This window comes from Ictalurus furcatus, chromosome 6, assembly GCF_023375685.1.
Source record: "Ictalurus furcatus strain D&B chromosome 6, Billie_1.0, whole genome shotgun sequence".
Classification (NCBI taxonomy): domain Eukaryota; kingdom Metazoa; phylum Chordata; class Actinopteri; order Siluriformes; family Ictaluridae; genus Ictalurus; species Ictalurus furcatus.
The window spans coordinates 11,874,107-12,018,285 of record NC_071260.1 but is presented as its reverse complement, the minus strand read 5'-3'; the positions used below and the strand labels follow the sequence as shown (position 1 = coordinate 12,018,285).

At 38.2% G+C, this 144,179-nt stretch overlaps 3 protein-coding genes and 1 long non-coding RNA gene across 9 annotated transcripts; 2 read left to right on the top strand and 2 right to left on the bottom strand.

The window, feature by feature from the left end:
* Positions 1–48,265: 48,265 nt before the first annotated feature.
* On the bottom strand, positions 48,266–67,411 carry cenpj (centromere protein J). 3 transcript variants are annotated; one of them, XM_053626510.1, is made up of 19 exons: positions 66,609–66,739; positions 64,634–65,236; positions 64,186–64,303; positions 62,418–62,532; positions 62,180–62,320; positions 61,809–61,956; positions 61,650–61,731; positions 59,010–60,342; positions 58,727–58,850; positions 54,871–54,918; positions 51,764–51,929; positions 51,376–51,630; positions 51,178–51,295; positions 50,129–50,250; positions 49,942–50,016; positions 49,431–49,571; positions 49,032–49,116; positions 48,819–48,939; positions 48,266–48,659 (listed from the first exon to the last, which is right to left on the bottom strand). In XM_053626510.1, the coding sequence occupies exons 2-19, from the start codon at positions 64,687–64,689 to the stop codon at positions 48,467–48,469; spliced, it is 3,441 nt and encodes a 1,146-aa protein (XP_053482485.1). In that variant the 5' UTR covers positions 64,690–65,236; positions 66,609–66,739; the 3' UTR covers positions 48,266–48,466. The 3 variants fall into 3 exon arrangements, with proteins under 3 accessions (XP_053482485.1, XP_053482482.1, XP_053482483.1); XM_053626507.1 differs by lacking the exons at positions 64,186–64,303; positions 64,634–65,236 and adding an exon at positions 67,258–67,411 and having other exon boundaries at positions 48,267–48,659; positions 66,609–66,930; XM_053626508.1 differs by lacking the exons at positions 54,871–54,918; positions 64,186–64,303; positions 64,634–65,236 and adding an exon at positions 67,258–67,410 and having other exon boundaries at positions 48,268–48,659; positions 66,609–66,930.
* Positions 67,412–67,653: 242 nt separating this feature from the next.
* Positions 67,654–70,106, top strand: LOC128608632 (uncharacterized). Of its 2 annotated transcripts, XR_008386100.1 has the most exons (3): positions 67,654–67,803; positions 69,391–69,784; positions 69,872–70,106. It is a non-coding gene; the product is annotated as an uncharacterized LOC128608632 (long non-coding RNA). The 2 variants fall into 2 exon arrangements; XR_008386099.1 differs by lacking the exon at positions 69,872–70,106 and having other exon boundaries at positions 67,657–67,803; positions 69,391–69,831.
* Positions 70,107–75,405: 5,299 nt separating this feature from the next.
* Positions 75,406–96,100, top strand: mcf2lb (mcf.2 cell line derived transforming sequence-like b). Its single transcript, XM_053626511.1, has 31 exons — positions 75,406–76,054; positions 77,168–77,251; positions 81,599–81,713; positions 82,511–82,601; positions 82,796–82,915; positions 83,015–83,131; positions 84,555–84,704; positions 84,792–84,916; positions 85,026–85,140; positions 85,251–85,370; positions 85,550–85,741; positions 86,184–86,375; positions 86,991–87,147; positions 87,434–87,492; positions 87,829–87,908; positions 88,013–88,079; positions 88,557–88,672; positions 88,780–88,849; positions 88,957–89,049; positions 89,143–89,235; positions 89,969–90,094; positions 90,236–90,457; positions 90,762–90,854; positions 90,949–91,027; positions 91,196–91,253; positions 92,488–92,603; positions 92,696–92,761; positions 93,009–93,083; positions 93,398–93,507; positions 93,590–93,662; positions 95,608–96,100. The coding sequence occupies exons 1-30, from the start codon at positions 75,961–75,963 to the stop codon at positions 93,641–93,643; spliced, it is 3,249 nt and encodes a 1,082-aa protein (XP_053482486.1). The 5' UTR covers positions 75,406–75,960; the 3' UTR covers positions 93,644–93,662; positions 95,608–96,100.
* A 253-nt stretch (positions 96,101–96,353) lies between these two features.
* phf11 (PHD finger protein 11) lies at positions 96,354–113,797 on the bottom strand. 3 transcript variants are annotated; one of them, XM_053626514.1, is made up of 15 exons: positions 113,159–113,797; positions 111,097–111,201; positions 110,576–110,709; positions 110,417–110,457; positions 109,698–109,792; positions 99,800–99,825; positions 99,656–99,702; positions 99,403–99,485; positions 98,896–98,924; positions 98,744–98,769; positions 97,772–97,818; positions 97,497–97,590; positions 96,930–97,391; positions 96,692–96,763; positions 96,354–96,603 (listed from the first exon to the last, which is right to left on the bottom strand). In XM_053626514.1, the coding sequence occupies exons 1-15, from the start codon at positions 113,276–113,278 to the stop codon at positions 96,515–96,517; spliced, it is 1,470 nt and encodes a 489-aa protein (XP_053482489.1). In that variant the 5' UTR covers positions 113,279–113,797; the 3' UTR covers positions 96,354–96,514. The 3 variants fall into 3 exon arrangements, with proteins under 3 accessions (XP_053482489.1, XP_053482488.1, XP_053482487.1); XM_053626513.1 differs by having other exon boundaries at positions 96,930–97,397; positions 98,896–98,921; positions 113,159–113,795; XM_053626512.1 differs by having other exon boundaries at positions 96,930–97,397; positions 113,159–113,794.
* Positions 113,798–144,179: the final 30,382 nt, after the last annotated feature.

Below are 144,179 nucleotides of genomic sequence, written 5' to 3'. Positions count from 1 at the left end.
CTATTCGAGGTACCAACAAAAATCCTGCAGCCTTTGATCAAAGTCAGTCCTCTTTTGACTTTTGACTATAAAATTATTATTGAAACTAACAGAACTCATCATTAGAAAATGTTTGTTAGTGTAAGTTACATAAAGAATAAAACATGACAGGGCATGCTGTCATATCAAAGTATAAACAGCTGTATGGTATGATGTGGCCTGGCATGACCAAAAAGTTGATTGTTTTCCAATAACAGCAGAATAACTAATAAGTTAGTTCCTGTTATCACTTATGTTCAGTGGTTCCCTCATCAGCCTATTTTTTTTTTAAATGTCTTTAGAACCTAATAAAACAAAACAAAAATGTTTTAATATGTTTTTTTTTTTTTTTTTTAAAAAGTATAAAACACCTGCCTAAATAAACATTTCCTCACAGAAAACTTCACCATATCAACATTACACATGTTCTTTTAATTTGTTTATGTATAGTTTCTGCAATACAAGCCCCTGTGTATGAGCTGTTACTACAGACAGTATAACATTATACCCTGGTATACTGTATTGTTATGGCTGCTGTATGTTGTAGCCACTGAGCTGAAGTCTTACTTTCAGATAAACAGATAAAACCAAGTTTTTGTAATAATATAGAATTACAGTGAAGAGATTAATTGGTTCAGAGTGCACAGGGACTCAAGAAACCTTTCTATTGCTATAAAGGAGACCTGAGTGCAAAACTGTATGTAGTAATTGCAGTCCTAAGGCCATAGCAGCAACCGTAGCCACAGCAACCACAGCGAGAATGTCCATGTGGAATTGAGGTCAAAAACCATTTCCATGGAACTTCAAGTGGCACCATCCTCAGCAATCTCCAGGCTGCACTGCTTGAGGTCATCCTCAGTGGCAGAATGTAGCCTCTAGTTGATGAGAGTTCAGTGGCATCTCCATAAAATCATTCCATGTTCCATAATTGTGGGGCTTTGTAAGAGAAAGCTCTATCCCTGCTGTAGCCTTCACTATTCGAGGTACCAACAAATATCCTGCAGCCTTTGATCAAAGTCAGTCCTCTTTGACTTTTGACTATAAAATTATTATTGAAACTAACAGAACTCATCATTAGAAAATGTTTGTTAGTGTAAGTTACATAAAGAATAAAACATGACAGGGCATGCTGTCATATCAAAGTATAAACAGCTGTATGGTATGATGTGGCCTGGCATGACCAAAAAGTTGATTGTTTTCCAATAACAGCAGAATAACTAATAAGTTAGTTCCTGTTATCACTTATGTTCAGTGGTTCCCTCATCAGCCTATTTTTTTTTTAAATGTCTTTAGAACCTAATAAAACAAAACAAAAATGTTTTAATATGTTTTTCTTTATTTTAAAAAAGTATAAAACACCTGCCTAAATAAACATTTCCTCACAGAAAACTTCACCATATTAACATTACACATGTTCTTTTAATTTGTTTATGTATAGTTTCTGCAAAACAAGCCCCTGTGTATGAGCTGTTACTACAGACAGTATAACATTATACCCTGGTATACTGTATTGTTATGGCTGCTGTATGTTGTAGCCACTGAGCTGAAGTCATACTTTCAGATTCATTTGACCTGAGAAGCATGAGTGTGAAGTGACTGAAATTTATTTAAAAAGTATTTTAAAATCTTAGTCTAGTAAGCTTGGGATATCTATGATTAATGTCTGTAAAAAGTCTTTCTTTCTTCATGCTTCCATGCGTCCATTACTTTTGCTGCAAATTTCTAATGCAAATGTTTGAGCCCTGCGATGGACTGTCACCCAGTCCAGAGTGTCCCCCGCCTTGTGCCCAGAGTCCCCTGGGAGAGGCTCCAGGCTCCTCATGACCCTGTGCAGAATAAGTGGTACAGAAAATGGATATATGGATGGATGAATGTTTGAGCCTGTCAGTCCTTCTTTTCTGGGTCACCACTGCACCTGTAATATTCATAATAAAGTCACATATATGCTCCCAGAAATGTCACAAAATCCTAACACAAGCAATGCAACAAACAATTTCTGGGATAATTTTGTGACTCATTTAATGTAGCCCTTCATATATATATATATATATATATATATATATATATATATATATATATATATATATATATATACTAAGCATGCTGCAGAGTTCATTTAAAATTTCAGGGGTCAAATCTGTATTATTCATGTGTATGTTATGAAATCATTTAAAATGGATTTCATCAAGACCCAGAAAGAACCTAGTGCTTTTTGAGCCTGATATTGAGGAGCCTTTGGCCTTAAGAGCTGTCTTAGGAATGTAGCCTTAGCAATGTAGTTTGCATTTGTACAGCACTTGTCTTTAAAATAAAAAAAGACAGATTATAGGAAAGATAATCAGTGACCACTAAAATTCATACAACAACAGAAAGACACTTGCATTGCTTATGTTAAAGGGTATAAATGATAATGTCAGAGGACATACTGCTTAAGACTAAAGCTCTGTCCAAAACTGTGCCATGTAATTCACTATTTTTGGGTTCTGCCATTTTATTGCGCTGTCTGAAAGTGTAGTGGAGAGTATCCAGTATACTGCTTTGATCTCATAATCCACCACAATAGGTAGTATACAAATGATGTACCCTAATAGCCACCTAAAACCCCAAAAATATCCTCTATTTCTCTTCATTTGGTCTGAGAAATTGAGCTAGTTACTATGGCAACATCCCTTCATACTTCTCCCCTAACTTTTTACAAACGAAAGGAGCAGATTGTTTTGTCATTTTTATAGTGTGCAGTTTATAGTCGGCTCGGTTACTTTATAGACCTCACTTTTGATAATTATAGCGAATGGATAGCGAGTTATATAATGTGCCTTCTTATGAGATGGAAGAAGATTATTGTCACAGAGTGAATATCTTTGTAATGTAGTGTGGAAAAGATTCCAATTGTGTTCTTCGTAGTGCTCCCAATGTTCCACTGTAAGGAATAGGTTAGGTTACATTGATGTGCTTTAAGTCTACATTTTTTAAACGAAAACAAAAGAGCACACAATGAAAGTAGGCTTATGTATAGGAGATAAATTGGATCAACACTGCCCTTTCATTATTCACCTTCCACAGTGGGCCCAGCTCAATCTCATAAGACATTATTTACTTTAGCAGACAGCTCTGCCCTGAGTTATGGCTCAGTCTTTTTTTAATCATGTCTTTAATTAGAAGACCAACAGGACCTGAGAATAGGTTTAATAATACATGCTATATGAATTATTACCAAAATATACAGCAAAATATATCTGAATGAAAACCTATATAACAGCAAAGAATTTATTAATTTTATTCTTATAGAAGACAGACCAGCTCAGCAGACTAAGAGCACTTATAAGAAAGAAAGCATAACTAAGGAGTTTTAGAATCATGCGAATTTATTTTATTTTTTATTTCTTTTGCAAGTGCCCATTCTGGCTGTATGAACACTGGATTATTGTCCCATTTTATGTGAATCAGATATGCATGTGGTTAGATTAATTTGTAATTAAAATAAACTACCATGTACAAACTAATTATTATAGACATTTTCAGAGCCAAAACAATATCCATAATGAATAAAATTGTGGAAAATGCCATCAATTACAAATTTCCTATTGTAAACCAAAAAGCCCAGATTAAAATGATCAAACTTTTATGGCATTATCATTTATTTATAAGCAGTAGACTGTAGAAGGGATGCTACAACAATACTTTTGAGACTTTATTTAATAGAGGAAATAAATCCCTATATTTTAGAAATGTGATATTGAAATTAAAACTGATAAAAGTTCTTAAACTTCTTAAAGTTCTTGTATGTGTACTGCACAGTAAATTGCATTTTGTAAATTGTTCATTTTGCATTGATAGCTATTTTATCCAGTTTGTTCCTGAGCTCAGTTTACTGTCTGTGTGGAGTTTTTGTTATCCCCGTGTTTGTGTGGGTTTCTTCACTGGTTTCTTTGCACATCTCAGAAGGCAGTAGGTGGCTTGGAGACTCTGCCTCTTGGTGTGAATGCGTGTGAATGGTCCCCTATAATGCACTGGTGCCCCATCCAAGGTGTCCATGGTATTCATGCCTCATGGCCAGTGCTCCCAGGATAAGCTCCACATCCACTGTGGCCTGACCAGAATAAAAGTATATGAAGATGAAGAAATTAATGAATCAGTGGTATCCTTACTTAGTTACTGAGTGTTGAGTTGGTGTTGATTATTTTCTGATGCCACAACAATGCTATTCTTACGCTTACAATAGACATTTAAGCCCCACTGAGTGCAATTTAACACGCCTATCCAATAAAAACAATACCACAAAATAAAGGAGACAGTGGCAAGCATTTGGGAGATCTGTCAGACAAACCAGAGAACTTGGTTGGTCGTGTTAACAGACTCTGGCGTGAGCATAACTTGGTTGGTCGTGACGTCAGTTTCAGGTGTGAGCAGAACCTGGTTGGTCGTGACGTCGGTTTTGGGCTGGAATGTGGTGTATACAGAGTATTTAAAATCAAGAGGGTGGGTGTGGTCTTCTTCTTCTTCATCTAAAAACTTATGGTGTATATACCGCCACTTGCTGGATGGAGCATTTTAATTTCTTTGTTCTGATTGGTCAAGGATGGTCAAAGATTTATGATAGAACTGTCATGATAAGGTTTAACAAAACATACAACCATTTCTCTCTCTAGTGTGGCTGCAGGCTTTCATTTGAGCCAAATAGGAGACAAACTTAATAGTTGATTGGAGCCCAAGATGCACTGATTAAACAAGTTGATTGATAAGATTGAAGACCCCTGGTATACTGTATTGTTATGGCTGCTGTATGTTGTAGCCACTGAGCTGAAGTCATACTTTCAGATAAACAGATAAAACCAAGTTTTTGTAATAATATAGAATTACAGTGAAGAGATTAATTGGTTCAGAGTGCACAGGGACTCAAGAAACCTTTCTATTGCAACCATACAGCTATGTATATGTTCACTGTTGAGATACAGTATTAGGTCACATTGTCCTTTGTGAATATTCCAACAGTAAATGAGTGAGACCACTGAAATTGATCCTTCCCCGTGTATGACTGTGGCACTCTCATACACTCTCCAAAACATTCATTCAACAGCATTCAACAATATAGAAAAATGTCATTGATATTATAGACAGGAAGGAAAAATTACACTCAGCACCTCAGTAATAATATTTCCAGCATTTGTGAAGATATTCCATTGTGAATAATATTTTAGGTGAGATGTTTACGTTACTGTAAATCTAACATCTAGGCATGGACATGCATTGCAGAAAAGAGACAAAGACTAAGTCCCGGCTCTGTGAATAAACAGTCATGATCATGATAGGCATAATTTGAATCCTAAAGTCTAGCCAAGAATTGTGGACTGTCTATAAAAACAGTGTTATCACAATGCCATAAGGGTCAAATAAATAACTGTCATACAAACAAAATGTTCTCTAGGGATTTACTCAAGAAAAATATCTGACAGGCTGTGCTCCTTTTCCCATATATTCATTTTACCCCAATGATTGGTTTTTAAATAATCACTGATTTATCATAACACTTGAAATTTTTTTAAATGTCATTCTCTAAGTGAAACACCAAATATTGTGCAGGCTCATGGAAACATCTGTTGGAGTGGAGTGTGTCTTTCCTTGTATATGATAAGAACATTATGAATTCAAACTCTGAGGTCAGCCAGAGAAATCACTGATTGAGTCACTTAACCATCAACTGCTCAAGTGTATAAAAAAAAGTCTGCCAAATGAATAAAAATGTAAACACATATAAAAATAGACAAGTGGAAGTGGAAGTGGTTTTTTCTTCACTGGAAAATTTATATCTGTATTCTTGTGCATTTAATTTTGTTTGATTGCTTAGGGACATTCTCAGAAAGCAGACTAAAACTTAAACTTTTCATGAATTCTAAAATAGCCAGCTCCAGCCACTAATTTAAGTTGAGGTCTCAAACATGTTAGAGGACGCTTACAATATTAGAGCTAAATTCAATGCACATTTCCATCCAAAGGCATGAAATAAAAATTTAAACAAATTGTGAAGTAACCTTTTTACATTGTTGGAATTGCAAAGTCCTAGAAGGTCAGATGTCAGATTATGAATGATATGATGTTTTTTTTTTAAGACAACTTAAAAGCACCAAGCCAGTAGAACATACAGCAAACTGTTAAGGAAAAGAGATCACATATCAGATTAGAGAAATTAGAAAAGTCAGTGCTCTTAGACATTGCAGTAACGGTTATCTTCCCATCGGCACTATGGAAATGCCAAAAGTGCACAATGCCACAATGCAACAGGAACACTGTCTTCAACACGAGAAGATTAGCTGACATAAAACTACACAAAAGAAATGCACAGGGGTATGCTGAACAAAGTTCTTTTGAGGTGTGGGCTAAAGAGGGGAAGGTTATGAGGAGAATAAAGCATACTACCTCAAGCATGAATAATTCTTGCTGCCCCACATCTCCTCACTCACTACAGGGAGACATTTAACCTAGCTAAGGCTTTGGCACAGTACTGATGAGCCAGCACACAGCATAACTGAGCTTTCTATCTTCATACACTGTTTGGTGATATTGTCATACTGTCACTCTTAGTGAGCAAAGACAGCATAGGTATTATCATTGTGCCCCATTAGGGGCCACAGGCAATGATGATGATAATGAGGATGATAATGGTGTCTGGGTTTGGTTTTAAAATCCCCAACTGTACAGTAAAAAATTGCTGTAAATTTGATTTAATTAATTTACTGGCCTGAGTTCAAAACATGTGCAGCAAAGTACTATAATATAGTATAAGATAACACATAATCCAGTACATTTCCTCAATGCAGGATACAACTGAGCTAAAGGGTCTTGCTCTAGGACCCAACCATGGCTGTTTGGTTGCGCTGGGATTTGACCACACAACCTTCTGATCTTAAACTCAAAGCCTTAACCACTGAGTCACCACAACCAGCTCTATTAATGCACATTGATTCAACCAATGTTGAATCTTTTTTTTTTTGCTTGTATTTTCTCATTTGTAAGTTGTTTGGATAAGCATATGCTAAATGAATAAATGTAATGTAAATGTAAATGTAACCATGTTTACTTCTGAATTAACTCTACTAAAAGATTGCATTGAACCAAGGGTTGATAGTTGAGCTGGTTCCGGTGGCTCAGTGGTTAAGGCTTTGATTGTCAGTTCAGAAAGTTGTCCGTTCAAATCCCAGTATCACTCAGTTGTAACCTGCATCAGCCAAATGAGAAATTTACTGGATTATGTGTTATTTGAAACCATTTAAAATATTTCAGTACATTACTGTAAATTGGTTTTACAGTTGCTCATTGTTACTTTTACAGTACCTGGGTTGCCAGTAAATTACTGCAAAATTGTCAGTATTTTTATTTATTTATTTATTTATTTTTTATAGTGTGCCACTAGTGACATAAGCACAATGTGTTTAGCCCTCATTTTGACTAGCGCGCCTGGCTGATTAAAATTTATATAACATTTATATGGCAAATCCATAGCATGGACCTACACAAATTATTTTTCAGTTTGTGTTTGTTACAAAGCTTAAGGATTAGGTTAAGGACAGGGCTCATGTCCATATGTTACCTTTATTAGTATGATGTCAAACAAAATAAACAAAAAAATCAAAGAACAACTAAGTGATATGAACAAAAGAACACAGATTCACACACCCATTCACACCTACCACATGGGCAAATTAGTGTAGCCAAATCACCTACCGACATGTTTTTGGGAGGTGGGAGGAAACTGGAAAACACGGATGAAACCCACATAGGGTTAACATGAAAAACTCTGCACAGACAGCAAAGTCTAAAATTTGTCTAAAATATAGAATTTATAGTATATATATATATATATATATATATATATATATATATATATATATATATATATATAGTAACTATGGGAACTATGAATGTTTTGTATGACTAAGAAGATGGACAAATTCAAAGGAACTTTAATCTCTGTCTTTAGCTGATGCTGAAAGTAAAGCATAGATTTTAGTATTTTAAACATTTATTCATTTTCATTTATTCATTTAGCAGACACATTTAACCAAAGAGACTTACAAATGAGGAAATACAAGCAAATTTAAATAGTCTCAGTGTTTAAGTCTAGGCTTAAAACGTATTTGTTTACTCAAGCCTACCCTGACTAGATTCTGTTCTACTACTTCGCAGTCATAATAATCTTTTTTCTCCCTCTCTCCTTTCGCCGAGCCCCACATGAATTTATGGAGATACTAGAGATCCAGATCCTTTCTGCCTCTGGATGGAGCTCAAATCTTCTCTAATTCCAGACTGCTGGGACTACGGCTGCTCCTAAGGCCATACAGACTTCATATAAATCCATAATGAACTTTTTCACAGTATCTGTTGTTACCCAGATGAGGATGGGTTCCCTTCCGAGTCGGGTTCCTCTCAAGGTTTCTTCCTCTTAAAACATCTTAGGGAGTTTTTCCTTGCCACCGTCGCCACTCAGTGGCTTGCTCAGTTGGGATAAATTCGCACCTTTAATATCTGTATACCATGTTGATATTTCTGTAAAGCTGCTTTGAGACAATGTCTATTGTAAAAAGCGCTATACAAATAAAATTGAATTGAATTGAAAATTGAATTTGAAATCAATCAGTGATCAATCAGATCAAAGTGCTATTATTACAAAAGTAAAGTTAATATTGTCTTACAACTTACTTTAAATGAAGCTGGAGCACTCAGTGATATTTTAAGCATTTATAATGCTTTTATAATCATTAATCATAGGGACACATTCAATATAAAATGTTTTTCCCACAAATGTCAAATACATATATACTGTATGTATGCAACTTAATCTTGGAGAGAGGTGAATCTAAGTGCTAAATTTGTGTGTTTTTTTGTTTTGAAGCATGCTATGATGACATTTTAATGCAATGCAATGATGATTTGTTTTTAATAGTTGTTTATTAATATTACAGTTGATTTATAATTATTCACAGGTCATTATTTATGCTTAATGTTGTGCAGTATATCATGTGGCATTAATGAGTAGTGACTTATATTACAATATTATTATAAGTTATCAGTAAGTCACATAAAATGTGTGCTCCTAGGAGCTTGTGTTTTTATTGATCTCACCTGTTAGTTTTCATTTCACAGCACAGTGCTGAGGATGTATTTCTGAACTACAGAGGTTAGTAATGATTCAGAAATGTATGCAGGATTATATAGCTTAGGGTTAGTTATAGTGCTATGGTTTCATGCTTTGCAATATGGTCATCATTTTTCCTGACAGAAAAATTACCTATCTGGATTATATTTTAAAATAAACTTAGAACAACTACATTTGTTGAAAATATTAGCATTTTATATATAAGTGCTGCTGAATTCTAGAATCTGAAAGTGTGGATTAATTTTCTGGTATAGCATGACTGACAGTAGTTCCAGCTTTAACATAACCGATAGGTTTATATTAATAAGCTTGCTCAAATAAATTATAATTTATATAGAAACAGCTCATTCACAAGGACTTGTATGGTGCTCCACATCATTTAATCCAACTAATAAACAGATTTAAAAAACAACAACACATTTCTGTTATTTACCAAAACATTTATGGAAGGAGTCCTAGTGTCAGTGCTCTGTAATGGGCAGTAACTTTTTCTTACACTGGAAAGTGGTTTTTGCTTTCTTTGTAACAAGACAAGCATTTCTGTCTGTATTTAACATTTATAATATAAGTAATAACAGGAACTAACTTGTGTCATGGATGTTATGTAACACTAATTGCAATGTGATATAAATGTAATTTGCTAATAAATTAACAATTGGCAAATTGTTGTTGTATATGTATAGAATAACGCAATTTCGGATGTGATATTATAGGAAAATAATCCACTTTGATGTGGATTTTTTTTTCTGCTTCATAGAGGTTAGTTATGAGTCACACGTCCAGCAGTGTCTTACATAGTTTACCTTTAATCTATCATTAAATTGATCATAAAATGCTCGTGCAGTACACAAAAATCAACTCAGAGCTAGATTGAAAGCAGTGACAGCAAGAAAACTTTTCAAAGTATTTTTGGCACAAGTTACTACACATGAAGCCTGATAGTTCAGTGAAGGTTAGATGCAGTGTATGCAGAAACTCTCAATGTAAGTTAGGCTTTTGGCACTGAGGCAATAATGGGGTCAAAGCTCTGAACGTATTAACTGTGCTGTAAACAACTGCAGGACACATTTCAAGGATTTGAAGAACAATAACATCCTTGTGTCCCCAACAGTGTACTTCAAAGCACTAATAAAACATATGCTGGCTGCTGATATTCTTACAGTACAACAATACTAACTGATGTATTTCTCCCTTTTCAGCCACATAGATTAAGTTCATTACAGGCCTTAAGAAATCTAAGGGGGGGGGGGGGGGGCAAAGGCAGGGCGAAAAACACCATGATTGCCAACATCTTTAGTACTTTAGCCTATGCATAAAGAAGATAAACAGTGTCACCCTTGCAATGTTACACTGGGACAAAATATACATTTAAATTTTTTTCAAAGAACCCAGAACTTTATACAGAATACAGAATGATTTATATCTAGAAAGAACTGATAGTTTAGACAGAAATTTAAATATTGACATACACAGGAAAGGTCATATGTTCAAAAGCTACGAATGTGATGCACAGAAGAATTTATATCCAGAAGAATTTACAGCCAGAACTTATGGCGAGCTAATCAGAACAGACAGAACTTCATGCAGCGGCATAATATTCACTGCTGTATTATAATGATTGTTTCTTCCTCATCATGCATGGGACGGATTATGCAATAAGCTATTAAGGAATTTGACTGTGTTGGAACAACTGAACCCATATTGGCGTAAGGTGTAAGTCCCCATTGTGTGATAAGTGGTGAAATCTCCATTTTCAATGCAACATAAAAAGAGAAACATGTCTTTCCAATACTGGTCCGATACTTTCCCAAAACCTCCTATTGGCTGTAAATGTGTTCCTTTCTGAGTCATTGGTTCTAACTGTACATCAGCTGCAGACGTGATGCCAAACATGTTAAACTGTGAAATGATCAGTAGTGGCTAAAACAATAAGAATAGTGTAAGCTCTGCAAGAAATGCCGTTAATAGATATTTCCAGGTGAAACAGTGATTGTGGAAGAGTGATTCTAATGGACACATTTGGCAGTGGGTTCCCGTTTGTGTTTTCTTCAGCTACGTAACCTGACACGCAACAACAATTCGTCACACTGCAGCATAGACAATTACCTTCATTGATTTTAGATGTAGCATATTAGATTTGGCAAATTACTGTAATTAAGGTGGATGAGGCTTTAATGATTCTATAGGAGGTGTTGCTGCACATCCAGTTACAGTATCTCACAAAAGTGAGTACACCCCTCACATTTTTGTAAATATTTGATTATATCTTGTCATGTGACAACACTGAAGAAATGACACTTTGCTACAATGTAAAGTAGTGAGTGTACAGCTTGTATAACAGTGAAATTTGCTGTCCCCTCAAAATAACTCAACACACAGCCATTAATGTCTAAACCACTGGCAACAAAAGTGAGTACACCACTAAGTGAAAATGTCAAAATTGGGCCCAATTAGCCATTTTCCCTCCCTGGTGTCATGTGACTTGTTAGTGTTACAAGGTCTCAGGTGTGAATGGGGAGCAGGTGTGTTAAATTTGGTGTGATCGCTCTCACACTCCCTCATACTGGTCACTGGAAGTTCAACATGGCACCTCATTGCAAAGAACTCTCTGAGGATCTGAAAAAAGAATTGTTGCTCTACATAAAGATGGCCTAGGCTATAAGAAAATAGCCAAGACCCTGACACTGAGCTGCAGCACGGTGGCCAAGACCATACAGTGGTTTAACAGGACAGGTTCCACTCAGAACAGGCCTCGCCATGGTCGACCAAAGAACTTGAGTGCATGTGCTCAGCGTCATATCCAGAGGTTGTCTTTGGGGAATAGACGTATGAGTACTGCCAGCATTGCTGCAGAGGTTGAAGGGGTGGGGGGTCAGCCTGTCAGTGCTCAGACCATACGCCGCACACTGCATCAAATTGGTCTGCATGGCTGTCGTCCCAGAAGGAAGCCTCTTCTAAAGATGATGCACAAGAAAGCCCGCAAACAGTTTGCTGAAGACAAGCAGACTAAGGACATGGATTACTGGAACTATATCCTGTGGTCTGATGAGACCAAGATAAACTTATTTGGTTCAGATGGTGTCAAGCATGTGTGGCGGAAACCAAATGAGGAGTACAAAGACAAGTGTGTCTTGCCTACAATCAAGCATGGTGGTGGGAGTGTCATGGTCTGGGGCTGCATGAGTGCTGCCGGCATTGGGGAGCTACAGTTCATTGAGGGAACCATGAATGCCAACATGTACTGTGACATACTGAAGCAGAGCACGATCCCCTCCCTTCGGAGACTGGGCTGCAGGGCAGTATTCCAGCATGATAACGACCCCAAACACACCTCCAAGTCGACCACTGCCTTGCTAAAGAAGCTGAGGGTGAAGGTGATGGACTAAACCCTATTGAGCATCTGTGGGGTATCCTCAAATGGAAGGTGGAGGAGCACAAGGTCTCTAACATCCACCAGCTCCGTGATGTCATCATAGAGGAGTAGAAGAGGACTCCAGTGGCAACCTGTGAAGCTCTGGTGAACTCCATGCCCAAGAGGGTTAAGGCAGTGCTGGAAAATAATGGTGGCCACACAAAATATTGACACTTTGGGCCCAATTTGGACATTTTCACTTAGGGGTGTACTCACTTTTGTTGCCAGCGGTTTAGACATTAATGGCTGTATGTTGAGTTATTTTGAGGGGACAGTAAATTTACACTGTTACACAAGCTGTACACTCACTACGTTACATTGTAGCAAGGTGTCATTTCTTCAGTGTTGTCACATGAAAAGATATAATCAAATATTTACAAAAATGTGAGGGGTGTACTCACTTTTGTGAGATACTGTATACATGGCAAACACTATAGTGAGTACTTACAGTGAGATATGAAACAAAGTTAACATAAAGTGGGTACAGTTGTTCCAACACAGTCAAATGCACACATCGAAGAGCAGATTTAAAAAAATGATTTAACAAGGTGTTCTTTGTTTTATTTTTGCAGTATTCTGGTATCATGGTATCTGGTTTCACTGCATAGTACTGGATGAAGTATGAAAATGCCACACAGCAGTGATTTCTTCTTCTTATGAAGACTTTATCCTGTGTTTAAGAGATGTTCTACGTGTTATGGAAACTGAGCTTAAATTTCTACAAATTACATCTTTCTGTTTTGCTTTTCTTTAAATACACTACGAAACAGATGTTTTTACTGAAAAAAACTAATAGTACAACCCTATCCTAAAGTAACATCATTATCTCTTTGTTTTGGTTTAATCAAAGCAACTACAGAAGTTCATGGGTGCAGTCGATGTTAAATCACTGAAGAGCACCACCATCTGAGATGGTTCTTTAAGTTGCTGCAAATCTCAAACAATAGTGAGTAAATCTGGACCACACAGCAAGAGCACTTTGATGGAATATAATACATTCCAGAGGCCTTCAATAGTGTATAGGTTTCATCTTAATTTAATCAATCTCTGATGCAAAATGTGCTGACATGGGCACAGTACACACAGAAAAGACAAAAGAACACTTATAGAACTGCTTCGTGAACATAATTGATGCTGAATGTGCGGTTTCAATCCGCACATTCGGATTGAAACCGCACATTGGGGGGGGTGGCTTTTTTGGGGTTTATTTGTTTTTGTTTTTTGTTTTGTTAAAATATGCACTGCTTTGCATTCTGTTATAAACAGCATGGCTTTAGGTTAGGTCTTACCAGAAGTGTTTGCATAACTCTAACTAAAAATTTTACGTAGCCGGGTAAGTGATTTAACTATCCTATTGGCTCTGCTCGGGGTATGGCTTCGGCAGACCAATAATGTGGGAGCTACCCGATTATTTAAGGACCCTTATTTTGGTAGGCGCATATGTGTCTTGGTGATTCTTGGTTCCTCGCTCCCTGGCATTTCCGGTTCCCATTTCTGTTCAGGTACGTTGAGGCTTTGCTCATGGTGTAATGAGGTGAACATCTCAAGGCTAATTTGTTTATTTATGGCCTTAGAGCAGCGCTGGTGGCACGTGCGTTGTGGTGAGTTGGCGGTGGTGATCGCGCCGGAGATTGCGTTCAGTGATCGCAACATTTAGCCGGTGGCTTAATGATATGTATATGTATATTGAGCCGTGGTACCTGTGAGTAATCATACAACTTCTCATCTGGTGTTTGTTCAACCCAATGGTAAGAACACCCTCCCTTTTTCACACTGGGAGTTGGTAGATTTAGTTTGACACTCCGATCTTTGTATAAAGGTAAGAGTGGGGAGTTGAGCATCTAAATCTTCTCTAAGGCAAATCCCTAGCCAAAGACATTACATGTCGCATTACGCTTGCATTACGCTTGATCGGTTTCTTGTTTTGTTTTAGCTACTGTTTTGTTTCACCTTATTGTTTTGCTTCACCTGATTTGTTTTGCTTTGCGGTCATTTTCTTGATCTGTTTTGCTTCAACGTTAATTTCTTGATTTGTTTTGCTTTACCGTTATTCTCTATTCTTTTTTTTCTTTTTTTTGCGAGGGGCCAGAATCAGTCAGTTCCAATGGCTTATGGCATCCAGTATGGTGTGCAAGGGCATTCTCAGTCGGAGTTAAGGGAGCTGCGGGAGATGTTAAAATCACAGCAGCAACAGCTAAATCAACATACTCAAAGTGTTGCATGTATGCAGTTTCCTCGGCTTGTTCGTCAGTCATCCCGTACTGAGGTATTACTCTGTCATCATTGTCAAAACCTGGTCATTGAATGTGTTGAGCCGGTGCTATCAGGGGCTATTTGGGCGGCACGGTCCCACCCTCTTTGACGTACCGTCAGTGTTGGGGGGCCTCTAAGTCAGTGTTGCAAGCGTTACAACACTGTCACCCTAATATTTTGGAGGCGTGGGGTGCCTCCTAGTGCAGAGATGCACCAGCAGTTTCCCAAGGCTGTTGTGAATTTGTTACACCAATGGGGCCGTTTGTGTGAGCAGGACTGAGTATTACATCGCCAGGTGTTTTGCTCTGATGGGGGTGAAGAAGGACTTCAGTTGGTGCTGCCATTGCTATTGCAGATTGAAGTTTTAATGCAGTTACACCATGAGCATGGGCACCAAGGAGTTGAGCGCATCAGTGAGTTGGTGTGGCCAATAGATGGCCCATGAAGCTACTAGGAAAAGGCTGAGGGTCCTTGGCCGCCTGAAACTGGTCACACTCTCAACACCATTGTGCCAGATCGGATGTCAGGCCCGACCAAGGACACCCAGCCTTTCCCTAGTAGATTCATGGGCCATCTATTGGCCTCTCGGACAAACGAAATATTGGCACTAGACTTCATGGTGTTGGAGCCAACTCGTTCAGGGTTGGAGAATGTGCTGGTTATGACAGACATTTTCACCAAGTACACTTTGTCGGTGCCTACATGGTACGGAACTGCTGGATGGAAACAGTGGCCCAAGTTTTGGTGGTGGAATGGTTTTATAAGTTCGGTGTTCCTGGTTGTATCCATTCTGACCAGGACTGTTACTTTGAGTCCTCCCTGGTACAGCAGCTTTGTGCTCTGTATAATGTTGAAAAGTCTCACACTACCCCTTACCATTCAGCGGGTAATGGTCAGTGTGAGCATTTTAATAGGACTCTGCATAACCACCTACGTGCCCTACCTGTGTCCCGGTGTTACGACACGGCGAACGTGCGGCTGCAGTTCTCAGCTTACAGTGCCACCCACAAACATGGCGGATGAGGACTACACTTCCCAGCCATGCCTACACTCGAGTTCGCCGGAGTATTGAGTATGCACACCTGTGCTGCACCAAAAGTTATAAAAGGCCTCGTTAACTTCAGCGTCTCGCAAAGTAAACGCTCAGCAGCCTCGTCTCTGTCATATACCAAGCCGTAGTTTTGTACCCGCTAACCTGGTTTAGATAGCATTGTTTGTTGACTACGATTCTGCCTAATCCCAGTATTACCTGTTTGCCCGATCATCTGACCTTGATTTCCTGCCGTACTCTGTCTTTCGTCTGCCCCATGCACTCTGGATTGTTCATCCGCGCTTGTCTCCGCCAAGGAATCGTAACACCCGGAGGGCTGATTGGGCCTTATGTCTCCCACAGGTGCTGTTTTGCTACAATACCTACCCTCATCAGGTGACTGGTGAATCTCCATATTTTCTAATGTTCGGGCAGTAGCCACGACTTCTGGTGGACTTCTTTTTGGGTTGAGTCCCGGAGGTAGGGGTTGGTAGTGTGCACGAGTGGATGAGGGAACATCAGGCTACAGGAAGCATTTGATGGGGCACAAAAATGACTGGAAGCTGCTTCTGGTCACCGGAAGGCACAACATGACGCCCGGATCTGTGATGCACCACTGGAGGAGGGCCAGTTAGTTTATTTATGTGAGTATGGTGCTAGAGAATGTCATAAAATTCAAGACCTGTGGAGCCCAATGGTGTATCAGGTTGTGAAGGCACCCAAGACGGGTGGTGTAGTATACACCATTGCACCAGTGGATGACATGGACAAGATTAGGTGCGTTCATCGCTCTGCCTTGAAGACCTGGATCTGGAAGGATAGTCCGGTTCCCACCTCAACACATCCCCCTGTTTTTGGGGAAGAGGGGCCATCAGTAGAAGTATCAGAGGATGTTGATCTGCTGATGTTGGTACCAGAGACCTCTCTGGTAAGTCAGGGGCCAGCTCCTAATGTTTCGGGTTCTCAGGGCCCTGTTCCGTCATATGCAGAACATGGGGTTCTGTGCCTTATACCAAAGGATACCATAGGATTAAAGTAACCTGTAACCTGAACTATTCACAAGTTGTACCAATATATCATCCTAAATGATCTGTTGGATTATTTGGATACCCAACAAGGCATAAGAGAAGGATATCAGACTATAACAAGAAAAAATGAGGTGGGGATCTGTAATCTTGGGGAAAAAAAGGTTTTGTTATGATTTTTTTTTTTTTTTTTGATGGAGGGTATGAGACATAATTTAACATGAGCAACAAAGTTCCAAAGAGGAGGATCACATAAGCCTCTTTTATTTTTTACTTTCTGGTTTTCTTTAATTTTGCTCCAGCTTGTCCTGACCACACTCCTTGGTCACTGTACAATCAATCATATTCTGCAGATTCACTCCAAGTCCTAGTCTCCTTACTTCCCTGTCCTCTAATTTTCCTGATCCTATTCCATATTTTTGACTTTTGCTTTGCTTTTTTCACATTAACCACTGGCAATGTTAAATCTAGCTTCTTGTAATTGAACCTCTACTGTGGCCATGACCTTTCAATTAAATTAATAAGACATTGCAACTACATTCACCCTTTTTTCTCTCTCCTTTTTTTTCTCCCGTGAGAATAAGCGGTTATTCTTGAGAATCCCTGGCCACTGGGGTTATGAAGTGAGGGATAATGAGAAGGTAAGCAAAGTGCCTCTGTGATCAGAAAAATGGAGCAAGAAGGAGCAAGATTATTGAGGAGGCCATGGGAGATTGTGAAGTTGTGATATGCTGCCATAATTGCATGTTGGTGAACAGATAAGATGCTGAGGTCTAGAAAATCTGATTGTCATAGAGTCTGTGTGGAGGAAACTGCAGTAGTCAGATGCCTGGAAAAGCATGTATATGAGATTCAGCAGCCAGAAAAGGGGAATGTGTAGTAATGTTCAATAATTTATTATTTATTTATTTATTTGTTTATTTATTTTTATTTACTAGATATTTAAGTAAAGTGGTTGAGTCCTGAAATCTAAAGTTCTGTCCAGAGGAGCAAATACATAACTACCTTTAGTATGAAGTGTTATGGGTCCAGTTTTATTCAGCTTTGATTCCGAGAAGCTTGGTTCTGTCCTCAAAAGAAAGTCATTCATGATCCAGGTCTTGATTTTATAATATGAAGACTTCATAATGAGTCAGAAGTAGATTTTGGATTCATTATATTCTGCAGCAGATCTGGGTGAATTTAAGCTTTTCACTGAATTTGAGCAGTTAAATCTAAAATATATAATACACTAGAGTGGGCATGTAGATAATGAAGAGCAGCCTGCCTTGAGGGAGCCCTTGTATGACTGCTGAAGTGTGGCCTGCAAGGGTAATTAAGTTTTTTGTCTCTTAAGAGATGAGCCAGTACAGTTTGTTCCCAAAGCCATTAGGAAGAGAACAGTGATGCAACAAAAGCTATTCTAAGATCTGACAGTATGAGAATGAGAGTCATCAGATGCAAGTGTTCATTTCTAAGAAAGGCAGTTTCTGTACTGTGGAGGGGTCTGAGGAAGATCAAATTACTTACTATATTAAGATACATGATGGATTGGCAAGAACATGCAGCAAGGATTTATAAGGAAGCTGGGGATGCACTTTCTTTGGTTCAGACCAGTTTATTTAAGATTTACAGGTGCCATTTTGTAGGAAGAGGGAATGTGATCATGGGAAAAAAGACTGGTAAAACAGAACAGTAGTAGGGCCTAAAAGCAGGATGATATACAGTTACTGGGTAGGGAATCTTGGTGGTGGTGTTGATGCTTATGATATGGAAAAAGTCAACAGGAATTAATGTAGAACATACATTTAAGAGTAGTGTGGAGATAAGTGATGGGGAGTATATCCAACTGGCAACCAGTTTCATGATGCAGATTTGCATAATGTATGGTATGAATATGGGAATGAATATGGATTTTGTGGTTTAGAAAGTCATCAGTCTGCTGGTAGGTGTTTTTTTAAGATGAACATGAATCTAGAATGTAAAATGTAGAATGCCTGGCTGCATTAGAAACCATCCTTGAGAGTTTTCTATTTAATTAACAAAGTTCAATGGCAGTTTGTAACTGAAGGAAACATGGATGCTGGAGGTTGCCCAAGGGAAATATAGGTCTTGAGGCTAGCAGTGAGAAGTAGCAGCAAAGACTTACAGCAGAGAAAAAAAGTAAAGGCCTAATTTACTGACCTTGTAGATCATGATAAAGCTTCACTAGAGATCAGAGGATAACCAGTGAGGCACAAATCAGTGTATTGAGTGAGCAGTGTCACAGTGGGCAGGTGAAGGCAAAAATACAGTGAGCTAGACCAGCAATAAATCAAATGACAGAGAATGCAAACAGAAACATATCAGTAGTTAAGGAATTTTTGACAGGTGAACAGGATGATTCACACTGAGTGGTCAGAAACCTTTCTGGCAGGGTTTGTATGTCAAACAAGCTGGGGAAAAGCACACACCGGAAGGAAAAAGGGTGATGGATGGCAGTAGTTATATCATACACTTTCTGTCAAACTGTCAATCAAAGTAGTGTGTTTGATAATTTATGGCCCCTCTCTTTCCCTGACTGACAGGTCTGTAGGTACACTCTAATTTATGACAGGTCTGGGGGGTAACCCTATCCACTGTATCAGTGGGTCAATCTGGCTAATTTGTGTCTGGTAGTGGTGGAGAGGGGTGTGTGGGGGGGAATAGTCCCCCTTCCAACAAAAGGTGTTTATGTTAATGAGTTTGGTTTTTTGGTTTGGGTGGAATACGTCTGAAAAGAAATAATGTTTTATATATGGGCATGTGTTTGTGTTACTGTGTGGGGTTATTTCGTTTGTGTAAACGCATTGTTAGAAAAGCATTATGTTTGAAATGTGTACATATATGAGTAGAATATTTGTTTTGTGAAATAAATGAAAACAAATGTTGATTACGTTTAGGGAGGCTGGTCTGCCTTTGAATAAAAAAGTTTAGGAGGTAAAGCGTTTTTAAAAAAAAGAATCTGTTTAAAAGAATCGCGTGTATTACATACCTTGTAAAACATAAACCTTTAGGAACTAAAAAGATTAAAAGAGTTGTTTAAAAAGAAATCCGTATTGCATGTCTTCCAAAAAAACCAAAACCACATAAAACCTTTAGGAGGTAAAAATGTTTAAAAGAGTTGTTTAAAAAAGAATAGCGCGTATTACATGACTTCTAAACTAAGATCCTTACGAGATAAAAACGTTAAAGTGCTGGCTAAAAGAATCTCCTTAATGTTTTAAACTAGGAGATAAGTTTTTTTCTTTTCTTCCAGAGGTGTATTCCATTCGCTGTGTTAAGCGTTAATGAAAGTTAAACCGAACCCACCTCACTCTCTCGCTAAACCCCGCCCACACGAGTGTTTTCAGACACGCCTCTCTCTCTCTCTCTCTCTCTCTCTCTCTCTCTCTCTCTCTAAACACGCCCATACATGTGTTTTCATCGTAGACAGTACGTTCTCTCAAGCTGTCAATCGTAGAGGTAGAAGTAGTAGGGCTAATTTATGGTTTGTGTTTTTCCTGACCGACAGTTCTGTAGGTACACCTAATTTATGACCAGGGGTGGTGGGGGTAACCCTATCCACTGTATCAGTGGGTCATTTTGGCACCTGTATGTCTGGGTTGTGTCCTTCCTTTCCTGGGGGTGTGTGTTTTGTGTATTGTGGGAGATCTCCCTTAACAAATGTGTTTATGTTAATGACACTGTTGTGAAACGTGTTTCTCCCTGAATTAATCACACACAAATGTATACCTTTTGGTGGTATAAGAGAATGTTTGTTTCTGAAATTACTTTTGTGGTATTGTTTTATTTTGAAGCTTAAGGATGGTTTAGGTGAAATATGTCTGAAAAGAATATCAATGTTTAATATGGACATGTGTTTTTGTTACTGTGTGGGTTATTTCGTTTGTGTAAACACATTGTTAGAAAAGCATGATGGTTGAATGTGAATATATATGAGCAGAATGTTTGCTTGTGAAATGAATGAAAACAACTGTTGATTACATGTTTGGGAGAATGGCGTGACTTTGAATAAACATTCACTGAAATAAAACCCCTGAAACAGATAAACCATCGATATGGCCAAAGAAATGTAAAAAATGTTTTTACATACATTCTAAACATAAACCTTTAGGAGGTAAAATGTTTAAGTGCTGTTTAAAAGAATCGTGCGTTTTGTTTCAACTATAAACAAGATTTTGGAAAATGGTTCACCAACGAGGATACTTATACAGAACTGCCGTTAAATACATACGATTTTGTCTATGCTTTGACATCCCATGTTCCCACTGGCTGACAGTCAAGTCGTGTACATTTAGGCCCTCTGTAACACTGTTTGATCTGAATGTGTGATCTTTCCTGGCAGTTGTCTGTCTGTGTGAGAGAGAGACATGTGATTTCTGGGGGTTTTGCTGACCAGAATGCTTACAAATGTGTTTATGTTAACGAATTAAGGAGAGAGTCGTGCGTCTCAGAGCTTAAATAATGGTTAAGAAGTTGTAGTCAAAACACAGAAGAATCTCTGCAACTATCTGTTACAATGTCTGCTCCGAGAAATCCTAATACCCCTAGAGGAATGCTGTGTATTCACCAACAAGAAGACCTGTTGAAATGAGAGAGGACCTGACTTCTGCTCCAAGAAAAAAACCCAAGATGTTAGTTTGGCTATTTATTCATGAAGATATTGTAAAGACGTTGTTGTTTAACCCTGAGCAGGGCGTCAACAACTCCAAAGATCATGTCTTAAGGCCAAGGGTTTTTTTTAGGAGGTAGAAAAACATTTAAAGATGATGTTTTAAAAGAAATGGGTGTTTCGTCCATAACGGTAAAAAAGAAAAAATGGTTGTACTGCAATGTGAAATAAATCGGTGGAGACACACTGAGTACATTTCTGTTCCACAGTCTATAAGGATCCCCACCATTAATGTAGTGTGAAAAATGTACATACCTCCCGTGACTACATTAGTTAAAGTTTAAACATTTTTATTTTGTGATGGCAGAAAGACAAAACTGTTGTACATTTGGTATCTGGTGATTTTAGAATTAGACCCCAACTGTCAAATATGTTTTGACATAGAATGTGAATTGCTTTGTCAGGCAAAGAGCACGATGGTATGGAAAGAGCATGATGAGGTGATCTAATGCTTAGGAGTTCTACAGTACTTTGACTTGGGAACATTCCAGCATGGCCCTCAGAGAGGCATTATCTAAAGTACGTATATATAATATAGATCAGATCACCAGTATGTCTTTACCCACTCCTGATCTGGAGTCAAAATGATTACTGTTTATTTCCTTGTATGGGTTTATGACAGTGAGCAGTCATATACACTATAAGCCAAAGTTATAGAAACAGGAGAGTTATTTGTAAAGGTTCCAAAATATTTTAACAGTTGAGGCATATTTCCATATTGCCTGTATTTGGACTGCTGGGTGCCAAACCTCATGAAATGTACCTCTGTTGCTATAAAGTTTCATTATAATGCAAATTTGTTCCATCAATGAATCATCATGCTGTAGAGATTTGTTAAGTCAATTACATCACATACACATCATATGAAGAAAAAACTTAATTCCATACATTAAATGTATTGTAGACTAGCATTACTGTCTGAAAATTAAGCTTAATTTCTGACAGGGGTTTGAATGTTTTCAGATAGAGAGTATATATTTATAAGCAAAATGCTCAGGTACAGGTCTAATATACAACTCCCGGACTATTGTGGATGTTTAAAACTAGTTGTATGTAAAAGCTTGTTCAGAGTATCTCGTATCTGTCGTTGCAAATATTATAAATTTCATTTAAAATATTCCTGTATGTCTTGCCTCTGTGCACAATATCATACCTTCTGTATCTGCATGTGAATGTTTATTTTAAATGAGGCACAATGCCTAGGGAATCGGTCATCAATTTCTTCTGAAGACATCTGTGGAAGAAATAGCCTTAACATGAGCTTCATTTCTTAATTGAATGTGAATTTAATCATAGATATAATCTAAATAGGTGATGTGTTTTTATTTTCCTTACTCCGGAACTGCCTGATCTTTGAAGATTTGACATGTTTGACTTGCTTTTCAACTAGGGTGCCGGTGGAGCGCATGGTGAAAATCCATGTTCCTACATTCATACGTTATGTTAGATGACAGACTCTCCTAGGTTGAAGGTATTTCATAAAAAAATCATAATGAAATGAATTTAAAAAAAAAAAATAAAAAAAATCTGAATATGAAAATGAATCAAGACAGATCCAAATAAACAATAAAGTTCCAATGAACAGTAAAGCTACACGTTCTCTTCCTCTATCTTGTTCAGTACTTGTAATACAGATTAAATACGTGTGGGCAGATGATGTAAACTATGGATCTGGTCCAATGTTATTTTGGAACAAAGAGCAAGCTGAATTTTCTCAACATAAATGTTGTGTGTAGTTTGTTATCAGATTGTCTAGATGTACATCACACATCTGATGATCAAAGATTTCCTCTCCCGTGCTGTAATGATGGCTGGAAACTAGGACTTAATGTCATATACTGTAGAAAGGTCATATAGAACATAGAGAAATCTCATTTAGCGCTTTGGGAATTAAGTCAGCTTTCACTTTGCTTTTTATTCTGATCACAACCAGACAGTTATATTGTTTCTGAGTTTAGTCTTTGTTTAGACTTTGTTGATGCTGAAGAAGCAAAAGTCTAAGGATCCCTTAACCTTCAGACTAATGATTTGCAATTTCTGCACACAATGCTTGAAAAGAAACACGTATAACGAAGTTGAAAAGGTAGAAAGGGGGTCTATGAATTAGTTAATGGGCTATTAATTGCTATTAAAAGTAGTGCTTAAACAGATACATAGCAGACAAATATCCATATAGACAGTTTTATTTTGTACATGCATATGAACTTAATCTTCACCTATCATCATTCCCTGTTAACCAAATCTGTCACCACCTAATAAAACAGTTTAAGACACTAACCAAAGTAAGTATACAAACTGAAGCTATGATAAAAGAACAAAAACAATGAACCTTTCTTTAAAAAATTCCTAAATCCTCTGACCAAGTATACGGCTGTGCCATCTGTCTATTAAATAAATGCCAGTCCTTCACGCTGAAAAAGAAGGATCAAAATATTCTGCCAGTAGTTTGGCACTGTGACTCAAAAAGTTGTCTTTCATCTGACATCTGAAAGCTAACTACTGTCCTAACTGCCGCTAACTACTGTCCCCACTGCCGTACAATACTGATAATGCTCTTACACTTAAGAGGGCTGAATGGAAGACCTTGTTAAATAATATTATTATGTTTTTTCATTATAATGTCTTATATTTGATAAAATATATTCTTATACATCTCATATTACTTTTTGCCTTTTCTTATATGTTGACATGGTAGAAGACGTGTCAATGGGCAATGCTGGTGTGATCCTGCACAAGGATATGTCTTTGTAACTGTAAGTGACTAGTCAACTTAATCCTTCACATGGTATTCATAAGGTGCCATAAGTTTCTGCTACTCTATGGATCACACTGAAGTTTGAACAAAATGGTTTGACTTAATATCCGCAGCAGTAGTGTACAAGTCATTTCTTCCTAATTTGTTTGTTAACTTTTATTGCATGCCTAAATGGAATAAAAGTTATTTGCCAGATTCAGATGCTCTTAAACAAATTGTTATAAAGTATGAGTTTGTAACTTATCAACAAAGACTGTACTATCGTTTCTAATATGATGCCTTTAAAATGGAAAAATATTTTCACCGATATATTTCAGAATATTTTTTTTTTACCCTAGTTTGCACTAAATGTCTAATATTCTGTTCTGTTGGAAATATGCCTCAACTGTTAAAATATTTTGGAACCTTTACAAATAACTCTCCTGTTTCTGTAACTTTGGCTTATAGTGTATATGACTGCTCACTGTCATAAACCCATACAAGGAAATAAACAGTAATCATTTTGACTCCAGATCAGGAGTGGGTAAAGACATACTGGTGATCTGATCTATATTATATATACGTACTTTAGATAATGCCTCTCTGAGGGCCATGTTGGAATGTTCCCAAGTCAAAGTACTGTAGAACTCCTAAGCATTAGTTCACCTCATCATGCTCTTTCCATACCATCGTGCTCTTTGCCTGACAAAGCAATTCACATTCTATGTCAAAACATATTTGACAGTTGGGGTCTAATTCTAAAATCACCAGATACCAAATGTACAACAGTTTTGTCTTTCTGCCATCACAAAATAAAAATGTTTAAACTTTAACTAATGTAGTCACAGGAGGTATGTACATTTTTCACACTACATTAATGGTGGGGATCCTTATAGACTGTGGAACAGAAATGTACTCAGTGTGTCTCCACCGATTTATTTCACATTGCAGTACAACCATTTTTTCTTTTTTACCGTTATGGACGAAACACCCATTTCTTTTAAAACATCATCTTTAAATGTTTTTCTACCTCCTAAAAAAACCCTTGGCCTTAAGACATGATCTTTGGAGTTGTTGACGCCCTGCTCAGGGTTAAACAACAACGTCTTTACAATATCTTCATGAATAAATAGCCAAACTAACATCTTGGGTTTTTTTCTTGGAGCAGAAGTCAGGTCCTCTCTCATTTCAACAGGTCTTCTTGTTGGTGAATACACAGCATTCCTCTAGGGGTATTAGGATTTCTCGGAGCAGACATTGTAACAGATAGTTGCAGAGATTCTTCTGTGTTTTGACTACAACTTCTTAACCATTATTTAAGCTCTGAGACGCACGACTCTCTCCTTAATTCGTTAACATAAACACATTTGTAAGCATTCTGGTCAGCAAAACCCCCAGAAATCACATGTCTCTCTCTCACACAGACAGACAAATGCCAGGAAAGATCACACATTCAGATCAAACAGTGTTACAGAGGGCCTAAATGTACACGACTTGACTGTCAGCCAGTGGGAACATGGGATGTCAAAGCATAGACAAAATCGTATGTATTTAACGGCAGTTCTGTATAAGTATCCTCGTTGGTGAACCATTTTCCAAAATCTTGTTTATAGTTGAAACAAAACGCACGATTCTTTTAAACAGCACTTAAACATTTTACCTCCTAAAGGTTTATGTTTAGAATGTATGTAAAAACATTTTTTACATTTCTTTGGCCATATCGATGGTTTATCTGTTTCAGGGGTTTTATTTCAGTGAATGTTTATTCAAAGTCACGCCATTCTCCCAAACATGTAATCAACAGTTGTTTTCATTCATTTCACAAGCAAACATTCTGCTCATATATATTCACATTCAACCATCATGCTTTTCTAACAATGTGTTTACACAAACGAAATAACCCACACAGTAACAAAAACACATGTCCATATTAAACATTGATATTCTTTTCAGACATATTTCACCTAAACCACCCTTAAGCTTCAAAATAAAACAATACCACAAAAGTAATTTCAGAAACAAACATTCTCTTATACCACCAAAAGGTATACATTTGTGTGTGATTAATTCAGGGAGAAACACGTTTCACAACAGTGTCATTAACATAAACACATTTGTTGGGGGAGATCTCCCACAGTACACAAAACACACACCCCCAGGAAAGGAAGGACACAACCCAGACATACAGGTGCCAAAATGACCCACTGATACAGTGGATAGGGTTACCCCCACCACCCCTGGTCATAAATTAGGTGTACCTACAGAACTGTCGGTCAGGAAAAACACAAACCATAAATTAGCCCTATTACTTCTACCTCTACGATTGACAGCTTGACAGAACGTACTGTCTACGATGAAAACACATGTATGGGCGTGTTTAGAGAGAGAGAGAGAGAGAGAGAGAGAGGCGTGTCTGAAAACACTCGTGTGGGCGGGGTTTAGCGAGAGAGTGAGGTGGGTTCGGTTTAACTTTCATTAACGCTTAACACAGCGAATGGAATACACCTCTGGAAGAAAAAAAAAAAAACTTATCTCCTAGTTTAAAACATTAAGGAGATTCTTTTAGCCAGCACTTTAACGTTTTTATCTCGTAAGGATCTTTGTTTAGAAGTCATGTAATACGCGCTATTCTTTTTTAAACAACTCTTTTAAACATTTTTACCTCCTAAAGGTTTTATGTGGTTTTGGTTTTTTTGGAAGACATGCAATACGGATTTCTTTTTAAACAACTCTTTTAATCTTTTTAGTTCCTAAAGGTTTATGTTTTACAAGGTATGTAATACACGCGATTCTTTTAAACAGATTCTTTTTTTAAAAAACGCTTTACCTCCTAAACTTTGTTATTCAAAGGCAGACCAGCCTCCCTAAACGTAATCAACATTTGTTTTCATTTATTTTACAAAACAAATATTCTACTCATATATGTACACATTTCAAACATAATGCTTTTCTAACAATGCGTTTACACAAACGAAATAACCCCACACAGTAACACAAACACATGCCCATATATAAAACATTGTTTCTTTTCAGACTTATTCCACCCAAACCAAAAAACCAAACTCATTAACATAAACACTTTTTGTTGGAAGGGGGACTATTCCCCCCCACACACCCCTCTCCACCACTACCAGACACAAATTAGCCAGATTGACCCACTGATACAGTGGATAGGGTTACCCCCCAGACCTGTCATAAATTAGAGTGTACCTACAGACCTGTCAGTCAGGGAAAGAGAGGGGCCATAAATTATCAAACACACTACTTTGATTGACAGTTTGACAGAAAGTGTATGATATAACTACTGATGGCAAAAATATAACAGGATTCAGTACAAAAAGAAAATTAATAGCGAGAAAATAGGAATGAAAAAATTGAGTGAAAATAGAAAATTGAATGGTGAATAAATTAAATGTCAAAGAAAATGAGGCAAAATCAGATGTGATCTAAATAATTACCTTGGAAGCATAGTTTACATAGTTTAGATGTACAATATTATTGTAGTCATTTACGTAAATATAGTAACTGGTCATTAATTCAACTAAAATAAATACAGAAACCATAATATACCATAATCGTCCAGTCTTACTTATTTGTCACTGAAACAATTTTGTAATCTTTCCCTCTCTCAGTTTTCAGTTTTCATGTGCTTTATTGGCATGACAAACAATTGTACATTTGTGTTGCCAAAGCAAGTACAAGGGAAGGGTAGTGTAAACATGAGAAATAAAATAAAATACAAAATAAAATAAAACTGTATAAAATACTAATAGATTAAGTAAAAAAAAAATCAATTAAATAAATAATAGTGCAAACAATGTACAAAAATCTACAAATTATGGACAAAATAAATGTAATATATACAGAATATCGAAAAAAAGAAGGATAAAATGTATAAAATTGCAGGAGAAAAGTGAATTCACTAATAAAGATAAGAAAAAAATATAGAACAACAATAATAAAGAAGAGCACTCACAACAATTACAGGAAACACAAGGGTGAGGCAGATCACTCACTGTCCCTAATATTCTGGCATGCTGAGACATATTGTGCTGCTATTATATAGCAGTCTCTTCAAATGTTTGGTGTGTGTGTTTCATTTTGGGGAAGAATTTTTCTCGGCTGTGTATATTTTGTGCATTCTGTTAGGAAGTGCAGCTCTGTGTCTCAACTGTGTTTTGGTTGCAATGTAGGCACAACCTTTCTTTCTGTGGGAGTCATGTTTTTCTGTGTCTGCCTGTTTATATTGCTAGGGCATGTCCACTGAGTCGGTACCTTGTCAATGTGCTTCTCAGTTTTTTTTATCTGTCACTGTGTACAGATAGTGTGCCATGGAATACTGTCTTTTCATGGTCAAATAGGGAACTCTACATTGCGTAAGCTGAACGCTGTGGGAAGCACTCTCGTACGTCACCTGTATCTTGACGCTTGTGTAACATCATGCCTATTTATAGGCCTGCCATGATCAGGTGATGTGGCAATTAAGCGCGTTGCGTGATATATAAACGACACCTGTGAACCGCACCGTCAGCCTTATTATCATCAGCGAGATTGGATGTCAGTCGTTTGTGTAAGGCTCGCAAAAAGACTCTTCATTTCCTCTCTATCTTTTAAAAAAATATATAAAAATAAAAATTTCTTTTCTTTTCTTTTCCTTTAAAAAAAATGGGAAAAAAGTATGAGTGAGAGAATTCAGACACTTTCTGTGTGAAGTGTCTAGGCTGGAGCATGCCAGGGCAACCCTCAAGAGGTCTGACTGTGCACATTGTGAATGCCTTACAATTAGGCAGCTCCACTCATGACTTGTGGGTTTCAGAGCCTCAGGTCATGGGGATCTTGTATGGATCTGGAAGAGGAGCAGGAGACTAACGCTGCTCTATCTCTTGCTCTGTCTTCTGGGTCCGGCTCTCTGCTGGATTTTGGAGCTCGCGTCATGATTCCTCCTTCCGCTATGGAAAGGCAAAAAAAAAACAAACCCAAATACACACATGCACGCACACAAAAAGATCCTCTCTGACTCCAAGGAGCCAGAAGGGTGTGCTTAAAAACTGAGAGCAGCATATAAAGAGCTGATGGAAGTGATTACTAAGGCTGGATGAGCTTTTTTCTCCCCAGGGAAAATAAATCCCTCACACTGCAGAAAACTCCCCTTTTTTCCAGAAGGCCATGACAAAATATCACACTTCTGGGGGAAAACCATGCATAAGTTGTATTTATAACCCCACGATGTCTGATTATTCAGCCATCATGGGGAATGAATGGCATGGTTATTTAGCTATGCCGAAGGTGGAGGAGGCGATTACGATCTACCTCTCTCCATCGACGGCAGGTAATTTAGGGGGCCCGGCTTTGCCATCCAAGCCATGTAAGGCCACTGTGGCGTTGGTGGGCAAGGCCTATGCAGTAGTGGGTCTTGCTTGTGGGTCACTGCAGACAATGGCAGTGTTGCAGGCATACCAAGCAGACCTGCTGAGTGAGCTCGACATACAGCGGCATATAGCCAGTTCCTTCCCTGTTGTGTTGAGTTCACCCGGGCAGCCACGAGTGGAGCCTGCGCCAGCACAAGTATGAGGGAGGCATAGAAGGTGAGGACGGCAGCCCGCCTCCCCCCCCGCAGATAGCCAGGGGAACCAGGCAGCCACAGTCGCGGCCTGCTACTAGATCTGAGAATGGTCATAAACGCCAAGGAGACAAAGGAGGAGCGGCCCTGAGGGGCTGTGTCAGGGGACATGAGGTTGTTAGGGCAGTTAGCCCCCAGTACTACTGTAGGGCCTTCCCTAGCCAAGGTTGTCCAAAGTTTTCAGTGTTCTCTGTTATTTCCGTTATTTCCTGGTCCGCAAAAAAGAGGGGAGTATGCAGCCAATTTTAGATCTGCGTCATCTGAGCTGTACTCTTCAGACATACAGGTTCAAGATGCTGATGCCCAAACTTATCTTTCTACAGATTCAGTTTGAGGACTGGTTTGTGACAATAGATCTAAAAGGTGCATATTTCTACACAGAAATATTGCCCAGTCACAGGAAGTTCCTGAGGTTTGCATTTGGAGGCAACACATATCAATATTGGGTTCTTCACTTTGGGCTAGCTTTATGCCCTCGCACCTTCACAAAATGCATGGATGTCATTCTGGCTCCATTGTGTCTCCAGGGCATCCGTGTACTAAACTACCTGGACGACTGGTTAATTCTAGCATGATCCAGGGAACTTGTGGTTCAACATTGAGACGTTGTTCTCACCTACATGAAGAGCTTGGGGCTCAGGTTGAACCTCAGATAAGTATACTTTCTCTAGTGCAGTGAACAACTTTTCTAGGGGTTATAAGGATTCTACTATGATGAGGGTGTTTCTATCCCCAACATGCGTAGGGTCAATCCTATCAACATTGAGCAAGATAAAGTTGGTATCTTGGTATCCACTCCAGTCTCTATGGGAGACTATTGGAGCTCATGGGCAGCCAACATCATACCATTGGGACTATTGCACAGGAGACCATTCAGTGGTGGCTGAGAAGTTGTGGGTTTTGTCCAAGGATGAAACCTCTGAGAGTAATCAGTGTCACACGACGATGCCTATGTGCTCTGAGAATTTGAGTGTCCCTGGTTTCTAGCCTTGGGTCACACTCTAGGGGTGCCTCCTTAGTGCAAGATGGTAATGACAGACACCTCCATCACGGACTGGAGCGCAGTGTGCCATATTTCTAGCACTCAAATTCCTTCTTCCTCAATTGAGAGGTCACCATACAACACAACGGTGGTTCATATATTGACCACCAGTGTCACGATATGAAGTAGGATACGGATGCAAGTGCGGATCCTTAAACATTTAATGACAAACAAACAAAGTGCAAAAAAAAAATGACATGAGGCAAAACACTGTGGCAAGGATTAAACATAAACAAAGGCACAAAAACACAGCTACAGAGACAAGGCATATAAAGACTAACATAAGAGCGTGCAAGGGGCGCTCCCATAGTGTTATGCTAAACGCAACGTCTCGTTCCCTTCTCAGGGAACAGGGTTATATGCATAACCCAGACGTTTCCCACAGCAACCAAAAGTTGTCCATAATGTGAAAACAACTCAGAGAGTAAGCTGAAATAATCAATTTATATACGAAAAGCAGATAATGTAACAGTACAGCATGTGAGGCTGAGGAAAAATACTCAAAATAATAACATAAATTTAAATAAACAGAAACACTAACCTAGTCAGAGCATCAAAACAGAGAACCACATTATTACAATGGTAGATTTAAGAGGAGTGAGTCCACAAAATCTAGGAGAAGTAATGCAACAATAATATTTTAATTGCAAATTAGAATACTGTAGAGGTGGAAACCTGAGTGAAAAAAAGGAGAGCGAAAAAGACGCCGCTGTCATAGGTGATGCAGCTCACCCAAATGTCTAGAATTTGACATAGTCCCCTGCTTCCTCCACTGAAACGAAATCTTTCTGAACACCGTTATACAATGCATCCGGAAAGTATTCACAGCGCTTCACTTTTTCCACATTTTGTTATGTTACAGCCTTATTCCAAAATGGATTAAATTTATTATTTTCCTCAAAATTCTACAAACAATACCCCTTAATGACAATGTGAAAGAAGTTTGTTTGAAATCTTTGCAAATATATTAAAAATAAAAAACAAAAAAAGCACTGCACTTATATAGTGCTTTTATCCAAAGCGCTTTACACTGTGTCTCATTCACCCATTCACACACACACTCACTCACACACCAAGTATAGCAGAGCTGCCATGCAAGGCGCTAACTTGTCATTGGGAACAACTTGGGTTTCAGTGTCTTGCCCAAGGACACTTCGGCATGTGGAGTCATGCAGGCCGGAAATCGAACCGCCAACCCTACGATTAGTGTACAACCCACTCTACCAACTGAGCCACAGCCGACCCCGGATACTTTCTGGATGCACTGTATGTAATGCGAAGCCGTGCCAGGTGAAGTATTCCATAGTGAGCACCCTCAGTGCCATGAAGTTGACACCTAACCTCGTTGAATGCGGCCCGAGCCCAGTCCATCTTGGCAGTGTGGTCCGAGAAGACCGAAATAGTAAAATTCCTCACTTTATTCCGTTGCATCTCTCTCGCGGGGTGTAAAATGTCAACACAGTCACTGTGATAATAAAATCTGCACACAATAGCTCGTGGTCGTTGGGCTTATTATGGTCCAAAACCGACTCCTTCTTTAGATCAAACGCTTCCTTCAGCAAGGTGGCTACAGCAACAGTTGTACAAGTGTCAGGTCCTTCTGGAACTCCCACTACCCTAATGATGTTGTGCCGTGACCTAGACCTCACATTTATCCTCCAACTTGGCTACAGTAGCAGTGAGAGACTCGATAGTAGTCTTCATCTGAGCTGGTACAACCAGAAAGGGGGAAACTGGTTGATGTTAGTTAGTTAGCCATGTTATCTGCCTTGGTAGCAAACCAATCATATTTATTTTACCAGTGCTAAACACGATAAGTCTCTTAGCTTGTTGCAAATGTTCATTTCAAGATAGCGTTACCTTGAATTTAGCAAAGAGTGATGGGTGATGCTACAGTAGATGGTATCACATTTGACGTATTGCCTCCTCTACCAGCCATTCTTCTAAAACATGTCTTACAAGTTGGATGTCTTTCCTCTTCCAAGCCATGGCCGTCTGAATGTTTTTGATACTTGAAAAATTCCCATATGGCAGACTTAATCTTTTTCAATGGTGGCCGGGGGGGAGGGGTTGGTCTGGACCAAAACCAAGTCGATATTGAATAATTTGGATGGCTGCACTCATAACAAAAGCACAATGTCCTCTGGGAGCTTGGAGAAGCATTTTTTTTTTCCTGTGGCACCACAATTCTTTATCTCTTCTGTAATTGTTTTAACAGATGGACATAATTATTTCCCCTGTGATGTTGGCACTCCTAAGATGGAGCAACCAAGCAATAGCATGACTGACTGCATTTCATTCACATATGCAGAAATGGGAAAAAGTGACTGAAGCTTAATATGAGTCAGGCTTTTGGTTAGAGATTAGACAAGGTGAGATCTAGATAAGATTCTGAAAAGATAGCAGCACACAGATAAAAATAACATATTCTGAGACCACTGATTTATAGGAATGTGATATATGTTACTTTACTGGCACCACATGATGCAACAAAGCAGAAAAACAATAATTCAGTAAACAAGTAAAACAAACCAAAGCAATAAAAATGCCAGTTACACAAGTAATGTAGTTTTATTTATAATGAAAATGGTGGTACATAAAAAAAATATTTTTGTTGTAGTAGTTCAAGTGCATTTGAAACATTTATTACTACATGTGTAAAGAATATATGTTTCAAAATGATAAAGAATGTAAGTTATTAGATGTCCACAAATGTGCTTGGTATTAGCAAACTGTCTTTTGAGTTATTTTTGTGCTAAAGAAATGAAGATGTGTTAGAACTTAACTGATCTGAAAAATATTTGATTGAAATAAAAGCCATCTCTCTCCAACAGCAACCTCCATGTGCTATTTCAGAGTCCTTTTTATTCACTAGGTCCTTTCATGTGTACAGCATCTTCCTTCATACATTAGGCATTGCTCATCAAAGCATATAATGGATTTCATAAGCAAAATGATGGGTAACACATGGAAGAACAGAAGCCATGTATATGTTTGATAGAAATCATAAATTGTGAATGTACATAGAAAATATAGCTTAGTTTAGTGTGATGTAAATCTTTTCTGGATGATCAAAATGGTTCAGCTTCACCAGAAGTAAGATGCTTGAATAATCAGTAGACCAAGAGCCAGGGTATAGTCAAAGAGATAGTTTATTATGCGCATAAAGACAGCCTGGGCAATACAGCGTTTCTTAGTCTTAGTGTTAGTCAAAACATAAGTTGGATACAGTTTGCTTTTATACTCATGTGCAGGGGCATCAAATTTAGTAGGGACGCTAGGGACATGCCCCTACCAATATCCAGTGACTACTGAATTGTCCCTAGCAATAATGATGATCAAACTATTAAAATACGTTTACACATAAAATGTTGTCTGTCTGTGTCTTGTGGTTTTTATTTATTTATTTTAACCTTTATTTAACCAGAAAAAGTCTAAATGAAATTAAAAATCTTTTTTACAAGACTGTCCTGGCCACGACAGGCAGCAGCACAATTTGTGGTACACAAATGGTTAACAGATCTCGTTCTCTGTGTGATGTAAAATTAATCTCCAGAAGAGAATCACTGAAAGTGGCAGATTTGAATTGATATAACAGAAAAATTCAAAGAAAGAATGACGCAAATCTGCAACAGCCAAATTATGCAAAATCTCTGACTGTAACAGCATTAGCCATGGGGGAGCTAAGGCTAAGGAGAGCTGAGGATTCATGAATCCTTAATCACTGTGTCTAGTTGTAATTCATTAGCTTTGGCATTTCTATGATAGTTTCCCCAAACACATTTTGTTTCATCATCTGACAGAGATTATTCTGTCACTCACTCACTCACTGACTCACTCACCTGCAGTAGCTGCTTAATTCTTGTCAGGGTTACGGTGGATCTCGGGAACCCTGGGTGACAGACAGTACTAAGCAATGAGGTGACAACAACACCTGCTGCATCACAACACTATGCAGAGAACATTCTGTAAACTTTTGAACAGGATGACTGGGTGCAATTTGTTATTATTTTGTTTAAAGTTCTTTATTTTTCATTTAGTACTGGCCTTTAGAAGCCATATGTTTCCCAGGAGATGAAATAATAACAATTTGCACCAATCATCCTATTCAAAAGTTTACATCCCCCTGGCTCTTAATGTATCGTGCTGCTTTCCTGTGCACCTTGAGGATTTTTCTGAGGAACAGTGAACAGTTTAACTGCTCAGGACAAACAAGGGACTCATAAACAACTGTCACAAAACATAAAAACAGTCATTGATCATCCAGGCAACAACACACAGTATTAAGAACCAAAGGTATGCAAACTTTTGAACAAGTTCATTTGTGTAAATTCAGTTATTATTGTGCTTTGTGAGCTCTGATGTGAAATATATTATTCAGGGCAGTACTAAATAAAAACAAAATGCAATTTTAAATATCCCTCTTATTTAATTTTTTATTATTAATATTTTGCAGATTCTGCAAGGGGTATGTACATTTATGAGCACAACTGTAATTAGTTGGCTTTTGCAAAACAGAATGGCGGAAGGACTATGGTATGCACGTCCACGCTCCTGTATGTAAACTCTCAAACACTCCTTTTCACTTCATTTGCCCACCAGCAGATACTTTGAACAATAAAAGACATACCATAAGTCTGTGTAGTGCAATGCAAATGGGAAAATGTGAGCATAGTGTTGATTCACCTTTAACACACACACACACACACACACACACACACTACCATCTCTGTAATTGTAGCTGAAAAGTTTACATTTTAGTACACATGCATTGAACAAGTCTTTACAGATTGTTATGTTCAGTCTTCCCCTTTGTTGTTTCGAGGCTGTGTGAAAATCTTGTTAGTAGTAATGTGGCTACGAATGCTTCTTCTTCTCCCAAAGATAAGATGGAATCACACTCACCAAACTACATGACTGAGCACTGCACTCTAGTGGACAGTTTTACAGCAGAAATCTTTGAAGTGCATAGTGTGTGATATCATCACATTTGCAGCTGTGGTGTCCTGCAATGAATCCCATCCAGGGTGTGTATTCCTGCCTCGCACCCAATGTTCCTGGGATAGGCTCTGAATCCAGTGTTCTGACTCTGACAAGGACAAAATAAAATTAATGATGAATAAATGAATGAAAGATTTGCTCCTGTGAATAAATCATGTAATATTTGATTGCAGACTTACTATAATTGTATAGGTGTAGACAAAAATAAATAAATAGATACAATTCCTGTGCACTGCATGTGAGAGAAAATTGCATAGAAAAATCACAAGAAAGAAAATAATTTGAAATTTTAATAGATCAATGTGTATCAGACAACTGCAATGTTCAGGTATATGGTTAATTGTGATGATATTACATTCATATTACATAGACAGAGTTCTATTCAAATATCCAATGCAGTGCTTGTCTACATGAAAAATGAAGCAATTACAGCCCAGTTATGGCTCACAACTTAAAACACATGAGACCATTTTTTAAACTAAAATTAAACTGTTAGGTTTAGAAAGTAATATAGGTGCATGATGTTCAAATAATAAAATTTGAATATCATGGAAATGTTATTTTTTTCTGTAATTTAATTGAAAAAGTGGAATTTTCATATATTCTAGATTGATTACACATAAAGTGAAATATTTCAAGCCTTTTTTTGTTTTAATCTTGATGATTACGGCTTACAGCTCATGGAAATAAAAAATCCAGTATCTCAAAATATTAGAATAAAGAATTGATAAATTATTTATAATAAATGATAATTAATGAATCAGTCTAGCAGCAGAAACAGTACACATTATTAGTTGAGTCACACCAGTTATCTGCAGGATATTAAAACTTCTCATAGACGTTTTAGTAGTTATATTACATTTACATAATTTACCCGACACCTTTATCCTGAGCAACTGTGAAGTAGATTTACACTCATTTTTTTGCTTTGTAATTTAGTAGAAGTTGTCAGATCCCATGCTGAGATTCACAACCTGACAACCAAGACATGAATACAACAAAAACTGTTGAGACATCTGCAATCAACATACACACATTTGTCAATCAACGTAATGTGGCTATAATAATAGCTCCACTATTACAGACATCTTCAAGTGAGAGCAGAATGTCTGCTTCCTTGTTAAAAGAGGCACATCAGAGGATTATCTCAATGTATCTCAGCCAATACTGGTTCCATTACAGTATGATTCCCTTCGTCTTCTCCTAATTCCCTAATTCAAACAAATCACTGCAATGATTGGCCATGCTGAGCAAATTAGTGATGCCATCAATGAACTGTTTGCTGCCAAAGCAAGAACACTTCTGAAAGGACCCTGGCAACCACCTGCCTCATTTCCTCTTACCCTTATCCTAGTACTCTAACCCTATCCCAGGGAGCATCGGGCACAAGGCGGGGTACATCAGCAGTCCAGTACATTGCCAGTCTATCGCAGGGCACAATCACATACACACACCCATTCATACGCTAATTGACACTTTAGACACGCCAATCAGCCTACCATGCATGTCTTTGGATCTGGGGGAGGAAACCAGAGTACCCGGAGGAAACCCCCACAGCACTGGGAGAACATGCAAACTCCACACACATGGCCCCAGCGGGACTCGAACCATGGACAATGGAGGTGTGAGGCGAACATGCTACCCACTAAGCCACTGTGCGCCCAAAATGTACACATAAACATTCACTAAATGTTGCTGTGTCTTGAAATAGTGTGCCTTTTCAATTTGCCTTCTTACAGGAAGTTAGCAATAAGAAACTCACTCCAGACATCCGCCTCTGGGTTTTATTTGAACTTTTTTTTGTATTAGGTAAATGTACTTATACTCTTACCATGAAGTGACTTGGGTATACAAAAAAAACTGTGGGGTCTTTTTAAAAAAAGAAACATTGTTTGTTGTTTATTTATTGCCCCAAGGAAATAAAAAATTCAAAGAAAACAATTTCCATAGTTTTTTTTTCTTAGTGAGGATGTTAAAGGGATACCTGTCTCATCATCACCTCATTCTCCTCTGCATTTTTTCATTAAAAAAATCTTCATTTTTTTTTAAATGAAACTGAATTTGAATATATGAGTAGGTGTTAATGGCAACTGCTTTCACTCTATTAGCAACTGTGATTCATATGTATTTATAACGTACATGTCCTTATTTGGGTTTATTTATCTAAGGCATCACAATCTAAAGAAAATACAATGCTGCACTTCTGCTTAATGTTAGCATGAACCTTTGGCTGGTTCATGGTCATGTATTAATTTGATTTACTTTTTATGTGAATCAGGTGATTTAATTCAAAAGATTTTTTTAAATCTGTGCACTAAAAACATCCATCTTTATGATTGATGATGATGCTGATACAACTAGAATATTGATACTCACCATACCAAAAGCAATTACATCGCCACATTTCTGCTTAAAGGGCTGAATCATGGGATTATCATGGGATGTTTCTTGTCCTTGTTTATTTGATAAGGCTTTGAAGAATTTGATGTGCTGTGTAAAGTTTATACAGCTGTGCTTAAACGGCATATTTTGAATTCCTCTTGGCTCTGATTTCACTACCATAAACAAATATGCTCATATGACCCAAAGCAGCAGCAGAAGTGAGAAAAAGTGCTGTTTCTGTCAGGAACCAAGTATTTCTGCATTTCCCAAAGTACCTAGTCATCAGAATGAAGTGGCTAAATTTAGTTCTTTGAGGATTTTGCTCGAAACTTAACAGTTTGTTCAGCATATTTCAGCCTGGACAGCTTATTGAACAAGACACAATACAGTGCCAACTATGCCAAAAATTTACTGCTGAAGGCCAAATCAATTCCAGTTATACTGGTCTCAACAGGAGATCCACAATCCATGACATAAACACTTAAATTTATTTTCATTTATAACTCTTAAGGATTACTCAATATAAATATTATTTACAAGAAAGCTTTAAGTGGGCTATGGATGCTTGTAATGTGCTAATTCCCATTTTGCTAAAATATTATGAAAGATTTTATGAAAAATTCATATGAAAGTGACTAAATAAAGCTGTTTGTATATATGTAAAGTAACAATGCAAATAATTTTGCCAAAAGGCTTACTGTTTTACACTCAGCAGCTGATGTGCTGCTGTAGATGACATGCACAAGCTTGGTAAGAATGTTCAGAAGTTCAGAATGTGACATTAGATAACAATACATGTAAGATTGCAATAATTGTTTAAAAATTTTTTTTTAAAGAACATTAAGACATAATGTCTGACATTCTATGTAATTTCATGATGTTAGCAGTCACATTAACATTAACTACAGCAGTAAAGCAGGCAGCATGGTGGTGCAGCAGGTAGTGTTGTTTCGTGGGAATCCAGAACCTATTCCTGAAACACTGTCCATTTTGTGAGAATACACCCTGGATGCGATATAAGTCCATCACAGGGCTCTATGCACACACGCATTTACACACTTATTCATGCCTAGGAGCAATTTAGCATAGCCAATCCCCCTAACAACATGTTTTAGGAGGTGCTTTTAACTGTGAAGAAGATATTTGGTCCAGACTTGACCCAAATTCATACCATGTTAACAAATACCTTTCTTTCAGATTGTATTAGGTTTTTGGTGACTCAACCCCCTAAACCACAGATTCACAACCCTGATCCAGGAACATGCCCTTGTTCTGTACATTTTAATGTTGAAATGTTAATTAGAAGATTAGTGGATGTGGGTGTGTTATATCTTGAAAAACACTAAAATGTGCAGGACATGGGTTGGAAACTTGTGACCTAAAACGTGATATAAACATTATTGGTTCTTATAAAGACATAGGCATTTTATACAACATAGTATGACAACAGAAACAAAAGCACATAAAGCACATTTATAATTGTATTAATGGTTGAATTAATGAAGTTTTACACTCCATGTGGATTTTTTTAAAGGAAAGAAAAGAAAAGAAAGAGTGGCCTCTAGAGGCTAAATATTTTATCTGCAATCACCCTCCTTGTGCATTTGAAATCCAACTACTGAATATTTAAGTCCATTAAAATATAATCTAATATCTAAAAGAAACCACACACTGTTCCTAAACAGTTCTTTCATTAAAAGCACTGAAACGGTTTTGTATTTTTTTTTTTTTACACATATAGTCAGAAATAAAGAATAGCTAGACAAATTAATTCTACTTCAAAAACATTCATACAGATACACTACAGTACATGACCAAAGGTTTGTGGACACCTGAAAATCACACCCATATGTATTTCCCCAAACTGTTGTCACAAGGTTGGAAGCACAGAATTGTCTAAAATGTCTTTTTAAGCTGTAGCATTACAATTTAACTTCACTGGAAGTAAGTGGCCCAAACATGTTCCAGCATGACAGTGCCCATGTGCACAAAGAGAGCTCCATGGAAACATGGTTTGCAAAATTTTGCGAGTGGAAGAACTCAAGTGTCCTGCAGAGAGCCCTGACCTCAACCCCACTGAACACCTTTGGGATGAACTGGAAGTCTGACCTCATTAATGCTCTTGTAGCTGAATGGACAAATGCCCCAAATCACATTCCAAAAAAGTAAGCCTTCCCAGAAGGAGTGGAGACTATTATAACAGTATAGGGGGACTAAATCTGGAATGGGATGCTCAAAAAGCACATATGGGTGTGATGGTCAGGTGTTCAAAACGTTTGGTCAACATTAAATATCCTATATAGTTCATTATAGAAAGTTATTTTTAGTCAATCATGAATTAACCAATATAAAATAGTGTATGCTTATGTTCTTTTTGGTGTTATTTTTCTATTATTTATTAGCTGTTAGGTATATAACGTTATCATTCACCCAACCATCTCGGCTTAATAAAAGGTTCCTGAGTGGTTCAAATGGTTAAAATAATAATACAACCCCAATTCCAAAAAAGTTGGGACGCTGTGTAAAATGTAAATAAAAACAGAATGCAATGATTTGCAAATCTCATAAACCCATATTTTATTCACAATAGAACATAGAAAACATATCAAATGATTAAACTGAGGAATTTTTCCATTTTAAGGAAAAAATAAAGTAATTTTGAATTTGATGGCAGCAACACATCTCCAAAAAAATTGCATTCTGTTTTTATTCACATTTTACACAGCATCCCAACTTTTTTGGAATTGGGGTTGTATATAATGTAAACTGGGAAAAAAGAAAGAGATAGATAGATAGATAGATAGATAGATAGATAGAATAACATATAATTTTGGATATAGAGTGAGTAGTGCCTTATACACGGTCTTCTGAGTAAATGTGAACAGTATCCTGCAAAAACACTAAATAGAACGTTACTACAGCCTCCTACTGAGTATGCAGAGATTTTTGCTTAGTGCATTATTATTATTATTTTTTAAATCATACTCAATCTTTTCTACAATTCAGTGTTAACAGATTAAGTAAAAATGACCACTAAACGGTAATTAACATGTTATCATTTATTTCATGCTATACCAGCATAACACAAAAATTATGATGATGATGACAATAATAATAATAATAATAATTATAATAATAGTAATAATAATAATAATAATAATAATAATAATAATAATAATAATAATTATTATTATTATTATCCATTATATACCTTCACTTTGCATCTCTCCACTTATTGTATTTTAAGACTTCCCCAATGTACCGGAACCTGTCTAGAATTATTGAGCCATGATTAGGAATTTGGGACTGCTTGAAAATGATTAGATTAGAAACATCTGTACATGATTTGAACTAACTTTATGTTTCTTTTGTTACAGTAGTACATCTTATACATACAGTATATACATGACAAATATATACAAATTGTCATGACCTCATGAAAAAAATAGTCAAATTTAATTTAGTAAAAATGTAATTTTTCCTAGCTTAATATTTTTGGGATCAACTTCCTGCTTGCTTTTGACTACACTGACATAAGGTGACTTCAATTCCTGTTTAAAATGTCATAATTATGAGGTGAACGCACAAGAAGGTATAACTTGAACACATATTTTACTATGAGCCCTGACTTTATAAGCTGAGAGCATGTTAAAAATAAATAAATAAATAAATAATGTCATGGCAGCCCCCACTATGAATGTGGTGCCTACAGCAGACAGTAAGATTTAAGTGGTAATTTTGCTTGTTAACTAAGAACTAAAGCTCTTTATTTTCTTTCAGTAAGTCAAAAATTAACTTCTTGTTGATGAAATTGCAACAAAATAAACAAATAAAAGAAAATTTCTCACGCTGTCAATTTTGTCCTACCAAAACCAGTTGAACAGACACCACATCATAATTACCATCTCCGATTTTGTACGCACAAACTTCTGAGGAGGACTTGAAGGCAACAGTATATGATGTCACATGAATTAAGTCATGTTAGTTAAAGGGATCATAATTTTAGTATTAACAAATAGTTGTTTTTCATTCACATATCAAGGTCTTGGAATTAAATGAATTTGACAGTTCTGTGAGTGTAGGATTTTGAGCTATAGTGTATTATAGAAGTAGAAAGCAGATACAATATTTCAACTTTATTCATTCAATCATTTACCCTCAGTAACCAAAATCTTGATAGTCAAGTTTCCTCAAGACTGTGGATGTCGGAATGAGGACCAGCTTCATTCTTCAGAGTTCTACACGGCCAAAGGTTATCTTGGGTCTCAATAATGGAGCTGAGCAGTTTATGCCTAGGCAGGATACCATGATAGCTAGATCCAGAACTGCATTAAAACAGACACCATGGCAACTTGCTACTGAAGTTCAAATTAAGCTCAGGTCTTCTTCCTTTAAATCAGAAAACCTTCATGAAATTCCACTGATTTCCATAGACTATTTGATATTTAAGTTTAAATTTAATTAAATATTTATGATTATAATACATGTAGTTTTAATACACAAATCCATTTTTGCAGTACAAACAGACAGAGGAATTTTAAGTAAGGTGACCTCGCAATATTTCTTTTCTAAAGTCATATTTCAAATCCTCTATAATTTGAGAGACTCTGCATAAGATGTAGTATTAAATATTAACAAATTAATCTATAATTAAGACCATTTTATATTAAAAACAAACATACAAAAAAAAAAACCAAAAACAATAAAGTATCCATGTTCTCCTGGACTGTTGAATAAGGTGGCCTTTTAACTGCATAATGATTAGTCTGTATTTTAAGAGACTTACTGTATACTTATAATGCAATGTACATATCATATACATGATAAATTCATTTGGAGAAGGGTATAAAAATAATGATTCTCAAATAATTACTTTTCTTCTCTTTTCTTATTTCTACGAAGCCCAAATTAAAACTCATTAGATTCAAGCAAGAATATGTTTCATTAAGTGTTTTTGCTTTCTTGAAGAAGTTTTTTGTTTTGGTTAATGGTGATGGACAGTGTGCACTGATTTGGTTTCTATTTTATAGTCACTATAGTGTTATTACTACGTTATTAACATTTTGTCATGTTATTACTATGTTATTAGCATCTTGTGTTATTGCTGCATTGTTAGCATGTTTTCATGTTATTACTGTGTTGTTAGCATGTTGTCGCATTATCACTGTGTTGTAAGCATGTGTTATTACTGCATTATTAGCAGCTTGTTTTATTTCCACGTTATTAGCATCTTGTTGTGTTATTACCGCATTATTAACATGTTGAAGTGTTATTACAGCATTGGTAGCATGTTGTGGTGTTATTACCATGTTGTTAGCATGTTGTCGTGTTATTACCGCGTTGTTAACATGTTATATCACTGCATTGTTAGCAACTTGTGTTATTGCCACATTATTAGCATCAATATTGTTATTGTAGTGTTGTTAGCCTGTAGTGTTATTGCTGCGGTGTTAGCATGTTGCCATGTTATTACCGCGTTGTTAGCCTCTATTGTTATTGCTGCGTCAATAGCATGTTGCCGTGTTATTGCCACCTCGTTAACATGCATCACCGCGTCGTTAGCATGCATCGCAGCGTCGTTAGCATCTTGTGTCATCATCGCGTCTTTAGCATCTTGTGTTATCGTCACGTCGTTAGCATGCATCGCCGCTTCGTTAGCATCTTGTGTTATCATCGTGTCATTAGCATGTTGCCGTGTCGTTAGCATCTTGTGTTATCGCCGCGATATTAGCATGTGTTACTGCCGCGATGTTAGCATGTTGCCGTGTTATCGCCGTGTTGTTAGCATGTTGCCATGTTATCGCCGCATTGTTAGCATGTTGTATCACCGCATTGTTAGCATGTTGTATCACCGCGTTGTTAGCATGCATCGCCGCGATGTTAGCATGTTGTCGCGTTATCACCGTGTTGTTAGCATGTTGTCATGCTATTACTGCGGTATTAGCATGTTGTCGTGTTACTGACAACTGTCAGAGTTAAACTACTATAGCCTCTTAGATGCAGTTCCGCACTAAGGCCTACAATACATACATAACAGAGCTAAACAATTATAGGCCCTCGGACACAGCTCCTCACTGCCATCCACTGACACACCAGTCAGTTAAACTATTATATGCCCTCGGACACCTGTCAGAATTAAACTATATAGGTCTTCTGATGCAGCTTCACATTGAGGCCTAGAGACACTAAAGTGCATATATAACAGAGTTAAACTATTATAGGCCCTATGACGAAGCTCCGCCCTGAGGCCTACAATACATACATAACAGCGTTAAACAATTATAGGCCCTCGGACGCAGCCCCGCACTGAGACCTACAGACACAACTGGCAGAGTTAAACTATTATAAGCCCTCTGACGCAGGTCCCCACTGAGGCCTACAGACACACCAGTCAGAGTTAAACTACATAGGCCCTTTGACACAGCTCCATACTGAGGCCTACGCCCACAGCAGTGCGTATATAACAGAGATAAACTATCATAGGCCCACTGACACAGCTCCGCACTGAGGTCTATAAAACATACATAACAGATGTAAACTTTTATAGGCCCTCTGATGCAGCTCTGCACTGAGGCCTACAGACACACCTGCCAGATTTAAACTATATAGGCCCTCAGGCTTAGCTCCGCCCTGAGGCCTACAGACACACCAGTCAGAGATAAACTACTATAGGCCCTCTGATGCACCTCCGCACTGAGGCCTACAAACATACCAGTCAGAGATAAACTACTATAGGCCCTCTGACACACCTTCGCCCTGAGGCCTACAGACGCACCAGTGCATATATCAAGGGTGATCTGATGCAGCTCCGCACACCAGTGCATATATAACAGAGCTAAACTATTACAGGCCCTCTGATGCAGCTCAGCACTGAGGCCTACAGACACAAAATTGCATAAATAACAGAGTTCAACTATAGTAGGCCCAGGAATGCATCATAGCACAGAGGCCTACAGACATACTATTCAGAGTTAAACTATAAAGGCCCTCTGACGCAGCTCCGCACTGAGGCCTACAGACGCACCAGTGCATATATCAAGGGTGATCTGATGCAGCTCTGCACACCAGTGCATATATAACAGAGCTAAACTATTATAGGCCCTCTGTTGCAGCTCCACACTGAGGCCTACAGACACTACGGTCAGAGTTAAACTATTGTAGGCCCTCTGATTCGGCTCTGCCCTGAGGCCTAAAATACCCTTGATAATGACCTTTGGCCTAGACATGTCAAAATAAGGTTTAATGAAAGATATCTCTCGGATAATGACATATTACTGCAAAGTGCACCCTGCATGAAGACAAGCTCTTTTAAAAGTGACATTACCTTTGACATCCACGAGGAGCAATCTTCATATGACGACAAGCATTCTAAACCAGTGGATACCAACCCTCTTCCTTGAAATCTACCTTCCGGCAGGTTTAATCTCTAACCAAAATCTAACATGCCTGTTTTAGTTGATCAAGAACTTCTTAAGGCAAATGATCAGGCAGGCACAATTATGGTTGGACCTAAAGTATTCGGGAAGGCAGATCTCCAAGAACAGGGTTGGTGACCACTGCACTAAATGCTGCATCTCCATTCATTCACAGAACAAAAACAATCTTGAAAGTCTTCAGGTGCATGCCTTTCATACTCAGGAGTATCTCAATTAAGATGTATGCCTCACCTGGAATTTTTTTTTTTACAACTGTTACATTTTAGTGTACTGAGTAATGTAAGCTGCAAACAGCTTTGGGACAGCTTTGCAAACAGTTTTGTTATAATCAGCATTCTGTTAAACAGATTGTGGATTTCCCGCACATGACCGTGAATCTCCCTTCTCTCTCTTTGATCTCTCGCTCTTATGTGTATGCAATCTCACCTTGATTACAAACACGGTAACACATCAGAGAGAGATATACTTTGTATATATTGTAACCTTAGTTTTGACAGGTATAGGTCAAAGGTCAAAAAGATACACATTCTAACTCTCTATATCTAGATCAAAGGTCATGATCATAAAATATATATATAGTTATGTTAAATCGGGATCACATCCATTCGTGACACAAACGTTACCATACATGGTATGGCCATGTGTATTCCAGACACCCACAGACGTTGCACACGTTCTTTCTTTTCACATAGAATATGACACTCTCTGTGGTAGGTCATAAAAATATATATAGTTATGTTAAATCTGGATCACATCCATTCGTGACACAAACGTTACCATACCTGGTACGACCATATGTTTTCCACCCCACACACGTTGCACACATGGTCTTTCTAACACTCTGTGGTAGGTCATAAAATATATATATATAGTTATGTTAAATCTGGATCACATCCATTCGTGACAGAAACGTTACCATACATGGTACGGCCATATGTTTTCCACCCACACAAGTTGCACACACATGTTCTTTCTAACACTCTGGGGTAGGTCATAAAAAAATATATATAGTTATGTTAAATCTGGATCACATCCATTCGTGACAGAAATGTTACCATACATGGTACGGCCATATGTTTTCCACCCACACAAGTTGCACACACATGTTCTTTCTAACACTCTGGGGTAGGTCATAAAAATATATATAGTTATGTTAAATCTGGATCACATCCATTCGTGACAGAAACGTTACCATACATGGTACGGCCATATGTTTTCCACCCCACACACGTTGCACACATGGTCTTTCTAACACTCTGTGGTAGGTCATAAAATATATATATATAGTTATGTTAAATCTGGATCACATCCATTCGTGACAGAAACGTTACCATACATGGTACGGCCATATGTTTTCCACCCACACAAGTTGCACACACATGTTCTTTCTAACACTCTGGGGTAGGTCATAAAAAAATATATATAGTTATGTTAAATCTGGATCACATCCATTCGTGACAGAAATGTTACCATACATGGTACGGCCATATGTTTTCCACCCACACAAGTTGCACACACATGTTCTTTCTAACACTCTGGGGTAGGTCATAAAAATATATATAGTTATGTTAAATCTGGATCACATCCATTCGTGACAGAAACGTTACCATACATGGTACGGCCATATGTTTTCCACCCACACAAGATGCACACACATGTTCTTTCTAACACTCTGTGGTAGGTCATAAAAATATATATATAGTTATGTTAAATCTGGATCACATCCATTCGTGACAGAAACGTTACCATACATGGTACGGCCATGTGTATTCCACATCCAAACAAAAATATGACACACGCACGCACGCACAAACACACACGTGCACGTACAGACAAACGCATGCATACGAACCTGTTTATAAAAGTCGAGCATCCCTCTAGGTTTTATAATACTCTGTACTTAGAACAACGTGTGCGAGCTTACAACATGGCTGATGTTTGTCCTAACGCGCCGAAAAAAGCTCACCCTTTTTTGGGAAGAATAGAAAAAATGTTAGAACATGAAAAGATTCAATATTGGGTAATGTCAAACGGATGTACAGCCGGGGTTTTTTTCGATGCAGAAAAAGGAACCGTTTTGCTTTTCAAGTTCACGGTCCCGGGACACATCCACTGGAGCCGTGCTACAGAGAACGTAAGTTTTAACAAAGGTGACTGGAAAAAGTTCAGAAAATGGTGCAAGGATTTTGACTACATTGTTAGAATGGACTTCTTTTCCCCGGATGTGTACAGACGTAAATGGAACAGTACATCTCTTCAATGCAAATACCGCATCAGAGCAACAAATTTTTCCAAGAACCAGGTTTCACTGCACTGTGCTGCTGTATTAACCGGTGACAACGCCCCTGATAACAAAGAGAATTGTGAAGTGAGGTATGACCGAACCAGCTGGCACGATCTGCAACGCTACTTCCATCAAATCGATGAATTATTCCAAAAAACTTGATACACACCAATGTGCTAGGGACACACGCTATTTACGTGTGTTACGAACTTCCTGATGTTAAATTTTCATAAGCTTCAGTTAATTCTGAGTATTATAACAATATTTATTTTACAAAAATGTACACTACAAATAAATTAACTGCTATTAATCTATCACACAATCTAACACACAAAATTCTTGTTTTTTCTTTCCTGCAAACCAAACTTCAGTGTTTCAGCATTTAAGTAAAAACGTTTGAGTTCTCTTAGGTTTTGGTGTCCATGATGACACGTCCTTCCTGATTTTTGAGCCTGACGCGGCCAGTGGGGTACCGGGTCTCCTGTCTTCCATCAGAGTAAACGGTTTTGACGGTGCCATCAGGGTATTCTCGTCTCTTGAATTCTGCTGTATGGAGCTCTCGCTGACCCGTGTTGAACTGGATCTGCTTAGTGCCGTCCCTACGAAATTACCATGAACAAACATTATTTCAAAATTTTGGTTACAGTAGCAGACCCTGTAAATGAGGGAGGCTCCCTTTAATGATAGGTAAGGTATAGGTCTGCTCTATAAACACTGCACCTTTTTAAGGTTATTTAAAAGAACACAGATGTGCTTACGGGTTTTGCTGTATTATTGTACCATCTACGAGCACGCTCTCCTCTCGCCCATCAGGATAGAGATTCTTAACAGTCTGATCAGGAAATATGATCTCCTTATGACCATCTATAAAATGTTTTTCTGAAATAGAGAACCAGCAGGACTTAAGCTTCTAGAAATGCAACTTTACCATCCTATTAATTCATCAGTTTGTTAAAGAAATTAAGATTTACCTATCTGGTTGTTTGGGAACTGGAGCACTTCCATACCATCAGGGTAGGTGGTGTGTGTGGTTTGAGCTTCTGCATAATAATAAATCTGCAATTCATTAGGAAATGGTTAGACTTCCAGGTAATACAGAGGAAGCCCTGGAGTAAAGATCCATGAGAATAATAAAACAAAGCGCTACTAAACCACCAAATTGATTGTTCAATCCTACAATATAGAATCGCTATACTCTACAATGCTATAATAATCCTATAACACATATTCCCTTGCTACGTTGTTCAGACTCAAAGAGCCCATTAAAGTGGTGCTATTCACTCTATTTAAGTGCACTTTAATTTTTAAAGCCAATAACAACTAAAGGAGCGCTTACTTTATTAAGAATTGTTGAAATAACTGTGCCTCACCACTCTATGATCTGGCATTATCTGCTTGATGTCCCCATTGAAAAAAGTGACTCTGACTGACAGTCCATCAGCAGACACTTCTTTCCTTGTGCCGTTGGGGAAGACTGTGAGTCGTCCTCCATCAGGAAACATCCTTTCAATCTGATACAGGCACACACAAAAAAACCTAGCATAACCTGCAAGTTGTTTTAAGGACTACATTTTGAATGTTAAATTGTTTGGCATGGCAGTTGCACAAAATGCTCAAACAACAACAAAAAAAGGAAATATAGAAGCATACACTTCAAGGAAGCTGATTAGAAGCACTTCATATACTGTATACCACACCCCCCTCCTTTGGTTAATGTGCTGTTTGCATGCTGGAGCATGACTGGCTTTTATGACATACCACCACAATGGAACAGCTCTTAATTTCTTTGAAAATATTTTGCCGCAAAATAACTGCACTAATAAGTTTGTACGATTTTTGCAAATCGGCTCACTCAAATCAATTTATCTCAATTCATTTTACCTTGCCATCCATGTGTGTGATCTCTTCCTGTTCAAGTTTAGATTTTCCTGGGATGTCCCTGGGACTGTCCACTTCCTGAGAAAAACAGCACATGAAAGATAAATATGAATAAGTCTGAGATGGAATATTAAACATTACAAACCATGGTGTAAAATCCTTCTGTGGTAAGAAAAATGCTTGTACTCACTAAGACTGAGTCGGTGGAGTTTTTGATTACTTGAGGATCATGGCTCTTTACCTCAGATACAATTAAATGATTGGAGATGTGGTGTGCACCAGCCACTGGGCAAGGCTGGGCCTTTTGCCAGTCTAAAAGAAAAATCAGATAGGCACATTTATATCAGAGGCATTAAATGAAACATTATTGCAATACATCAAATGTTTCCTTTTCCTCAAGAAAAAACATTAATTGCAATGCATAAAAAACATGATATAACCAAAATGGTTACATCAAACAAATGTGTGCATTGGAAGGGTAGAAGAAACTACTGAAGATAGTGGTATGAAGAGATACAAACCCCCTAAAGCATAGTTCAGAAAAAAGAAAGAGAAGTACCCAAGATTTCTCTTTTCATCATCAGCATTTATAATTATTTTATGTAATTTTTGAATTTTGAAGTGCAGTTTAAGTTAGCAAACTTGGTACTGCAAGCTAAGTTAAACATATTTTGAAGTGCAATTAGGCTGTCTAGCTAGCATCTGTTAGCTGTGCACTGTTGTTTGACTTCACACTGAAATGCAGATAGCTAGCTGGCTAGATGCTGTTGATCTGTTGCCCATTTTATTTGATATATGTACAGACTGTTCTGAATATCATAGTCTAATGTTTGTTCTCATGGATATTTCCCCATAATTCATACATGCAGGTGGTCCAGTTACTGATGTCATGACAAAAGCCACATGCTGCGTTGTTTATCTTGACTTCGAGAACCCAAAAGTGTGAAAAGGGCTCTTTGCCTTAGCAAAGCTGTCTGCCACAAAATAGTAAACAGTTAATAGTACATTTTAAACTAAATGCAAGTTTTACAAAATATCTACTAATTATTTAAGCTGTTCACGTTCATGTTTAATAAGTCTCGTACTAGGGCTGTTTCTGATTAACTGTTTTTGGGCTTATCACCAATAACCATGGTATGATGAAATCTAGACTGTGGCAGTGCATCATATCGTTATTTACTTTAATGGCACATCCTCCTCCTTAAAGCATGGGGAAAAAAAGAAAAAATCACTTCAAACCTGTGGAGCATGTGGTACTTGAGGTCTTAGCTGGAATTTTGGGAGGATTCTGAACCTCTGGTATTTCCATCTTCTTGCTGTTCTCAAGTGGGCTGCTTTTAATACTGGAGGAGGGGCTCTAGGAATACAGGAAAATCTAAATGAACAGCTGTCTTTTCTCTAACAGACAATTTCAGATGATGGACTTTCTTTCTGTACCTTGGATTTTGCTGTCCTTGTGTTACTGCTATTGCTGGATGCACTGGATCTCTCTCTCGCTTTCTCACGTTCAGACTCAGCATTTTTCCAGGTACTGAGGCGAAGTTTTTCCAGCGTGCGGACCTGGTCTCGTAGAGTAGCATTCTCTGCACTGAGGGTGTCTATCTGCTGCCTGAGCCGGCTGTGCGTGCTGGTCCAGCGAGCCTCTCGTTTTCTTAAATCCTCCTGCAGAGTGTTTAGCTGCTGTTTTAAAGACTGACACACACACACACACACACACACACACACACACACACACACAGTTAAAACTCATGAGTACACTGTCTTGTGCTCTGCATAAGCACATTAAAAACAGATAAAGAATTAAATAGATGGTGGAGATGAATACCTGTATCTCATCTCGTTCCTGTTTGTCAGGTCTTGCTCTTGCAGCTGCTGCATATTTCTCAAACAGCTTCTTCTCACGTTGGAGCTTCCGGCCTTCCTCAAACTTAAACTCCTCCCATTTGACAAGTTCATCTGCCATGTTCTGCTTAAACTCTGCTCTCTCCATCCTATATTAAAACAATGTCACCAAATAACAGCAAACTAAATGGGTCACTCCTCAAATCAACCCTAAATTTTAATACAAGTTTCACTGATACATATGCATGTGGCTATACTCTACACAATAATTACCATTGAAACCATGGTTTGTACTCAATTCCAGTCCTAGAAGGCCAGAGTCCAGCACAACGTTGTATTTTCCCTGTCTGGTATGTTCATACCCACTTTGCAAGGTAATTAACTGGTGAACTGTAATTAAACAGTGAAATACACGCACTAAGTACTTTATTAGGAACCCCTCTACACTGATTCATTCATGCAATTACAGTTGTGCCCAAAAGTTTGCATACCCCTTGCAAAATCTGCTAAATCTTAACTGTTAACAAAATAAGAGGGATCATAAAAATCTCATGTTTTTTATTTAGTACTGTCCTGAATAAGCTATTTCACATAACAGATATTTACATATAGTCCATAAGACAAGATAATAGCTGAATTTATAAAAATTAACCCATTCAAAAGTTTACATACCCTTGATTCTTAAGACTGCGTTTCGTTACCTGGATGATCCATGACTGATTAAGAGCCAAGGGGATGTAAACTTTTGAACAGGATGATCAGTGTAAATTGTTATTTTGTTTAAAGATCTTTTTTTTTTTTCCCCATTTAGTACAACCCTTTATACTCTAAATAAGATAGTTACACATCTTCCAGACAAAAAATACTAACAATTTACACAGATCATCCTCTTTAAAGGTTTACATCCTCCTGGCTCTTAATGTATCGTGTTGCCTTCTTGAGCATCAGTGAACGTTTGCACCTTTTGTAATAGTTATGTACGAATCCCTCAGTTGTCCTCAGTTTGAAAAGATGGATCTCAACATCATACAGCCGCTGTTGGAAAGGGGTCAAATATGCAGAAGATGCTGGAAAAGCAAAGAATGTGGAGGACCTGGAGGATTTTTCTGAAGAACAGTGGGCAGTTTAACTGCTCAGGACAAACAAGGGACTCATGAACAACTATCACAAAACAAAAAAACAGTCATGGATCACCCAGGTAACGACACACAGTATTAAGAATAATAGGTGTGTCGGGGTATTTTTAAAAAAATAAATTCAGCTATTATCTTGTCTTGTGGTCGATATGTAAACATCTGTTATGTGCAAAACGCTTATTCAGGACAGTACTAAAAAAAATATGGGATTTTTATGGTCCCTCTTATTTTGTTAACAGGGCTCTACGGTAACGATTTTTTTTAGGAGGATTTGTGCTCCTAATTACAAAAATTTAGGAGTACAGTCAAAACTTTAGGAGCACGGTTGAAGTTTAGCTTTATTTAAAGAGACGGTAATGTTACTGTGCCACAATATAACACAAGTTGGCATGAGAAAACTTTCGCTTGTCAATTATGACAGAATCTAGGAACACAGTTAGAGCCATTATAAATTAATTTACCTTCTGATAAACTAAATTTAATATTTTCAGGTAATTTTACAGACTGTATGCAAAAAACAACCATTAACCTGTTCCACCTTGTAAAAAAAATACAATAAACCTCAATGTTCAGTCTTTGAGGTCTGCTCCACTTAAATATATTTAAAGCTACACTATCAGACATCTTCCCCAAATTCTCCAAAGCCAGTTCTCAAACCACTCAGCGGATATTGTGTATATGTCTGAATAAAGTTTATTTATCCGCCAGATGCAAAGCACTTGGTTAAATGATAAACAAGCAGAAAATGTTTATTTAAAAAAAAAATATATCTTAAACAATAAAGAGTCCTAATTAAAAGTAGACTAATAAAAAAATGATCCATATTAGGAAAAAGAAGGCTAATAGCCTTCTAAGGAAATAGCCTACTAAGATATTCAAATTAATATTAAATGCAACCCATAGTAATTAAACATTATTTCTCATTTTATTTATATTTTATTAATTTATTATAAGGTCTATTTTTAAATTAAATAATTTATTTATAACTAAAGCACATTTTCTGTCTTTACATTTTATTAGGTTTTTGTTAGTTTGTCAGTTGTTCGTTTTAGATTGGTTCCCCCAGTGCAGTGTTGCCAGGTCTGCTGATAATATTGTGTTTTTTGGGGGGATTAAATAAAAACATGAAAACTGGATTAACTTTTCTAGTGATATCTGGCAACCGTGAGCTTAAATGAAGTGAATGCGCTATCTATTAGAGTTGGTGAAGGGAGAACTGCAGCATACTGTATGTTTACAGTCTGAACAGTTGCTACTAGGGATGTACCAAAATGAAAATTGTTGGCCGAAGCCGAAGCCAAATATGATGAAAAACTTGGCCGAAGACCGAACACGTTTTTTCGCGTATTTTTCCATTTATTTTGCAATTTTTTTTCACCACTGCATAAATTAAATAGTCAAAATGTGCTTTTTACTATTTTGTCTTGCTTTTCAAAGAAAAAAAATAAATTACAAAAACTACAATATCAAAATATTTATTTAACACTGAACATTTTTTTTTCATTCCAGCAGACATAGGCTACCAACAAGGCACAATATAACTTTAAATAAATAAATTAGTAAAATAAAAATATTTTTATGTAGTCATCTTTGAGCCCCCCTTGAATAGCCTATGTTGGGCCTATAACTGACTGCTGAAAGAATGTAACAATCTGTAGCCTACAACAAAAAAAGTGCATTGACAAGAGTGCAAAAAATGGTTCTATACAGCTGATTATATTGGGGATATATACCGCTCGCGTCCCTGTACACCTTGCGGAGTATTATAGTAGATATAGTATAGTTAGATACGTTGTTTATGTTTAGATGTTTATGTTTGTTTTTATATACGTTTGTCCTGCTTTGCCCCGTTTATGCCCGTTTGCCGATCGCCCGACCCTTTGCCTGTCTTGACTACGTTTTTTGGATTACGATTGGGATTTGTCTGCCTGCCCTTAAATAAATACGTCTTTACCTGCTTCCGTACTCTACTCCCTTACTTCTCGCGACGTGACAGAATACTCTGGAACAGAAACAAAACAAACGCACGTGTCCACAGTAAACAATGTCACGGTTGTCAACATCCGAAGAGCATGCGCACGCTGACCACTCGTGCACGTAGCTTGTGCATGCGCGCGCCCCCTCATCTCTCCGAGCGCGCTGCCGGAAGTGGAGGTCATGACATTCGTGCATCTCACTCTGGTTACTAGGCTATTTGGTCGCGTCATCAAACGCGTCATTGTTTGGTCAAATTTATTCGGCCTTTTTCACTTATTCGGCCGAACACCGAAAATGCTTTTTTTTTTTTTTTTGCCATTTTCGGCCGAATAATTTCGGTTGCCAAACATTCGGTGCATCCCTAGTTGCTACTCTTGATTATAATTGGTGAGGAATTATTTAATGTACAGTGTTACTCTTGTTATCATAATGACTTCTTTGCAGTATTTACACACTTAGGTTTGACTGAGATGATGAAAAGCAGTGCAAAAGTAATTGTTGAGCATTTTGGACTTCCTGTAGTTTTTCAGATTTTATTATACAACTCCGAACAGGTCACTCGCACTGGTGCGACTAAATATTTTTTCACAGTCGCAAAGGACTTTTCAGTCACAAATGCGAGTGAAATGGTCGCACTGTAGGGCCCTGGTTAAAAACATTAAGATTTAGCAGATTCTGCAAGGGGTATGCAAACTTTGGGCACAACTATATCTAATTGGCCAATCGTGTGGCAGCAGTGCAGTGCATAAAATCATGCAGATACGAGCCAGCAGATTCAGGTAATGTTCACATCAATCACCAAAATGGGGAATAATTGGGAATGTGATCTCAGTGATTTTGACCGTGACATGATTGTTGGTGGCAGACGGGCTGGTTTGAGTATTTCCATAACTGTTGACCCTCCAGGGATTTTCACACACACAACAGTCTCTAGAGTTTACTCAGAATGGTGCAATAAAGAAAAAAAAAAACATCCAGTAAGTAGCAGTTCTACTGACAGAAATGGCTTGTTGATCAGAGAGGTCAGTCGAGAACGGCCAGACTGATCTGAACCGACAGAAAGGCTACAGTAACTCAGATAGCCATTCTCTGTACAATTGTGGTGATCAGAAAAGCATCTTAGAATGCGCACGTCAAACCTTGAGGCAGACGTGCTACAACAGCAAAATACCATGTTGGCTTCCAGTTCTGTCAACCAAGAACAGAAATTTGAGGCTGCAGTGGGCACAGGCTCACCAAAACTCACAGGTGAACATTGGAAAAAAAAACATAGCCTGCTCTGATAAATCTTGATTACTGCTGACACACACAGATGGTAGGGTCAGAATTTGGCACCAATACCATGAATCCATGGACCCAACCTACCTTGTGTCAACAGTCCAGGCTGGAAGATGTGGTGTAATGGTGTGGGGAATATTTTTTTGGCACACTTTTGGTCTGTTAATAAGAATCAATTACTGCTTGAATGCCACAGCCTATTTGAGTATTGTTGCTGACCATGTACAGTTGAGGTCAGAAGCTTACATACACTCAACATACACATGAATGTCATGGCAATATTGGGCTTTCAGTAATTTCTCTGAACTGTTCTTTTTCTGGGTGATAAGTTTACTGTGAACACCCCCCTCTTTTTCCTGGTTACTGTGTTGGCACCTTTTTCTCTTTGTTTCTTGGTTGATTCAGATCGAAGGGTCAGATGAAGCCCCTCACCATTTACGCATTTACATACCATCCTGTTTCATGCAAATATGCCAATCCAACTAGCCAATCAATAGTTAACCCATTGTCTCTGTTGTGTGTCAAGCATGATATATACTCTGCCTTTCTTGGAATAAATGAGAGATTTTGCCATTTGAACTTTGTGTGTCTGTGTGTCATTTTGCAAGCTCTCCCAAGGCCTTGGTGTGGGAAGTGTGTAGTGAGGCAAGGGTGCCGTCTTTCTTGTGTATTTTCACTTTCTCTCTTCTTACTAATCATAACCCAGAGATTCTCTAGTTTCAAATCCTAACATTGGGGCAGAATGATTATACAACATACATCTTTAATAAAAATAAAAAAAAGAATTTGGTTTTAATTTATTTGGTGTTTTCTGTAGTCAACACAAGGTCAAAATTATACATACAGGGTCAAAAATATACAAACAGCACACCTAATATTTAGTCCCTAAGCAAGTTCCAACTTGAGCAGACGCTTTTGATAGCCATCAACCAGCTTCTGGCAGAATTGTGTTAAGATATTTGACCACTCTTCTTGGCACAAATTTTCGATAGGGTTGAGATCAGGACGCCTCACCTTTACTCCTCCAAACATACCTCTGGTCATTGTGGCCAAACAACTCAATCTTTCTCTCATCTGACCATAAGATGGGCTTGAATGTGTTGATTTTGGAGCAGGGGCGACTTTCTTGGATGGCAGCCTTTTAGTCCATGGTGATGTAAAATTCGCTTGACTGTGGACAATGACATTCCAGCAGCTTCCAGCTCATGGCAGGCCTGTGCCTTGGCGGTTCCTGAGGTTTTCCTGACCATCCGAACCAATTCCCTCTCAGCTGAGGGTGACAGTTTGGGTCTTCTTCCAGACCCAAACTGGAAGAAGTGGCAAAGTGGTTACACTTTCCAATAACTTGTACACACGTATAAGTGTTTGAACTGATGACCTTGGAATCTGCAATTGTTTAAAAATAGCTCCAAGAGACATTCACGACTTGTGTAAATCCACCATCCTCTTTTTCAGATCTGCACTGTGCTCCTTGGACTTTCCCATAGTACCATGTGTTGGTCAATCCAATGAGTGCTGTCAAACAAACACTTTTTATTTTGGCACAAAGAAGCTGTCAGCTGTAGTCAAACATGATCACTAACAGGAAATTAAGAGGCCTTGGTCTTGGCAAATTAAAGGACATTTTGGAACTTTTAGCACCACTGAATTAATAATCTACAGAAAACCCCAAATGAATTAAAACTTGTGAACCAAATTATTTTCTATTAAAGATGTGTTGTACAATCATTCTACCCCAGAAAAAGAAGAGTTCAAAGAAATTATTGAAAGCCCAATATTGCCATGACATTCATGTCCATGATGACTGTATGTAAACTTCTGACCGTGACTGTACATATACACACACATATATATACACACATACATACATACACATATATATACACATACATACACACACACACACACACACATATATATACATACATATATACACACATATTATATTATATATATATATATATATAATGTATGTAACAGTGTCTGTTTTAATGGAGCTTGTATGAGAGGGTACAAGCTCCATTAAAAAATGATGCATACTTGTATTGAAACACACACCAAGCCTGTTTCATATATGCTCAAAGAGTTGAGACCAGCACAAATGAAGTGCTAGGGTGCTTTCACATATGCAGCGTTTACCCTGTTCAGTGTGGTTTGTTTATGCAGGGGCTAACATAGTGAGCCTCATTTATCAATCTGAAAATGAATGGATTTATTTGGAAATCATTCATAGATGCATTTACTCAAGTAATGCGGTATTCATGAATGTGGTAAATTTGGAAAAACTAGTTATTTATAATAAGTGATTATTTCTACTCTTTTTTTGTGCCGACCTCTGTGTCTTCCATACTCAGGTTTTCTTACCCTTACCTGTCGCCTTATTTCTGACCGATTTACATATGCGTTTACAGGCCTACATACCCCTCTACCAGCTTTTTTTTGTTTGTTAATTATGTTTAGTGGGAAACCAAACTAAACTAAAAGTAGAAATTTAGCTTCAGACTGAGCAAACAGAGTGATAAGTGTGAAATATATGTATTCAGGTTGTTCCATACCGCAGGTTCTCTTGAAACTCCTGGTTTTCCTGCCTGAGTCGGCTCAATGCTGCATTTTCTTTCCTGAAGCGCTCAATCTCGGTCTCTAGTTCCACCAAGCGCTCACGGAGTAATGTTGATCTGGCTGGATTAGTAAAATTGCTGATTTTAGTGTGAACCACAGCATGCTGTTATAACTTACCCGAGTCAAGCATGTCACTGTTCACCTCTGACAATAATGATAAAGATAAATGAACATGAATATCAGAACAATAGTCTATAAATACTAAAAGACTGTTCTCACCTGCTCCTTGTTCACTGTGCCCATCTGAATCTGGTAGTTCTGGTGGAGGAGGACACGGTTTCGGCTTCAGAGATGGAAACAACTTCGCTACCAACTGACACGTCCGTGGTGGCTCTGGCTCACGGTCTAATGGGCTGTTAGAGCAACAATCAAGCTGTGCTCCCTTTGAGATTGCAATCTTCCTCTTCAGTACCCTGTCTGGCAGATCATCCATCTTTGCAGGACTGCAATTTGAAGACTCGGGCTCATTCCATGTGTCATCGTCATCAAACTCGACCTGACCTCTGACATCCACCAAAGTCGAGTCTCTGTGGCTCTCCTCATCTCCTCCTGGACTTCCGGCTCCGTCTCTGTCTTGATAAGATCGCTGATCGTAGGGCAGTGCTGAAACTTGGAAGTTGAAAGGTTCTTGCAGGTTTGGCACTGTAGCAGGCTGGTGAAAAACCGTGTTGCTACATAGTGAGGAATCAGACTCTTCCACTTCTTCATCTCCAGAACACTTGGTCATCACTTCATCTGTTTGTGTGTTTGCCCCTTCTAACACTTCCACACTGCCTACGGGTGGTACTGGTGGACTGTAAGCCTTGCTGAGGCCAGTACCGTCAGGAAATGAGGATTTTGGTGGCGGTTTGACAGGAGTAGAGGAAAGGCGTCTGCCATCCCTCCGCAAAAGAGTGTTGATGAAAGAGGAGTTACTGGAAAAAGATAACTCATCTGCTGCTCTCTCTAGCAGCTCAAACTCACCAAGCTCCACATACTCAAGGTACTGATCTCTTTCCCAGTGTTCACCACGTTCTTTGAGCCACACCTCGAATGAATTCTCTGCCATTCGAGCAGTTTGCTCATCCATACTGTGAAACTGTCTTGATGTCCCCTTACTGATATCAACCATGATATCTGAGAAGACCTTCTGACCTTCAGGCTTATTATTACTCTTACTCTGGTGTTGGAGAGGTCCAGAGCTGCCATTCTGCCCTTCTACCCTGACATTCTGGTGGCCTCCATGAACTTGAGCTTTTGCAAGAGCCTTGGTTACTGGTGCTGAAGTCTTCTGAGGAAAGTTAGTTTTGTTCAGTACAGCAGTTTTACGCTGTGTCACACAGTTTGTTGTACTTATAGAGTTTTGAGAAGTTCGTTTTGGCTCAGAGCTCTGGTGGGATCTGATGATCAGGCCCTGAAAGGCTGAAGAATTGATTCCTGGTGTGGGTTTGGTGTCTGAACTTGTTGCCCTGGCTCTGAATGGTCCAGTGGTTTTGCCTCTAGTGAATCTAGACAAGCCTTCCCCTCGCCTCAGAAATGGCCTCTTCACCTTTGCTGCATCGGCAGGAGCACCCTACAAAGCAAAATGTAAAGACAATTTTTATAGACTTAATGTATTGAACTACAGTGGTGCTTGAAAGTTTGCGTCTCTGTATAAATATGATCTAAATCATCATCAGCTTTTCCAAAACGTAGACAAAGAGAACCCAATTAAAAAAATGAGATATAAATCTTATACTTGGTCATTTATTTATTGAGGAAAACGACCCAATATTACATATTTGTGAGTGGCAAAAGTATGTGAACCTTTGAGTATCTGGTGTGACCCCCTTGTGCAGCAATGACTACAAATAAACGTTTCCGAAAAACTGGTGATCCATCCTGCACGTTGGCTTGGAGGAATTTCAGCCCATTCCTCAGTACAGAACAGCTTTGACTCTGGGATGTTGCTGATGGGTTTCCTCACATGAACTTCTTGTATCAAACTTTCCTTCCACAACATTTCTTTTGCATTAAAGTCAGGACTTTGACTTGGCCATTCTAAAACATATTTTTTCTAAAATAATCTGATGTTTTAGGTCATTTATATGCAGATACATAGAAAATTCAAAAGTGCTCACAAACTTTCAAGCACTACTGTAAATGCACTACATATTCCCAAAGTCAAACAAATTTTTTTTCTCCAATATTAATTCAGCTTTTGTTTGATAAGACAAAAAACTAATCTAGCCATGGCTTTAAGGCATACTCCAGCATTTTAACCTAATTTCTATCTACTGCATTAATGAAAAAGGTGCAAGAATAGACCCATTTACCTGTACTAAAAAAAGAACAGATAATGGAAGTGTAAAGGCTGTTGTTGGGGGCAGTTGAACACTTGTGCAAAACATATTTGAAATTCATCTTCAGTCACCACATAAAACTGTAACACTGGATGCAAGGTGGGAGAATTCACTCCGGAAGGGATGGGGACCATGTTACATAGAGGCTTAGAGGAGGTAAGGGAGCAAGAATGGCACAGAAGAGGCAACGAGAGCACAGAAATGTTCAGAATTTCTCGACTTTATTCAAATAAGAGACAAATACCACCAGCAGAATTTTTGTAGATCTCTCTGCCTATCTCTCTCACACACAGACACACAATCATACTGTCTCCTCTTCTTCTTGAATGTGCTATTCTTGGTACATGCCATGCCTATAGTTAGTGGTTAGTCTAACCACATAACACTGTATAATCCCCACTCTTAACTGCACCACGCACATGCATCATGTTGTGAAGGAGAAACTGAAAGAAATTCTTGCTGTATTAGGTAGGAAAAAATACTTGAGTATTCTTTTAACATATGATAAACTAGACTAGAAGTGTAAATTATGTCTTACCGATATCTTGCTTAGCTTCTCATTCTCCAGCTTGAGCTGCTCTTCCAGCATCTCCTCAAAAGTCTTCCCTGATCTGATCGGCCTGGAGACACGACATGACATCAAAATCACACAATTATATTGTGATTTTCATACTTGGTCCACTCTGATGATACCTACCTGTCATGTGCCTCTGTTTCATTGTCTTTTCGCCACATGCGTTTGTCCTCAGAATGCAGCGACTCTTCTTCGTGATCAAAATCTTCATCAGTGTGATGTCCAGAACTTGCCTGGTCCACTTTTGGCTCTTGATTCCACACGCCTGGCACTGTTTGAGTAATAAATTGACAGCTCTGTGCATCTCAGAGATATTTTCCCTTTCACACAACTTTTCAGCTAATTAACAAGCCTGACTGGGGTTGAACTAGGTTTCAACAGGAGGGAAAGCACTAAAATGTGCAGGTTGGTGGTACTTCACTGGACTGAGAAATACTCAGGTATGTTATCTTAATTACACAGCAAATAGACTGGGAAAGTAAACAATACTTTACCAAGTGTCCTTTCCACTTCTTTGGTTTGCTGGTGTTCATGCGGAACTGGTGAAACTGGTGAAACTCTAGGTCTTGTTTGTGAGGACTTTGATCCTGACTGCTCAGTAGTTTTGAGGCATGGCTGTTTTATATTGTCATACTCTGTTAAAATGCAAAAATGGACTCAGTCCGGTATACATAAAATACAAGAACCGAATTGTTATTAAATTGTACACTGAAATATAGCAGTGCATTATACCTGTGGCAGCTTGAACCATTCCGAAAATCCTTGATTGTTCATTCTGCAGTTTTTCCAGCTGCTCCTGTTGGTGGACTTTTAGTTGCTCTTGCATGCACTGCTGCAGCTGCTTCAGCTAAAGAAACATGTAACCCACATTTCACTCTTACAATGTATGTGTTATTTGCAAATCCCCCCTATTTTGTAAGAAAACATTAACCCTCTTACCCCTAAGTTCCCACAGTATTATGTCCCATAACCCTATATTCCCCGGAGAAACAGCACGCCAACCCTGAGTTCCTGGGCCAAAATCAACATTTTAATTGTAACATTTTTAGGCCTTGAAACAACTTATAATAATGTATTTGTGTAATATTACTTTGAAAATGAAGCAGTTCAGTGTTTTTACTAAACTTAGAGCACAATTCTTAACTAGAGAAATCACGAAAAAATGCTTGCTAAAATCCTTCTACGCATTTAGAAGTACCATACGAGCATCAGCGTGGTCAATGCCTTTGAATAAATTCAAGTAAATAATAAATAAATAAATGCATTTTAGCACCTAAAGTCAAGTTTCTGGTGATAATCAGACCAGCAGGTAGTGTTTTCACGAATGCACAGAGATGGTCAGGTTATGACTCCAGACCCCTGCAGTGTCAGTCGCACTAGTTGATGCTGAAGATGAAGACGGATCAGGGTCTGAATCAGGAGAGTTTGCGTCACTATCGGTTTCGGTTTCAACATCGCCTGAACTTTCACTGCTGTCACTATCTAGAATCCTCGCTCTCGTCTGTGTAACTGTGTATGTTTTTTTCTTTTTTTTCACTGTTTTAGATGTACCCGTGTTCACTGTAGGTGTAACTTTAGCTGGAACACGATTAGCTTTTCGATTTGGCATTTTTAGTTCACTTCTACTAGTACACCAATATTCACGCTTGGATCAGCTTCATCGTAATGCCGGCGTAATAACGTAATCACGTCGTGACGTCATCAACCTTCCGGGTCAAAAAATAATAATTAAATAAGTAAGGAATCATAGCAGAGTAATGCCGGTACACCGGCCTTACGGGGATAACGTTTACACTGTAAATCCTCTATATCGGCCTTACGGGGATTTGGCATAGACGACCAAGCCGGTATATCGACCTTACGGAAATAGATCAAAGACGGGCAAGCCGGTTTTTCGGCCATACGGGGTAAGAGGGTTAAAAGTACTAGTAAGAAACAAATAGAACTTGACAAAAGCACTGACAGGGATGCCTCCACCACCACCAAGTGTAGGCCTCCCTTTTTTTTTAATACTTATTTGTATGTCTCAAATACCTTTAAAATGTACTTAAAACAGGAAGGAAGATATTTAAATAAATATTTCAGACATTTGAGCTTGCTGTAACATTGACCCTGTTTGGATTAATTCCAAAATCTGTTCAGTTCATCTGAAGGATACAATGATAATTTCACAGAAATCATACAAACATTCAAACACTTGTTCCTGATATCACACTAATGATAATCTTGGATAATGAGCAAGACAGCTTGAAATCATGCCTCCACCTCCCAGTGGTGGAGGCATAATAACAAAATGCAGGTTAAAATCCATCCATCCATCTTCTATACCGCTTATCCTTTTCAGGGTCATGGGGAACCTGGAGCCTATCCCAGGGGGCATCGTGCACAAGGTGGGGTACACCCTGGACAGGGTGCCAATCCATCGCAGGGCACAATCACATACACACTCACACAACCATTCATACACTACGGACACTTTTAGACATGCCAATCAGCCTACCATGCATGTCTTTGGACTGGGGGAGGAAACCGGAGTACCTGGAGGAAACCCCCGCAGCACGGGGAGAACACGTAAACGCTGCACACACAGGGCCACGGTGGGAATCGAACCCCTGACCCTGGAAGTGTGAGGCGAACATGCTGCAGGTTAAAATATTAATAGCAACTCAAATCAAAACTGTACATCAGAATGTGACAAATACGGATTTGAACTCGCAATCTTCTGATCAGTAGACCAGAGTCGCCATTTTTTTTCCTTTTCATTCAGCCTTTTTCTGTCCACTTTTTGTGGCTTTATGTCTATTTACTGACAATTGCACAAATGATTATGAAAACCATTAAATTCAATTTGCATAACACTTTTAACAATAGATATTTTCACAAAGCAACTTTACAAAAATACGGATGTAGTTTTATATTTAGATCCAGAATGAGAAAGTCAGTGCTACATTGCCATAGGAAAGCTTTCTGCAGCAAAGCATTTTTTGTCCTGCTTCCCATTCATTTTCTACAGAGACATGCATAAATCCCACACAGAGACTTATGGGAGCAAGAGCTGCACAGAAGAAGCAACAAGAGTACAGAAATGTTGAGAATATCTTAACTTTATTCAAATAAGAGAGAAATTTCACTGGCGTGGGCCAATCATCAATCACACAGACAATGAGAAGAACCAGACTCAAAACGGAACACCACCAGCTAGTGAGATTATATGACGGTGAGTCAAATGAAACCTTAAAGTCCACACAGGTTTTCGCTGAGTTTTTTGGTGATTGTTGTGGCCAAAAATGCTCAATTTTTCTTTGGTGTTTTTCAAAATTTGCAATGCAATTTTTTTTTTGCAGAAAACTACTTGAATTGACAAAATTGCAATCGCACGAAATTGTTTTACACGGTCTTTCACAGTGATGTTTGTTAGTAAATGAGACCTTTTAGCTGTACTCATGTTCGACACACATGAATCGCTTTGGCTGAATGAGTGTTGCTTTGATGTCACATGGTGCACTGTGATGATGTCACATGATGATTCTTGGAGCAAGTCTGTGGAAAATCTGCAGTAATTTTGAGAGAAAAAAAAAATCGCAAGCTCCTCTGAATATTGCGGAGCATGCTTGATTTTGCATTAATTTCAGCAATCGTAAAATTGCACAGTCCTTGAGGGACAGATTTTGTTGGTAAGATTTAAAAATAACAGTACATGAATAATCATGCACTAATATCTGAATTAATACTCACTTAAATATGAAATAACTGTTAAGGCATTTACTAATTGCAAACTAATGAAGAGCTAACTATAACTATGATGTGAGTCTTATGAATTCATGCCTGAATAAAGACCACCTTAAATACATTAGTACATGTTTGTAGTTAATGTATTAACACATAGGGGTAAACTAAATCAAACATGCTCTATGAGAAACAATATGAATTAAACATGCATGATTTCAAATTGTTTATATAATTTGCCGTTTGCAACTGCGTACACAAACATCATTGGATGGCGCTGGGTTACTTTCATAATTTACATTGATCCTCTTTATCGAACGTAGAAAGACGCACTAACAATAAACACCAATCATTTCATCTCAACGCCATCCAATGATGTTTGTGTACGTAGCTGCATACGGCAAATTATAAAACAATTTGAAATTATGCACGTTTAATTCATATTCGTTCTTATAGAGCATGTTTGATTTAGTTTACCCCTACGTGTTAATTAATACATTAACTAACAAACATCTACTACCGTGTACTTTAAGGAGGTCGTTATTCAGACATGTACTCATAAGACTAACGTCGCAGCTCTTCATTAGTGTGTGATTAGTACACACCTTAACTAATCATTAACTCATATTTAAGTAAGTATTAACTCGGGTTTTAGTGCATGATTATTCATGTACTGTTATTGTAAGGTGTTTTTTTTACATTTTGTTATTTTGCATCGTTGACTGCAAATAGGGGTGACAAAAGTGTATCATTTCACTACACACTCATTTTTGTTGCTCAGGTTCCTCTACAATAAGAAAGAACATCTTCAGGTGCTACTTCATGTTGCACTTTGAAGATTTTAATTGGACATAAATCATTACGCTTCTACAACATATAAGGTAAAACCGTACAAAATGTGTTGTAAGGATGTTTAATATGAGCTTTTATGATTAATTATAGGAGCTGGTCGATGGGCGTTTGGGGGTTTTCTTTATTCCAATATCTCTTGACTGTTTACAGAAAACTGCTTGAGAGTTTAAGCCTGTTTGTACACTTGCATGTACTTATGCAAGTACAAATAAACCTACGTTGACTGTTCCAGGGTGTAAGACTACTATACCAATGTCTGTAACATTATGGGACAGGTACAAAAAGCTCTGAAACACTAATGTTGATTTCAGGGGCTCTTTAAGAAGCAATGCTACCTTGACTTACTTCTTGGAGCCGGTGGATGAGCGCTTGGGGGTTTCTTGCAGCAGGGCGACCCATGTCCACTTCAGAGACCGGGGCCCTGATGGACTGTGAAGGACAGATGGAGTCCACACTCTGGCAGCTACTGCTGCGGGACATAGGTAAGGGGGCGAATTGGGTGCTGAAGGAGTCCTCTAAGGACACGTCCATACCCGGAGAACTACAGCTGCTCCTGACAGAGCCAAGTTCTCCTGGAGAGCCGTTCAGAAACACCCCGGCCCGAGAGCTGCTCGCCATCCAGCGCCACTGGAACTGAGACTGCGGTCCAGCTGGAGATGTCATGCTCCTGAAACAGTACAATTCGTACAGTCATAAAAACGGACTTCCTATCTGATTACCTATGCTATCTTTGTTAGCTTACGTTTGTAGTGTAAAGAATAACACTACAATGCGTAGCTGGATAACAAATGGATATTTAGCGTACATGTTAGCGACCTAACTTTACGGTAACTAGTTGGCTAACAAACCGTTGGCTGGTTAAACACAAACCAAACAAAACTTCTCACTGATTAGCGCACTTACAACCGCCCGAAACTTTTTGCTTACACAACAACTCTTCAGTTAACAACGGTCTATAAATCAAAACGTAGTCTAGAACGATACTTGCACTTACCTTGAGCCGGGTTGGCGGCTCTCGGATATTTAAAGTGCTCAGAAGCTGACGGGTAAACTCGCGTCCCGGTTTCGAAACGAACCGCCATAACAAAACAAAGCCCGCGAGACGGGAAACACAATAAAAGCCTGCGATGCATTCTGGGAAATGTAGTTAAACCTCATCTCAGTACTCGCGTGACGTCCAAATAAACGCCACGGACCTCCCTTCAGCAAACATTTATTTTATGAACAAATATTTAGCTCATTATTCAAATGTGTACAATAATGTTTGTTTTTTTTTTGTTTTTTTTTTTAAAAAACATTTTAGAACATTTTATTCCTGAACCGAATAAATTTGCCCGAACAATGACGTGTTTGATGACGCGACCAAATAGCCTAGTAACCAGAGTGAGACGCGCAACTGCCACGACCTCCACTTCCGGCAGCGCGCTCGGAGTGATGAGGGGGCGTGCGCATGCACGAGCTACAAACATGCGTTTGTTTTTTTCTGTTCCGGAGTATTCTGTCACGTCGCGAGACGTAAGGGAGTAGAGTACGGAAGCAGGTAAAGACGTATATATTTAAGGGCAGGCAGACAAATCCCAATCGTAATCCAAAAAACGTAGTCAAGACAGGCAAAGGGTCGGTTGAGCGGCAAACAGGCATAAACGGGGCAAAGCAGCAATCGAAGTCGCGGTCACAGAAAACAGGGTCAAAACACAAAACAAGAAACATGAACTAGTTCTATGGACTGGGAGCGGAAAAACCAGCGGGGACTAAATGAACTAATCTATAGTTTAAACTAACTAAATCTAAATAAACATAAACAACGTATCTAACTATACTATATCTACTATAATACTCCGCGAGGTGTACAGGGACGCGAGCGGTATATATCCCCAATATAATCAGCCGTATAGAACCAAATATAACCATTTTCTGGACTCCTGCACTTTCTACACTTTTTAATGCACTTTTTAATTGTAGGCTACAGAGTGTTACATTCTTTCAGCAGTCAGTTATAGGCCTAACATAGGCTGTTCAAGGGGGGCTCAAAGATGACCACATAAAAATATTTTTATTTTACTAATTTATTTATTTAAAGTTATATTGTGCCTTGTTGGTAGCCTATGCCTGCTGGAATGAAAAAAAAATGTTCAGTGTTAAATACATATTTTGAAATTGTAGTTTTTGTAATTGATTTTTTTTTTTGAAAAGCAAGACAAAATAGTAAAAAGCACATTTTGACTATTTAATTTATGCAATGGTGAAAAAAAGATGGCAAAATAAATGGAAAAAACGCAAAAAAACGTGTTCGGTATTCGGCCTTCGGCCAAGTTTTTCATTATATTCGGCTTCGGCCAAGAATTTTCATTTTGGTGCATCCCTAATTAAGTCCAACTCGCAATTAGGTTACATTATTAGGCCTACTTGTTTTTGAGTGACTGATGTTTGAATTAAACCCATTCAAGTGACCTGTTAAACAGGCTGTAAGAACTCTATAATAAATATAATAACTTTTGATAAACTTGAGCTGTCATTTCCCCCAGTTATGATTCACAGGCCCCACAAAAATACGTTCCATCACATTGTGCCACAAACAAACACTTTATGAGCTGCCATTAGCATCCTCATCCATCCATCCATCCATCCAATTTCTGTATCGCTTATCCTACACAGGGTTGCAGGGAGCCTGGAGCCTGTCCCAGGGCCTATCCTGTTGTGCCAACCCATCGTAGGGCACAATCACCCACACATTCACACATCCATGATTTGTTGTTAAGACCATTAAAAGCTTAAATAATATTATTTTATTTTTTTGCCAAGGAGTGTACTATTTTCCTTGCCATTCTATTTATCTCCTTATTTATCTGCTTATGCTGCACTTCTACTCTTTTACTGTGTGCAATGACAACAAAATTGAATATAATATACTCTAATCTACTTATGCTTGATTGTAAAATTCTAGCTTTTTCTCACACATGACTTGTTATGTCAAGTCCAACTTGATTACATTTTGGACCTGAACATTTTGGAACTAAATTTTCCATTTATGTATGTATGTATGTATGTATGTATGTATGTATTTATTTATTTATTTATTATTATTATTATTATTATTATTATTATTATTTGTCTCTTTTTTTTTCAGGAACAGGGTGTAGGGGCAGCTATGGTACTGAAGGTGGCACCATATCACAGGTTGAGCTCTTCAGATTTTATGCACATGCGTGTCTGTTCCTATGGACTCTGTGTGTAGATCACCTACCTCTCTCATACACAGACACACAATCACACTGTCTCCTCTCTTCCTTGGACTCTTGTTTGATTTTTCTATGCATAGCTTATGCAAGACTGCATTGCCAGCAGTTAAGGTACAACAGGCTGCATTTTGCTCTGCTTTCCTCTTCCCTCTGCATCCCACCCTCCTCTCTCATCTCTTTCTGCCGCTCACGGCTGGAGGATGGCGGTGGTCTGGGTGAACACTAAGAAGGGGGTTGTGCAAGAGCTACTGCGTAGACTGAGCTATATCAGTCATAACATTGGTAAGGAGTCTGTGTATATGTGGGAGTAAACATCATATTTTCTTGTGTTTTCTTGCCATTTTTGTGATGTACATCTGTCTCCGTTAGGTATTCATCCAGCGTTCTGTTCATGAATTCAAGGGCTAAGATAATGTTTAAAAATTTGACAGAGAAACATACATGTATACTGCATTTGTTATACCATGACATACAGTATTTAAATAATTTTTAAAATAAATAAAATTTTAAAATAAAACATTCCTGGAAAAAAGGACAAACCCTTGAATTTATTCCATTTCCCTAGTGTTGTGTGTTTTGTGGCCAGAGACAATTGATGTTCACTGACTATAAGTGGGTTTCTTTTATATTCTGTTTATGTGTAGGTGTCTGCCAGTGAGAGAGCAGGCAATCAAGCTCACTGTGAGATTCACACAATTAGATTTTTACATTAGATCAGTACAAATTATAATTAGATAATGGTCATTAGGGACAGTTTGTCCATTTGTCCAGTTTACATTTAACTGTTACCTGTACAGTATATTGAAATACAGAATAGTTTTTGTAAGATTTGTAAAGTATTTCTAGACCTATAATAATCTTTTAATAATGTCCTAATTACAAATTCAGATGGGAAGATATTTTAGGTCATGCAGTAACTGAAGGATGTCTAGTGACAGACTGGTACAGATTTAGAGGTGGGTGTCTCTAAATGAAGTGTGCAGCATCATGTGGCCTCCAAATTTGCAAGTCATATTTACATAATCTACATAACCACATGTCATATTTTCAATGTAAACTTATTGCTTTGATATTTACTATAATATATACTATAACAATAGTCTGGGTGAGCACTGTTACACTGGACTTGATCATTAATATGTACACTGGGGACCTAAAGTCTGAGACCACATTGAAAATCTGGGATTTATTTTTTTTTTTAAATAAGAAGTAAACATAAGGTTTTAAAATGCTGAAATACTTAAAACAAAGAAAGTAAATGTTCAAGATCATGAATATTTAATATTCAAGATTCTGTACTATTTCTAGGTCCCTATTTAAATGTAAGTAAATGTGTGTTATTGAACATGTTAACTGCTTTGTACAAAAGGTCAGATTTTCCTCATGCCTAATCTCTTCTAGTGCAGTATGTGTTCAGACGAAACTCAGACAATGGATTTGATCTAAAATGGATCAGAGGTTTTTGAAAAAATTTGTGGAGTCCATGCCAGCTTGAGTGCACACCGTCATTAAAGCAAAAAAGGAGACATACCAAATACTAAGAAACGCTGAAATTCATCTAAATAAGATTCAACTTTTCAATCAAGTTGTTGTCAATAATAAAACTTGCAAATGGAAGCATTTTCACTAGTGCTCTCATACTTTTGGACCCCACTGTGTGTAGGCTATAAATGTGTGTATGTATACAGTGGCTAGAAAAAGTATGTGAACCTTTTGGAATTTCATGGTTTTCTGAATCAATTTGTCATACAATGTGATCTGAGCTTCATCTAAGTCAAGGGTATTGACAAATATAATGTGCCTAAAATAATAAAACTAAAAAAATTCTGATCCCTCATGTCTTTATTGAACACACTCATTCAACATTCAAAATGGCAGTGGAAAAAGTAAGTGAACCCTTAGAATTAATAACTGGTTGACCCCCCCTTGGCAGCAATAACCTCAACCAGTGCTTCCTGTAGCTGTGGATTAGACCTGCACATCGTTCAGGAGGAATTTTAGCCCATTCTTCTTAGCAGAACTGCTTTAGCTCGGTCATATTCTTTGGATGTCTCATGTGTATGACTCTCTTCAAGTCATTCCATAGCCTCTCTATTGGGTTGAGCTCTGGGCTCTGACTTGGCCACTCCAAAAGGTGGATTTTGTTTTTTTGAAGCCATCCTGTTGTGGACTTGCTCTGGTGTTTTGGGTCGTTGTCCTGTTGCATCACCCAACTTCTACATTGTCTGATATACTCGGGAATTCATCTACCCCTCAATGATTGCAAGCTGGCCAGGACCTGATGCAGCAAAGCAGGCCCAAATCATGATGTTTTCTCCACCATACTTTACGGTTGGGATGATGTTTTCATAATGATATGCAGTGCCCTTTCTACGCCAGATGTAGTGCTGTGTGCTTTTTCCAAATAGTTCAATCTTAGTTTCATCAGTCCACAAAACATTTTGCCAATACCGCTGTGGAGTGTCAATGTGCTCTTTTGCAAACTTCAGGCATGCAGCAATGTTCTTTTTAGTAAGCAGTGGCTTCCTTCGTGGTGTCCTGCCATAGATACCCTGCTTGTTCAATGTTTTACATATTGTAGACTCATGAACAGAGACGTTAGCCAGTTCCAATGATGCCTTCAAATCTTTGGCTGTCATTCGGGGTTGTTTCTTTACCTCATTGATGAGTCTTCATTGTGCTCTTGGTGTCATTTTGACTGGGCGCCCAGTTCTTGGTAGAATAGCAACAGTCCCAAAGTGTCTCCATTTGTAGAATGTTTGCCTAACTGTAGGCTGGTGAATTTCTAAAGTCTTTGAAATCACTTTGTAACCCTTGCCAGCTTTATGTAAATCAACAATTCTTGATCATAGATCCTCTGAAAGCTCTTTTTGGCAAGGCATGGCTCACATAAGCATGTGGTACTTGTGCAGAGCAAACTCCAAAAGTTTGAGGGGTTTTTATCAGTCAAAGTAGCTGTAGTCCACACCTCCAAACTCATTTTCTTAACGAGACTCCAGGTGTGCTAAAACCTGACTCCAGTTAGCTTTTTTGAGGTCATTAACTCAAGGGTTCACATACTTTTTCCACAAGTACTATGAGGTTTTTTGGTTGTTCTCAATAAAGACATGAAAGATCAGAATTTATTTTGTGTTATTATTTTAGACACATTATATTTGTCAATACCCTTGACTTAGATGAAGATCAGATCACATTTTATGACAAATTTATTCAGAAAACCATGAAATTCCAAAAAGTTGACATACTTTTTCTTGCCACTGTATATGTAGTGCTAAAAACACATTAGTTTAGTAAACTGCCAGGAGTGCAAAATGCATTAACAACCCAAAAACACAACATCAAATCAGAAAATACAACAATAAAACAAAAACAAAAAAACAAGCAACATTAACTCAAAATTGACAGTGAAGGTCCTTACTGAACAGCACATGCTTGTTCCTGATTGGACATAGTATATGACTGTCACAAGGAAGTTATTTATTATAGTGAGAAATAATAATTTCCTCTGAATAGCCCAGCTTCCTTTAGGCATTTGTATATTCATATTAATAACATTCAAAGTTAACAAAAGTAGCGAAGGCTGCGGAAACAGATACAAGAAAAAATGTCCAGCTAATTTTCTTATAAATCTGCATGACCATAAAGAGGCCTGAGGCAAAGGGTGGTCATGTCAAAAATGTTTATTACTGTGTCATTTCATTTAAAAAATATATATATATATTTGTCCTTTAATTATTCTAAATGACTGTATTACTTTATTTACTTCATTTTATGGCATCTTTGCCATAAAATTTTAAACTTTACAGAATTTAGTGACACATGCTTAGACTTCTGCACATTGATCCCTTTATTTCTATTGGGTTATATACAGAACTATACAGTGCCCTCCACTAATATTGGCACCCTTGGTAAATATTAGCAAAAAAGGCTGTGAAATTGTCTTTACTGTTTAACCTTTTGATCGTTTGTTAAAAATATTCACAAAAATGCTCTCGTGGATATCAAACAATTGCAAACACAGCATAAGTTTATCAAAAAAAAAAAAACCAATATATTTGTTAAATATAGGTGTGCAACAATTATTGCCACCTTTTTAGTTAATACTTTGTGCTACCTCCCTTTACCAAGATAACAGCTCTGATGAGGTTGGAGAATACATGGCAAGGGGTCTGAGACCATTCCTCCATACAGGAGGCCCAAGGCACAAGAAACTGCAGGACTTTAGCAGCAGAAGTGATGAAAATCTCCTATATCTTCATCCAGATACTGTAAAGCTGCTGTGTGAAAAGGGCTAATAATAGTGCCGATGAAATGGAAGTGAATATAAATAATGCCTGTCTACAGGAATTTATGAAATGGGCAGTGGTCATTACTTGGCGACTTTCAGAAAGGCCACACAGAAAAGCCAACAGTGATCATAAAATAAAATGAGGAGGTCTACTAAAAGTGTTAAAACTTTGGAAAGTGCCAAATAATTGCATGTTGATTATTTATTACTATTGATCCCTTGTCTGAGGCAGAAAAGGGAAAGTACTATGTATGTTATATAGCTTCCTGTGGGATCCCTGCTGTGTGTGTGTGTGTGTGTGTGTGTGTGTGTGTGTGTGTGTGTGTGTGTAGCCAGACTTGAGTACAAAACCAGACATCACAAGCAATGCAAACAAAGCTGAGGCTTTTCCACAGTAATAGTTCAGTAAGTTCAGTGGTGGAGATGGTGGGCCTGTAGACACACAGCTACTAGCTTAATAGATTATTATTGTAGGAGTATAGCTGCATTTTTACAGTGTCTACCAGTTGTGCTATTAGCAATGGGGTCTAGGCAGAAGAGCTGAGCAACAACATGTTAAGGAAGCCCAGGAAGCGGCGCGTCAAATGGGGGAGCGAAGCAGGACAGTTTCCCCTTATGACACTGACACGGGGTCTGGGTGAGTGTGATTAAAATGTATTGTTTTCCTATTTACTACCTTCAACTAAAATTCAGACTACTTTCAAATGTATAAAAACATGTCTACCAAGAGTGAAGATGGTCACTATATCAGTGATTATTAATGTATCCATTTGAATATTTCTTAAAATTATTTTTATTAACTTATTGTTTTAAAAATTATTGGTGTAATTTCTATATTCAAGTAATTTGGAACAGCATTAGTTGTTACTCTACAACAGTTGGACAAATGTTATTTTTCTGTTAGTTTTCTCTCTCTTTCGTTCTTCCTCTTATCTTCCTCTGTTTGTCCTCTGTTTTTATCATTATCAAGTCCTAAAGGATGAGTTTGACCAAAAATAAATTTGACATGATTTTCCCTTACACCAAATGTAGTCAATCAAACAGGAATCTTTGATGTCTGAGGGTTCCTTCCTTAGTTTTGCACTGGTGCTACACAGCTAATAATAATGGGAAGTTTATAGTTATATTTATACATTTAAAATCATCACCTCAAGCCATGTTGAGATGAAAATTGTCTATGACTAGTGCACGGGATAATTTTTTTTTCTCATTATGTAATGAAATAATAAATGGTGTATTCTTTAAAATCTATACATAATCCAGTCAGAGGGAAGTTATAGAAGTCAAGTGGTCACATGACTTGGTGACAAGAAATTGAAAGTCACAAAACGAGAAGCTCTACTAAAAGTGTTAAATGTTAGGAAAGTGATCTCTTATACTATCTGAGGAAGAGAGGGGAAATCATCACATATTCAAACCATAATAGGATGTTTAACATGTTATATTTGTACATTTGCAGCATATAACAGACATCACCTCACACATACAGTACAGTACTTGTGTCACTTGGTTCCAGCATCAACTAAGGTAATAGGTGTTTGGTCCAAAGTTTGGTGGTCGAAATGAAGAGTAGAAGTGATTTCTACGTATCAAAATAACAACTGAAAAAAGTAACTTCGCTGACTTATTAGCCACCTTAGCCTCATGGGTCTAGTGCAAACCTGAACATGGTTGATTGACTAAATTTGTGGTAAGAGGGAAGCTGCACACATTTATAACTTTAACATTACGATGCTTTATCTTTGTACAAATAAATAGAAATGTAGCTACATGAATGAGTGTTTAAGAGTCTACAGTCTGTAACTTTCATCATGGCGGACACAGATAGCACACAACATTATTTGAATGGCCTGAATCCAGCCTTTGTTATACCACTTGGCCTGATAAGATCAAACTCTCTCTCTCTCACACACACACACACACACATCCATTCATTAATGACTGTCAGGAGTAAGAGAAAGGGTTTCTTATGATAGGGGGTGTAGGATTTACTGAAATTGTGTTAGAAAGAGAAACAGAGAGAGAGAGAGAGAGAGAGAGAGAGAGAGATGTTAATTGATTCAAGCACATGTCTCAGGTAGCGAGTTCCCACACAAGCTGGATGTGGCTAAGAGCTGTCTCATATTAGACCATGAGAGAGTAGCTTTGAGGTGGCGGACAGTCAGAAGAGATGGATGTACAAAACAGACAACGATGCATACGCATTCCACTGAAAGAGGCAGAAAAATATCACCGGTTGACCCTCTGCTGTCGTCATCTCTACAGTAAGTTATAGAAGGAAAAAATAAACAATTTTGTCTCATTTGCAAAAGAAGCTTCTGATCACATGAGCTTATAATAAAGCAAAGTGTGTGAGTGTGTGATGGAAGAGAACAAACATCCTATGAGCAAGTTTTACAAGCTTGCACACATATAAAAAGCTTTGTGTAGACACAATGCTGCATGCAATGATGCCTTTAAATGTAAATTTTTTAATGTTTAATTGTATTTACATGGTTTGTATAGACTTTCTGTCTATTGCGAGTGGGCCTGAAATTTTATTTGACCATATTTTCACATTGTTTTTGTTATTATTTTGTTACATGAATGTCATCCAAATTTGCTCATGCTATTTTGATCTTTATACTATTAAGGTGTAGTTAGTATTACAGAGGGAAAAAAAAGATTAACTTGACACAAAACTCTCAAGACTATGTCCACAAGTCCATTTACAGTTTTTAACTCTGGTGTAATGAAAATTATGTGTGTGTGTGTGTGTGAAAGGGAAAAGGGATATGCCTGTGAGACTCACTTACTCATGGCAGTTAACTGGCTCTAATGTCCACTGTAACAGAAGCTGAATGAATATTCTGAGCCCCTCTGAGTGTGTGTGTGTGTGTCTGTGTGTGTGTGTGTGTGTGTGTGAGACTGTGTGAATTTCCCAAGGGCATGAACCTGACTCTGAAATCCTACCACTTTTCTCTTGTTTCTTAATGACACCTTTGTAGTAAATATTCAGAAATCATTGTGGTGTGTATTAAGTCATACCGCATCTCTATCAGTGCATGTGTGTTACTGTCCTCAGGGTGCTGTTCTTCAGGTGTACTCTGTCCCACCTTTGCCTGTTGTCTGAGACTGTGCGTGGGAACCCCTCTGGGCAAAATACGCTCTTTTATTCATTACTATACCCTTAAATTCTACCTAAAGAAAAAAAAACATAAGAAAGCGTACTTTCCCGCATACATTTGAAGCTTTCTGAAGTCTAGTTTATCAAACATGAATATATTAGTCATGCAAAGCTCTGTAAAAGGAAGTAACCTTTAATTTTATATGGTCATCTACGTATCTACTGCTGTGTGTGTTTATTCACTGAAACATAACTGTCTGTGTCTTTACAGATGAGATTATGCAAAAGGAGACAAGTCCAATCTGTGCTGCTGACATTATCACTGAACTGAAGAAGAAGTTTGCCTTCCTGTCAGGTAAAATTAATTTTATTTATTAATTATTTGGCACTTTTATTTTATCTTATAGCATCCTTTGCTTAGAATCTATTGTTTCCATTAATATTCTTTATTATTATCCTTCCACTTCTTCTTCTGCTTCTGCTCATGAGTCTATGGCAGCCCATAGAACCGCTTGCGAGAAAGTTATGAAATTTGGCACACAGATAGAGGACAGTCCCAACATTAGTCAGAGCAATATTGGAATCTCTATCTCTAACCTTCTAGCTCCACCAACAGCTCAAAGTTGCACTCACGTTTATGCTAATAACTTTTGAACCGTACGTGCTAGAAACAAATTCTTACTTCACCCTGATTCCTTGGCTCTCGCTGAGATGAATGGACCCCATGGTTTTAAGCCTGACTAGATTTTCTGCCATTTTGAATTTTCCAAAAAACCTACTTTTTGGAACTCCTCCTAAACTGTTCATCCGATTTTCACAAAATTTGAAAACGAGATCATCTTCAGACTATGCTGGCAAAAAATTATCAAAAGCTTTTTGATAAACCAAACATAAATTTTTGGATTGGTTCTTTTTGAGAACCAAACCGTTCTCGAACAACGTGCAAACAAATCCAAAGGTAAGCATGCCAAAATGGACATGGGGCTGTATCTCCAAAACGCTTTAGTGTGTTTATACCAAACTTGGTATATGTCATAGCCATCATGACTTGACGGTACCTGTACAGTTTCAGAACAAAAAAGCACATTTTTGCTTATAACTTATGAATGGTTGGTCCCAAATTCATGAAACTGGTCTCCTCAGATTTAGCGGGGCATAACAAATTGTTTGATATTACACATCAATCCTTGAGGTGGATGGGCTACAACAGCAGAAGACCATGTCGGGTTTCACTTCTATCAGCCAAGAACAGAAAGCTGAGGCTGCAGTGGGCACAGGCTCATCAAAACTAGATAATTGAAGGCTGGAAAAACATAGCCTGGTCTGATGAATGAATGAGATACACAGGGTCAGAATTTGGTACCAACAGCAGGTTGGTATATCAAACTTATATACCAACAGTCCAGGGATGCGTTTCCCAAAAACATTGTTAGCCAACTATGATCGCAAATTCTGCCATTATAAACATAGTTCAACGATTTGGTGTTCTCTGAAACCATAGTTCCAATGAACATTTTCCAACTGCATTGCAGACTTGTGTGGTTGGAATTACAGCTCTCCACCTCAGGCTAGTGGGGGTAGTGTAATGCAGGAATTGCATGATGCAATCATGTCAACATGGACAAGAATCTCAAAGGAATGTTTCCAACATCTTGTGGAATCCATTCCATGAAGAATTGAGGCTGTTTTGAGAGCAAAGGGAGGCCCTACCCAGTATTAGTATAGTGTTCCCAAAGTGTTCAGTGCTCCGTTGTGCACATACTGTATGGAGAAACACACACAAAACAATCACTCATTTACACATGTACTGTAATTGATTGAGGATGCAGAGCTCATAAAGACGGCATTCTTTTTAAAAAAAATAGTTTGTTTTCATTTTTATTCCATTTTATTTTTTTCTTATATCATAGTAACCATGATTACTATAGTACAGCATATGGATATTGTGATTTAACTACAATTCTATTATTCTATTAAAAAGGATATGCACTCTGCATCCATTGAAATGAATTCTTAAGTGCACAAATATTAGTGGGCATGTTTTCTGTCTTAGTGTTGCCACCTTTTGCTGTTCTTAATAGCCTGAGAGGACCTGATGCTAGATGACGTACAAATGTAACAGGTGTTACAACTAACACTGCATGTTGCACCAATGATTTCTCACAATCTTGCAAACAGAAGGAGCATGTACAGTATGAACTCTGAAAACAGTTGGTGTAGAGATAATTGTACACAAGATTTCAGGTTTTGAACACATAAGGAAAAAATAATATTAGAAAAACACATTCTTCTTTTAACCTCTGCTGCCTGTGTGGTGAATTGCAATTACAATATAAACACCTTATCCACTCTGTGCAAAAATACATATTCCTTGTGTATTGCCTTTTGGAGGATAATTGCAGAGCTGAGCAGCCTTGTTCAAGATGGAGTTCATTTCTGGCCTGAAAAATGTAAACAAAAGCTTGATATGCAGAAACTAGCCAGATTCACTGCAAGTCAATATTGTACATGACGGTTTTTCTGAAGTATTGTTAAAATTAAATACAGACGCACAGCAGAGGGTCACCTGAGTGCATGTGCATGAGATTGAGAGAAATAGTAGCTGTTGACCGATTTGTTTCCTTTTAAATGAAGCACACTGAGCTAAACGATGACTGTGTATGCTCTACCCTGTTGTCACGGAGACAGGAAGAATAGGCATGACTAGCCAGATTAATATTTTGATCACGTGGCAGACTTGGGGACTTTTGCCCTGCTGCTCTCTCACTCTGTCTCTCTGTCTCTCTGTCTCTCTCTGTCACCATGCCTACTCACACTTCTTTTCCCTAGACAGCCAAAAACCTGAGAAAATAGTTTTCATGAAACACAGCACACACGATTGAGTCATTATACAGACCAGTGATCTATTTTTAACCTGGGAGGGTTGGTGACATCACAGTTTAGTGTGTCTCTGTCTCATATCCACATTGATTGTCTGGAATGTTTTTATTCTGACATACAAGCAGATACATACAGTATCAGAAATATATCAGTTTGTCAGCTGACGGATCCAAGTATATCACAGCATTTCAGTCATGTGCATGTGTGTAAAAGAGTCAGTACCATCACTATAGAAGCTCAAAATGCAACCCCAATTCTGAAAAAGTTGGGACAGTATGGAAAATGCAAAAACAAACAAACAACAAGAGTCATTTGAAAAGTCAGTTCACCCTGTACTATATGGAAAACATTATTAACACATTATTTGATGTTTTACTTTGTGAATTTATTTTTGAAAATATACACTCATTTAAAATCTGATGACTGCAACACACTTCAAAAAAGTTGGGACAATTGACTGTTTACCACCGTGTAGCATCACCTTTTCTTTTAATAACACTTATTAAGCGTTTGAGCAGTCAGTTAAGTTTAAGCACCAGTCGGTTAAGTTTGGCAAGCAGAATTGTCCACCATTCATCCATTATGCATTTCTTCAGCTGCTCAACTGTACGGGGCCTTCTTTGCCTTATTTTGCACTTCATAATATGCCACACATTCTCAATTGGAGACAGGTCAGGAATGCAGACAGGCCATGCTAGCATCCGCACTATCTGCTTACGCAGCCATGGGCTTGTAATCTGGGCAGAATGTGGTTTGGTGTTGTCCTGCTCTGGATGCAGCATATATGTTGCTCCAAAATGTGTACATATCTTTCTGCAATAATGGTGCCCTCACAGATGTGCAAGTTACCCATGCCATGGGCACTGACACACCTCCATACCATGACAGATGCTGGCTTCTGGACCTGATGCTGATAACAGCTTGGATGGTCCTTTTCCACTTTGGCCTGGAGAACACGATGGCTGTTTTTCAAAAAACTATTGGAAATGTTGACTTGTCGGACCACAAAAATGATTCCACTGTGCTACTGTCCATCTCAGATAAGACCGAGCCCAGAGAAGTGGGTGGCGCTTCTGGACAGTGTTGATGTTGGCTTCTGCTTTGCATATTAAAGCCTTAACTTGCATCTGTGGATGCAGCAGTGAATGGTGTTGACTGACAAAGGTTTACCAAAGTATTCTCGAACCCATGTCAGGATATCCATTACACACTCAGGACGGTTTTTAAGATGTCTGAGGTATCGGAGATCACGCGGATTCAGAAGTGGTTTTCGGTCTTGCCCTTTACGCACTGAGATTTGACCGGATTATTTAAATCTTTTAATTATATTGTGCACTGTAGAAAGTGAAATGCACGAAATCCTACCAATTTGTCTTTGGGGAATGTTGTTCTCAAAGTGTTGGGTTATTCATTGACGCATCTGTTGGCACATTGGCGAACCTCGACCCATCCTTGCTGTTTAAGGACTAGGCCTTTTTTGGAGGCTCCTTATGTACTATAATTAGATGATTGCCTCACCTGTTTCACTTCACCTTCTTATTTCAACTTGTCACATTGCTATTAGTCCTAAACTGCCCCTGTCCCAAATTTTTGGGGAACATGTTGCATGCATCAATTTAAAAATAAAAGTTTATAAATCTTCAAAAAACTATGCAGTTGATTAGGTAAAACATCAAATACCTTTTGTTTAAATACAAGTCAAAGTACATTTAACATTTTAGCATTTTAACATTTTCAGAATTGGGGTAGTAAATTTGTCCGTGATTGCCCCCTGCTGGTTGAGATCTTTTCTTCAATAATGTCTGTTTTGACTTTACTTTAGGTGGCAGAGGGCAGGATGGCAGTCCTATCATTATCTTCCCAGAATTCACATCATTTGGTGAGATCAGTGATCAAGAGTTTCACAATGTTCTCACCTATCTCACAAGTGTTCCCAGGTAAAGACAGCTTTAAATAGAATTTATTAAAATGATTCTGTTCATCCCTGATTTCTACAAGTCTGTTATATTATTAATTTTTCTCTCCTCCTCATTTATTCCTTGCGCTTTTTGGCACCCCACACAGTTAATATTTGTCTCCCTTGGAGGGGAAAAAACCTGACCATCTCCCATTCACCCTTCCTTCTTGCAGAACCTTTAAAGCACCCTTATATTCTTAGGTTGGGCTTCTGTGTTAGAACATAACTTCAAATCCAGAGACTGAAATGGCCATTGCAAAATACAGATTTTGCATTCCTTCAACCATATCTGTGTTGATTTTGATTATCTTGCATGAGCCTTCTAAGGCCAATTCTTAAAATGGCATCCAGATTTGGGCTAAAATATCATGTTGCTATCAATCTTCATGAGAGCCCCTGGACCATCAGCTGCAAAACAGAACCAGAGAAGATCCATTTATATCTATTACCTGATTTGTAATGGATATAACCATCTGCCTCTTTGGTATTGAAAGGTATTTAGCTTTTCCCAAGTGATGGATAACAAAATTTTATATTAGGTCAAAGACAATAGAGTTGTGGAACAGAGTAAATAATATATTCTTTAGGAGTGTCAACTATTTTACCATGTAGGTTTTGAGAGAAAATGCTATTATGAAAATGATTTAAGTTACAGTAGAGATAAGTAATTTCTACAATTTGTGTATAAGACCATAATGCCTATTTAATATCATAATTTTTCCCTGTTCTCCTGAATGGTACTAATAATTCTGGAGGTGACAATAATGTGTGTTTCAGTTTGAGTGCAGCAGGGGTGGGCTTCATCTTAGTGATTGACAGGCGCCAGGATCGCTGGACATGTGTGAAAGGGACATTACTCCGTATCTCGGTAAGTGTGTGAGGGCACGTTAATTATAAGACATGACACTAAGAAGACATAATCAGTCATAGGAGGACCAGTATATTTATTGTATTAGGATATTTCTCCATCAACAAGTTTAAAAATGGGAAAGTTGGTGTTGATCATGTGATTGCAAAAATAGGATAGGATTATGAGAGTGCTATTTTGTTATATATTTCCAGAGTGGCTTCCCAGGAAACCTACGGCTGGTCCTGGTGCTGCGGCCCCACACACTCCTCCAGCGCACTCTTTCAGACATTTTCTTCAAATTCCATGGAGACGATTTCAAGATGAAAGTGCCGGTAAGTGAGCAACTTTTTATCTGTTGGTGTTTCTATAGACATTATACATACGATGTGTAAAGAATATGTTGAAAATGTTGTGTGTATTTGTGTGAGTAGGTTATCATGCTGAGCTCAGTGGCTGAGTTACATTCGTATATAGAGCGAAGTCAGCTGACCCAAGAACTAGGTGGCACTCAGCAATATTGCCATAACACCTGGATCTCCCACCGCACAGTAAGAAACTCCACCCATAATAAATATGTTTAAATATATACAAATATAGTTTCCATACTACAGTAGAACAATGCAGCCAAAACACAACTGGATCACAGTTACAACAAAGCTATATCATGGCTGTATCACAGTCATAATACAGCCATAATATGACTGTATATCAATTAAAATACACTAGCACAACATAACCATAACACAACTGGATTTTAGCTATAACTGTATCACAGCCATAACACAACCATAACACAACCGTATATCAGTCTTAGAACAATTATATCACAGTCATAACACAGTAACACAACTCAGCCATAACAAACTGTACCAAAGCCAAAACACAACTGTATCAAAACTCAGTAACATAATGGACCCAAAACAGAAATACTGTACATCATAGTCATAATCAGAGCTGTTTATTGTTTCGATACAGATACCAATCTGTGAAAAACTGTGACAAACAAAACACCCACTATTGTTACCACTGCAGATCATACTGTATAACCTGTACTATATATATATATATATATATATATATATATATATATATATATATATATATATATATACGGCATATATACAGGTTTGTAGACATCTGACCATCAAACCCATATGTGGGTCTTCCCCAATCTGTTGCCACAAAGCTGGAAGCACACAATTGTATAGGATGTCTTTGTGTGCTGTAGCATTACAGTTTCTTCATAGTTGTGTGTGTATATGTATATATCATGTGGCAGTAGCACAATGAATAACAGATACAAGTCAGGAGTTTCAATTAATGTTCACATCGAACATCAGAATAAGTAAAATATGTTATCTTATTGACTTTAACCATGGCCCTATTGAGAACAGAAAAGCATGTGAGGATGCACAAGATATTGAATTTTGAGGTGGATGGGCTACAACATCAGATGATCACATCGGGCTTCACTTCTGTCTTCTCAGAATAGCATATGAGAGTATGAATCTGAGGCTAGAGTGGACACAGTTTCACCCAAACTGGGCAATTAAAGATTGGAACAAGCAAAGCTTTCCCAATCTTCAGCTGTCCAGTTACCCACCACAGCATCGTATTCCTGTTTTTAACTGACAGGAGTGGATTCCACTGTGGTCTTCTTCTGTATTGAAAATGTGATACTCAATAGTAACGAAATGTTGTACTTGGTGCCTTTTGGGTACAGATTTTTGGTACTCAGCCCTAATCATAACACAACTGTATCACAGCAGTAACATAGAGACACCATGCAAACAAAACAATATCAAAGAAATAATATGAAAATCATTCCTACAGTACTGCTTCAGAAGGAACATCCAAGTTTAATGTACACACAATCTAAGTAATTCCACACAGCACCAAAAGATGCCATTTTGACTTCAGGTTTTATCCTCATGTAACTTTAACCCATGCTGTGTTTCCATTTGTGTATAGGACATAGAAGGCTTTGCTGTCTTAGTAAAGAGGATGACACAAAAACTGCAGGTGTTTGGTAGGGAGCTGGCAGAGACTGAGCTACCAGACACCACTCTAGCAACCAGCAATCTGCTCAAAACACACAGCAGCAAGAAAGATAGCATGAAGGTACAATCAGCTAAAATGTATATTCAGGTTTGCCTATTCTGCCGAAGGGGTAGTGAGACCTGAATTTAATTGAATTGCTTGATAAAGGAGGAGCTGGCGGGAGCTCTGGGACAAGGGCGTAAGATCTTGGGGAACATCCGTGAACCGGTGCGCAGGGACCCAGACGGCACTCTGAACCCAGACCAGCTGGAGAACTTGGCCACTGTGCATAGGTGAATCTAGAGCCCAGAACCTGAAAGTACATCAGTTGTATGTAGAATGGATAACAATTTCATCTACAATTTCATAATTCATAACCCTTTCTTCCCGTTGTTTTCTCAGGCTATTGTCTCAGTTAAATGAGAGTTCGACAGCATTTGATGATTTCTGGCTACAGCATCAGAATAAGCTGGAACAGTGCTTGCAACTCTGCCAATTTGAGCACAACTTTCAGGAGGTCACATACTTTAACATTAAGTTAAAAAATCAAGCATCATCACTACCCATGTAATAATTGGAGCTGGTTGGCTGTGTCAAAATAATCTTGTTATGATCTTCATTTTATAGGTCACAGCAGAGCTGAAGCTAGTGACTGATAGACTGGCTGCTTTCTCACATGTAGGAATAAGCCAAACCTACACAGAACATCTTCTCATAGAACTGACTAACCAGGAAGACAAATCCTTTGTAAGTCTTTTCACCCCACATCCATGCAGTTATAACACACACCTGTTCTACATCAAATGATTACACATCTTTAGCCTGTGATATTATATTGATGATATGATTATATTATAGAGGCTTGGTTCTCATCATTCTTTTTTAAAAAAATCTCTGTCATTTACCTCCCTCCTTCTTCCCTACAGGAACTTCTGGACAGGATGGAAGCACTGATTATTGAAGGCCAACGTTTCACTGACAGCTGTGAAAATAGTAATGATAATGTCAAGATGAAGTGTGCTGACCTGCAAAATGCCAAAGAGAATCTCTTACAGAAGCTCAAAACCAAGAGATGTCTGCTGCTACAGGCCATCGAGCTCCATCAGAAATTGCAGAGTGTGAGAACACACACAAACACCACACACAAGTATAGACCTACCATCTACCTTAATATCTTTATGCATACTGTATATACAGTACTTATTGACAGGCAGATATATACAGTACATGGGTCATGAATTTTTGGTTTCTGATAACTTTTTTATTGTTAATATGCATGAATTTTTTATATACATAAATATTACATTATTCCCCTACTACTGCACATTAACATCTGTTGATACATAGTGATGTTTTATAGGACAAATTCCATAATAAGGAGGGAATGAAGTTCATGAAAGTGCAAAGTTGTCTTTTAGAATACGCTATAAAATCAATCTCAAAGAAACACATTTTTAAAATATTTTTTTCCCTGGATATTCTTATACATTTGTCTGTGTCACTGTTTAACTCTCTCTCTCTCTCTCTCTCTCTCTCTCTCTCTCTCTGTCTCTCTCTTAGGTGTGTAAATGGTCTGATGATGGTATTTATATACTGGCATCTCAGCAGCTTGACAAGTGTCAGTCACAGGAGGGGGCGGAGTCTGCACTGCAGGAGCTGGAGGGCTACATGGAGACAGGCAATGAGCTACAGCAGTGGGATGTATGTGTGTTCTGCAGAGAGTATGAAAGTGTGTTAAGCAAAGAGCTGAAGGTGAGGAGCACTCACAACATTGTTTACTCATAACATATGTTTGATTAAAATCTTTTGAAGGAATTATTTTTTTTAAGATCATAAAAGTGTCCATACTGTGGTTTGCAAGTTTTTTTTTTTTTTTTTAAATAAAATAACAGTGTGAACTGAAGCCACCATTGGTAAATTTGAGCAAAACTGAATATATTCTGATGACACATTATGTATATTTCAGTATTCAAATGTCTCCTGTTATTACACTGGTTTAAAAGGTTGAAGACATGTTTTTATAGAATCTAGCAAATTTTGATTCAGGTAAAAGGACATTGTTCATTATCACATATACACATGCACAGCAAAATTGTTTTCTTCACGTATCCCAGCATGTTAGGAAGCTGGGGTCAGAGCACAGGGCCAGCCATGATACAGCACCCCTGGAGCAGAGAGGGTTAAGGGCCTTGCTCAAGGGCCCAACAGTGGCAGCTTGGCAATGCTGGGACTTGACCCCCCAACCTTCCGATCAGTAACCCAGAGCGTTAACCGTCAAGCCACCACTGCCCGACCACTTATGGATGATATACTTTTCAAAAGTGTGTCAGAAATGTGTCTTCTCATGTGTGTGTGTGTGTGTTACAGGAACAAGTAGAGCGAGTGTTTGAAAAAAGGGTTTTGCTACAGGAGATGTTTGAGAAACGGAGGGTCAGTCTAAAGAAGCTAGCAGCCAAACAGACACGCCCAGTCCAGCCTGTGGCCCCTACGCCTGAAGCCATTAAATCGCCTCCTTCCTCACCAGGTCATTGTCTGGTATCTTCTCTTTAATTTGTGTTCTTTCATTCAAATGAAATGACCTATTTCTCTCTCTCTCTCTCTCTCTCTCTCTCTCTCTCTCTCTCAGTCTCTCTCTTGGTCTCTCTCTGTCTCTCTCTGTCAATGTCTTTATTTGAAATGTCTGAAATGTCTATCGGACTTTTCAATCATCCAGGCTATGCTGAATGTCTAATGTCCTATCTCCTTCACTTATTGCTGCTACTAGACCACTGCTGAAATGCTCAAACTAAAAGGTCTGTATTCTCTTTCAGATCTTAGAGACTGTGGGAAGAGCCATGCTAGTATAGACCCCCACAGTGACTTTAATGAAGTAAGATATTTTTATGATCCCATTTCATTGTTCAGCCATACAAATATCTTGCATTTCTTTCTGACCAAGTAGTGGACACTTAGTTTTTAATCAGCTCCTATGCTTGAAATGTATATTTCTTCACTTCATCATTTTTGCATGAAATATACAGCATGTGGCAAAACAAAATATAGTATATCTGTAAACTAAATAAACCTAAAATAAATCATTCACTTTCATGGTTGGAAGAAGCATTTTAAAAAGAACTTCAGACCTGCAAAACTGTTATCTGTCCACTGCATGGAACACTTAACTAATTGTGAGCTTCTTTGAGAAATCATGCACCTCTGTGTGTAGGTGTCTTCTGAGCAAAATACTGGAGGCAGCCGTACTGTCTCAGTGTCGGACGAGGAGGAAAACCTGGCTGTACTCCGCAGGTCTGTCAGGGATTAAAAAGAAGGGAGAGTTCTCCATGTTTTACAAAGATTTGATATTTTCCAAGATGGTTTGCAGTTTAGTATGAATTTGCTTATGGTTGCAGGCATGTAATGAATGAGCTGCTGGAAACAGAAAGAGCATATGTAGAAGAACTTCTGTGTGTTCTACAGGTAATTCATCTTACCAGCAAATCATAAACAACGAATGAATGAATGAATTGAGGGAGGGAGGGATGGATGGATGGATGTATTCATCCAAGAGGGAAATTCACATATTACAGCAGCACAGAGAGTTAGAAAGTATGTTAAGAGTAATTTAACATTACAAATATATATATTAAAAATGCATAATGTTTCACAGACAAATAATTTATTATGTACAAGAAACAAAGAAGTAGTGGCTTATTCTGGGGGGGAAGGGATTATGAGTGGTAGATCCATGCTAATTGCAACTCTGCCTTCAGATCACATCTCTGAGGCACTGTAGGTTTTTTCTTTTCTTTTCTTTCTTTTCAGATATTCTGTAAATGTATCTACAGATACATCTTACCCCTTACCACTTCGTCTTACCCCTTTAGTGTGTTCCTGCTTTCCCAGTTCAACTCACATGGAGGACATGGTAAATGTGTGCTGTTTCCTACCATACAGGGCTATGCTGCTGAGATGGACAACCCTGCCATGGCTTCCATCATTCCTGCTGCCCTGCAGAACAAAAAGAATGTGCTGTTCGGTAACATGCAGGAGATCTACTTCTTCCACAAAACGTGAGCACCACCAAATGGAGCAGAGGTTTCATTTAGTTTATAACTATGTGAGGTTTGTTTGACAGTGTGGCAACATTTTAAAACACCACCATGGTTCTGTCTCTCAGGATATTTCTGAGAGAGTTGGAAACTTACACTGATCACCCTGAACTTGTGGGCCGCTGTTTTCTTGAGAGGGTGAGTTTGTCCTGAAAAGTAACAAGCACAAATAAAATTTAAATCAAGACATGAAGGCAGTCAATGGTTTAGTAACTTAATAATATGGGCCTGCTATTTTTTTTTAGATGGGAGACCTGCAGATTTATGAGAAATACTGCCATAATAAACCTCGATCTGAGAGCCTGTGGAGACAGTGCTCAGATTGTGCATTCTTTCAGGTAAATATACAGAAATGCCCACATGAGCACAGAAGGATGTACTGTAGACACACAAATACTGCATGCATAACCAAATCTGATATGTGCTAACAGGAATGTCAGAAGAAACTGGAACACAAACTAGGGTTGGACTCTTACCTACTGAAGCCTGTTCAGAGAATTACTAAATACCAACTCCTACTGAAGGTACTTTAGTGTGGATTTGTTTCTTTAAGTGTGTGTTTATGTGTATTCAAGTGCACAAGGAGAAGAGAGCAACAGCCATGTGCATTAATCAAAAAACCTTTCAAGTATAAAAGATGTGAAATCCCAAATCGTTTCAGGTTTATCTGTGTTTACTGAAACCAGGTGAAAAATAAAGAAAGTCTAGAAACACAGGGAACTTGTGAGGAATATGTATTTGCAATTTAATATTTAATTTAATTACAATGGGATTTAAATGTAATTTAATAACCAGCCTTATTACACTCTAGCTTTAGCATAATTATTAACTCCTCTCAAAATTATACAATTTTTTTTTGTTGTTGTTTCAATATTGAAATTAAATTGATTGCATTTTCTTTTGGGCAAGTTCTTCTCCTGAAGTGTCATGTTGACTCAATTTTTTGCTTCATCTAAAACTTTTGGTGCAGCCTTTAAAACAGAGATGAAGGTTTCCTACAAGTTTGAAAATGGAAAATTAGTATTTGAGCAGGTTAAAAAACAAAAGAAGTATTTGGACACAGTGGAAACATTTCTTCATTTCTTCACTTATACTCAAAAGCCAAATTGAAAATATTTGAAAATAACAGTGTAGACTGCATTTATATTTTTGGCTCCATCTACTGGATTTGAACGATAATGTATACTGTGGATAATGAGTTGGGAATGTACAATGTCACAAACACCCCTCTTAGTGTGTTTTTGTGTCTGTTCACAGGAGCTGATTAAGTACAGTAAAGGCTGTGAGGGTGTTGTGGAGCTACAGGCAGCTCTCTCATCTTTACTGGGCATCCTGAAGGCAGTCAATGATTCAATGCACCTTATTGCAATCAACGGATATGAGGTGAGACATGGGACAAAGATTCACAAGCACTCAGACTCACACATTTAGCATAACTCCACTCCATTCAATCCTCTTCTCAGTGAATTTCAAAACTGGTTCAGGTTCAGACTGATATTGCCATTTATCTTTGACACTTGGCAGGGTAACCTTGGCGACCTGGGCCGGCTGCTGATGCAGGGTTCATTCAGTGTGTGGGCAGAACATAAGCGTGGCCATGTGAAGATGATGGATCTGGCACGTTTCAAACCCATGCAGAGACATCTGTTCTTACATGAGAAAGCTCTGCTCTTCTGTAAGAAACGTGAAGAAAATGGCGAAGGATATGAAAAAGCACCATCCTACAGCTTCAAACAGGAGCTGAGTGTAAGTGTGTGTCTGTGGCTTGTACCTATCTGTGATAGGAAGGAAGTCTGTAAAACTTTGTCCTGTGGTTATTTGTGGTTTTATCTCTAACACATGAAGTCAGTCTGTAAAGCACTATTTCTCTCAAGCTTGATACTACAGTCTTTGATAATAGTGAGTGGCTTGATCATTCACTATTCTTGTGTACAGAAAGGATATTTTGTTTTAAACTATTTAAAAATATCTCTGATATTCAAATAATTAATCAGTGAGTGGACTTGGGAACTGTGGCACCTTATGAATTATACATTTTTTTGTTTTTTAGATGAGTGCCATTGGAATCACTGAACATGCCAAAGGAGACAATAAAAAGTTTGAGATCTGGTTGAACTCCAGAGATGAAGTATACACGGTGCAGGTGTGTTTGTGTTTATATTGTACATTTTATTCACTCTGATTTTTTGCATGTGATCATATTAAGAACAGACTATGTTTTTCCATTTGTTATATAGGCGGCATCGGAAGAGATTAAGACTATCTGGGTGAGAGAAATCCGGAAACTTCTGACAGGACAGCTGGAGGCCTGCAGGGGTATTAAAATTATTAGGACTATGAACTCATATGGCTTGTGTGGAAGCTTTATTGTCAGAGAGGGCTGCACTCTTTAATACCTGTCTAATTGAAATTGTGTGCTATCAGTGCACTGAGTCAGTATATGAACACTTAAAAGTGAAAAGAGTTCATTTATTTGTCTTACAGAAGCTAGCCAGCAGAAGACTACTTCTCAATTAAATGCAGAGGACAATTCACTTGAAAGGTGAATACACACACAGATTACATAACTATTTACACACATTTACACATTTCATATGTCATTGCCAGTTAAATATTTTTGAACACCCTGCATTACAATTTCTTCATTAAAAAAGTCTCACTTTAAATATTTACATATTAGAAAGTCTAATAAAGAAAGAGCCTTAAGTAAACTAACAAATGGTTCGACTTTATTTTATTATCTACCTTAATTTTTAAAAAAGCTGCCAGTCTGCCAAAAGATGTATAAATCATACTAGCTTAGTTTTTGTTTTGCTCAGAATGTAGTCAAGTTTTTGGCTGGTTACAAGCCATCGTGAAACAGACATAAGCCTAATTAATTCAGTTTGTTGTTTCACTCTTCTCTGCTTTGATGAGCTGATGGCACAAGAACATTGTGGACACTCTAACAGCTGGGATCTGATTATAAAGTTAACCTTCTTGTTTCTCTGTTAAAAAAAACAAGTGTGCAATTTCCCCTCTTGTCTTTGACCCTACGATTTCTTATATAATGAGTCTTTATTGGTCACATATACATATGTACAGTGAAATTAATTTCTTCACATACCCCAGCATGTTAGGAAGCTGGGGTCAGAGCACTGGGTCAGCTATGATACAGCACCCCCTGGAGCAGAGAGGATTAAGGGCCTTGCTCAAGGGCCCAACAGTGGTAGCTTGGCAATGCTGGGGCTTGAACCCCTGACCTTCCGATCAGTAACCCAGAGCGTTAACGGCCAAGCCACCGCTGGCACACATGTTTTGTATATGTACAAAAAATATGAAAACTCAATTGATACTGTTCTCTGTCTGGCTGTGCAATATTGGTTATTTCATACTCTAAAGAAAGTAATATTAATTTTGTTCTGCTCTCCATTCATTCTGCAGTGAAACGCAAGACTTTTATTAAGGTTTTGATTTTTGCCCCTAGTGGACATGTTCACATTACACACTAGTGTGAATGCACCTATGTATGTAATGCCATAGTGTGTCCACAAGTAAATAGACACAATAGTCTAATCATTTTTAAACTGTAATAAGATTAAACATAGTAAAATCCATTCACTCATCAATTCATTATTGATCTAGGATCCAGAGCCAAGCCCAACACTGGGAACACTGGACACAAGGAAGAACTTTAACCTGGATGAGACATAATAAGCCCCAGTTGTTAAAAAATATTAAATTGGCAGTGCAAACATAATTGACCTTATAATGCTGTATTAATCATTAATGTGTAGACCAGTGAGAGATGGACTGAGTAATATGAACGGAGAAGTCGAGAAACAGAGGACAGAAGAGGAAGGAGACAATGAACCTAGCAGCCCAGGTCACAAGAAACCAGAGAGAGCAATGAGTGAGTACAAAGATAATGAAAGAACAAGTGAGTGTTTGATCCATATCCTTCCTTCATTTGTTATCTGTTTTTTTTTCTTCTGTGGACTGCAGGTTCATTCTCTGGCTCCGACACCAAGCCCAAGCGACAGGATGTCAAAAGTGACCCAACACCTTTAGGTGCTATATCCAAACAAGCACACACTTGGTTCTTTTTCATCTTAGCAAACTAAATAGGTAGAACTAATATATGTGGTTTTGCCATCAGTGCCCTGTTCTTCATCATGAACCGTACTGATGTATATTATGTTTTTGAAATCGGATCCTGAAAGGTGACAAGTACCATAATTATTGAAGAGGGAATAAACAACAGCATGTGTGCTATGCCAAGCTATGATGCAATTCTGATTGGGTATTCTCCTCTCAGAAACAGGGTCACACCCCCATTTAAGTGGAGTCAAGTGGTTAAGTACATCGAGCCTGTTTCAGAATCGTAGGAAAGGTACTTGTATACATTCACAAGCTCTTAGGGCTGGTATTGGGAAAGCATGGGGTTTTAGGTTTGTATATAGTGTGTGCCACTCAGAGCTTTTCTCCACTTTGATATTGTCACTGACTCAGCACTTTTGCATGCTCTGTCTGCTACATGGGCTATTTGACACATGATCTCATCTCTGACTGCTACAGTGATGGTTTGGTAGTGATTGCTTTTCTTTTTTTCACCTACCATCATGGTCTACAATGTGTCCTCCTCTTTCACTTCAGTTTCCTCACCTTCTTTTCTTTCTAAGCACTCTCTTTATATTTCTTTCTCAGGATGGATTAAAGGCTCTGTTTCATTGGATCCCTCTGAAGAACATGTTGGGTATTTCATCCATGAAGATCAGGTGACCTCTGAGCCAGCAGAGGAACAAGAAAATAAACTTGTACGTACATGTCAATTTTCTTCCTGCATTTTTGAGGAAGAGAGTTTCCATAATTGAAGTTTGTTGTAACTCTTGTATTTAGGACTGTGAATGCGTGAGTGCTACAGGTGAAGAACCCAAAGCAACAGAATCATAGGATGGACAACCATAAAAAGGTGATAGTAAGTGAAATACGATCTTTAAAACCTGTTGTTGGATTTACTCATATGGTTTATGGTTTACATCCAATTCCAAAACCATGGGCATTAATATGGAGCTGGTCCCCCTTTGCTGCTATAACAGCCTCCACTCTTTGGGGAAGGCTGTGGGGATGGCAAACCATGTCCAAAAGGGTATCCTGCATCAATAGAACAACTGATATCAAAACAATACTTTGAAAAGTACCAGACGAAAAAAAAAAAAAAAAAAAAAATCAATTACCCACCTCAGTCTCCAGTCTTGATTCAAAGAAGGCAATGACAAAATAAAATGATTTAAAAAAAAAAGCATGATGATACTCTCTGTACTAAGGTACTAAATACCTTTTTTCAGGAGACTGTATTTTAAAGATAATTTTGTAAAATCCAAATAAGCTTTACAGATCTTTATTGGAAAGGGCTTAAACAATGTTTTTCATGCTTGTTCAGTGAACAAAAATTGGGATAATTGGCACAAAGTTGTTATTGTCATAGAAGAAAACATGAAAATATCTTGAGCTTGTGTTAATCACAGACCTAATTTCAGGATTTAATTAAAAAATACACTATTTATTGCACTCTAGTGTGGTGTAATGTAATGCGTGTTGTAATGCTGCTCCTGGGAGATTAGTGTAAATTGACCGATAGCGCGATCTGTTGGGTTGGAAGAGGAAGTTGCTTACCTAAGCATTTGTGAGAAAATCTGCGCAGAGACATGCGGGAGAAAATCAAGCTGACATATTTCTGAGAAAATCGCTTTGTTTGTTTGAAAGTCGAGGTTTCCTTTGCAAAGTAGATTGTGTTTGTTTGCGAAATGGTATATTTATTTGTGGCACAAATTTAAGTCCATACAGATGTGGCCAGAGCAATAAACTGCAATGTCCCTAATGTAAGACGCATAAGACCGTGCTACATGAACACAGGAAGGGCAGCTGATTGTCCTTGCAGTGGAAAATTACATGTAACCATGTGTCCCACCAGACATAATCAAGAACTTGCAAATGCCTTAGTAGAAGAGTGGGGTAACATCTCACAGCAAGAACTGACAAATCTAGTGCAGTCCATGAGGATGAGATGCATTGTAGTACTTAAAGCAGCTGGTGGACACATCACATACTGACTCTTACTTTTTTATATTGACCCCCGCTTTGTTCAGGGACTCGTTATTCCATTTCTGTTCGTCAAATGTCTGAAACTTGTTCAGTTTATGTTTCAGTTGTTTAATGTTTTTATGTTAATACAAATATTTACACGTTAAGAAATTTGCTGGAAATAAGCAGTTGAATGTGAAAGGACATTCCTTTTTTTGCTGAGTATATATCTGTAAAAATGCTCCCCTTTCTGTAGCTTGTCTCTGGTTCTAGGAGCTGCTAAATAATTAACATTAATACATGTGAATGGATAAGCAGCAACAGAGGATCTGCTACAGAAGCTGAATCAATTTATTTATGTTTAATTGCTCTGCTTCAGTATTTATTCAAGTACTCGGTCCACTGAAATGGTGTTCTGGGCTCATATCCAGACCTCTGTCCAGTTTACAACCTCTGTATTAGTCTTTTTCATTATTAAACTTACACAATCTGACCATTATTGGTACTTTTGCAATGAGCATTTTGACAGATACAATTTCTCCCTCAACAATGTATTTGTGATACATTAAAGTAATATTAACACAAACAAAAGTGTTGCCCAAAGGACCAAAATGAGTCACATTTTTCCTCCCTGAGCTCCTATTACACATGCACCTTGTGTTCAGTGTTCATTATTACCTGGAGAGAGCAAAGACGTCGACATCCTGGGGGCACCTGAGATCTTGGGAAACACAACTGTGCAGTATGGCACTATCATGAAGGGTTTTTTTTGTTTGTTTGTTCAGGGAAAAAAAAAAAAAAAAAAAAAAAAAGTTTATCTTGTATTTTTACAGATTGAAATGGTTCCAAGAGCCTCTGTCCTGCAGAAAAAGGGACCAGACTACTTCTAGAAAATCACCTGCTGTTCTACAAGTTCTCCTCCTTCATACAATATAGCACAAAATGTCAAACACTTCCATGTGTCACAATGTTCCTAGCCCTTTAAAGAAAGTGAACTTCCAGTGTGCAGGTGTTATGGTGGTTAAGTCTAACACTCCTTACATTAAGCAAATGTCAACTTTGTTTTTACATGAGTACAGCCTTAACTTCCATGTATTATTAGCATATTATATATGCAAATATTATTTTATGGCTGTGCCTGTGCTTTCCCTTATGTAAAGTCTGTTTGTCTATCTACAGTAATAGAATTCTGTTCGTGTATATGTATATATAAAATAAAACTGAATCTTCAACAGACTTTTTAGTACCCTGAAAAATTCAGAGTGGTTTGTACTGTTACTCAGGGACGTTCCATAGTGCTTAACTCTAAATTACTCACTCCTTGCTAGTAGCATCTCCTCTGCTGAGTGATAATGGCGGTCAACAGATACAAGAAGCTATGGACAGACTAGTAATGAAGATAGCAGTGGTGACTACATTGGAAATAATTTTAATAAAAACAATTGCAAACTAACAGATTCCTCAACCTACCATTTGTTCATTTATGTCACTGGACATACTGACTAACCTAACTGGCTAGTTAAGGCTATAATATTTCAAAATGAATAAAAAAATAAAAAATTAGAGTAAGAAGAGTCCATTCCCAGAGCTGTAATGTATATTTAAACATGTTGATCACATATACAGGAATATATGCAGAGTAGGGATTCAAGCTTGATATAAAACATATAAAAATATAAAACTACAATGAAGATAGAAATTAACCAATAAAGTGATGATAAAAATCATTATTATTTGACATCAGATAAGTTTATTCTCATCAAGCACTGCCTTGACGTCCCTTAATGCCTCTCTCTTTCTCTGCAGCTGTCTTTCTTGATTTTCCAAGTCTGCAAGAGAGATGATCTGCAGTAAATAATCTGCTTAGAGTTAGACAATTATAAACAATATACATAATTAAAAGTGTGAACAGCAAACCTTGCTCCATTTGTCTGAATATCGCAGGAAGCTTCCCTGATGCCTCCAGTATCTTGAGAGAGACAGCGTAGTCTGCAGAGTCAAAGTAACACTGGTCAATTCTCTGTTGCATTGACATGAGTAGTATTGTGCATTATTAGATCGAACACAAGGGTGGAGCCAAGGGGTGGCCACTGCTACCCTATTGTTGCTAATTTAAAAAAAAAAAAAAGACCAAAGATATAGGATCTGTTCACACCCTGTTGTGTAGCATGCTGATTCTGCACCCTCTCAGCCAAGCAGGTGAGCTGACGTGTGAGCTCTGTGAATATGTCCTTCGTGCAGCCCACCTCATTACATCTCCTCCAGAAGAGGGCAGCACCCGAGTCCGACACACCCACATGGCCTACGGGTTCACAGAACTCAACATGTGCCATGCAGCACCCTCCAGGTGCTGTAAGGTCTAGTGGATGATCATGAGGGCACTTTACATGAGATCCTGTTAGCTCATTTGTCATTAAAGGTGGTATCTCCAGAGATTTACAGTGTTCGACTTTGATAGGAAGGTCTCCACACAAAACTTCTTGGACACTGGAGGATTTACCAGTGGCGCCGCCGGATGCTGCTGTCTGCTCGGGGGCAGAGACAGACTGATCAAATTTAATCAAAGGAGTGTCTGCTGGGCTTGGTTCAGCAGGGGAACAGGGATCAGAGCTGTTGTCTGCAACTTAGAGCATTCATATAGTTCATAATTTTAATCGTACTTGTTAAGAACCAATACAACCAAAAGCAGCATTATAAGAAGATTTGTGTAGCTGAGAGGTACCTGATTCAATGGAAGGTCCTGAATCCGCAATAACAGTGAATAGCACATTTTCGTGGTGGTATTCTGTTTTTAACAGACTCTGGGACTCAAAATCCTGAGAGAGAGAGAGACAGAGAGACAAACAGAGAGAGAGAGAGAGAGAGAGAGAGAGAGAGAGAGAGAGAGAGAGAGAGAGAGGGGACCTGTTAGAGGCAAAACACACAGAACACGGAGCATATGGAACATGTTACTAAAAGCTGCGTGGGGATTGTTCTAGTCCGGTCTGGTGCACTCACCGAATCGTTACACACTTCATCATCACCACTAAGAGCATAATTAATTCCTGCACAAAAGAGGAATATATATTATGCAAACTGTCTATGAGTAAAATTAGTATTTTTTTTAATACATGCAACAGGCTTCATTTATCAAGCTGGATAGGAGTACATTTATTTGTAAATCATTCATACATATGTTTATAAAGAAATTTGCTATTCATGAACATCACATCAATTAGGAAAAATGTTTGTATCCTACTCGTGCTCCTGATTGTGCGTAAATGACCATATAAGATTAAATAATGTAAACCTCGACCTGATCAACTTCAAATCATATAATTTGTATGGATTACTACACTTATATATAAAAGATTATTTTGTGGAGTTTAAATTGCTTATTTTTTAAATTACATTTACAGCATTTAGCAGACGCCCTTATTGAAAGAGCTTTGTAGTCTCGATCAAAAACACATACTCATTCTAATTCTCAAGGTGAATGCTAGGGCAGGGACTAAGAATATCAGAGAACATTTAGTCAAAACCAGTAGTTTTATTTTATTGGCATTAATTAAAGAAAATGAAAAAAAGTGAACCAACACAAACCCATAAATAAAACTGATCATTTAAGTATGGCAAAAGAAATTCTGCCCTACTATATAAACCGAGGACAGGCTGATCTGCTTGCACACAGCCGAAAGCCCTAAACAAATGCCTCAGATGAAGAAAGATTTAGTGCATGCTTATTATTGTTAATATTATAATTATTCAATATTTTACTGGCACAGAAATGAGACACAGCAAATGAGCGGTGTCAAAAATGCGCTTTACAGGTCATCAACATGACAACACAATGAAAATCAGCATAACGATTTTAAGTTCAGTTTGGCTTACGCAAACATTTACACACAACTTTATTAAAGACAGATAAATGAGGCCCATTCATGAAAATTATCCACCCCTACTTTTCTATTTCACACAAACTATAGTTACCTTTTCTAGGCTCCGTATTGTCCCTGCTGTGAGAGATAAGATGTTCATTCTTCGATTAACGTATGAAAAAGAATTTTATCAGCAGAAAATACAAAACTATCAAATCCTATCTGGATTTGATCAAGTTATTTTTGAGTTATTTTAATTCCTACCTTCTATCTTCAGAGTCAAGTGGTGGCTGCTGAGAAGACAATAAACACTACTGTGGTTCAACCGATAAAATATTTTATTCATAACAATATGTTCACACTGACAGATCAATCTGTTATCTACTACTGCAACTTGAAAGTCCTATTTAATAAACATAAATCTAATGACAAGGCTGAGTATTGTCCACTTATAAAGCTTTCTTAAATGTTACATATATTCATATATAACCTTGGTGTAAATATTCTATGTGATTCTATGTGATGATTCCATGTGTGATGTGCCTCTGTAACCTCTTAGTACAATATTGCATACTCCAAACTCCAGCAAGTACATTTACCATAGACTGTTATCACACAGCAAGATAGTTTCTTGTATTGAGGCCAAATAGCTTTTCATAGCCCAAGACCTCGGACAACTAGTTATGCTCATACAATGGGAATGTTGTGGCTATTTTCTGCAACAAAACTATGACAATTTAATTGCAGGCTTGAGTGTAGCGGGAGTCTTACCGTATTCTGCACTGGAGGTATGCTATCCTCATGCTCTGATTCTACTGGTGCAAACATTGGATCAATGATGCTCTGAGTTTCATCTGATAGAAATAAAACAGTTGATTCGTTCAAACTTTTAAAAATGCTTCCAATGTATATTAATTTACCACTGACAGGTCAGTGAAAGATTCTGTGGTTATAATTAGCATAATCATCATACAATCAGCATTAGCAGGACATTCTGAATTTGCAAGCACTAAAAGACAATTACCCGAGTCAAAAGATGCTTCCGGAAATTTCCTTTTCCTACTCTGGGACCTTAAAATGAGCAAATCAAATGAAGGATGATGTGATCAACATCTGAGACTGAAAAACAAAACCTTCAACACAAACAGAAATAGACTAAAACATTTACCGTCTCGGAGGTGTTTCCAAGTCACTCTGTAATCAGAAAGAGGTTACAGTAATATATTGAACAATTTAGATAGAACATAATATATACAGTACATGGAACTTAGGAGATTTAGTTTGGTTAAACAAACAGCCTCATTCTAAAACAGATTATGCAACAGATTCTGTATTTGTTTTGAAACTAATCCGCACCACACCCTGCCTATTGACCAGCAAAACCAGGTGAGCAAATCCAACAATTTCCTTTTTTTTTGTCACACATTAAAATGTTGCATGTGAAATACTTTCATTTTAATGTAGTATATCATGCCAGGTGAACATGCAAATTCACTCAGTAAACTAAAAGGAAGTAGGTTGTGGCCAGGCCTCTAACACGTTTGATTCGTCTATAACTGGTTCCAAAGTATGTTCTTATTAGCTTCATGATTTATTATAAGTTGTTTACAAAAAAGGGTGCAAAAATTCAGAATGCCAACAATTACCATTGAAAACATACAAAAATATTAAATAAGTATCGGCAAAGTTTTTATGCAATCTCAAGCCAGGGATCAATGAACTTTAAAAACTAAACGGATAGCAAGATTTTGGCTGTAAGATAACAGATTTTCAGGAGTCAGCTGGCAGTAGAATATCTATGTTAACATATTGCATTTTATTTTGTTGTATTTTAAGCCGAAAGGTATGCAAGTGGGCAACCTTTCTAGATACCTTGCTAGCAAACAACAATGTACCAGTTAGGACAGTTATTTACTAAACACATTTTCAATTACAAAAGTGAACATGATTAATATCATCATGCTTAATATTTCAGTTTTTCCTCGATTGCATAAACACTATAACCAGGCTTCTGAACTAAAATTTCAAAACTATAATGCCATTTATCAAAAAGCATACCCATTTCCCTAAACTATAAATACTATTCCAATGTTTTGACAGATGAGTCAGATTTGTTTAAACGTCACTGCAAAACTCTACACACAAATCCCTTCATTTCTCATTGACTACACCATATGGTCATTTAGAAAGCACTAGCATTCAATATTGTTCACTCAAGTCAGCACAGCTTTAGCTAAATTAGCACACAATTAGCACACAATTAGCCAGAGTCAAAATTGATCAGACACCAATCAGAACCTTCAATAGATAGATAAAAAGAGCCTGAGTCAGTTCATTCAGTTTTGGAACAATGGATCCAGAGAGACGTGAAGGAAGAGGTCGAGGTGGAAGAGGTGAAGGAAGAGGAAGAGTAGGTGGAGGAGTAGGGAGAGGAAGAAGAGGAGGAGGAGGAGTAGGGAGAGGAGGAGAAGGACAACAACAAGGAAGAGGAAGGGGAAGGGCAAGGAGACAAGCAATCTCGGATGAAATTCGCCCCACTCCATGTCCTTGTCCACGGTATGACTACGAGGGAGGCCGGGCAACGAGTACAGCCAAACTTGAGTCGCTTCACCGTCGCCTCGATCATAAAAATCTTCAGGGAGGAAAACAGGTAGGTGTACTTCAGACTACTCTCTACTGTAACTTTTGAGTGCTGTACTCTGTGCTGTTACAACACATGCATGTACTGTAGCTGTTGCACTATACTACTGTAATAAAAAGAAATGCATTAAATTGCCTCACATACAGATAGAGTTTCTGTATTTTTCTGTATGCATTTGGTAAAAAATTGTGTGTTACAGTTATAGTAATCAGTACTTCTATTTTTGTAGGACACAGAGAGCACCTGGTGGAGGCAGGCTAACACTTTTGGAGGAGGAGCAAGAGAGGGAGCTGGCAAACATGGTCACTGAAGACAATTGAAGACAATGATTGAAGACAATCACCAATTTTGAGGGATAAATGCCATCAGCCTGTCCACAATTGACCGCATCCTCCAAAAGCACAGGCTCTGGATGAAACAGGCCTATTGGGTCCCTTTCGAACAAAACTGACAGAGTGAAAGACCAACATTTGGAATATGTTCAAGTATGAGTTTTTATATTGTATGAAGTATTGTGTACAGTCACAGTATAGCTGTTTACATTGTAGCACAAAGTACATATGGTGGTCTGCCATTTGTGCCCTCTTGAACTGTGTTTCAGGGTAGTCATTTACTCTACTGTGTTTCATGTGTTTTGCAGAGAATCTCAGATCGAAGGCTGGCCTGTACCCTATGAGATTATCTTTGTTGATGAGGCTGGATTTAACTTGACCAAAAGAAGGAGAAGGGGGAGGTATATAATTTGCCATCGGGCTATTGTGACAGTGATACCTGGCCAGCAAGGCGGGAACATCACTATATGCACGGCCATCAGCCGATGAGGGGTACTTCACCACCATGCCATTCTTGGTCCCTAGAACACTATACTCCTCCTTGGTTTCCTTGATGGTCTAAGAGATCGTGTGTTCCAGCTTGACCAGAGGGAGCCAGCGGAACTAGAGCAGCCTCGCTACTGGCATAGAAGTGAGACAAAATAATGTCAGTTTCCATCGTGCTGCTCTGGTTCGTGACTGGTTTACCAATAACCCGAGGTTTTCCAACATCTTTCTGCCTGCATACTCCCCCTTTCTGAACTCGATAGAGGAAATTTTTTGGGGGCAAGGTGGCGGAAAGTATATGACCGACAACCTCATATCCGTGTTCACCTCCTCCAGGTCACGGAAAAAGCCAGCCTAGACATTTCAGTCGACGCGTGCCGGGGTGGATCAGGCACGCATGATGATTTTACCCCCACTGCCTGACTAGGTCCAATATAGCCTGTGATGTTGACGAGATTCTCTGGCCTGTCCCAGATCAAAGACAGGATGCTGGGGCAGAATAATTTTGTTGTTGCTGTTTGGTGTACTGTACAGTACATTAAGCAATAATAAATGTGCAAATGTATACATTTGTTGCATCTTTTGTTGTTTTCATAATGTGAAAAGATTTTTGAGGAGGGAGAACCACAAGCAACATAACTTATTACCGGTTTTTGTTGGATTGTTTTGAATGTATTTATTTACTCACCAGTGTGTAAGCCTATATTGTAGTGTGAGTTTTTGAGCGCTTGTGTGTCATGTCTGAGGGCAAAGTTTGCGTTTTCAGTAAGATTGAATGGTTTTGAGTGGAGAGCTTCATTTTGACCTGAAAATAGGAATTTTGGGGAATTGGGTGAGAAGTTATGGAATTGTTTTTAAGTTTCAAGAAAAGGAGGCATAATTTCAAGAAATGTGTTTAAGCAATCAAGAAAAATTGTAATATTAAATTTCAAACACTTAATAAGCCATTGTGGTTAGTTGTTTTTAAGAATGATCAAGACCATCAGTCCATGCAGGATTTTGCCAAGTTTTTTTGTGATCGTTGCGGTCAAAAAATACTTCATTTTTGCTGTGGCTTTTTTCAAAATCTTGGACGCAACTTGCAAACTACTTGAATTGGTGAAATTGCAGTTGCACAAAATTGTTTTGCCTGGTCTTCCACAGTGATGTTTGCTGGTAAATGAGACCTTTTAGCTGTACTCATGTTTGCCGCACATGAATCAAAAAGGGCTGTGGCTGAATGTGTGTTGTGATAATGTCACATGACATGTCTTGGCCCAAATCTGCAGAAAATCTGAGGTAATTTTGAAAAATTGCAAGCTCCTCCAAATATTGTGGTTTATTTGATTTTGCCTTAATTTCTGCGATCGCAAAATCCTGGAGGGACTGACTACTCAAATAATACTTGTTCGGAATAACCAATTAGTATTAGTATCCTGTAAAAATGGTCAGATATTTGTGGCAGCATTAAATCATGTTGGGGAGCTGCTATTGGCCCATTACCAAACTGACTGAGCCGTGATCTAGAGAACTTCGACTGATATTGGAAATCACTTCTCTAGTACAGATCCATCAAAAACTCTTAACTATGCTTTATGAGTTTTTTCTGTTCTGGACTGGTGTTGATATGTCATGCTCACCCAGGATGATGCAGAGCGAGAACAACATGTATAGTCTCAGATAGGGGGTTGGGGTAGGGTGCTGATGGTAATGGTGGTGTAAAACGTCAATAGTTTTAGATATAGTCCTTTCACAAATCATTTGCATTAGGTAGAACCTGGGGTGGATAAAGGGTATTTACAGTATATGAGGTTCCATGCTATTTGAAGGTGGCAGTGGATGGCTTCAGCGTTTCAACTAACTGCACATTGAATGAATCCTTATTCTATTAAAGGAAAAATCCACCCTGAATATGACTTGCATATTGATCTTTATAATTAACCTGATTTTCAGAGCAATGCAATATTTATTTTGTAATGAAACTCTGAGTTGATTTATTTAGTTTAAACATTTGTTCATGTTGGTCTATTTCCAATTTGGTTAACAGTTTCCTACATTACCCACAATGCCATTTGAACTGACCGTGTCAGTGATTGACAGTGGTGGCTGCAAGATTTAGCCATTACTTCATTTTCTACCTAAAATAAAGATAGACTTCTTACAGGTATAATGAGCATACAACCCCAACCATCAAATTAGCAACAAAAGAGCTAAGCACTTATAATTATGTCAATAAAATCATGTTTAATGTGTTTCAGGGAGTAGTTTCCCTTTAAGGCTGTTGGAATTGCTGTTTTTGGTATTGCATCCTGTTCAAAAGTTTACATCCTCTGGCTCTTAATGTATCATGTTAACTTCTTGAGCATCAGTATATGTTTGCACCTTATGTAATAGTTGTGTACGAGTCCCTCAGTTGTCCTCAGTATGAAAAGATGGGTCTGAACATCATATAGCCACTTTTGGAAAGACATTAAGAGCCAGGGGGATGTAAACGTTTGAACAAGATGATCAGTATAAATTATTATTTTGTTTTAAGACCCCCCCCCGATTTAGTACTGCCGTTCAGACGCTAAATAAGACAGTTACGTGTCTCCCAGAAGACAAAATACTAACAATTTACAAAGATCATGCTGTCCAAAAGTTTACATCGTCCTGGCAGAATATACTGGAAAAACAATGAATGTGCAGGACCTGGAGGATTTTTCTGAATAACAGTGGGCAGTTTAACTGCACAGGACAAACAAGGGACTCATGAACAACTATCACAAAACAAAAAACAGTCATGGATTAACCAGGTAATTATTAATTAGTAAACACAGTATTGAGAATCAAGGGTCTGTAAACTTGAACAGAGTACTTTTTTTTTTTTTTTTTTTAAATAAAATCAGTTATTATCTTGTCTTGTGGACTATATGTAAACATCTGTTATGCAAAATAGCTTATTCAGGACAGTACTAAATAAAAACAACATGGGAATTTTCTGATCCCTCTTATTTTGTTAACAGTATTAAGATTTAACGGGTTCTGTACGGGGTATGCAAACTTATGGGTACAACTGTATATATCTACAAAGTGCACATATATGCTATGTGTACTGGATAAATGGGTCAATGAATGTAGGTTGCCATGCCCAATAAACTGAATTAAAATGTACCATCACTTCTAACAACTTATTAACTAATAATAATAACTTTGAAAATTATTTGCAAGCCCTTCCAACCTACCAAACCTGACAAATCCCATCAGAGATTTATATTTATTTAACTACTTTAAAAGAACTCATAGTGCGATGCTGTTGTACACACCTAGAATAAAGCACTAAAAGTTGATGTATGGCAATTACACAAGTACTAGGGCCAGCAGGAGCATATTCATATTCAAGATTACACATTATATTTACAGAATCCTGAGATACACAGAGCTGATACTGGACTGCTCTCAGAGCGCAGAGGGGTTACCTTGAGAGCGACTTTGGATGAGATAGGAAACATAGAAACTGGGAATGTCAAAAATACCCAATATCAATATTGGTAAAGCTTCAACAAACAAGAACGCATTTCAGCAGGACATCGTTTGTTAATATATGAAATGTTGCAAACCAAGATGGAAATATAATTAAGCAAGTATACTGTCATATGATAGGTTCACATGACAACAACAACAAAAAAAAAGAGCAACAACAACCAGAAAGAAACAAACCAGCGGGAAAAGCAGGACGAAGGAAGGGCTTTGCAGCTTGGCTGAGGAGGACACAATATATGAATAAATCTAAATTGTCTATTGGACAGCATCAATTAATTCATCTTCAGTAACTGCTTTATCATGGTTAGGGATGTGGTCAGGGGTTCTGGCCCCCTCAGAAACTTGGAGAGGGTAAAAATGCGAGTATTTTGCTTCAACCTGTGGCAGGATGGACAACAGGAACCAAACACGCAATCTATGCATCACAGAAACAATAAGATCCAATCATGTCAATGGTAATATCAGACACTGTGCCAACTTTACTGAGGTCACTTTGCATCCCGCATCCAACCCCCATCCAGCCTCACATTTATTTAAATAAATTCAAATTGTGAACTGTGCTTTCTTATTGGACTGCTTTATAAGACCACATTGTAACCTAAACCAGCTGAAGTATCACGATACTAAGTAGTATCAGGATACCACACAATATTGTGTTAATTCATAAATCAAATTAGGGCTGGGCAAGAAAACGTTATCGGTATTTATCAACAGTACACCTTTATTTATTAAGTTCAAGAGTTTCTTTAACACTTATTTACTCTTCATATAAGAAAAAAGAAAAGATATTTGTTTAAGTTGTATTTTGTTTTTGACTGTTAAAACAAATTATTTGTTGTTTGCCTTAAGAAAGTGGGTAAATTAAAAATACAGTGGTTAAATTCAAACCTTTTTTTCTACTAGTCTTTTGTTTAAAAAATATTAAAATGCATCAATGATTATCGATACTGAATGATATAAAACATTATATCATGATAAATTTTTTTGCTGTACCACCCAGCCCTAAATCAAATCTACAAAATGAACCAAATTTACAGAAATACATACAAACCTGGCTATTGGGAAAAACTCCAGAACAATCATACAACTGGCAAGCAACTAATTCAATGTGCCACATTTTTCATCTATTTGTTTCCAAGAGCAACGAAATCAAGCAAATGGAAACTGTCCTCAGATTACTTAGAACAAAACATTAGGAACAAATATCTGAATTTGGAAATGAACTCGCTCTTGATCAAACAGGGCTTTTCAAGCACTATTTTTTGTATTGGTATTTTTTTGTTTTTAAAGATTATACAAGAGATGTCATTCAAACAAACATTCTTTATTTCTTCTTTTTAAATTCCAAAAATAAATAAATAAATAAATTCTGTACTAAATTTCCCATTTCCCAGATATTGCTTCATCTTCACCACGTCAAGGTGAGTGACATTAGCACTGATGCCAAGAACTTCCAATGGAACATTGCTAAACGTTGCTAGATGATGTCATTCGCTAATCAGCAAATTCATTGCGTCATCATGTCGTATTGGTCTCTTGCATTCTGCCTAGTGTCAACCCTTTACATCTGTTTGACAACGGCTGTGCTGTGATTTCAGCTATATATAAAATGATCACTCAGAGAGAAAGCTAGAAGCAAATGAATGTGCTGCGCTCTGCCCCTCACTGAACAGAATAGCCACAGAGAGAGGTATGTCTGCAGTGGGAAAGCAGGAGCTCATGCACGCAGGGCAGTACTGCCGACACTCGTCAATGGAAAGTAGCTAGAGCCTAGTTCACGCTACACGATTTTAAGCCCGATTTGCAAGTCACCAAGCTTGCCGACAAAAACTCTTTGACTGGAGGCAACTCGGCGAACAATCGGCCCTCGCCAATCAGCAGTCAACTGTCAACTACTCAATGACACATCACCGGGGCATTGGCGACGACACAGATATTTGGCATGCTAAATATCTGGAGCTGTCAAGCGACTCCACATCATGTGGTGTGAAAAGTGTCATCACTGGCAGTGATTGCAGAGGTGAGTCACAGCCAGTGAGAGAGCAAGGCATGGGTTGAGGTCACACTACATGACTTTCAACGTCAGCAGATCGCTGTGCTGTTCACACTACATGACTTGGAGTCGTCAGCTCGTGTAGTGTGTGACCCCCTGTCGCCGACCCCATCTGGTGTCCAAACTACATTTTGTCACGAAAACATACGCGAGAAGTGACACGGATATATGACACAAAAACCATGAGCGAAACAGGAGTTGTTAATTTGAAGATGGACGTAGGACAGAAACAGGCAGTGCGAGCAGTTTGCACAATGATTTGTGCTGAAGAAACCCCAAAAAGGAAAAGACAAAGAAAGTGGGTGAAAGAATGGATTAGCACACATGGGCAGCAGGGATTGTGCGTGCTACAGAGAGAGTTGGAGGGGAGTAAAAAATGTTTTGTAATGACAAGCCTGTTTTGCGGATTTCTCTTCCCCATGGTGACCTCACCCCATGCCTTGCTCCCTCATTAGCTGTTGCTTGTTGCCGCAATCACTGCCAGTGACGACACTTTTCACACCACAGGATGTGGAGTTGCCTGAGAGCTCCAGATATTTAGCATGCCAAATATCTGTGTGGCCTCAACGATGCGTCGTTGAGTAGTTCACAGATAACGATTGACTGCCGATTGGTGAGCGCTGATTGCCCTCAATCAGTTTACTCTATTAGTATTGAGGTGTACAGTATACCTGACTGTGTTTTACTCTGATTGAGCTAGCAGTCTGATTATTAAAAGATTATTAGGCTGCATGTAAACATAGCTACTGAGAGGAGTGAATGCTGAAAATCACCTCTTGAGCACAAACATGTAATGATAGCTGTTTACCCAAGGTCCTCATCGTGCCCAAATTTGTTGATCAGATTACGTGTAAATATTGCTAGCTTGTTCAATTGATGATTTGCTTAACTAGACACTCCATAGTGTAATCTGACCTCATAGATTTGACGCCAGATGTGCTGTAACTGTTTTCCACAAATTGAATTAATCTAAATCCACAAAATAAACAAAAACTGCAATGTTTAATTAGCAGAAGTTCCCTCTGCTCCGCTACCCCGAGGCACAGACAATACGACGTGCTGGCGTGAGATTTTTCATTTCATAGAAAAATATTACAGAATTATTGTGTCAGGTGAGATCTAATTGAAACTGAAAGGAGGAGAATCTTGATCACTTTCAGATTCCACTTTAATCGCTGGATGCAGTGGATTGGAAGCAAGCTACAGGAAGAAATAATTGCAAATATTTTTTAATGCATATCCGTTTTACCGCTTGTAATAATAAACTCAGCTAGTAGGCAGACAATCAAAAAACAAAAGGACTGAACAACTGTCTGAATACAAACTTTCACACTAAAATACAAATAGTGGAGAGATTTCTATCTATTCAATTCAAGCAGAAATAACACCTCATGTTAAAACAATTAAAATATTACTGTTGTTGAAGCTGTAAAGCAGGCAAAGTCCTATTTGGTAAAAGTTTCCTATTTGAAAATTAAGAAAAGATGTTAATTCAGGAAATATTAAGTGAAAGATCATTTGAAAGATCAAGTGAAAGACCTATGTCCATGATTTGCAGAGGAGTACACTAAGGCTCATGTATATTTTGTGGCTCATGGCCACAAAAAATATACTGTATATAGTTACAACTTAGGCTACAGTAATGTTTTCAAAGGATTTGACATTTTTACGTGTTACATGTATTTAATCGATGTTTGTCCTCTGAATAAATGCACTACCTTTATTATATACTTAACTAACGAATATGTAAAAGAAATAAAATTAAAAAAATAATAAAAAAAAGATTTTATTGACTTTTATGGGTATTATTATTGTTATTTATTTGTAAGATTTAACGCTCAGATTTGTGTCCCTCACTGGTATTGAAAATGGCAGTATTAATGCTTTTCAAAGGATTGTGAAGTTAGAAATATCAGTTATTGTGAACACTGTAACTCAAAATATAATGTTTCAAAGTACGAACTGTGTGCAAAGCTTTAATTTCTGTCCAAGGGTGACAGATCTGTAATACAGGGTAAATAAAAGCATGTGAAAGCATGTGTGTATTGTCTACCTCAGATCCCCCACGACTGTTGTCCTGTTCACCTGTCTCTAAGCTTTTACGGCCAGAACTAGAAGGACATACTTTAGCATTTCCTTTTTCTGAATCTAAAAAAAAAGAAAAAAAAAAAAGACAACAAATCATGTCAAGCCTGCATTTACGTAATGTAGAAATCAGTGGCATCATAATTCATTACTCCAATTCATTACTCCTATGTAAAAAAAAATGTAGACAAAACATATTTTATTTCAAGTCCCTTCACGTTTGCACAAGCAATCGTAAAACACACAAAGATCAGGTATGAAGGTGGAGGGAAACTAAATAAATAAAAACACATTAGAAGGGTTTTGAGGCATTGCCCACATGTCCCATCCTAGATAACACACGCATACACTGACGCTATATGAGCAAACCAACAACAGCCTGGTCTGCTTTCTTTGAGTAGAATGTGTGATGTAGACAGCAATGCTTCCTGATGATTTACGTCACATTATTGCCAAGTGATAATCAGATTCAGCTCAAGATCCCTCCACACAACTTTCCTCCCGTGATAAATCAAAATACACTGTACGCGCTTTTGGGCATTGTTCCGTCGATAACACATCGCATCAAGTGAATGAATATTTGACTAAAGCTTTAAAAAGGAGAATATTAAAAACATGCTTTAACAGTGATCATGTTATATGCACAGAAGAGAATCCACATTTTCTTTAAAAACAAAAGTCACTTACCACCACTGCTGGCATGTGGATTATGCTTTTCACAATATAACCTAAAGGAAATAAAGGAGTTCTCTCTAAATTACAGTTGACTACATCATTTTCAGTAAAACAAGATTTTATTTCAGTGAGCCAACAAGCATGTCCATTATGAGATTGCTGGTTTCTTACGTGAAGGTGCCGTTGCGTTGGTCCTCCTCGGGTAATGCACGAGCTTTCTGGGCACATGGGTAATGGTAGGAGCGCTTACAGGATTTAACCTCACAACCAGCTGTAGCTCCTTTGTGTCTACAGTAGGCACATGTCTGGGTAAGTAATAAAAACATTATATATTAGGAATTCAATGACAATGTATACATTTTAATAGATATAAATATATAATCTGTCTGTACTCAGGGGCCACTTTTTCAGGTACACCTATTGTATACTGTAGGTCACATATAGGTGGGCAACATTGTTGGGGTTGTTAAAAATATGAGGGGAACTAAAAGATACAATATCAGTACTTTCCTCAATAAATAATCTGATACCAGTTTCTAAACTGATAATCAATTATATCTTTGGTGTGCATGTTGGGAGTGATATATATAATATATATATATATATATATATATATATATATATATATATATATATATATATATATATATATATATATAGAGAGAGAGAGAGAGAGAGAGAGAGAGACATACTAGTTTTCTTCCTCGTTTGTACTCATCTTTCACATCATCCACGTCAAAGCCAAACAGGTCATCAAAGGTGGGAGAGTTTTTACAGTAGATTCCAGATGCATATAGCTGAGAGACACAGACACACAGAAACGAAAACGCATAATCGATAACAGATGTGTTTGTACAGATACAAATACAAACAGGAGACATATTATTCGTACTATTTGTCAGATATGAATCTTGTGGGACAAACAAAGACAACATTCATCAACATGAACACACGCCATTGCGGAATGCATTTACAGTGTTCATTGATCTTCCTCCTGCGCATTAAAACCACTAAAGTCGTCTTCTTCAGTGTCAGAATTGAACAGCCTCAGAATTACTGGTACTTTGTCACACACTTCCTCAGTCTCTCTTTCGCTGTCGTTCTCAACGTCACTTACTTCTCGAGGCAAATTCGCCCTTGACCTTGTGCTGTCCTCTTCATCACGCAGCAGTCCAGCCTTTCGAAACCCATTGGTGATAGTAGATTTTTTGACACTGCTCCACGCTGTTAGGATCCACTGGCAGACTTGAGCAAAAGTTGCTCTTCGCATGCGGCCAGTTTTGGTAAATGATTTCTCGCCTCTCGTCATCCAAGCCTCCCACTCAACTTGGAGTGCCACTTTAAATGCACGATTCACACTGATGTCGAGTGGCTGCAAATACTTCGTTGTGCCCCCAGGAATCACTGCTGGAATTGAGTTTGTCCTCTTGATGGCTGCTTTCACAGAATCTGTTATATGGGCCTTCATGCTGTCCAAAACGAGCAATGCTTTTTTTCTGTGAAAAAATCCCCCCAGTCGCTTGCCGTAGCACTCTGTCAGCCATTCCTTCATTAGGCTTTCTATCATCCACCCTTTCTTGTTGACTTTCACGACGATTTCTTTCGGGAGTTTTTCTTTTGGCATCGTCATCCGCTTAAAAATCACCATTGGTGGAAGCTTTTGTCCAGATGCTGTGCAGCTCAGAACACAAGTGAAATGCATTCTCTTATAGCCAGTTGTTTTCAGCTTGACGGACGAGTCATCTTTTTTGTTAACAGTCCTAGTAAGAGGCAGGTCAAATGTCAAGGGTACTTCATCCATATTTATGATGTCGTCTGGTCCGATGGAATTCTCGGCTATCCTTGTTTGAGTGAATTTGCGGAAGTTTGTAACTTTTTCCTCGTAGTAGGGAGGAAGTTGCAGACACAGAGTCGTCCGTGCCCTGATGGACAGGCCTTTTCGTCTCATAAATCTGAGACACCACGATGGTCCACCTCTAAAATCTTCAATCTTCTTTTCATTGGCGATTGTTTTGGCTTTCAGTCGGATCTGCACAGTGGAAACACCTCGACCGTCTGCTCTCTGTGTGTTCACCCAGTCTTCAAGAACGTTTTCAAGTTCGGGCCATCTGCTTTTCTTACCTCTGAAAGCTTCTGTCGTCTTTTTGCATCGAGTCAGTTCTTCACGCTGCCGTCTCCAACGTCTCACCATCGATTCATTGATGCCAAGCTTACGTGCAGCAGCTCTGTTTCCTTCTTCGACAGCCAGATCGATCGCCTTTAACTTGAAAGCTGCATCATATGCATTTCTTCGTGTGTTTTCCATGATGAGGGTGTGTGCATGAAGCCCATATGGCTGATCTGAAGAATTTAGTGTGAGTGCGTTTGATGTAATTCGAACAGTTTCATTGGTCCACTGTGACCTGTTCGGTAATTTCACTGGTCCACTGTGACCTGTTCGGTAATTTCATTGGTCCGATGTGACGAGGCTAAATGTTTTGGCGGCATGAAGCTCGTTAGCCCGTAAAAATCCATAAGTTAGCCCCATCATTGTTTAAGCCGCAGTGTTCAAAGCGTGTGAAAAAAAAGTAGCGGCTTATAGTCCGGAACTTACGGTAGATACAAATAACAGCATTGCGTTACACCTTTAATAACAGTTTAACTAACTTGGATCGAAATGATTTATTTAGTCGTTTAATTATGACGAATAAACGTAGTCAGGATGATGTAAAAACACTCGCATTCATACTAAACATGCAAACAGAGTGAACTTACCAAACAGTTCTGGTGGGCAGCAATGCCCTCTTTACATGACAGGGGGCCTGTGATTTCCGTCTCATCTGTGATTTCACACAGAACACACTGCAGATCTGAGGACGGAGATTCTGGTCGCATTGCAATAACACACTAAACACCTTTTAAAATCTCATACTCGGGACCACTGAGCACGTACACAGACTTCCGCAGATCCTCTGCGATGCAAGTTAGGTATCGTTTCCTCGAGCACAGTACGCGCATGCGCACACCGATTTCACAATACCAGCTTTAAATCGCAACAGTCCGTGTTTTTAAAATAGTAAAAAAAAAAAAAAAATAAGCGTATTGATAATGATGGAAAGTTATATTTGTTTATTTGTTTGTTTGTTTATTTTTGCGAAAATGATGAGCACTAAGCGAGCATGGTCAAATGAAAGATGAGGTTGCCAAATCTGCGTAGCGAATCCCAACGGCCAATCACAAACCAAAATTCAAAATACTCCCCTCCCACTGCTTATAAAATCCAATAACATTCACAAACATATTCACACACATACAGTATGCGCATACCTCGGCTGTTGAAAAGGATACTTTATGTATTAGATGTATGATTGATTATTTTTTATATGAGATGCAGAATTCTGATTTTACTGTTTTGTAGATTCAAGTGATTTTGTATGACTTTGTATTCCCCTACTATTATTTCATAAAAAGTATGCACATCCATGTATTAGTTTTATTTTAAAATCAGTATTATTTATTAAAATGTTTTCATTCAGCATTCATTCGTGTTCAGTAAGTGGTTATTTTTGTCAGGGCTAGGGCAGTGGCCAGGCTATCAGGCCATCAAAGTGTTTTCATGTTATTAATTAATTAATAAATGTATTTTATTTTATTTTATTTGTTGCATTATTGACATTATTTATTGGTGGTTTTATTATATATGTTTGTTCCACTTGATGTTTGATATTTCATGATACGCATTACAGTGTGATTGCATTTGATTTTCGGAATATTTGAAACATCATTTTAATGAAAAAATTGTGACTGAAAAGACTCCATCCATTTTCTATACTTATCTTACTGGGTCACGGGGAACCCAGGGAGCATCATGCACAAGGACACACTGGACAGGGAGCCAAACCATTGCAGGGCACAATCACATACACATTCACACACCCATTCACACACTATGGACACTTTGGACATGCCAATCAGCCTACTATGCATGTCTTATACTGGGGGAGGAAACCGGAGTACCCGGAGGAAACCCCCCATTGATCAGAAATCACTGAAAACGGCTCTTCTACTGGGGATCACCTCAGCAGGAAAGGTGATAGAATTGTGATAAGCTCACCCTGCATTCATTGGTGGTCAGATGCTTCCAGAGTCACCTTGTGGTTAAAATGGCATGTTTTTATGTTTTTAAGTTAAAAAATGAAACCAAGATAAATAATGTTAGAACTTTTTCCACCTTTAATGTTAAAAACAATCAAAAACATTTTAGGGGAAAAAAAAAGAATTCTACAGCTATTTTAATGTTGGCAGCATCCCTGATACGCTTTTGTCTTGTCCTTTCATCAGTTTTGGAAGTACTTCCTCTTCTTGGTAATGTCACTGTGGTGACCCATTTTCTCCACATGTTGATGATGTCTTCACAGTGTTTCATGATACATCTAATGATTTGGAAATTCTTTTGTAGTGCTTTGTAAACTCTTCGCGGACCATGACCAGCAGCTGAACGAAACCAGGAAAATCCTACAGAAATAACTGATCTTTATTTGAGGTTTCGTTCACATCACTGATGACACTTGTATGATAATTACTTTCAAACATGAGTTTGAATGTGAGTGGTGAGTGGGCACGGTCACATACCCCATTATAAAAGGGTGTGCAACAAGGTTATTGCAAGTTTATTTTTTTCCCCCAAAATGTTTCTATTTGTTTTTTACTTGAATTTTGTTTGTTGCTAGATCATACTAAAGGTGGAAACAGATCTGCAAATTTCAACAGGGGTGTGTAGACTTTTTAATATTCACTGTAGTCATCTGTCATGGTGTGTGATGACATGGAATGCTTCCAAGTCTAAGCAAAGATTGGCCTACTGGGTGACAGATGTTATCATGGCCTGAACATCCAGCTCCTATTGTAGGAATGGGCAATATGACAATTTTAGATCATTTATAATTCAAATGTCTATCATTCATAGGAGCATTTACACAATAATGAAAATAGTAATAATTAAAATCTCAAATTGGGAAAAGCAGTCATATCACTGTTTGGGGAAGGCTTTCCACTTGATATTGGAGTTCAGCCATAAGAGCATTAGTGAGGTCATGCACTGATGACAGGTGAGAAGGCATGGCATAGAGTCATTATTTCAATTAATCCCAAAGGTGTTTTGTGGGGTTTAAGTCTGTGTAGGCCACTACAAGGAAAAAGGAAAGTGAAAGTAAATATTAAAGTTACAGCATACAAATACATTCATGATGATTCTGTGCGTCATACTTTGTGGCAACAGTTTGGGGAAACCTCTGAGCAAGTCTATTTTTGCTTTTTGCTTATTCCAGCTGTGTGACCTTTGCCTTTTATGGAGTTTTGTGGGTGTCATCAAATGCAAGTCAGTGTGCCATGCATGTGCCTGGTGATTGGCATTCACCAACATATGCAAGCAAGTATGAAGAAACTCAGTATTTCTGAAACTTTTGTAAATCCTGCAGAAATTTTTTTATTCAATTCAGCTTACTCAAACATTTACACACAAATGTATTAAAATCTTGATAAATGAGGCCCATTGTAAGTATATCATGCTACTAAACTATGTTACTTTTTTTTTTTTTATAAACCAGAGTTTACTCTATCCACTAGTCCAACTCACCCTTTCTGACAGACACAAGAACGAACCAATAATAACCAAGACTAGGCAGCTCCCTAGCTTATGTTTCCTACTTGTTTTGTTTGGCAACAAGATAGCATGGCTGAGATGGTGCCTAAAAATTCTAAATCAGTTATATTGAACTGGTTTGGATTTTACACTATGGACATAGTGCAAACAGTGGCAGTTTGCTAAATATGCAAAAGCAAGAACTGCACATCTGCAGTGTGTTTGACAGCAAAATTGTTTATCCACCTCAAAAGAAAGCACTTTAAAGAATGTGCCAAAATCCAGATAAAATGGGGCATGCATGTAAATGTAACAGCACCACAGCTCTGAACAAAACAATGTAATATGCATTTGGAAAAAAAGGCACACCATGTGACAAAACAGGTAAGCACTAGAAAGGCATTACTGATGCTATGACATTTTACCAGGCCAAAGATACTATACAATCAAAATGGTTGAAAATGAGGGTTTCAAGTAACCTCTAAAAATAGCTGAGCCTCAGTACAACTGATTGTGTGCATTTTATTCTAAGACTGCAATTCCTCAGCTGTACACAGAATGCCGAAAGCAGTGTAATTAATACCAAAACATCCATCCATCCATCCAACCATCTTCTACCGCTTACTCCTTCTTCAGGGTCGCGGGGGAACCTGGAGCCAGTCCCAGGGAGCATCGGGCACAAGGCGGGGTACACCCTGGACAGGGTGCCAGTCCATCGCAGGGCACAAAACCAAAACATGAATAGCTTAAAAAAAATTTTTTTTCAACAATTCATTGCAGGAGAGGAATATCTGAATGATTATGATATAGATTATGTAGAAATAAACTGAATAGATGAATGAATCAATTAATGGATAAATAGAGATTGGATACACTCAAAGTGGTAACAAAAAATAAAAACACTTTATAGTTTTATTTAACCATGTTCTCTGAAATGTATTGGCAGCGACAGGATAAAATGTCAGACTGATCCATTGTTATAAAGAAAGCAAATGTGGCAGACAGTTGTGACATTTAACCTTCTAGGCCAGGTATCAATACAATAAAAGTGTATCATTAATCAAGACACACAGACTGCCATGACAGATGAATTCTCTGATGTTCCCTCCTTTTGCCTTTCATGTGCTTGTATTGACAATGAAAAGAAAAAAATGTAAAAATAAATAAATAATAAAAATCATGTGCACACGTTTTGCTTGGGCCCCCCCACCAGGAGGTTAATGTGACATTGAGCTATTGACATTTTGACCTCTCTTTTTCAGACTAATAACCATCATGAGGCCTCATTTGCATGTTAACCATCACGCCTTTCTTCAGTCGACCTCCCTCTGTTACTACAGCTTTGTTGCACACACGCAATGCTATCCTGAAAGACTTAGCCATAACTGCCTTACACTTTCTATGTGTATAACACTGAGAATAAATATGTCCTCGCTGATGCTGGCACAAATCAAAAGCTCAATTGTTCAAATGGCTTAACACATGCTAAAAGTGCATGAACAGAAACATTCACAGGTCATTGTGCACTGACACCAAGACAAAGAACATGGGAAGAAGTGGTCTGACCTTGAGAACATCTGCTGTTCCAAATGCCTCTCTTTCTGTCTCTTTATGTATCTCTGAAGCATACACAAGCATGCTGTTTGGTCATAAACCTTCTGCTCTTCCTGGCAAAGCCAGATGTGGTTTCTCATAACCTGCATGATCTGAGTAGTGAGTAAAAGCCTTAACCCTTTTGCATCCTTATGGACATTTTTGTCTTTTGAATTTTTTTTAATCATTTGGTAAAAAAAATTGATGTCATTGAAAGTGGAAAAAAATATTAATATATAACATTTCTATGACCGTTTTTTAACATTGTAATTTTTGTCCTTTATGGACCTGAGTGGTAGTTTTTTTTTTTTTTTTTTTTTTTTTTAAATCTGACACTGCATGAAAAATATGAATGCATCAAAATGAATGTTGTTGGTAATTATTGACATATCAAAGACTTTAATAATCAAAGAAAAAAAATCATTTAGTATATTGAAAATAATTACTATTTTTCATTTTTTCCATAAAAAACATCTGTGGTATTATGTAAACAAACCAGCATTTAAAGAGTTACAATTTTGAAAATTAATGAATGTTTGGCAATTATGATTAGAACTGATGTTAGTAAAAAATTGATGTCAGTGAAAGTGGAAAAAAATACTAATATATAATATTTTTATGACAGTGTTTAGATATGGACATTTTTTGTTCTCTGTGGACTTATGTGTAACTTATTTTAATTGACGCGCAAGGGTTAAAGACAAAGTATTAAATGCTTATATAATTATATTGTGATAATGTCCACTGAATGGAATCATAAACTAATGAAATATAGCCTCTCCATCTGTAATTCAACAGGGGTTATCAACTGACAGACCACTGTCCAGATGGCAACCCAACAAAATGTTGCAGTGGATTGAACAGATCATTCAAAAACAACAACAAAAACAACAACACCCGACCCCTGTAGTTTAGCAACAGTATTCATTTGGTAGGTTGTGGCCAATGGACATGCGTTTATGTAAATTATTTACCTGAAGGTAGTTCATTCAGAAAGAAAATTTGATTTTTCTGTTCTTTTTGATTAGTGATGTGATGACATCGCTTGTGAAAAAAAGTCGATGACAAAAACAGAATGTTTAAAGACAACTGGACAGAGAAGTATGCATTTTATATTTTCCACTTCAAATACAAAACGTATGTGTCTTATTTGTTTGTACTGGTACTAGTTAAATGCAGTGATGTGCCATTATAGCCATTAGCCACAAAATAATCATTAATAGTTAAACATTAAAAAAAAACTGTTGTCACCATTCAGTCATGTTACTTGTAAGCCAGGAATATTATGCAACTGGAGGTTCACAAACTTTAGCTTCACACCCCTGATCTAAAGAGTATTACTATACACTGGACAGCAGGAGGAGCCAGAGACTCACCTATTTACTCACCAGTTTTATGTTGTGGACTCTGCTCATTAAACATATCTGGAAATCCTCCACTTCCCCACTGCTTGGACTGGGTTTGGGCTCACCTGTGGAATGACTTCCATGCACTGCTCTTGAGAATTGCCTGCTGATTGCACTTAAACTGTGAATATTTACCCATAGTCCCATGGAAACATGAGAATTCTGTATTAAAGGACTTTAAAGTAAAGTACGGTAGCAATTCATCTTGCTAGATTTCTAATGCATTTATGTTACTCTCTTGAGACAAGTCTGCATGGAAATAGTTTTTAAAAAATGTTTTTATCACTCTATATGGTGTTTTTTGTTTACTGCATTAAAGAAGATCCTCTTGGGTTAATCTGTAAGTGTGATCGACATGATTCACTGTTACATTTTGGACATAAATCTGAGTATCAGTCCATAAGCTAGATAGAAAAGTAAAAATGAGAGACAGAGTGACATTGAATCAAGTAGGGGGATTTGATAAATAGACATCAGGAAGGAAATATAAGAGGAAATAATATATTGGGGAAGGCACAGTTTGTTTTGTCTTTTACCATCATCAGCCTATGGGCATGGTAGTGGCAAGGCTTTCACAATTTTGGTGTCAAAAGAGCTACATCAAAATATCATGCTCCATGACCATAGGATCTCAAATGACATTGAAACTTCAAGGTTTGGTTCCAAGTGACAACACAAATTATTGGGAAATTATCTAAATAGTATGACAGGTATAGGAGACAACTACACACTATAGTGTTTAAATCGATGGTGTGTTGAATGTGGTATCCTAGCAGTGACCTGTATGGAAAAAATATTCCCATCCTGTATGTGTTCAGGTTCAGTAACCATATAGTGAGGTATTCCAACACTGAGCTCTAGGGAATGAATCAGAGCAATTTTCTACTCCCTACTCTCTTTCTTTATGCCCTTCTCATCCTTTGTGTTGCCCAAAGTCGGTCTTCAAAAACTATCTCTGTACAAAGCTATGATCCTCACATCAGAGGACATGAAGGCAATAATATATCACAAATAAAATCTCTGTATCACAAGAGTCTCAGAGAAAAAGTGAGGGATCAAAAACTGGAACTGCAGACAATCATGAACACATTGACATACAGTACACTTTCCAGAGACAGTGGACAATTCACTGTCTTATTAGAAAGACAGGCATTGCATGTGTGTTTGAGAGTGAATGAGAGAAAGATAGATAATAACAATTATGATGAGACTAAGCAAAGAAGGACTTGGCTTAGAAGCAGACCAAAACAAAGCTTAGAAAAGGAACTGTAATTACTGCTGTCAAAGAATAGTCTAGCATCACAAATGACTGCTCATGCAAGCCACACACACACACACACACACACACACACACACACACACACACACACTTTTGCAATTATATCATTGTGGGGTAATTCCACTGACTTTGTGCTACTGCAGATACACATTCACTGAGCACTTTATTGGGAATACTATACTAATATTGGTTAAGCCTCCCTTTGCTCTCAAAACAGCCTCATTTCTCCATGGCATGGATTCCACAAAATATTGGAAACATTCCTTTGAGATTCTGATCCATGTTGACATGATTGCATCACACAATTCCTGCAGATTTTCCAGGTGCACTTTCATGCTGTGATTCTCCCGCTCTGCCACATCCCAAAAGGTGTTCTATTGGATTCAGATCTGGTGACTGGGAAGGCCACTGAAGAACACTGAACTCATTATCAATAATTACAGAAATTACAGTTCCTTTTCTAAGCTTTGTTTTGGTCTGCCTCTAAGCCAAATCCTTCTTTGCTTAGTCTCATCATTATTGTTATCGTTTTCTCTCTTTCTCTCATGTTCATGTTCACATGGTGCATTATCAGGCTGGATGTAGCCATTAGCAGATGGGTAAATTGTGGCCATTAAGGGATGCACAAGGTCAGCAACAATACTCAAATAGGTCGTGGCATTCAAGTGATGATTGATTGGTATTACTGAAACAAAGTGTGCCATATAAACATTCCCCACACCATTATACCACCTCCACCAGCCTGGACTGTTGACACAGGGTAGGTTGGGTAAAAGGATTCATGCTGTTGATGCCAACTTCTGACCCTACCATCTGTGTGCCTCATAAGAAATCACGATTCATCAAACCAGGCTATATTTTTGCAGTCTTCAACTGTCCAGTTTTGGTGAACCTGTGCCCACTGCGGCCTCAGCTTTCTGATCTTGGCTGCCAGAAGTAGAACCCGACATGGTCTCCTGCTGTTGTAGCCCAGCCACCTTATGGTTTGATGTGTTGTGCACTCTGAGATGCTTTTCTGCTCACCACAATTTTATAGAGTGGTTATCTGAGTTACTGCCTTTCTGTCAGCTCGAACCAGTCTGACCACTCTCCAGTGACCCCTCTCATCAACAAGGCATTTCTGTCCATAGAACTGCCGCTCACTGGTTGTTTCTTCTTTATTGCACCATTCTGAGTAAACTCTAGAGACTGTTGTGCATGAAAATCCCAGGAGATCAGCAGTTATAGAAATACTCAAACCAGCCTGCCTGGCACCAACAATCATGCCACAGTCAAAATCACTGTGATCACATTTTTCCCCATTCTGATGGTTGATGTGAACATTACCCAAAGTTGCTGGGACATATCTGCATGACTTTATGCCTTGCACTACTGCCACATAATTGGCTGACTAGATGATTGCATGAACAGTAGGTGTACAGGTGTTCCTAATAAAAAGTGTTCAGTGAGTGTATAATGCTATGCCTACATTGATAGGCATGGGTACAATAGTCTATTGAATAGACCATACGGGGAAAGTGCTGGAATTACATTTTTTCTGCATTGCATCACTTGGATAAAACTAGATAAAACCATATTTTTCTCATATATAGCTCATTTTAAGATTATTAGCATGTAAAGTTTTAACGTTTTAAATGTTCATTAATTAAAAGTCATATTTTAAATGTTTATTGACACAACTCAGCATCCTTAGACTTCCTTTATAAAATATTTTGAGCAAACATTAACCATATGTCAACATTCTTAATCACACATACATTATAGATGCAGTAGATTAGGATGAAAAATGCTGCCATGCTTGCTTTAAGTAATGTCTGATTAATTGTGCATTTAAATAATTATCCGTGCAGTGTAGTGACACACTTTTAATGCATTGTAATGGCACATACATTCTGATTGTGTACACAGTTCCAGGAATGGAAAAAAATGAGAGAACAACTTATTATCCACATTCAGCTTATGCACAGACCTTTATCAAGAGGTAATGAGTTTCACATATCAACATGTGCAACAGCAAATTTTTAATAGCAGTTCTGCATGCTATGTAATTAATGAGGTATAAAGCAGATTTGAAGTGAACTTGTAACAATTTGTACATCAGTAAGAATTACACTGTACTAAGACCCTTAGATAATTAATTAACTGTATGGTGTTTAAGCACACTTCATATAAGTGGGACCTCTCAATCTTTTTTTTAGATAATAGGGTGTAGCAATAGGCATTTCCTAGCAGCTGTGTCAACTCTCATTGCTAACCCTTGATGCAGCTGTGAGTCCTGATAATACGTTGGATACTAACAATACGTTTATAGCCATGGTCACATATGGTGTCGCACCCACGGCTAAGATAGTTGATGTGGGTGTTAAATACATGTGTCTGTTTTTTACATGAAAGTAAGAACAAATGGGAGGAAGGTTAACAAGTGGTAAATTATCAAAATTAAATAAAAAATAGTTGATGAACATAAAAGGGTAGTGAATTTATCATGAGTTCTGTGGTGATTAATGAAGGGGTAATATATGAGATGTGGGTAATCATACAAATCATTCAAGTTTTCTAGAGAGCTGCATTTAAGAAGGCTGAACAGAGGAATATAAAGCAAGACACAGTGAAGATGCCATTAATTCCTTTTTTTCATTCTATACCCTTAAATTCTAACAGTGCACACACACGAAGACTCAGTGATGCAGGACTTTCTGCACTTCCTTCTGTACACACAACTGCAGGGCACAGGGTGTATGTTTTTGTACCACATTTTAACACTGTGGCCTAGGACAGCTAACTTGTTGCCCTCTTGTCCCACCCCTGTTCCAGACAGGACCAAATGCACCCCATGGATGCTGTCTTATTAAGCGGCCTTGATTGATTAAGGGGGTCTGGCAGAGCCTGTGCCCCCTGCTCTCACCATTCTTCACACACTTTCACCTTAAAACCCATCTGCCCACCTCCTCTATATTTTTGTCCTTTATTTTTCTCTCACTTTCTGTCTCACACATAGGAAGATCATTAATTAAAGTATTGTTTTGAGGAATATCTGCAGCCTTCATAGTGTACTAGTGTAAATTAGTACCTTAATTAGTTAAGATAAAAACAAAGAATTAAATAAACTAATAAATAAATAAATACATGGAAGAGGTTCTGCACCAAAGAATTGTAAAGGAATTAAAAATAGCACAAAAATTCATATCACTAACTGCAACTGCATTCTGGAGTTTTAAATGCTGTAGATATTGTCAAATACAAATATTCTGGTTACTTCATTTGATCTGAATCCTTTGTTTAGGCTAAAGCATGAGATTATTCAGAACAATGTGTCTCTCCATAATATTATATGTAAATTTGCTAAAATTGTAGCTGAAATAACACTAAATGCTATAATGCACCAACAGACCAGCAGGAGGTGGTATACCTCTAAAAAAACACGTAAAATCACCTAACCTTCTCATGCACCCTCACCCTATTTTTAGTACATCCAACTGACTGACTCCCAGGATTGTAGGACCACCAGGTGGAGATAGAGCTCCACACAGCTACCCATGTACTTCACATGCATCCTGCTCACTGGGTCCCCATGTGCCAAGCACTGAGTTAACTGGTCTAAAGCCTGGAAATAAATCGTATGTCTGAAACTTCACATATTCCCATAAAGTGAAATTTACTCATCTATAGAGCTATATGGAAAATGCAATGCTATGTTATTTTTAAGTGATATCCTCTGATTTGGAAACAAATGAAAACAATGAGAAATGTTGGTTTGGTGTCTTGTTTGTTTGGTGATAAACACCAGAGTCACTCTGGACCTGTATAGCATTCTGCCAAATGCTATACATTTCAATGTAAACAACATGGTTTGAAAAAGAATGATGTCACAAAATGGCTGACAGGAAAAAATGTGAGATCACATCTGGGTCTGGAAGCAGTAGCATGAGAAAGAATGTTAAAAAATTTCAGAGTTTTGGGGATAGTTAAAGTAATTTAAAGTGAATTTAATCTTTTTTTTTTCCTCCAGATTTGCTCTTTAATATCAGATAGTGGAGCCAGAATCTGAAGAGTTTGCTGTGTTTGCTTCCAGGCAAACACAGCAAAGAGTGACTCTGGCATTGGAGCACTGGAATTATGCATTCAGTATGGGACTGGAGAGGATGGAAGCTCTGAGAATGAGCCACAGCTTTGATTAATGAGATCTAGCTGTGAATGCTGAAAGACCAGCCACAGGAATAGATGAGTCGGCTATTAAACACTGGATGTGTCACTGCTTTACAGAAAGGGGAGCGGTAATGAAAAGACATCCAGGTCGGGGAGCTGCAATAACCCTGTGCTTGTCCTCCAGGAGAAGGATGTTAAGTGGGCTACTCTGCACCGAAGTATCAGGCAGCCTGCTTTTCGGAGATCATTGAGGAGGAACAGTCGATGTTTGGGGGGGGAGATTGTTATGTGAGAGATTTGGTCCAAGGCACACACTGGCATGGCAGAATGGCAGAGTAAATCTGTCCTGATCCACTGCACATGTATCTACAACCATTGTCTTTTGAAACATGTCCAGGTGCTTGTGAGAGAGAGAGAGAGAGAGTGTGTGTGTGTGTGTGTGTGTGTGTGTGTGTGTGTGTGTGTGAGAGACTTAGCTCTGGAAAATGAAGAGAGAGAGAGAGATTTGAGAGAGTTAATAGTTAGCTCTGAATTCAGATCAGGCTGGCAAGAGCAGGGCACAGATGACACAAGAACACTGAACATGAGGCTGAGCTGATGGCGATCATCACCAATGCACTCCAAATCCTTTTATGCATCAAAAATTTGTTCGTACACATACACAAAACCGTTTCCTTTTTTGTACATAAGAACATCTTTAGAATTTACATGCATGTATAAAACTAATGCAATAAATTGCTTAAACAATCAGCAGTGTTACTCTTTAGAAAAATATTCACATGTTAGAAGAATGGTGCGCAGTGCATTTTTCTTTGCTCAATAACACAATAGCAACTTAACCTGTCAGTCATCAGTTTGTCCCCCTGTAGGAGTTAACATTTTGGCCAGGACTCCCTGGAAGAAGAGATTTTATATCTCATCCTGGGATTATCCTGGTAAAATAAAAGATAAATAAAAAAATAAAAAACATATAACTGCTCTGTGGCTAATTTGTGCACTGATTATATGATGTAATTAAAAAAAATAATAATTTATAATTTAAATGTACCTGACATGTCAGTATGTTTCTCTCTGGGCTGTATGCAGATCAGATGTAACCCTAAACCTATTGTATGTATAATGTCATTCTAGTACTATGTTCCTTCTTAGACCGTAACATCCTCTGGGGGCCTTAATCAGGCCTCAAGTTTTAAACATCACCCAACCCTGTCTTTCTTTCAAATTTCAGATTCTCATAACCATTAATCTTCAGAAACTGCTTTATCCTGCTCAGGGTCACAGTAGATTTTACTCCTATCCTCACTGGGTGTGAGACAGGAATACACCCTTTATGGGATGCCTGTCCATCGCAGTACTTAATGTACTTAACATGATTCTTTTAAACTTAAAAGCATTTAATGTGCTTAGGAGTCAAAGTTACAGAGAAATGGGGAAAATGAATCCCCTTTTAATGCACATCTTGGATCAGTTTCTATTTCTAAATCCTAATTATAACCATTACAACCAGAATGACTGTGAAAAATGTTTGTGTGGAGGGGGGTTTATGCCAGACTTGGCTGTGCTGTAGGCTGAGATGTCTTGGAGGGTCCCTACTCCATGAGGAAATGCTGACTCACAAGGCTGGCAGACTGTGGATCTCCCTAAACAGACCTCTTCAAATGCCAGCCAGTGGAAAGAACTAAGCCTCAGCTTTAAGCTTTTCCCCACCTTTTTTGTAGAAGCAGGCTAAAGACAGAGATGCTTTGAAATGTCAGCCAACTCCATTTGTAAAATTTTTCTTCGTTGAGTGTCGCATTAAAAGATTTAAAAAAGAAAAGAAAAGAAACACATTCTGATCTGAGAGGTGGAAAATTTGGAGGTGGAAAATGGAGTTTCAGATTTGGAAATGCCCGAGCAGTAAAATGGTTGGCATGCTTCAGTGTTCAAACCTGGAGTTTTGAGAATGAAAATAAATTAATAATTAAAAAAATTTTATTTGTGAGGAACAATTATTGACAGCTGTCTCACCCTTGTTAATATTCCTCCTTGCATTCTGTGTTCCATACTCATAGGTTAGTGAGGAACAGTGCATGAATTGCCCCCTCAATCACATCTGGTCAATGCTTTTTTGCTTTTGGTTGTTAAATTGGCCAAAATCTATTTTTAAAAATGATATCACTTAAATTCCATTGGAAATTCCGGCACTTTTAATTCTCATATTCATAAAATGACTGGGAAAGACTGCAAGTGTGTTTTTCTGGACTTATTTATCTGTACACAGCACAAGTGAGGTTAAGCTGCATAAGCTATTTTTGCTACACTGACATGCAGATATAGACCAGCAGCTTCAGGTATTGCTCACATCAACCATCAGAACGGGAGAAAAAGTGATCACAGTGATTTTGACCATGGTATGATTGCTGGTGCCAGACAAGGTGGTTTAAAAATTTCTATAATGCTGATTTCCTGGGATTTTCATGCACAATAGTAACTAGAGTTTACAGAAATAAACATCCAGTGAGTGGTAGTTTTGTGGACGGAAATGAGAGAGGTCAACGGAGAATGGCCAGAGTGGTCCGAGCTGACAGAAAGGCTACAGTAACCACTCTATACAATTGTGGTGAGCAGGAATGCATCTCACAATGCACAACACATCGACCCTTGAGGCAGATGGGCTACAACAGCAGAAGACCACATCATTTTCCACTTCAGTCAGCCAAGTTCCTGATTGAACTTTTGGTCTTTTATGATCCGCAACGCCTACTCAGATCAAAAGGTGCAGGCTATTTGTTGGCACCTCGAATAGTGAAGGCTACAGCAGGGGGAAGAGCTTTCTCTTTTTCTGAGCTGTTCTCTCAGGGGCGGCTGTGGCTCAGTTGGTAGAGCGGGTTGTCCACTAATCGTAGGGTTGGCGGTTTGATTCCCAGCCCGCATGACTCCGCATGCCGAAGTGTCCTTGGGCAAGACACTGAACCCCAAGTTGGCAAGTTAGGGCCTTGCATGGCAGCTCTGCTACCACTGGTGTGTGTGTGAATGGGTGAATGAGACAGTGTAAAGTGCTTTGGATAAAAGCGCTATATAAGTGTGCCATTTACCATTCTCTTACAAAGCCCCACAGTTATGGAACAGCCTTCCAATTAGTGTTCAGGACTCAGACACAGTCTCTGTGTTTAAGTCCAGGCTGAAAACATATTTGTTTACTCAAGCTCAACATGAATAGATTTTTTTAATGCAAAATCTTATCCACTATGGGATAGTAAGCATACCTAATAAGGTATCTCTTTACCTACCTCTCTCCTTCTGTTGAGTCATACTCGTATCTCCTTAAAATCATGTGATCCTGACCCCTTCTGCTCTCCGGACCTGCCTGATCCATCCTGATACCTTAGCTTTGGTTGGAGCTCCCATTAACTGGAAACTACATTCTGCTACTGAGGACGACCCCAAGCAGTGCAGCCTGGAGATTGCTGAGAATGGTGCCATGTGATGTAACATGGAAATGGTTTTGGACCTCAGTTTCACATGAACAGCTGTGCTATGGCCTTAGGACTGCAATTACCACATACAATTTTACACTAAAGTTTCCTTTAGTGAACAGTGGATTAGTTCATCAAAACAGACTTCATATAAAAACCATAATGAACTTCCCTTTACTTTCACACTATCCGTTGGTGCCCAGCTGAGGATGGGTTCCCTTCTGAGTCTGGTTCCTCTCAAGGTTTCTTCCTCAAATCATCTTAGGGAGTTTTTCCTTGCCATCATCGCCACTGGCTTGTTCAATAGGGATAAATTCACACACTTAAAATCTGTATCCTGTGTTTCTATGTTTCTGTAAAACTGCTTTGAGACAATGTCCATTGTTAAAAGTGCTATACAAATAAAATTTAATTGAAGAATAGAAAGTTGTAGCTGCAGGAGGCACAGACTCGCCAAAACAGGACAGTTGAAGACTGGAATAATGTAATCTGGTCTGATGAATTTCTTCTAATGCACAGGTTCAGAATTTGGCACCAACAATATGACCAATCCATGGACCTAACCTGCTTTGTGTCAACAGTCCAGGCTGGTGGAGGTGGTGGAATGGTGTGGGGAATATTTTCTTGGCACACTTTTGGCCTGTTAATACCAATCAATTGGTGATTTTTTTTTTTTTAAAAAGAACTTTGTCTAGATGAGCATAAAAAGTTAATAAAAAAAAAAATTTTCTACATTGTTTTAGGGAATTATATTTATGTTTTCATATGTAATTCATAGTTTTCAGTCATGTGACGTACGCAGAGATCTGGAGGGCAAAACATCATTCCACAATGGCAGCCAACTGTCACGTCACGGTGCTGAAGGCAGAAGCAGGTGCAGATCAAAATCTTTATTCAAATACTTCAAGCAATAAACAAGGAAACGCGGTCTAGGCAAATCTGGCTTTAAACATGCACACTGGATACGAGACAGGAAACAGAACAGGACACTTTAACAAGACCGCTTAGCATGCGTAGCGTATTCACACTTATTCAGCTACTAACGTAACCATCTACGAATAATACTGCGTGAAGTGCACAGCAACACGAGAAGTTTAAATAATCAACATTCTCAAACTAAAATACAGACACCTGGAGTAAATTAAGACAGACCCTCGAACATGAACCAATGCTTAAACAAGGAGAGAATCAAAACAAACAATGGCGCGTGTCCATACACAAAAGTCTTGTGCATGCGCGCACTCAGAAGCCGCGCCACAGTGCCATCTGCCGGCGAGGGCGTAACACCAACACTGGACACTCCATGGAACTGCAACACAGGCCTTTAATTTTTCTATCTGTTTCAAGCCACGACTATTTTGATCACCTCTCAAAAGAAGAAAAACAAAAAAGTATTTGAACAAACTGCTAGTTTTGGGCACTTGTGATTCATATACAGCACCTGCCCCATGTATGTCAATCACTGAAAACAACGAATTCCCTGCTAGAGCTCCACTTTGGGGATGTTTGCATATATCTTGTGGAGAACCCATCTCCTTACACTGCCGCCAGGATAAAAGCATAGAAACGTACAAACAGTTATCTGTATTTTCAATCTGGATGAGTCAATAATGCTGCCGTATATAATATATTTATATAAATAGAAGTATCACAGTATGTTAATGGCAATAACCCCCAAAACATTGAAGGTCAAACCCATTTTTTTTTCTAATTTTTGGCTGTTTGGCTGCCAGAATTCAGCCACATTTACCAGCCTGTCACACATATATCAAACTTGACCAAGTGGAAAGAGAGCAATCTTATTGAGAAAAAAAGCTAATAAAAATTCTACTCTTCTGCCAGGAATTTCCCCCTTACCCCAAATGCAGAAGCGTACATAGCAGCTTTCTTCATTTGGCACGTGCTTCCGCATTCTTTTGTCTTGTGTTTGCCACCTGATCTTTACCAAGCTGTATGTCTATTGTCTCTCGTTCCATTTTTTTTTTTAACTTCTTGCCCATTTCTTGTTTCTCCTGTTGGTTTTACCTAGTTTGTTCTGTTTGTGCATCACCTGACCCATGATTATTTTGACCTTGATATCTCCTTTCGTTTTTGGATCTGTCTGCCTGCATTTTAATAAAAGCTTATACTGCACTTGCATCTGTCTTCAACTCCTTAACATGACAGAATACTTAGCCTCCAACATCGATGCAGCAGGAAAGCTAAAGGGAGGTAATGCCAGGATGACCATACCAGCTTACAATTCAGTGTACTTTCCCCAATGGCTCGACATGGAGGTTCCGGCTGCCTTCGCCGGCTTTGAAAGCCCCTGAATGGCTTTTTTCTTGAGTGCTAGTTTTAATTTGAGAGCTTTTTAGACCCCAAGCCAAATGAGGGTGATCTCCGGTAAAGCAGACTTCAAGTCCAACCTAGAAAATTTTTGGGAAGGGCCAACCTGATAGCCGAACCTGTGCGGTTGTTCATTAGCTACTATGAGGAGAAGAAGGCTGGAGGTTAAGAGGCCAACAGGGTGGCCTCCAGCCAAGCATCAGCCAGAGGCTGACATGGTGGCCTCCCCTGCAGTGCACCCTCCAGAATCTCACAGGGCAGCCACCACAGCCAGGCATCAGCCAGAGGCCAACGTGGTGGCCTTTCTTGCAGAACACCCTCCCGAGGTCAACAGAGCAGCCTTCTTCCCTACAGAGCTCCAGCCTGAGACCAACGAGGTGGTTGCTCCTACTGAGGCCCCTCCAGAGGCTGACAATGTAGCCTCCTCTCCCGAGTTCCAGCCTGAAGTAAACATGGCGACCTCAACCCCAGAGCTCCAGCCTGAGACCAACAAGGTAGTCTCCCCTGTTGTGCTCCTGCTAGAGGCCGACGGTATGGCCTCCCAAGTTCTGCTCCAGTTAGAGGCCGACAGTGTGGCCTCCCAAGTCCTGTTTCTGTCCGAGGCCGATGAGACGGCCTCCGAAAGCCCTAATCATGCCTGAGGTCATCGAGACAGTCTCTCAAGATCTGCTCAAGCCTGCAGCAGACGAGACGGCCTCACACACCATTCTCTTGTCTGTTGCCAATGACATGACCTACCAAGCCATGCTCACACCACAGACTGACAGCATGGCCTTTCATGCCATGATCAAGCTAGGAATTCAAAGTTTCAGTTTATTCAGTGCTCATAGAGCCACAAGAAGTTACAAAGGTTTGGAATCTTTCTCAGTAAAATGACAAGCTGCAATTTTGTCTTTTAAACTACAAGAAAGAGAAAAAAATAGCCTGGTGAGAGAATGAATGCTTACAGCTTTTATAGTGTAAGTGATATCAGGAACAAACCTGTTTTACTGAATTTCCACATTGAAAGTAACTATACAGTAAATGGATAAAAAGTGTGTGTAATTCTTTAAAAAACTATTAAACTAATAGTAATTTCTGTGATTTAAGAGGAATAAGACACTTACTATTGTTGGAAGGTTGATTGATTGATTTATTAATTAATTGATTGATTCATGGATGGATAAATAGATGTATTGATTTTTCTATACAGGCTCCATCAAGTTTTATTTCTTACATAAGTATTATGCATAATATTTTTTTAAAAGGTAATGAGTAATATGTATGTAAACAATAACTACATTTATCCACTGTGTAATCCATGTAAACATCTTATTTTTATATGTTATATAATATCATTCAATTCATCACCAAAACTCACATGAGTTTGAGTGGTGCACTTCAGTATATGCTTAGTCATGAGTGACTGACAAGCCTTGGACAGCTCCATTAGGGGCACAGATGGTGATGGGGAGTGGAAAAAAGATTTGGGCACATGAACAAATGTAATAGTGTCTGTACTCCAGGAGGCGCAGGACCTGCTCACAGCTTGAGCATCTGGCCTGGTTTTAAACTTGCTGCTTTGTCTTGGAAATGCATGGGTGTACTGCGGGTGGCCAGTTACACTGCTGGTGGGCTCACTCGCTAGCCACACGCCAGGTAGTTAGCTCCTCTATGCACATGAGGTGACATGCTCAGAGACAAAAGGGGAGCTTGGCCAGCTGTCTGAGAACCTGGCTCACAGAAGAAGAAACTAGACAAGGTGATATACACCTGGCCAAACACAAGCAGAATTTGATAAAATTCTCTAAGATGGCATAAAGAAATCCAAAATCAATGGGGAATACCTTTTTCACTGAGCAGCACCAGATAGTGTAAATACAATTATGAATAATAGGTCTCACATTATATTAAAGGCATTCTTAAGATACAATTAAGAATACAAGATCATATCTTATATTAGCCATGCATAATATTAGCCAGTTCATGAAAAAAATCCTTCTACAACAGCAACATGCACAAAATATTATCAAGGTAATTTCTGTGGGAAAACACAAGGAGGTGCCAAAATCTGGCTCTTGCTAGATAATCTGTCTATGTGAAGGAGAAAGATGAAACAAAGGCAGATAATGCCAGAAGAGACAATTCTATTTCTTCTAATGCTCATTCAAATAAGCAGCATTAAGTTAAAGAAACACTTGCCGAAATATAATAGCAACTGAAAACTATTCTGAACTAATTAAAGTCTGATCAATGAGTCCATGTTAGTACATTATGTGAAATAGAAATGTTGAATACTAAAGTCCAGGCAAAAAAGTCAAACCAGTGTGAAATTGCATTCTTCATATTACAGTGATTCACTCACTTTACTAACCATTGAAGCAACAGACTGTCATGGAACCATTTTAACTTGGAGCACAGAAAGATGGTTGCTTTCATGAGAACATCACCGCTCAAAGACAAACTCCCTGACACCACAAAGTTAATCTACACTCATGATCTCTGTGGGGCTATTACTCATTCATGCTCACTCCAGCTCAAACCAGAGTTGTTAGTGGATTGAATGGAGCCATAGTCTCATCTTTTTGGAATCATTTTTGCCTGAATAGGAGAGAATGAACTTCTGCACAGTGATTTAAGAAATCCAGTCTGCCTCATGAAAGAAAAATGGTAGCCTAAGTGGAAGAAAAAAAAATGTTACCCTCTATCAGGCTTGTCTATGTCCTTTCACGCCTTTCTTTACTTTTGTCCAGTTTGACAGAGGTAAACTGATTCATGTCCCATTGCATCTTTACATGTACACTCATCCACTTTAATAGTAACATCTGTACACCTGATCATTTATGCAGTTATCCTTAACCACATGCAAATCATGTGGCAACATAAAATGTTCACATAAAACAACAGAATGGGAAAAAAGTGTGATTACTTTGACTTTAACCGTGGCATGGTTGTTGGTATCAGATGGGCTGGTTTGAGTCTTTCAGAAACGGCTGAGCTCCTAGGATTTTCACACAACAGTTTCTAAGAGTTTTCTTTTTTTTATTCCTGGGAATGTTTTCTATGGGTGGAAAGTTCAGAAAAAATCCTCTGGCTCCAATAAATAGCAAAAATATTACTGTGCACATTTTTAAAAAAAATGTTTTTTCATATTTTGTTTGGAAAATATATCCCTAGATTTAAAAAAAAAAAAAAAAAACCAAACAAACAAAAAAACCCTTTTAAATTAAAACTGTTCAATTCAGATTTTTATATTTATATTTTTTATATTCATAAATAACTTCAGATTTTGCAGTGTATATTGCAAACAATATTTAGCAACTTACTAACATGTGCCCTGCGATGGATTAGCACCCCGTCCAGGGTGTCCCCCGCCTTGTGCCCCCTGGGATAGGCTCCAGGTTCCCCGTGACCCAGTAAGGATTATCAATACAGAAAATGGATGGCTGGATGGAACTTACTAACATTTTATATATAGTTTTAGTATAGTATTATTTTATATATAGTTTATATATACACATTGTGTTTACTTTATTATTTAACTATTTATAATAATTTAATTTGAGTATATGCATTAAGCCTGAATAAATTCTCCTCTGTGTCCACCTCACCAAGTTCTCCTTGGCACTCTTTTCAAATGTACTCACGGCTAAACCTACAATGTTTCACATCCTTTATTAACTTTAGACTGCCTCAAGAAACATCTCATATTGGAGAGAGTCTGGACTTTTAATTAGTCTTAAAAAATCACTCGACAATACCCAAGGCAATGGTAACCATGACCGGTGAGTGAATGAATTATTTTAAAGGACACACTTATGTATGCAACTGCAACAACAACAACAACAACAACAACAACTACAACTACTAAACCTGACATGTTGAATATTTTGTAAAAAATATAATTGCATGGTTTCTTTCATTCAATTTCAATGTTTAGAGGGAAATCCAAAAATAAAATTAATTTAGAATGTACTGTATCTGCAAAATATTAACTTCCAAAAAGTTGTGCGGAAATATGCTCGAGTAAAAAATTGTGATCATTGTTACTAGGTCTGAACATTCAGTTTTCTTTCTCAGTTTGCAGGCTTACTTTAATTGAACAATATGCATGAGGCCACTGCCAAATCTATGTGGCCTCTGCTATGTTCTCATTGCTAGTCATCAAGGTTATTTCAGTTGTATTCCAATAACCTACATATGCTGTCAATCATATCATCCATCAATCACAAAACACATACTGGAAACTGGATATTCTAATACTGATTCCAGTTCAGTAAGGTGCACATTTCTACAGTACATTTTTTTGAATGTACTTTTTGATGACATTACTGTGTTACTAATATTTTAATGATTACTTCCAGAACAGATGGTACCTGATTTAAAGACACTGTTTACATAAAGTGCAGTCCTGCAAGTCACACAAGTGAGGATTTGGCATAGCAAAATATAAATGGATTTTACCGATGTTTGTTTCTTGCACTTGCCTGGTTTTACAGTAGCACCACTGCGATGTTTGAGGAACCTGAACTCACAAATATATTTCACCCTTCCTAGCTTTAGTGAAGTAAGAGCTACATAATTACAGAGAGACACACAGAGAGAGAGAGAAAGAGAGCGAGAGAGAGAAAGTGAATGTTTCACTAATTTTTGGCACAAAAATGTAAAAAAAAAAAAAAAAAAAAAAAAAAGCAGAGGCAGAAGTTGCATGTATACTTTAACACCTTTTTCTGATGGTTTCTGATGGTTTACTGTATGTAAGCAACCCATAGAATAAAGAAATATCTAATTATGTAATAAAACTAACTACATTATATTTACAGCAGTATCCCCAATATGCTTCAATTCTAACCTCTTTTTCATCATTGTACTTCCTCTCTTCCTTCTTTTTCCATTAACATTTCTCCCAGGGGTCTTTAAGGCTTTCTTTGTCCTCACAAAGAAGGCCTTAAAGACCCCTGGTACCCCTGGTGGCAGTATACTTTTATATGCGTCAATGACTACAATAAGGGTTTCACATCTCTGAACTTGGGAGCGGATTCTGGGTGCTGCAAAAACCAACCCAATTACCCAGAAGTCAATGGAGAGCAAATTAATAAGCCCCTGGGCTTCACACTATGCCAGAAAATGCCAACCATATCAAGATGGCCAAGGCCAGAAACAAAGGTCTGGGACAGCCCCTTCAGTCCTTTTTTATCCTCTCTGCAGCGACCTGATTAGCCCGCAAAAGATTTAGTGTTCGCTTTTCATGCAAGCCAGGCAGGACAAGAAGGTCTTCATTTGCACAGGTCTATGGATCAAAAACAAAAATGGCCACCACTGAGAGGGAGGCATTGAGCTTGGTCAGTGAGCTGTAAATGCCCACCTCTGAAAAAGTGACAATAAAGAACAAGTGGAGACTGAGAAGGGCCTTTGATGAACTTTGACATGGATTGAGAAAAGAGCGATGGAAACTAGTAATGGTCTGTACCACTCAAGGGATGTGGATTGCTATTGAACACAAAATCTTAGATATGAATGCAGCTTGTGAAAAATGTATGGTTGCATCCACAGGAATACATTTGATTCTATCATTTTAAATGTTAGCATGCTCATCCACCACTGATGATGGATTTGGAATAGATTCCTTGATTTATTCCCCAGGATGCACAAGTCTCTTTCATCCCTCCCTCTTCTCTGACATGAGAATCATTTAAATCTCTTTTTTCCCCAGCTAAAGCATTTCTCCTGATGAGAGGCAAAGCAGAGTGGGCTAAACTAATTACCAGCCCTTCTACTCTAAGCCTGGAGCTTATGGGACACAATGGATCCTTCAAGTCTCAAAGTCTGTCTTGCTTAGTTGGCAGGACCAAGAAAGGTATTTCCATTAGTGTAATCAACAAGTAAATGAAATACACTCTCATTTCCTTTCCTCTTAAAAGAGAGAACATTCTGAGTTTGTTTAGATCTTTAGGCCTAGCAAAGAAAAAAGATAGTGACCCAGCCACATCTCAAACTATGTACACAAACTATGCCACAAACTATGTACATTCTATCTCAATCTTTTTTGTATCTCTGCCTAATTAATACAAATAAATTAGATTGCCATAGTGACCATAGTCAATGACCATAGTCATAGACTATGTTTACATGGACATCAATAATCTAAGTATTGTACTTATTCTGAATAAGATAATATTGTGATTAAGGTGTTTACATGAGTTGCTTTTAGAATACTCCTTTCATGTTCCCGTTTTACATGTTATAGAACAGAGATCGATTAATGTCACGTCATTACGTCCCCACGTCATGCCGTCCGACGTTCCCTCCAGAATTTCACGTATTAACATACAGTTCGTCTTCATTATGGTACTGTACACAGTTTGGGGTGTTTTTGTTTTTAATTTTACAAAAGTTTCAAGTGCAGTTAATTATTTGTCATGCTATACGTGCTAATAGACGACTGCTTGAAGCCATGGGCTGCGTCCAAAACTGCATACTTACCTACTATATAGTAGCCAAAACACATGTATTTCGCCTACTATATAGCAGGTAAATACGTGGTTTCGGACACAACAGTGCTCTCCTGTTTGTCGTCAAACGGTTGAGCACTGCCGTGTGTGTACGTGTCCAGTCGCAAAATGCAGTGAAAACTCCCACACGATGTTAGTGTGATTAAGGTGTTTACATGTCTGTAATGAACTTCGATAATGTGACTAAATCAGGAATACTCCACATGTCTTAATTCGATTCGTGTTTACCTCGAGTATGACTTTAATTGGATTAAGGTCATCAATAATCGCTGTTTACATGCTAGTTTCTTAGTTAGAGTATTGTATTAATCGGGTTAATATTGGATTATTGTTGTCCATGTAAACGTACTGATTGACCATGTTTGACTATGGTCACAAATGATTGGAAGCAAGAAAAGTTGTTTGGATTTGGAATGGTGTTTAATTGATCTGACTTTTTTTTATTGGATTGCTACAGTCTATATTTACTATAAATTGAACAACAAAGCTATTATCTGCTTGGTGGCTACCAAACTACTGGGAGGGACTGAATAAAAGAGAGAAAAGAGAAATGAAATATGTGAAAGGAGCAACAAATGATATTATATACATTTTATTTAGCAAAAAAACAGGATAATTGCATAAGATATCTTTAGAAACCTCCATTCAGATAAATGCTTTAGCACACAGGCCATATTCCTTACTTATTTTACGAAATTTGTGCATGAAAAGTTGCCAAGTTTATTGTTTTGGTTTAAGCCAAGTTACTAAATGATTTAAATTTAATTTCATACTTTCCACATGTGTGTCCATGAGCAAATGAGCAAGTTGGTGCTCATTTTCTTAGCTGGTATTGCATATATTCACTGAAACTAAAATGAGTCTGTACCAGCAAAGTGGCACAATTGTAAAATAGGATATACATTTATATGTACATCAAGAGAAATCAATGTTAGACTATCAAACATTCACTTGCTACAAAAATATTAAGCAATTACACTGGATGCCCCTTATGCAAATGTGGAGAAGCACATGCAGTACAATGAACCATTTAATGCTGGTGTTATAAACAATTGCCAAAAAAATGTCAATAAGTGTTGCTGCATAGCAGATGTGTGTCAAAAGTGGCAGCACTGAATTATACTTTTTACATCACAGATTTATGGTTAATTATATGATTATGTTTTTTGGATACTATAAATGATTGTTTTATGGACATAACATAAAATAAATAAATAAATGGAAACAAGGAATAACATCTTTAAGAGCTTAGCATCACCAGTCAATTAAAATACATATACATATTTGAGGAAATGTGTGGGTGCAATATTTTAACTACCCTTAACAGTCCAAGTCACCTCTGCAAGATACTGTACAGCATGTTATCCATGCTTTCTCACAATTTTACATTTGATATAAAATGTAGCATGCACAAACTTTTTTTTGTGTCTTTTTCAGTTTCATATAAGGAAAAAAAATATATCTGAAAAATAGAAAAATAATTCCGGCTCTGTTTTTTATTTTCATTTGATATTATTTTTACTTACATGGCACAAAATGGGTCTCTCACAAATATCTCCACCAAGGGTGGACAAATCCTTTTGTCTTTTTCAAATGGACAAGGAGAAGTCATGTATTTGTATTATATGGACGTCACAGTTGCATGTGTGCATTTAGAGAAAACAAACTTATTACAATTGTGCTCGTTCTCCCCAATCTTTTCTTAAGAAATAAAAAAAAATCCACATCAATCACACTTACTGGAATTTGTGCATTCACACACACAGACTTCTTCTGAGACTGAGAATGTCTTTTTAGGTACTTTTTCCATTGTTGCCCTCAAAATGTTCTTGGAACAAGTAAAGCAGTCTGGTGTGCGTCTCATGAATGGCTGCTTTTGCATTGAAATCCAAAATTTCCCAGAATTTTGTGCTAGAGCACAGCACTCACAACTCCATTTCCCAACAGCATCACAGATTGCAAACAATGTCACGAGTCAGTCAAACGCTGAAGTTCACTGAATTTCTTATTGCACACACCTGTATCCAATCACAGTCATGCTATAAATAACACAGACATTCAAACAGTTCATGTAGTCTTGCTCCAAGCCTGTTCTAGTGATTATTCCAAGCTGTTTGCTTATTTGTGTGCATATGCGGTTTTGACTCTGTTTGTTTGATACTTTTCACTTCCTGTTTACCCAAATTTATTCTGTTTGCTTCTTGCCTGACCCTTGAATGTTAATGATGCCAGTTTTGGAATTGTCTTTTGGATTATTTGCCAGATGTTTGAATAAAACCTGCACTTGCAACCTACATCCAACCTACACCACCAGTGACTATCAGTGCGTTTACATGGACAACAATAATCCACTCTTAACCCGATTAAGACCATACTTTGATTAATAAACTACCATGTAAACAGCAATTTTTAATTACCTTAATCTAATTAAGACCATACTTGAAGTAAGCAATAATCGAATTAAGACATATGGAGTATTCCTGTTTTAGTCGCATTATGGACGTGTATTACAGATGTGTAAACACCTTAATCACATTATGAACGTCGTGTGAGAGTTTTCACTGCATTTTGCGACAGGACACGATCACACACGTGATCATCCTAGAAGAATCTAGGCAATTCTTGGAGATTTAAGGACATGTGGTTGACCTTCTTGTATCTGTGTAAAACAGAGTTTTGAAAGCCTCAAAAGCAGCTGTATACTAATTTGCTTTCTTTTGCTCCACCTGTGAGAGAAAGTCTGGGACTAAATTTCAGTCCCATTGGTGAACTCAAATAACCAGCATTAGTCACTAGTTGAGGCCTAATTATGAATCGGACATGCTAAGTGGGTCAATTTGATTGGCAGTCAGTGCTATTCTGATGAGCTCTGGTGGTTTTACCAACACGTGAGCTTACATATTTACCCCTGAGGGTCCTTGAAGGCAGATATTCCTGTACTATTTCGACAGCATACTGGTTTTGAGAGCAGACACACAGCTGTACACAGTAATGTATCTGAACAGACGTAAATACAGAACTGAAGAATAAGAATGTTGAAGGTGAAAAGCCCATTTCCTTGTGGGTAGTAAGTAATGATGGAACAGATATATCTGTATTTTTTAAGGTTTAGTCATTAAAATGTGCAGCAGTAAATGTTCTGAGGCACAAATATGTTTTGAAGAGATAGCAAGAATGTTTACACTGTTCTGATGCTCATAAGCTACAGTATTACCACAGGCCATAATTTTTTTTTTTTTTTCATCAGAGGGGAAGGAAAAGGAGGTGAAGTTTTACAAACACACACACACACACACACCCCTTCAATAAACTCTTCCTCTCCTTCTTTCAGATCAGACACACACAAACACAGTCATGTTTGTCTTACTGTTCCTGTGGGGACCTTCCATTAACATAATTGTTCATGCAGCTAATTATTGCTTCTCCTACACCTAAATCCAACCCTATCTTAGCATCAGTAACCAAATAAACATTTTGGCTATTTTAATTTTAAAATTTATTATATTACAGGAGGCGCACGGTGGCTTAGTGGTTAGCACGTTCGCCTCACACCTCCAGGGTCGGCGGTTCAATTCCTGAGTTTGCATGGTCTCCCCGTGCTGCGGGGGTTTTCTCCGGGTCCAAAGACATGCATGGTAGGCTGATTGGCATGTCCAAAGTGTCCGTAGTGTATAAATGGGTGTGTGAATGTGTATGTGATTGTGCCCTGCGATGGATTGGCACCCTGTCCAGGGTGTACCCTGCCTTGTGCCCCATGCTCCCTGGGATAGGCTCCAGGTTTCCCTGTGACCCTGAAGGAAGGATAAGTGGTATAGAAGATGGATGGATGGATAGATGGATTATATTACAGCAGTTTCCTTGTGGGGACCAGCCAAATGTCTGCACATGGTCTGTCAGATATTACTAACTTTATGGGGACATTGGCTCTCAAAGATATAAAAGTGTCACATTAGCACTTGCCCATACAAGTACTCAGATGATCCTGCCTTGTGCAATGGGTTCATGCTACAGTGCTCCCTTTATTTTTCAAGTCAAGACAAAGTCTCAGAGTGAAAAAGCTCATGCAGCTCACTTAAAAGGTACTAACTTGGGCCACAGCAATCTCAGGAAATCTATCCATTGGTAGCATCTAGAATGAACCAGCACTTAAAATGGCCTACCGTCAGGAATGTTGAGATGATGTTTCCCTGGATTCACTTATTGACCTTTCTATCCATCTAGACCATCTGTTACAGAACTAAGGGGAGTGAAAGGCGAAATGGAACCTAGCCCCAGAACCGAGTACCTCAGAGTACATACTACTAAAACAGGCCAAGTTAACCACTATGGAACATCAAAAGTGCAAGAGGGAGAGACTTTGCTTCTATTGTGGCAGTCCCAAGCACCAAGTGGCACAGTGCCCCTCACATCCGCTACCCAAATTTCCACAGCAGCCACTCGAGTGCGCATCCTCCTCCACTGACTCCAGTCCAGAGTCTTTCTTAAATTTCATCTACACAATATTTCTCCATACCAGTGCAGATAAGACACTCATAAGGTATATTATATATATTATATATATATATATATATATATATATATATATATATATATATATATATATATATATATATATATATATATATATACTGTTTCAGTATTGACTCCAGACTAGCTGGTAACTTCATTGGCCATTTCCACATCAAGAAGCTTAACCTAAGAACCAAGCTACTGCAACACCCACACATCCACACTCTACTGTAGAAGGGTTAATCACCCACCACACCAAACCCATCATGCTTCACTTCAGCACCCTACATCAGGAACACCTTTCATTCCTGGTCACAGTAACTACCAAGATTCTGTTGGTTCTTGGATTTCCCTGGATGCACACCCATAATCCTCAGATCTCATGGGATGAGAGGGAAATCACCTGCTCCTCCACACACTGTCTAACTCATTGCGTTCAGGTTCCTAACATATTGGTTGCTTCCATTTCAGTTGAAAGCCCTGAACCCTGTTCCATGGTGCAAATTCCCCATGAATATCAGGATTTCAAGGAAGTATTCAGTAAGGCAAAAGGTCAGTGACCTGCCCCCTCATCAACCAAATGACTGTGCCATTGAGCTTATGGCAGACACCATGCCTCCTTGCAATCTGATTTACCCCCTCTCTACCACAGAAGCCAGACTATGGAGGAGTAAATTGGTGAAGCAATAAACCAAGGATATATTTGTCCTTCGACTTCCCCCACTTTACCCTCAGTGGGCTTCTTCTTTGTAAAGAATCCAGCCATCGATTGCTGAGGTTTAAATTAGGTGAAATACGATGACCCATTACCTCTGGTTCCCTTGGCACTAGAAAAACTTTGCACTGCCAAGATTTGTACTAATCCTTGTACTAGACCTGTGCAGTGCTTATAACCTTATTCGCATCCATGAAGGAGATGAATGGAAAATGTCCTCTAGCACCACCTCCAGCCACTTTGAGTACTGCATAATGCCAAGTACTCTCTTGCGCCCCCTCACTGTACCAGTGTCATATTAATGATGTCTTACATGACATGCTAGGCAAAGTTTACATAGATGATATTATGATTTATTCACCATCCTAGGAAATTCATAAATCCATGCCAAGCAAGTTCTGAATCACCTCCTAGCACTTTGTGGAATGAGAGAAGTGTGAATTTTACATTTCAAAAATCTCCTTTGTTGAATCCTTATGGAAGAGTGGCACTGCTGATTGAAGGGGGTACTGCACCTGTCATTTACACAGACCACAAGAACCTGGAATACATGAAGACTGACAAAAGGTTTAACTCTCGCCAAGCAAGATGGGCCCTGTTCCTTACGAGGTTCCAGTTTACCCTTTTGTACCACCCAGGGAACACAAAAGCAGACTCTCTTTCATATCAGTAACTTGCACCTCCCAAAGAAACAACTGAGGAGTCCTGACATCCTGCAAATGCCACATTTTGTAGGAGCTTTGATCAGGAAAAAAAAAAAACCAAGAGATCCCTGACACTCCAGCACAACAGGTGCCTACTGTATGCCCCATTGGCAAGAAATATGTGCTGGAATGTCTCAGAGTCCTCATAGGGGACTTATCACATGGGCACACACTACCCTGGCAGAGGACACCCCAGCACCCACAAAACCACCAGCTCCTACAATGCAAGTACCCAACATGCTTTCATGTGGCCCAACATGCTTTCCAGCATACATAAGTTTATCACCTCTTGCATTTCCTGTGCCGAAGCTAAAGTTCCAGGAAACTTATCTGATGGTAAGCTGGCCCCATTGCCTGTGTCTCACCTCACCATGGTCTCATGTCACCATTGATTTCATCACAGATCTTTCCATATCCCGGGTTAAGACGTCATCATGGTCATCACTGATTGGTTTTCTAATCCTCTCTGGCCTACCCTCTGCCTTTGAGACAGCCAAGCTCATCTTTAATCACATTCAGATATTTCAGCATTGCAAAGGACATGATGGGATGGGAATTTAAATCTTGTGCATGGTAGAGCTTCAAGGAAAATCTGTGGGTATTGGTCAGACTGACTTCTGGTTATCACCCCCAAGCTGGAGAGAACCAAGAAACTGGCCGCTTCTTGAAGACATAATAACCAGGAAGACTAATGTAGTTGGTTTGCTCATCGCCAAACATTTGTCTGTGTTTTTTGATCATATTTTTGCCTTGTGTTTTTGGAATTGTTTGCAAGTTAAATTAAAGAAATTCATCTTGCACCCATCTCTTTTGCCTGACAACTATGCGCACACACGCACACACACACACACACACACACACACACACACACACACACACAGAGCCAAGAAGATGCCTATTTTTTAAGTTTTGACATTAATGAGGCAGCACCAGATTCGCATTCTCTGACAGACTGTTTATTTTCCTGAACAACACTTACTGCTGCATTGACAACATGGCCTCTCTCACCTGAAATCACAAACACAGCACTTTTACAGATTGAGAAAGAAAAACTACCCTAAAAAAATGACAAAGACAGCATCTTGACATAGATGTTGTTTGTCAAAAGCACATTAATCACAATGTAGCTCTCTTATCGTTGTATTCAAAATGATCTCCCCATGCAGCTATTTGTTTAAGTGTTCTTTGAGAATCTGTAAAGAAAGGCTTCAGTGGCATTACACCATGTGCTCCCTGTTTGATTTCTATAATTTTTTTTGCCTAAGTGCAGGTAGAGGTCTGGTATGGGCTGCTATAATTTTGTTCCATAGAAAACTGAATCAGGTGGCCCAGCTCTCTGATAGCAGGTGGCATAAAAACATCAAAAGCATATCACAAGCAAGCTAAGTGAGCAATCACTAAACTGAAATTACCTCTTCATCTAGGCCTCAGGTCACTGATAACATTCTGTTTCATGTCCTTTCACATTATGAATGTTTTTGAAATATTTTGTCCATGCTGATAAAAGACAGTGGTTTCACTGTCTCTTT

Coding starts and splice junctions, on each gene's coding strand:
- mcf2lb (XM_053626511.1), top strand. CDS start 75,961: ATGGATGTACAAAACAGACAACGATGCATACGCATTCCACTGAAAGAG. Junction 86,376..86,990: donor TGTTAAGCAAAGAGCTGAAG/GTGAGGAGCACT, acceptor TGTGTGTTACAG/GAACAAGTAGAGCGAGTGTT. Junction 92,762..93,008: donor AAGTGACCCAACACCTTTAG/GTGCTATATCCA, acceptor TTCTCCTCTCAG/AAACAGGGTCACACCCCCAT.
- phf11 (XM_053626512.1), bottom strand. CDS start 113,278: ATGCGACCAGAATCTCCGTCCTCAGATCTGCAGTGTGTTCTGTGTGAA. Junction 109,793..110,416: donor TCCACATGCCAGCAGTGGTG/GTAAGTGACTTT, acceptor CTTTTTTTTTAG/ATTCAGAAAAAGGAAATGCT. Junction 98,770..98,895: donor CTTGACTCTGAAGATAGAAG/GTAGGAATTAAA, acceptor TATCTCTCACAG/CAGGGACAATACGGAGCCTA.
- cenpj (XM_053626507.1), bottom strand. CDS start 66,926: ATGACATCTCCAGCTGGACCGCAGTCTCAGTTCCAGTGGCGCTGGATG. Junction 50,017..50,128: donor ACTCCACCGACTCAGTCTTA/GTGAGTACAAGC, acceptor TGTTTTTCTCAG/GAAGTGGACAGTCCCAGGGA. Junction 49,117..49,430: donor TAATGCCAGATCATAGAGTG/GTGAGGCACAGT, acceptor AATGAATTGCAG/ATTTATTATTATGCAGAAGC.